Genomic DNA, 120,391 nt, shown 5'->3' with positions numbered 1-120,391 from the left:
CTTTGAAATGTAGGTCTGCAATGATTCGCTTTTACAATTTAAAAGCAACACCAATAAACCAATTATGTATATTTGGATATTATCCTACATTAAAAGGATAGTTCAGCATTTTCAGATGTACGCTTCTCAGTTTCTGACAGAGTCTGTCAGGTTGGCTTTAACATATTAACTCAAGACGAGCGTGTTTTTATGTAGATTTTTTTTAGTTTTATTTGGGAAATTTACTTGTCAAAGTGAAACCAGAAAGCTGGCAGTGGAATTCTGATCAGTCATTCCTGAAAAAAAGCTAAAAGGCCACAACTACAACTATGTGTAAAGAGAACAGTATTAATCTTTGAATTCATTTGTCTTCAGTCCAATTGCGACAGGTGAAATAGCTGAAAAATAGCCACACAGTCTGCCTTCACAAGCATTTGTGAAAGAATGGGTCTTTGTAATGAGTTCTCTGATTTTGAGGATATGATGCCACCGTACAACAAATCACTTCATAAAATTTCTTCCCACTACAATCAACTGAAATTGGTGTAACAAAAACTCCAAACCTCCTCTGTTGTTAACATCAGCACCGTAACTGTGCGCCAAGAGCTTCATGTCATAGGTCTCATTGGCTGAGCAGGTCGTCCAGATGTAATGTGTAGGTGGGCAAGTACTTTTCTACATATAGTGTTATATAAATATTGAAGATTTGTTACATCTTTATAGCCGTCTGTACAAAAATATGCTTCACTATGTGCGTCAAAGAACAAAAACATAAAAAGAGGGTTTTCGCCACTTGAAAAACTTTATATGTGGATTTGCCTTTAGCGGTGCTCCAGACAGAGCCAGGCAATAAAGTTTCTGCTTATATTCAGTTTTTGTACGTTTGGATGTGCAGATATCGAAGAGGTATTCATCTTCCTCTAAACGTACTCCAGGAACAATGTATGTGACAAAATCAAACTATTCCTTTAAGGTGGCCAAAAGCAGCGAACTTGTTAAGTGTTAGACTGTTTCTGTTTCTCTTCATAAATGACAAACTTTGGTGTTTGTTTATAGTGTATGACAAAGCAGACAAGAGTGAAAAAAATGCTGGTGAGGGAAGAAAGGCAGAGAGCATGAACCTTCTACAGCTCAGAAATAAGTGAAAACACGTTTCAGTGGAAAAATGCTCCAAGGCAAGCGGCCCAGGGATTTGACCAAATGATGTGCTTTCAGATGTAAAATGCAATGCAAACTGGAAGAACAGGAAAAACTAGGATGAGCGAACTGATAAACAACATATGCTCTTTGGAAAGATGACCTCAAGCTATGTCTTCTGCTGAGAGAAGCTGTACGGTTACCAGCGATTTTTTAAAAAAGTGATCTGTCCTTTGTCTGCTTATCTGGCCACGATACTCTTCTTTAATCTGAAACCTTCTGACAGACTAAACCCAGTGCTTTCTTTGGCATTCCCATCCATTCCTCCCTGGATTTGTTGGACTTGACCCTTTTGGTCCTTTTAGAGGACCCTAATAGCTACAACCCAGTTAGTTTTTATCGTCATCCAGTTTATCCGCTGATTCTGTTATAGGAGGCCACAATATTATAATGTTGGATATAAATAATGTCCTAGCTTCTTGTTTACATAGCACATATCCCATCCTTTGGTCTTCTGTTAGAGCTCTACACAAGTGAGAAAAACAACACTGGTGGAACGGACTCTTATGATATTGTCATGCCTTTTGCAACTTATTTTCAATTTGTATATGTATGCTTTTTTTTGTCTGCATACAGTTTTTACCACCACCATTTATAACATCCGCTACCTGGACAAACAAGCCAATCATCACATACAGTGTCCTGCCATTAAAATAGCAGTTGTCCTGTAGGATGTAAATTGTGTGTGTTTGCAGTGTTTCAACATTTTCTTTTTATACTGATGACACCATGTTAACAGTGTTATCATGCTGTGCAGCTGTGTAAAGGACTAATAAGGTGTAACAAGTACAAAAATAAAATATTTTATTATAAAATGAAGAATCCACTCCTGTGTGAAGAATCACGAAGCACATTTACGTTAAATTTTTACTTTCCATTTACCACCATGGTACTGGACATTATTTACACACTGTCTGCAAATTACGATGTCATGTTGGCAACTGCTAAGCATAAACCTAGCAGCAAATATTACATTTCAGTCAGCAGGAATCTTGTTAAAAGAACATTGCTATTTATATTCATCAGCCACATTGTTAGGTACACCTATTCAACTGCTGCAGTTAATGAAAATGTGTATCAGCCAGTCACATGGCAGCAATTCAGTACATTTAGCTAAGCAGAGATGGCCAAGATGACCTGCTGAATTTCAAATCAAACATCAGGAAGAAAAGTGATTTCAGTGACTTTGAACGTGACATGATTGTCAGATTGTCATGGTGTCAGATGGTCTGGTCCATAGGTCCATACCAGGAACTGCTGATCTACTAGGATTTTCCCACACAACCATCTTAGGGTTTACAATGAATGCTCTAAAAGGGAATACTTATCTGACATGTTCTTTGGTTGAAAATGTTTTAATTTCAGAAGTAAGAGAAGAACGCCCTGACTGCTTTGAGCTGATTGGAAGGTAACAGTAAGTCAAATAACCACTTGTTACAAGTATGCAGAAGAGCATCACTGTATCAAAACACATCAAATCTTTAAGCAGATGGGCTACAGCTGCAGAGCACGCCTGGTATCACTCCTGTCAGCTAAAAACAGGAAAGTAAGGATTTTCACCAACTCATCAAAATTGGTCAAAGAAGACGTTGGCTGGTCTGATGAGTCAAAAAGCATGGATCTATGCAGTTCAAGCTGCTGCTTGTGGGGCTGACACATCTATCTACTGCTATCATACCACTAAGGAAAAATTGTTTCCAGCACCCTGTTACATCTATTCTATGAAGAATTAAGGTAGTTATGAAAGCAAAAGGGGGTCCAACCCAGTACTAGCAAAATGTACCTTTTCAAGTGGGCAGTGAGTAAATATCTGCTTTCATTTATATTTGGTGGCATTGCTCTGTCGTTAGACAGAACAGCAGCTGATGCAAGATCCAAACATACTGAGCTCAGCGGACCTTGCAGGTGTCAGACATGACATCAAAAGGAGGAGGTGGGTTGCAAAGTGGCTTGCATATGTGCAGCGACTGCTGGCAGGCAGTCTAAGGCAGCTGAAGTTGTGTGCCTTAAATAGCATTTGCCAGTTGGATATGAAGAAGGAATGTAGAAGAAGCTGAATGACTACATGATGTGTGCTGGCACTGAGACCAGCTTTTATTAGTTGATCTGCCAGGACTGAGAGGTGAGTTTGATGTTGTCTGTCTGGAGTATGTTTAAAAAATGCTGCTTGCATGTTGACACAGCTGAAATAGCAACAGTCCTATAACAGACTCAATAATTCTCCGACATTCTGAACACCATACTTTAGTCTCTTTCGACTCTGAGAAAAATGAGATAGAACTTGAATATATTAGTACAGTTCTGAACAGACACTTAAATATTAATACTCCCATTGCTGCTTGTACAAAGATTTCGCTAATAATTTTACTTTCTCCTGTAGAGTATGAGGCTATCCCACATAATCTGAAGAGCAGACAAACCTCAGCACTGCAGGTTTGTCTACTACATGACAGTTTCTAAATTAGTATGTATGAGTAATCAGTCTGTGACATACACATATATACAGATCCAGGATCTGGCTGCGTAATTTAACGCCTATGCACAAGCCTGGGACACTGTGTAAACATACCATTAGTCTGGTGAAACAATACAGATCTGAACAGTGTGTCAATGTGCTGCATACATAGAAAATTGGATGCAGCTGCCCTCTTTTTGTTATGTTTTTGGTATGAGCTATTGTTCCAGAGGTTTGGATTGTATTTGGTGTGGTTTGGTGAGGTCAGTGGGTGTTCCAGCTGTCAGCAATAACATCACTTAATTTTAATATTAGAAAAGCTGAATCACCATGGTAATCAAGCAGGAGGGTGTGCCTACTTTTGGTCTCAGAGTGTTAAATATTAATAAAAATGGGAAGGAGCACTGAATGAATCTTGATCATTTCCAGTTTGGACTGTTTATCAGGTTGACATTGATTCATAGCTGGGCAACATGAGCGAAAAAGGGAAAACACCAAGTAATTTCATTAGAAGATTGACAAACACATATGAAGTTCCAGCAGTGAGGGGAAACTCCTGAACTGCTGTGGCTGACGTCTGTTCAACCTACTGCCAATTATGCGGGTGTCTCTAATTTATGACAAACCAATTTCTTCAGAAAAAGGTTTGGATTTTCGCAAACCTTGTAACCCTGCTGTATGAGTAATCACAGTAAAATAAGGAGTAATAAATTATCATTTTCGGACCATTTGGTGGCTTTGGGTGAAGATCAGTGGGTGTCAATGCCTATAAAATGTGAAAACAGGAAAATATAAGATTCAGTCTTTAGCCTAGATGGCCTTTTTGTGTATTTTATCTGTTTCATAGTTTCTCTGAGCTCACTTAAACATGACATCAGTTTTGAAATAATTTGCATGTATGTTTCTATTGTACATGTATTATATTGTTTGGGCACATGCCAGAAAGTTGATTTTGTTCATCTGGACGCAGTGATTTTAGTGGGAGAAAAGCTTCATCAGTCAAAGAACTGACTTTTTCAGTCTCGGTTTACTGAAGGTTTTCCCAGCCATATGAACACTACAGTTTCACAATGACTCAAACTAGCACCCCTGCCTAACAACGAACAACGAGCTCAGCTTCGTTATTGTCAATATGCAAATTGCCTAACTGACTATGAGTACTATTCACAGAGATTTGTGGAATGGCAGCAATCACAGCACCGTAAAGTCAGGAAAGATGTACTCTTAGGCCCTCTCCCTGCTTCAGAGATGATTGTTCCCTTTTCACATAGATAGCTTCCCTGACTCTGCTCAAAGCAGCCTTTCTCCCTGTCCAAGAGGAAATGCACATCCTCATCATTGAAAGACTGGCTCTGATGAAGCAGCTTTTCTGTGTTGTGATATCTGCTTAGCCAGAAGTTGTTTGGTTTCCCCAGTTTATATCTTAGGCTGGAGTTGCCCTTTTTCTCTCCTGGATTGCCTGGAGAATTCTTTAGGCATTTTCTCAGTTTTGACAAATGGCCACCTGGGATAACCACATTTACTCAGGGCCTTTTGGACAGGATATTCTGCTTCCCTTGCCACTGTGTCTCTGTGTTGTTGTGTCCAGATGACACCCAGTTTGTGCTCCAATGGATTATAAGAGTCAAATTTCAAATACTGTACGCATTGGTTTATGGTAATGGTAAATGGTAATTTCACACTCTAGTCATGCAAGTCTGTCTTTTTTTTATATCCTCTCTGGTGAACTTGATATGTTTGTCCACTGAGTTAATGTGTTCAGTGATTTGTGGCATGTCCAATGACTTGTTTTTCACACAAGTGTCATCCGCATGCCTGGAACAGTGGCTCGGTGGTGTTCTGTGGTCAGTGTTGGGAAGGTTACTTTTAAAATGTATTCCACTACAGAATACAGAATACATGCCCCAAAATGTATTTTGTATCGTATTCTGTTACGTTACTCAATGAGAGTAACGTATTCTGAATACTTTGAATTACTTAATATATTATCATGCTTTTTACAACTACATGAATGTGAGTTATTACTATTACTGAAGGTCCGCAGCTCCGAACCATAGTAAAGGGACCTCTGGTCAATACGTCGTTCCTTGTTGGGCTCTTAGCCAAAAAATAGCTTGTTGTCTGGGTCAACTTTGCTAGTGAGAGACAGAGAGAGGCGTTGAAAGGCTGCTCCAACGGAACTTATTGTTTTCGGAGGAAAACACGAACACAGTGTACAGTCGAGTCTTAATAGCTTACTTACAACTGGGCTCGTCAGGCACTCTTCTTGGCTGCAGTGGTTATTATTATATTTACATGCTTCCAGCTCCCGTTTCAGCTCGATGACAACTCGTACTTTTCCACTCTCCCTTTTCTCCCTCCTCACGCTCACAGACACATAACGTGTATGGCAGTCCATTCTCCCTGCAGCACGGACTATACTGCCCATGAGGCTACATTCTTTAGGGATATGCCTGTAGCATTCTGCCTATTAGCTTAGCACAACAACAACAACAACAACAACAACAAAAAGGCGCTCTCTCACCCAGGAAACACACAGTCACCCTGTAACCGTGGTAACCGTGTAACGCTGCCGCCTGCAACAACAGAACATAGCTGTCAAACAAAACCCAAAGAGTCCTGACCCGTGACAATATGAAACAGGAAAATACCGCCGTGTAATCCATTTATTTCAACAAAGTAACTGTTAACGTTAAAACGTTAAATGTGAAATAAGTCAGTCTGTGGCCATACATTATTACCAAAGGAAAACTAACAAAAACAGAAACGGGCAGCTATTAGCTTCGGTTTTTTGTTTTGTATTTTAGCTAGCAGTGTTGGGATGCTGTCACCTAAATAACAAACAACCAGGGCAGCAGGGCCATCAACGACAGAAGAAAACGGACTTTAACATCAAACAGTGAGTTACATCTTTCTTGCCCAATGAACTAGTGTGTCTTAAAATCATTACATAGTTAAGTTAGATTTCCTATTTTCTGTACTTATTTGTAGTTTAACCTCCTAAGACAGGAACTCTTCCACGACATGCATTTGTAATTTCTCTTTGATATTTGGGCATATTGGGGCCCGATGAATGTAAAAACAAAGAATTACCAGATTTTTTTAACCTTATTTTTGTTTTTAAGAAAAATAAGAGCCACATATGAGGATATTCGTTTAAATTTTTGATAGAACAGTAACAGTATTATGTCCTCGTAAGTGGATATCAGGCCCATGTAGAGCAAAATTTAGTATTTTAGTCTAAATAACCCAAAATGTGATGTTCACATATGTGGAAGCCAGGTCCTAGGAGGTTAAGGAGCCTGCTGCTGAAAGTTTTTCTATTTGACTGGTGTGCTGTGACAGGTGTTGTCCAGTATGTTCAGCGGTTTTTGAAACATCCTTCTCTCAAGTGTTGTAGGGGCTACACAACACTGAGCCAGGCTTTCTAATCAGCTTGTTTAGCCTCCTGGTGTCACTGGCTCTTGTGATGCTACCACAACTGCAAAGTTGCACTGGCAACACCGAGAAAATATGCAACATTTTACATTTTGCTGCACACATTAAAAGACCTGAACTTTGTCAAGTAGAGCCTGCTCTGTCCTTTTTTGTACACAGCCTCAGTGTTACACTTCTAGTCCACTCTGTTGCAGCTCTTCACCACCTCTACCTTTTCTAGAGTGGTGTTCAAATTAAGCCTCCTTCTAAAATCCAACAATTTCCTTTGTGTTGGCCTCTTTTAGTACCGCAGGAGGAAGCCTGCTAATGTACTGTGCTGTATGTTATACTTCAAAGTGGCTGGCCTTCAGAGCAGCTGGACTCCAGAGCAGTTTTAACTACTTGCAGGACCTCTTTTCAATTTCTATTACCGTATCTTTGGATCAGTAATTTCACACACATCAAACAGGGACAGCGCATGAGCATCCATCGTGTCGAACCATAATTCACAGCATTCCTTGAAGTATAAACAGGTGTTTTGCATCAATTTGTTTAGGTATTAGCAGCTTGTCAGTGAAGTACTACAGTCAGGTCAGGGGTGTCAAACATAAGGCCCCGGGGCCAGAATTAGCCCAGCAAAGACTCCAAATGAGCCCCACTAGAAACTTTGGAAAACATGAACAACCTTGTTATGAAACATGTTGCATTTTGTCTCCTGTAGATGTGAAAAAGAGTTTCCTCCTAGCTGAAGTTGTTTCCTACATGCAGGCTGGTGGTGGACACTTATATTCCTGTCAGTCTGCGATCCTGCTGTGCGAAAATCTCTGGAGCCAAAGAAATGGTGTTCGGGTCAGCCCTAGACATTTATGATCAAGTTGTATTAGAACTTTATCACTTTTAATAGCATTGTCTTTCTTATTATTCATTCTCTCCTGCTCCTTTCACCAGGTCCCTCCTTGTCATTACTTTTTTTTCTCTGTATGCCTGATCAAGACCCATAATTGTTTCCAGTGTATCTCTTGTGGGAGCGAGTTTGAGGGATGGAAGGCGGGAGCAAATCAGATCAAGGAAAGAGTCAGAAAAGGCACATGGCTTTAGTACTTCTCTGTTTCAGTCCACGTGCTTCACCAGCAGTGTATTGCATGTAATGGGTTCATATGCATCTATGTCACCTTTAGCTGTCTCACTGAGTTGATGGACATTGCCACAGGCCACAGCCTTCTCAGTTTTAAAACTAGACCAAGCGGCTCAGTTTCAACAGATGGTTGTGTGAATTGGCATTGTTTAGCTCACTGTTTCACGTCTCTGTAATCACTGTGAAAGCATACAAACTTTACGTGTGGCTGAACTTTGGGAAACGATTGGCCTTTTATTTCTGCAGTATTTAAAAAAAGAAAAAGAGAAAAAATATATCCAGTGGTGCTCTGGAGTCAAGTTTCCATGAGCGCTTCTTTATTTTGTTTGTATCTTAGCTATATGTTGTTGACATGAGGCAGTGTCCTACTGGTGGTACCATGAGTTGGAGTTAATGTGCCAAGAAAGGCAGGAAAAGAGAGAAGATTGCTCACTAATAGACATGGACAGTATCTGAAATTAACATGCTGCAGAATTGTTTGGTCTGTTTGTGCTGTTGGCAAAGTGATCAGTCATCTTGGAAAAATAGCTGTTGCAGTCGTTTAATATTTATATTTCTCCTATTTATTTATACAAATAAGTAGGAGATAAATATGGGACTGATTTTATACATATTATTTTTATGTGTCCCCTGCGATGCATAGGTCCTGCTCTACTATAAAAATATCATTTTAGTCCATTGACAAACAACATGATGGTGTCATATTTGAATGGTAATCTTTTTAATGAAGTACATTTGTTAAAGAAGTAGATGATGTTGTTCTGAGCATGATACAATGCTTTTAAAATGTGCTTTGCATAAATGCTAAAAATGTGCCAGTTTTCCTGGTTTGCTTGCTAACGGGACTGGTCAAGTTTTTGTTTAACAAACAATAATAAGAGTAATAATATCATAATAATAATATTGTAAGCCATCATCAGACTCTTCACTCTTTTCTGTATTGCCCCTCTGCTCTGTGGCCCATGAATAAATGTGTGTCATTCTGCATTTGGTTTTCCATAAAAACTTTTTTGGATCATAATGCTGACACCAAATCTTAGGCAGTAGATGGGCTTCATCCAGGTATCAGTCAGGTAGAATATTTGCTTGATATAATTCATTATAGAGTTTAGCCTTGGATGTCTCTGCACTAGAGTCTGGAGATACATTTTAGCACAACAGCGTGTTGATTTCATTTTGTTGTTGCATCCCTCATTTTTCAGCCTGAATCTATCCACAAATCCCTCTCTGAGCATAATTCCAGTATTTTGACGATTAAAATGATGTATTGCATTTTGCGTGTTAGATTCCTTTTCTTGCTTGGCAGTCACAGCCTAGGGCTTCTCTCGCTCTCACTCTGTCACCCTGAGACCTGGTGTTTTGTGAGGTAACTTCTCTGCGAGTGATTTATACGACACAGATGTTCAGGGATGAGCTCTTGGGAAGTAGTTCAGTGTCTGTGTGATGAGTGTAATGCCTTTAGCTGTGAAACAGAGGTGTCTAAAGAAGTCGGAAAGGAAAACAGTTAGGATACTGTTTTCTACTCTTTTTTTTTTTCTTCTTCAGAGGAATGCGATTCCATTCTAAAAGCATCCAGACAAAGCAAATTTGTGCGGTTGTGCATTGTTAGAGTCAAAGATTTTATCACAAATGTATAGCATTGTCAGATGAACTCAAGCTACACTCTGAGTGAGGTGTGTCCACACAGAAAATACTTGACTTGTAGTTTTGCGCTTTCCTCACCTGTGCTTGACCTTTCACAAGTCCGATGCTCCAGTGCAGCTGCCCACACAGGTGGTGTGGAGCTTGCAGGAAGTCATTTTTCCTCGCTAACACTGATTGGTGTTATTAATTTTCATGTAGTAACTGATTTTTTTTAAGATTATCCGCTATACCTTCTCTACAGAAGCACAGGCTTATCTTAGGTCACAAGTCTTTCTGTCACAAACAGCTTTGATTCTCATCCTTCTTTAGTCAGGGTTAGGCTCGGAGCAGGATTTTTGGCAGCAACACTAACCAGCTGAGTATTTTTCAGTATCAGTTTGATTTGTTGGCACCATTTGTTCCTTTGTTTTGGTGATTGTTGGTATGTTGTTCAAACACTAAAGGTTCAGTCATAGGCTGGAATAGTCACAGGTTTAAAAAAACAACAACAAACCTTTGATGTAGTGAGGGATTTGTCCCCAGTGACATAAAAAATGCAAAGTGAATACTTTTTTCCAACACTTTTTCCAATTATGATCCTTTTCAGTTACACGTGTGTAATGGAGACTGCATTATTTATAACTGAACTGGAAATACAAGAGTGTGAAAAACATGATCTCAGCTATCTTGTTCCAGACTTTCTGTCAGCAGAGTCCTCCTCGGGGTGAGTGGGAACAAATGGTTCATAGGGAAAAGGATGCCGCAGGGAAACCTCTGGCACATCTGCTTATAGAGGGAGACATGTATTGCTTGTTTGCATTAGGAAGAAGCTGCTTGAATGGCCTTTGAGCTCACTGTATTACCCTATTTAGATTTCAGTAGCAACACTGTTAAATCCTAAAAATAGGGGAAAAATCCCTAATAACAAAGTAACAAAGTTCCTTAATAATGTCTGAATGTGAGGTTATAGTTTTTTTAAAGCAATGGCTTTATGACATCTGGATCTTTGTTGTTTTTGGTTGGAACGGTCTGCTCCGTACTGTTAATGAGGGAAGACGGTCACTCAAAGTGAGATCAAAGTTTCAAACATTCCTCCTTTTTTAGTCAGCTTTCTGAGTGAAATTACAAAACTCTGGCTTCCATGGACTCACAAGTTTTAAGTAGTGACTGAAAGAAAGAGAATGCCAATACAAGCAGCTATAAGGTGAGAGGCTCAGTCACTGTGGAGAGCTGGTATTTCTCCACATTGAAAGGACCCAATTTGGGTGGTTGGGGCATCTTATTTAGATGTCTTCTGGGTATTTCTTGGTTGAGGTGTTTCAAACATGTCCATAAAGGGAGAGGGCCTGTAGAAGACTCAGGATATTCTGCAGAAATGATATCTTTTGGCAGCCTTGGGAACTGCTTGATGTCCCCCTGGATGAGATAGAGGAGGTGGCCAGGGAGAGAGAGAACTGGGGTATTCTGCTTATGTAGCCAGATGGGCTACTCGCCTTCCGTTGTTTTTCTTCTCTCATTCTCTCTCTCTCTCGCTCGCTCTACCACCCTCGCTCTCTTTCCACTGCACTCGCTCCTTGTATCAGGTGATCGGGTTAATTGGGAACCCACCTGCACATTGATTGCAGGGTGGCGCTAGCCTGTATAAAGCTAAGCCGATGTCTTGTTGGATTAATTCCTCCCGAGCTTCTGGTACGATACAGCAGTAAATGCTGGCGTACTGCGACGGATTGATCAGCAAGAGCCGATTATACGACAGCTACAGCGCAGCAGTCTGTTTAATTCTGCCATTGCGGAGAGAGGTGTTCGTGGTATCTCCACCAATGAGAGTATAGTGCCTCCGGTCCTGGGGGTTCACTGCTGTACTCACCTCTCCATGGTAAATTGTCCAACCTAAATTGGAAGAGTGGACTGCCTTCTCAGTTGCTGTTGTGAACTCCTCCTTGGTGGAGTCTGCTGTCTTGTCTCGTTTTGTCTTATCTTGTTTTTATTAAGTAGGCTTACCTTTTTTTGGGTTCGCCTGGTGTTCTATTTTACCCTGGACTGTTGCTCGTACCCACACTTCTGTGATCGGGCTGAAGTGATTCTCTGCCCGAGTGTCGTGCTGGGACTCTAAATCGCCTGGGTGGCCGGTCTCAGCCGGTGGGGAGCCAGACCGGCCTACGCCTGAGAATAATTATTACCAGCACGAGTGGTAGTTTGACCCGTGGGGAATAAGCCTTTCCTGTGTGTGTGTGTGTGTGTGTGTGTGTGTGAGATTTCTTTTATTAAAGTTATTAACGTGTGTTTTAGTCTTTTTATGATTTGTAGCGAGCCTGACGCTCAGTGTCCTTTTATTCTTTTAACATACTTTTCTGTGTTTTATTTCAGTGAAGGAGGACGAGCCAGTGGCCCTGGGACCTCAGGTGGTGGGTCGTTTTCACACTTTCTTTTGTACAGCACTGGGTGGTCTGCAGTGATTCTTTTGGTGTGATTTTCTTTTGGTTCCACGGCTGCTGGTAAGTCCAAGTTCCACGATTGTTTATTTTTACTGTAGGACACTGTCAATAATGACGCTACATCTTGACTTTTAATATTTTATTTATAAAATATTATTTATAATATTTTATTTATCTCTATAAATAAAACTGTTTTAATATTGGAAGCCAACCTGCCTCAGTGTGCATCCTTGAATCTGTGCGGTCTTCTTTTATTCCTTTTATTTATTTTTCTTAAATATATTTCCTGGGGGTGTAATTCCCCTAGGTGGCGTTGTTAAGTTTATTTATTTTGTGCATAACCCCGCCGACCACTTGGTCACATACTTGGCGTTGTCGACAGGATGCACGTTTGAGGTAGATGTTTGGTTTTATAAATTGTTTTATTTTTTTTGTAACGAGTCTAGTTCACCTGTTTGAAGGCTCTATTTGTTTTAGAGTGTGATTATAGACAAGACAGCAGTATCCAGGTAGAAGGAAGAGTAATAGGATTTTAGCACCTTGCTGATTTAATTTTCTCTTTTTTGTTGGGTCAAAATTTATTATGGAGGAAGAATTGCAGCAACTTAGAGACTTGGTAGCGCAGTTAAGGGCAGATAATGAGCAATTGCGCCGGGATGGGGGCGCTGTGCTCGAGTCTGGTGGCGGGGCCGCGTCGTCCTCTTTCGTACCAGCTGGTTGCATACCAAATGTTGGTAGCCAGGCCGCCGTTACAGAGCGTCTGGTGGTGGTGCCTAGGGACCGTAAATGTCCCATGTTCAATGGTAGAACAGGCATCAATATAGCTGAATGGGTCGAAGAGGTTCAAGCATGCATGCGTGCCCGGCACCTGTCTGTTGCTGATCAAGCTTTCTTTATTTTTGACCATTTAGAGGGAGAAGCAAGGGAGGAGATCAAATTTCGCCCTAATTTAGAGCGAGGGGATCCTGCTCGGGTGTTGACCATTTTAAAGGAACTGTATGGCAATGCGCAGTCCTATGTCACTCTGCAGCAGGCTTTCTTTTCGAGGAGACAACGGGAGGAAGAGACTTTGCAGGAGTTTTCCTTAGCGCTAATGGCTCTGATGGAGCAAGTAAAACAAAGTGCACCTGATGGTATGCGTAACGCAGAGGTGCTGCTCCGAGACCAATTTGTAGAACATGTTGTTGATAGTGGTCTCCGCAGAGAGCTTAAACAATACGTTCGCCGTGTGCCCACTGCCACCTTGTTAGAGGTGCGCGGGGAAGCAATTAGATGGGAAAGAGAAGGGTTTTCAGGCGGTGTTCGCGACCGTGGCTATTCTCAACCATCGGCATATGGTTTTCAGTGTGGAGTGCACACTAGCCCTAGGTTCGCTCCTGTTGGTACACCCGAGTCAGAGTGGCGTGAGCTAAAGGAACTCCTAAAGCGCCAACAAGAGCAGTTAAATCAGCTCACTGAGACAGTGACTTCTTTACAGAACCCCCGAAGAAGTGTTCGGCCTTCACGGGCTGGCTCGGTGATTTGTCGCCGGTGTCAGCAGCCAGGACACTTTGCTAGGGAGTGCACTGGGGAGCGGGCTTCACGCCGCCCTAGAGCAGGTTCTGATTCAGGCCCTCCTTACGCCGCAGTTGGCAATCATCTTCCCGCTACCCAGTCGGAAAACTAACGCCATCTGTGCTGCAGAGTCACAGTTCAGGTGGGGAGTTCACTGGCTCACAGAAAGATAGGATTGGCAGGCTAATTTCATCGTGTCCAAAGATGGATGTGCTTATTAGTGGGGTAACTGTCCCTTGTTTGGTGGATACTGGGTCCATGGTTTCCACCATCACAGAAAGTTTCTTTTTGGCACATTTTGCCCCTTGGGGACAAGAACGCCTTCAGTCATGTCATTGGCTACAGCTTCGGGCTGCCAATGGGCTTGCCATCCCTTACATTGGCTATTTGGAGCTCAGTGTACTCCTGTGTGGCAAGGAAATGCCCTCTTGTGGAATCCTTATAGTGAAGGACCCTCCTGGGGCTACGCCCTCTGTCCCTGGCATCTTAGGAATGAACGTAATCCGCCGCTGTTATCAAGAACTGTTTGGGGCTTTCGGTGGCTCCTTGTTTCATTCTCCTTCTGTGTCACAGGCACCGAGACCAGTTTTGGAGGCCTTACATCAGTGTCACCAGTCTGCAGCCCAAGCCCCAGAGGACCCTGTCGGTACCGTTAAGGTACAGGGCCCGCGGGCCGTGCGGATACCTGGTGGTGTTATGCAGCTGGTGGCCACTACTTGTTCTCAGCAGTTGTCAGGTCAGGCTGTGCTTTTTGAACCTTCGGAGTCCGGGTTGCCAGTTGGGTTGCTGGCCTCTCCATGTTTGGTTCAGGTGGATAAGGGCGTTGCCTACATCCCAGTCACCAATGTAGGGACAGCGGAAGCTGTTCTCCACCCGCGGACCCGTTTGGGAGTGATAAGCAAAGCTACTGTTGTTAGCCTCCCTGCCGGTGTTAGCGAGGAACACTCTTTTCCCGTTACCGTTTCCTCCCATACAACCAGCAGCCCTGCTCAAGAGATGGTGGATACGATTGACCTGTCTGCTCTCGCTGAGTCAGAGCAACACGAGGTACGGTTACTTTTGCGGAAGTACCGCTCTGTTTTCTCCACTTATGAGGGAGACTTGGGCTGCACAAACCTCATTTCGCACGACATACCGCTACTCGATGACGCACCTGTCCGGCAGAGGTACAGGCGAATTCCTCCTTCTGATTATGAGGCTGTCAGGGCTCATATCAACCAGCTACTGGAGGCCCAGGTAATTAGGGAAAGTAGCAGCCCTTATGCCTCTCCCATCGTGTTGGTCCGCAAGAAGGATGGAAGCCTCCGGCTGTGCGTTGACTATCGTTTGCTGAATAGCAAAACAAGGAAGGACGCCTTCCCCTTACCTCGCATCGAGGAAAGTCTGGATGCCCTAGCTGGCGCACGCTGGTTTTCTACCATCGACCTGGCCAGCGGGTACAACCAGGTGCCAGTTTCTGAGCAGGATAAGCCCAAGACCGCTTTTTGCACGCCGTTTGGCCTGTTCGAGTGGAATCGTATGCCATTCGGGCTGTGCAATGCTCCTGGTACCTTTCAGCGCCTAATGCAGAGGATGTTCGGGGATCAGCAGTGCCAGTCATTACTGCTGTACCTAGACGACATCATTGTGTTCTCCTCGTCTGTCTCTCAGCACCTGCAACGGCTAGAGATGGTGATGGCAAGGCTGCAGCAACAGGGGCTCAAGGCTAAGTTAGAAAAGTGTGCCTTTTTCCAGCAGAAGGTTAACTACTTGGGCCATGTAATCTCCTGTGAGGGTGTCTCGACCGATCCAGCCAAGGTTGACGCAGTAGCCAAATGGCAGTGTCCTCGTTCCGTGTCAGAGTTGCGATCCTTTTTGGGTTTCGCCAGCTATTACCGGCGCTTTGTGGAGGGGTTTGCCGCATTGGCGGCTCCCCTGCATCAAGTGGTGGCTAAATCGGCTGGCACAAAGACAAAGAAGGGCTCGGGACAGAGTTTGAGTGCTATTTGGACCCCTCAGTGTGAGGAGAGCTTTGAGGCCCTGAAAGCAAAGCTTGTGTCTGCACCTGTGCTAGCATATGCTGACTTTACGCGCCCATTTATCTTGGAGATTGACGCCAGCCACAGTGGTTTAGGTGCAGTTCTCTCCCAAGATGTAGAAGGTGTCGTTAGGCCAGTGGCTTATGCTAGTCGAGGTCTTCGGCCACATGAGCGCAATATGGACAATTACAGCTCCATGAAGCTGGAGTTTCTTGCACTCAAGTGGGCCATGGCCGAGAAGTTCCGGGAGTACCTGCTGGGGCAGAAGTGTGTGGTTTACACCGATAACAATCCACTCAGTTACCTCTCTTCAGCTAAGCTGGGTGCCACCGAGCAGAGGTGGGCCTCCCAGCTGGCGGCATTCGATTTTGAGATCAAGTATCGCTCAGGCCGCAGTAACAGGAATGCTGATGCTCTCTCTCGACAGTATGAGACGAGCTCCAGCTTGGCCGAGGGTGTGTTGCCTGGGACTTGTGTCCCGACTTCACTTCGGCAGGCTCAGTGTCCAGCCGTTTTGCCCTCCGTTACTCAGTTGGAGATTGGGGCCTTTCCATCTCACTCCCTGGAGGATATTCGTGCTTTGCAGGAGGCTGACCCCCTCCTCAAGGATTTCTTGGTACACTGGAGGAGGCACACCCTGCCCTCTTCGGAGGAAAGGAATCAGCTCCCCAAACCAGTCATGGTTCTGCTGCGTCAGTGGGATCGTCTGGTGGAGAAGGATGGCATCCTTTATCGCCGTATTTTGCGTCCAGGTGGAGGTGAGGAAGCCCTCCAACTTGTTCTCCCAGAGGCTCTGAAGCCTGAGACCTTGAGGCAGCTGCACCAGGACCATGGGCACCAAGGTATTGAGCGCACCACTGAACTGGTCAGGCAGCGTTGCTATTGGCCCGGGATGTCCTCTGACATCAAGCAATGGGTTCAGCGTTGTGAACGCTGTCAGGTCGCAAAGGACTCAGGGTTGGGGCCTCATAGTTATATGGGTCACCTGTTGGCGTCTAGGCCAAATGAAATCCTGGCCATAGACTTCACGGTGTTGGAACCTTCCCGTAGTGGAGTTGAAAACGTTTTGGTTATGACTGACGTTTTTAGCAAATACACTGTTGCAGTCCCTACTCGGGACCAGCGGGCCTCTACTGTGGCCCAGGCCCTGTTAACAGAGTGGTTTTTTAAGTTTGGCGTTCCAAGCCGCCTCCACTCTGACCAGGGTAGAAATTTTGAGAGTTTGGTGATGCAACAGTTATGCGAATTGTATCGGGTAGCCAAGTCCCGTACAACCCCTTACCACCCAGCGGGTAATGGGCAGTGCGAACGGTTTAACCGAACCCTCCATAACCTCCTCCGGACTCTGCCATCATCTCAGAAACGCGACTGGGCTGCATGCTTACCGCATGTGCTCTTTTGCTATAATAGCACGCCACATCAGGGCACCGGAGAGTCACCGTTTCTCTTGATGTTTGGCAGGGATCCTAGGCTGCCTATTGATTTCCTTCTAGGCCGCGTTCAGGACCCAGTGCCTGGAGAGGTACAGGACTGGGTGGCCGAGCACCAAGCCAGGTTAATGGTGGCTTTTGAGGGAGCTCGGGCACGGTTGTCGCTGGCCGCTGACCGCCGTAAGGAACGGCATGACCAGAGAGTCCACCCTGTTCCTTTAAAGGTCGGTCAGCTGGTGTATCTTCGAGATCATAGCACCCGGGGCCGGCACAAGATCCAGGACCTTTGGAGCTCTGTGGTCTATCAGGTGTTGAGGGCACCCCAAGAGAACGGGGCTGTTTATACCATTGCCCCCGTGGGAGACTTGGAGAAGGTTCGACATGTCCATCGTGACATGTTAAAGGCACAGGTCAGCCTAGGGCCACCTACACCTGGTCCACCGGTTCCACCCCCACCTGTACCCGCTGACTCAGAGCAGACCTCTCTGAGTGACGACGAGTTGTGGCTCCTTGTCCCTGAGGTACCCTCACACCCTGTCGCACCTGTGGTGTCACTTCCCGATGCCTCTAGAGTTCCATCGGTGGAGCTCAGGTCTACTCCCAGTGTGATTGTAGCACCCTCGACCTCTGCTCCCCCAGGTTCTTCCTCAGGCTCTGTTGAACAGTCTGAGGTGAGTGGGCCACATTTGCGGAGAACAGCACGTTCAACAGCTGGTCATCACTCAAATGTTTATCACTTGCCACGTCCTGTTGAATCTGCGTCAGTTGCTAATGCTCAGCTTGCCATATTCAGGCCATGGTGTTAGGTTCCTTGAGTTATTGTCGGGGCGCCAATACAAAAAAGGGGGGTAGATGTAGCCAGATGGGCTACTCGCCTTCCGTTGTTTTTCTTCTCTCATTCTCTCTCTCTCTCGCTCGCTCTACCACCCTCGCTCTCTTTCCACTGCACTCGCTCCTTGTATCAGGTGATCGGGTTAATTGGGAACCCACCTGCACATTGATTGCAGGGTGGCGCTAGCCTGTATAAAGCTAAGCCGATGTCTTGTTGGATTAATTCCTCCCGAGCTTCTGGTACGATACAGCAGTAAATGCTGGCGTACTGCGACGGATTGATCAGCAAGAGCCGATTATACGACAGCTACAGCGCAGCAGTCTGTTTAATTCTGCCATTGCGGAGAGAGGTGTTCGTGGTATCTCCACCAATGAGAGTATAGTGCCTCCGGTCCTGGGGGTTCACTGCTGTACTCACCTCTCCATGGTAAATTGTCCAACCTAAATTGGAAGAGTGGACTGCCTTCTCAGTTGCTGTTGTGAACTCCTCCTTGGTGGAGTCTGCTGTCTTGTCTCGTTTTGTCTTATCTTGTTTTTATTAAGTAGGCTTACCTTTTTTTGGGTTCGCCTGGTGTTCTATTTTACCCTGGACTGTTGCTCGTACCCACACTTCTGTGATCGGGCTGAAGTGATTCTCTGCCCGAGTGTCGTGCTGGGACTCTAAATCGCCTGGGTGGCCGGTCTCAGCCGGTGGGGAGCCAGACCGGCCTACGCCTGAGAATAATTATTACCAGCACGAGTGGTAGTTTGACCCGTGGGGAATAAGCCTTTCCTGTGTGTGTGTGTGTGTGTGTGTGTGTGTGAGATTTCTTTTATTAAAGTTATTAACGTGTGTTTTAGTCTTTTTATGATTTGTAGCGAGCCTGACGCTCAGTGTCCTTTTATTCTTTTAACATACTTTTCTGTGTTTTATTTCAGTGAAGGAGGACGAGCCAGTGGCCCTGGGACCTCAGGTGGTGGGTCGTTTTCACACTTTCTTTTGTACAGCACTGGGTGGTCTGCAGTGATTCTTTTGGTGTGATTTTCTTTTGGTTCCACGGCTGCTGGTAAGTCCAAGTTCCACGATTGTTTATTTTTACTGTAGGACACTGTCAATAATGACGCTACATCTTGACTTTTAATATTTTATTTATAAAATATTATTTATAATATTTTATTTATCTCTATAAATAAAACTGTTTTAATATTGGAAGCCAACCTGCCTCAGTGTGCATCCTTGAATCTGTGCGGTCTTCTTTTATTCCTTTTATTTATTTTTCTTAAATATATTTCCTGGGGGTGTAATTCCCCTAGGTGGCGTTGTTAAGTTTATTTATTTTGTGCATAACCCCGCCGACCACTTGGTCACACTTAGACTGCTGCCCTCATGACCCAGCCTAGGATAAGTGGCAGAAAGTGGATCAGTGGATGAATGTCTGTCCTGAGTATAGTTTATCTGTGAGAAAACTGTGTTTAAAATTAAAGTCAAACAATGATCAAAGCCAAAGCTGAGCCTCTGTTTGCTGTAACAGATTTTTAACGTTGACTACTCACGCAAAACCATCGAGAGCCAAATTTATTTCAGGGTCAAATGGGTTCATTAATTCCATTCACTTCTTCTCTTTTTAAAACCATTATTTCTGAAAGGATAAAGTTTCTCCCTATAGTTTATTATCAGTATTTTCTTTTTTTTTTCACATTGAGTTCTTATTCACGTCCACCAAAAGTGCATAAGGAATTAATCTTTTATTGGCCAGTGTTACAATGAACAATAGTTATAGAAAGCAGATCTCTTTGTTTTTGTATAGGCACCTAACACTTAAAATTATGAATTTATTCTTAGTCTGAAAAACTGAACTATATTCATTATTAGAAAACTGCACTCACACTCCTTTACTACTGTGTGTTCTTACTCTGAACACAAAATAAGCATGCATGTCACATTACAGTCAGTTTTTAGTGTTTCGTGCTTCTTTTGTTCTAGACATGCATAGACCAGCCAATCATGGTTCTTTACTAGGCACTTTCCACTATTTGTAATTGCCATATTCCCTCGATCTGTACCATGAGGCATGGTTGCAAAAGTGAAAAATAGTTCAAAAAAAGAAAAAGTTGTGCTGATGTGTTTTTCAGTTACCTGGACACCTCTGTTTGCTTCCTAGCAAGAACTGTGGTCAAGACTTGTTCTTTTAATGAAAAAATTAGGAAATGACTGATGGCTGATGGTTGGAACAGTCCTGACATATTAAGTTCACTAATCAACAAATTGGTGATAACATCAGTGTTTCTAATACCACAAACCTCAGAACAAAAACCTGTGTATTACAAAATGAATCCTTTTGCCAGGAGTATTTGGAAAGTGAATTCTTGGGAAGAAATGGTTTGACAGGAAGTTACTTCACATAATTAGCCCTGCATATAGATATAAAGTGAGCTCTTGAGTGTCTCCTAGTCAGACGTTACCTCTAGATAAAACCAAGCTGGCTGTTTTTCCTCTGTTTCCAGTTGTTATGCTAAGCTAAGGTAGCTGAGTGCAGGCTCTGTCTTAATAAATAAGAGCAGAGGCATTAAGGAAGACATGCGATCTCACTTACGGAGCGCTTCAGAGGGGAGGTGAAGGAAAGCAGATTCTGTACCACTGCTCTGTTTCAGACCCTTAGTTTTTTTTCTTGGCCCTTCTGTTAAGGTACGTCATATCATATCTGGGGTCAAGAGTGATAATGTTTTAGATACATTGTGCTTTGTGGAGGAAACCATAGCTTACCTACAAATCTAACACATAAAAACACATTCTGGGCTCAACAGGAGGGGATGTTTTACATTAGCAGTGATTACAATAACCGTTTGAAAGAGTATCATGGTTCATGTAGCTTTTTCCTCACAGATCTGCTTTTCCCTCTAACTTTTGCCCTTTTTTCTGCCTCCTGTAATTGCCCAAGTCTCTTTTGTCTTTTATTGTCTACACCCCCTTGTGAAAAAGGACATGATAAAAGGATGTGATAAAGGCATGGTGGCTTGGTGGCACATAAAGTGTCTGCAGAATATATCTGATCTTAACCTTAGACAATTTAACCTTAAGCGAGGCAGAATTACTTTCAGGTGTGTTTTAACAGATGTTCAACTGTCATAACAATTAGATACCATTCATCTGCTTTAACAGTACATGTTAACGTCCAGGCTGAGGGTTTTGCATTTAAAAAAAAATAAAATAAAGTCTCTCCACTGAAGTTGACACATTGTGGTTTTACTGGGGATTATGTGTCTGATTGGGTTTTGGTTGAGTGCACTGACTTCCTGCTGGCTTGGTAGATAACCAGGAGAAGTGCCAGAACATAACACATAATTAAACAGAAGCCAGCACGTGGTTTATGTGGTGGATTATGTTTTTAAAAAAATATTGTGTCTTTTATTATTTCACACAGATTTAGATTTTGGTAGGAAGTCAGGGAGTGGTGTATGTATATATTTTTATTTGTGCTGTACATGCTTTCTTGAATAAATTATCAAATAATTAAATTAAAGTTTCTTTTTTGCTTTTATTTTAACAGCTTCACTGTCTTGGACTGCAGCGGATGACGTTAGGGCGGCTTTCCAGCTCTCAGCACATCTCCAGAGAAGAAGATGAACGACTGCTGCCTCCAGCTGCTGTCCAAGGCAGCTGAGTTGGAGTGCATCTGATGGTGGGATGAGATGCTCTCTGGGGAAGCAGCTGATTTTAAGGATATGAACAACAACAACATAGCCAGCGAGGCAGCCAGTAGGGAAAGCACAAGATGAGAAGGGCCAGGGGTAAGCGACTGAACATTCAAAATTCGAGTGAAAGGATAGAAAACAAGTAAATCGGCGACAAATACCATTGTTCGCTGACATATTAAAATGAAAAATCTAATATTGATCCACAATATACATGGGTGGTCAATACTATAGATGCATGGCCTACTGAAATAAGAGAAAAACTGAAAAAATATTGATGGATTTTACTAGCATCATAGAAATCAAATCATTCTTGTTTATTCCAAATCAGCAGTAACTGGAATGATGCGCCATCAGAAATGAGAGTTGAAGCGTCTTCATATCTTACTAAGAGTTAAAAAAAGCTTGAATGTATAATAAGTACCTGAAGCTAATACACATTTTTATTTGATATGATACATGTGCTGTTATGCGGAATGAATAAAGGCATATATTTCTATTTTCTCTGCTCGGTTTAGGAAGTGATGAGCTCTTTGGCCAACTGCTGATCTTAGCAGTGCTAAAAAATCTTTTTGCTGTCTGGCCAATATTAAGAGTTGTTTGTGACAGACATATTGAAACCAGATGATCCTGTGCCCAAATACATTTTCCAAGTCTTCAACCAATGTGTGTGTGTGTGTGTGTGTGAAATCAAGACATTGCAGCTTGCACACCAACCTGTCAGCTGGAGATAAACAACTCACTTGTGTGATGTATCATGTATAATGTAACACAATATATTTATGTGTGCGACCTCTTCGTGTCCTCATTGTCCTTCATTCACTGATTGTTGAAGGATCTTTCTCTATGGTCTGTTGACACTGCGAGGTCATGGATCCATCTACTGGGAATACAGTGCAAACTTACTGTAAGTAATTGCGTCTGTGTGTGTGTGCGTACATATGTTTGCATGTGTCTGGATATGCTGTGTGCGTAGTCGGCCAGGTGGATTAAAGAATGTTATGAAAAATGTAAGAGACCTGCGAGAGAGAGAAGGGCCAGCTGGGGTGATTGTGGAACTTGGAAGCAGAGACACTTTTTCCAGTCTGCACATTAATCGCCTGCTTACAATTAGACCTAGATGTATTTGCTCTTCTATTCTTCTGTGTGTTCAGAAACTACTAACCATACTAACTCAAAGAATTAAACTTTTATATTAAGTCATTTAGCGACATACCAGGCAAGTACCAGGTTGGAGCCCCTTTTGCCTTTAAAACTGCCTTAATTATTCATGGTACAGATTCAACAAGGTGCTGGAAACATTCCTCACAGATTTTGGTCCATATTGATGTAATAGCATCAGACAGTTGCTGCAGATTCATCAGCTGCACATCCGTGATGTGAATCTCCTGTTCCATTAAATCAGTACAGTGACCTCACTGTCATTGTCAACTACTAAATGTACTTTTAGACAGACAATGGACATATTCGGTTTAAAATTGTTTATTCTCTGAAACTTTTCACAGAGACTTTAATATTTTATTTACTAGGACAAAATGCATGCTGCAAATGTAGTTTAAGAATATTCCAAAGCTGAGTTCACTAAAATAGCTCTGTACTCTGACTCTTTAACTTGTGAAAAGAAGTAGGGAAATTTCAGTTGACGGTAAAGCTGTCATAAAATTTGTCTGGTTCTCTTTTAGCTGCTTCACTCCTTTTTACCTCTCAGCCCTAAATAGCCGGTGGGTGGCGTGGACCCACTTTGTAAATGCGACAACTGGAAAAAGAGGTGACGTTAGGAGCTTCAATTTTTTAAAATTTATTTATGTATTTTTTATTAACCTGTCCTGTCCTGCTTTGTTGTTCGAAACATATTTTCTTTCCCAAGAGGAACACCGAAGACTTTCTGTAGCCTCCTCGTTATTGAAATAAAAAAAGTAAAGGGTGAGAAAAAAGAATGGGGGTGGGGGAAAAAGTCGAGGATGAAGTAAACAGACACACTGGGTCTCCAACTGCTGCTTCTGTAACAAAGTAAACTAAGATGATACACAGAGGTACACTAACAAATATGCAATTTTGCTGTGTGTGTGTGTGTGTGTGTGTGTGTGTGTGTGTGTGTGTGTGTGTGTGTGTGTGTGTGTGTGTGTGTGTGTGTGTGTGTGTGTGTGTGTGTGTGAAAGAGCGAAAGAGGAATCCCTCAAACTTCAAATTGATAATTTAGGTGTATCTACCAAAAATCTGGGACGAGTTTGAATCTCATTGATCTCGACTTATTAAAGGTCAGACGTTAAGTTTGCTGAAAATCTTGTGAATGCGATAACTCAAGAAGGAAGTCACCTAGGATTTTGAAATTGCTACCATAGGTGTGTCTGCAAGGGGCTGAGGGGTAACATGTATGTTTTACCCTTATGTCCTGCTTGCTACCACACTAGAGACTCTCGCAGTGAGCTGAAATGAAACAGATGTCTACACATTAAGAGAATAAAAGGTCCGTGGTTCCTTACTTTTGTGAGGGACAGGATATTACCTGAACATTTTAGACTGAAATCTATCACTTTTACTTTCTAATTTTATTTTACTTTTCATTTTTCCTACAGTTATTGTTTATTTGCATTTCTAATGTGCTGATTCAAATTAGTGAAAAAATGGCCCCATAAACATAATTTTCTTCTGACAGCTGGATCAAAATCATGAGCCACCCCACAACTGGAACCATTTACTGTACATTCTTTCCTTTGTCAAATGTCCTATTTTCACACACAACACATTTTCCACATGACTATCAACGGCACTAAGACTAATTCAGATACGATGAGACGCGTTCTGTTTAACGTTTAAACATCTGTTGCTAGTCTAACTTAGATTTAGATTTACTGAAGCGTTATGTTTAGACCTCTAAGTGACAGAACAGATAATAAAAGTAAGACTTTTGTGTTGTCTATTGTTATTGTTTATATCATATATTATGCTCTCTGATTTTGAAGATAATCACTATATATTTTCTAAAAAAATGTGCGCTTTCAGTGTGTGGTGGCCTAAAAAATAGTGGTTGAATGTGCATGGATTTTTTTTTTTTAATTTAAGGTTTTAAATGTTATTGGAAAGAGTTAAACGTCAGAACCAGGTCTAGAGTTCATCCCAATGGTCTGGCAAATGCTCTAGCAGGTACTACCTGAGGCTGGCTGTTTCAAATCCTTTTTTCAGTGGCTGGAAACTATTTTAATGGGAAACACAGGGATGAATAAAAAAAAGAGTTAAGAGCTAGAATTCTCCTCTTCTCCAGGCCCAATTAGATGTTGGCCTGTTTCTGTCAGAAATCTTTCAGCAGTTTTTCAGGGAAGCATACTTTATGACACCGGCACCACATCTCTCGAGTACAGTCCCCTGAGAGAGCGGGAAAGAAAAAGGTTTAAAGAAATTCACAGTTCAGTTTTCACATATGTTACAGATGACCTGCCAGTCATATTATCCCGTTTGGTAATGAAGTGAAATATTGTGTAGAACTTGCTCCTGGTAAATTGCTGGATAATGTCCTCATTTGTATCAAATTAAACACAATCAAGCATTAGCATGGTTGTTACAGACCTGGATCTGAATGCTGCCATGGAGAATATCTCCCACATGCTGCACATGCTGTCAGGTTGTCTGCAGTTCATTGCAATCTACTGTACTTCACTTTACGTAGGGGCCTTTCTGGTGTGTATTTATTCACAGTTCGTTTTGCTGGATACAGTTGTTCATTTTTAGGTGATGTTAGGGTTTGTGCCAGAACTCTCTAATGGTTTTCACTTGTGTTTTTTACAGCAGAAAGTTTTTCTCAAAGGCAAGTGCAAGGACATATGGGAATCTAAATGTTAAAGCTCACTGATTTAGAAGTGCTCATTTAATTTATCCTTATGCTTTAACCTTTATGGATGTTTGATATGGTTTTCAGTGTTTGTGTGACTGAGAATAATGTTTATGTTTCTGTGGCAGGAACATAGACTAAATGGACTGGAATTTTATAGTGCTTTTCTACTATTAGTGACATTCAAAATTTCACACTGTACTTTACAAAAGTCAGTATCTGGTATGACTTCCCTTATTCTTCAACACAATCTCTCTTAGGGAAGTGTTCTTACAATTTCTTTAAGTAGTCTTCAGGAATAGTTCTCGAGACGTCTTGAAGGAGATTCAAAGATGGATGTTTCTGCCTTTTGTTCTGTTCTCTATCAAGATGATCCCACAGTGCTTCAACAATGTTGAGGTCTTGGTTCTGGGGATGCCAATCCATAACCGATGGTGTTCCATTATGTTTATCTATCTTTCTACACTCTCATTGTCATCCTGAAAAATGAAGCCTTTGCCAATCAGATGATTTCCAGATGGGTGAAGTCTGATGGTTCTGCATCCATACCATCAGTTTTGGACAAGATCTCTAGCATCACTAACTGAAATGCATTACCTCCATCACGTTTTATAGATGGCTGTAGACGCTCATTGTTGTACCTTTCTTCTGACCTCCTTCATTCATATTGATGACAATTTCACCCAAAAGTTCAAATTTTGATCCATAAGACCTATTGCTGCTGATTTTCATTCCAGTTCTTGCGTAATTTGGCGTTCTTCATCTTTTTCTCACTGTTTCCCTTTAGAATAGCTTCTTGACAGCCACCCTTCCACTGAGACCATGTGTGATGAGTATTCAGTGATCAGCAGATAGTAGATCCAATGAAGGTCCAGCTGTATCTCCAAGGTCCCATGTCAAGTCCTTGCTGATTTTTTTGTCCTATTTCCCAAGGACAGGGCTTTTAGATACTGTTCGTCTGTTGTAGATAGTTTTGCCACTTCTTCCTTTGTCCTCCTTTTGTCCAGCTTCCCCAGTTTTTTAAGGACACACTGCACACCCAACTTTTTGACTAAAAGCTCTTGTTTTATCTAAGGAATTGTTCAATTATTACTAAAGAAATGGGAATAAATGAATTCAGTGAATGTGCTGCTAGTAACAAAGTGCCTAAAAATACAATTTAAAAATGTTGAGTTGTCTGCTGTAAGTAGACAGAACACTGGTTCATCTCTTGAGTTAGGTGCCTTTTCTATGAATGATTCATAGGTCTGTGTTGGTTTATCCTGTCTTTCTCCTCTCACCCCAAACCAGTCACAGCAGATGTCCCCCCAAAACCAAGTGCTCTCTCATTTAGGGGTTTTTTTTTTTTTTTTTTGATGGTCGAGGTTTTCCTCTGAAAATGATCAGGTTCAGAGACTTGACTGAAAATGAGTGAAAAACTACCCAATGACCAAAGAAAACCTCTTCAGAAAAACCAGAGAAATTGTGAACATGTTTTAAAAAATTATATGAAAGTCTGGAAGTTTTGGAAGAAAAATAACAAATAAACGAGGCATCTCCGTGTTTCCTGTTTTATTTTGAAAGAGTCTGTTCTTTGTTCACTGCATCTAGTTTACTCTCCCCTGTGTTGTCATTATGTTTCATTGTAGTCAGCTGTATCCCCATGTGTCTCCACTTTCCCTGATCACCTCATGTGTGTATTTAGTCCTCAGCCTTGCTGTGTTCAGTGTCGCGTCGTCTGTGTTCTCACCCACCATGTTTGTATTCATAGTTTTCTGTGGCATCATAGTACCAGTTTCCCAGTTTAGTTATAGTTTAGTTTCGTCACTGTGCTTCTGCCTTGTTTGACCTCCATGTCATCAGCCAAAATAAAGGCTCGCTTTTCGTTTGAACTCAGTTTCGTGTCTTCGCCTGTGTCTGCACCTGAGTCCTCCACACACTTTCCACTCGGTCTGCCACTGTGGATCGTGACAATACTTCAGTTTTAATTACATGTTAAACATATTTTCAAATGCCAAATCTCTTTTCTTTTATATAAGAGTATGCTTTATAATCCTCCCCTTCAGAGCAGAAAACTGACACTGTGAGTCAATGTGAATTTTTTACCATTGGAGAAGATTGAAAACATAGTAAACAACACAGACCACTGGCTCATGAGTTTCTCTCTGGCAATTTAAGGATATCCCTCTTCACCAGGAATTCTGCTTCAAGCAACAACTTTGCTTTACTGGCCCATCTTCAGCTGTCTCTTAGATTCACTTCAGATGCTGCTCCTGAGGAAAAACAGAGTGTTTTACTTAGATGCACCACTCTGTACTGATTGGGTTCATCATGGCCAGACCTCTGTCTGCTATGTGTTCTAAACAGTTTAAAGAAGTTGTCCTAATCTGATAGTGTTCACCAAAACTGTGAGGAAAAGCTAATGTGATCATAGAAAGTGGCTATAATTAATATTCTTTATGATAAACAAATGATAATGCTGCTTTTTGATTATTGGGTGTACATAGGAAAGCGTTTTCACTTTCTCTTGCATGGTCATGTGTGACTGTGGTTTTTATCTTTATAAAGGTTTCTGGACAAGAATGTGTAGATTATGTAGGTGAAGGCCAAGATTTTTAAAACAGAAACAAGAAGCTTAGCCTGTTTAGCCTGCCAATAGTACTCTGACTGCTCTCGCGTTTGAGCAAGCTTTGGTAATATGCAGGTAAAAGGTTTATGTAATGTGCAAAAGTGGGCTTGCATTTGCTAAAATCTAATCATAAAAGCTTTGGTTGTCATTAGACAACCTACCCAGCAATTCATGTTTTCTTCTGCTTATCTTTTCCAGGGTTGGGGTGGGAGCTCAGCTTGTAGGGCGAGAGTTGGGGTAATCTTTGGACAAGTCTGCCGCAGGGCTCATTGGAAACCCGCAGCACAGAATTGCCTGAAATCTGTCGCACTTGGTTTAAATATCTGCTGGCTAAACTGGAAGTCCTGGCATCAGATAATAGATGATAGATTTTCTAGACTCAGGTATTGCAACTTGATATTTTGCTTCATTAGTTTTTCAGGGTGTACTTAGATGATCGTTTTCTGTGTATCTTTTGTGTATTATATTATTTCACTTCCTCACAACTGATCACTTTTGGGGACAAGATATGGTGCTCTGATTGGCTGATATTTTTCTCTGTGAGTTAACTGCTGTACAGACTTTCTGGCTAATTCTGACCTTTTGCAATTGCAGTTTCACTTTAGTTGTGTGATTACGTTTCCAATGTGCTCACCTTATATATAATGACGGCCATTAAGTCGTCATTATATATAAGGACAAAGCTGTACATCTAAATTTCGAGAAACGGAGCATGCCAGTTTGAAGTTAGCCTCAATACTATGACTAAAATGCATTTTTGTGTTTCATTTTTGTTGCCTCACATTTGGTAATATTAACATCCACAGACGTTTTTACAAGGTTGGCATTTACTGTTGATTGGCTGATTAAGAAGCAGTAATGTTTTTTCCCGTCTCACTCTTCCGTGGTGATTGGGACCAGAAGACTTGTTTTTCAGTCCAAGATTGCCCATTCCGCCCTCACAGCTGCAGAGTTGACAATGACTGAACTGGGAACATTTTTTCAGGTGGAAACATAAAAATAAACTTAGGTCTTATCTATCATGTGACCTCTTGTTTCTTTATTTCTTTCAAATATACAATTCATGTTTCCCATCTGCCACATGGACAGCCTAAACAAGGGCAGTTAGAATAAACTGTGGGAAAAGAGTTTGAAAAGAGAAAACTGGACTTTCAGATCTGATTGTTTTCCTTCATATTCCATGCATTCCAAGACAAAATATGCCTTTGCCTTTGTTTCAACCTGGGCACAGAATCAGTTTTGTCTATTAACTATTGTTTTCTGTGGCTTAAACAATCCAATTCTTTCTATCTTTCTCTCTTCCTTTCCCTCGATCTATCATTCTGTGAATAAATTATAACCTTAACCCTGCCAGTGAACGATGCCGTAACCAGCACTGCTCCTGCGCCAACCCTCAACCCTTTGACATGAAGACAAATGGATTAAACCCTACAGGGACACCTGTGGTAAGTTATATGCATCTCCTGTGAGGTTGAACAAGTACTACTGTGTATCCATTTAGTGTGTCTTACTTCATCATCTGCCGTATGTTGATTTACTCTGGGTTGTATCCAGCTAAATTCCTTATTGGAAGAGCCTCTCTTATTTTTCTGCTTTGCAGTCCAGACAGTTTAGCAGATAAATGGACAGAAAAATGGAAAGAGGGTGCATTTGGTTGTTTGTTTTTTTCCTTAAGGTGTCACAGGCTTTAGTGTAAACTGTGGTTTTCATGTTCTGTTCAGCAATGATTTGATGATGTGGTGTGGAGTGGATAATTATTTTCCACTTCCCCAACCAAAGGCATTTGCTAAAGCTTCCCTTAGTTTGATCCTGTGATTTATTTCTCCTAACTCAAAGCAGCAAAAACAGCACAGAGACAAAAGACGGCTTTAGTATAGTCTTATCACCAAACCCGGAAAAAAAAACTTACTTCAGTTAGAAATTATGTCTCCTTCATCCTTCTCTTTTAAAATTTTTATATATTTTTTATTTGTATTTTGTATCTGTTTCTCTGGTGGCTGAAGCTCTTTTTAGTTCTTTTTTCCCCCCTTTTCCTTTTGATGGCAAGTGAGAGGCTGTAAAATATTTCAAGGTGTCTCCTAACACCGATCATGGTGATGATGTGACTTTGTGATCAAAAAGAACCATTAAAGAACCATTATAACAAAGTCTGCAGAAAGAAAACAATTTCCTGGTTGAGATAGTGGATGCTGAGGATGTTTGAGTCTCTGGCAAAGGTTATCACACAGTGGAGGTCATAAGGATGAAGTGACAATGACACAAGTTTAATCTAAGTTAAATACTTTCACAAATGTAAAGATGGCGTTTTATCAAAGAAATGTCAAACCTAATCCAAGTTTAACATAATAAGATTAAATCATAAGGACAATATACTCAACTCAATATACTCAAGTGCTGAGCCAAGCTAAAAGGCCACCTCATCTCAGCAAACATTTTTTGTAAGCTTTATTGTATAGATGCATAGGTCTTTGCTGAATCTTTGCAGTAGAAACCCCTGAAACAATAAAAATGAAGTATTTTCAGTTAGAAAAACAACAGCTGAGCAGTTAAAGAACAATGGCTGACAAAGCAACCCGGCCATGTTTAATTTACCCAAAATTCAAAGCAAATTTGTTTTGTGAAACATAATCAAATACATCTGAATTGAGACGTCTGTTTGAACTCTTCACATTTGTTCTAAGCCACAGTCTCATCTTTGTGAAATTTATGACTATTTGCAACACAAAAATGCAGTGTTAACTTTCACAAACAATGAAAGATGCAATGAAGCTGTGCAGCCGTGTACTGTGTATAAACACATCTAAACAGTTTATTTGTTGATTTCTGAAGGCCTTCTGTTATTGCTCCACTGTGTGCACACCGACCTACTCTGCAGGACTTGTGTATTGTACAGGACCCTCATAGCCCGCCAATGTTCCACCATAAAACATTATTTCATCATGTGTCTTAACTTTAAAACAAAATGTGATGCTGGATTTTTACTCAAAAGATGGCAGAGCTGAGTAGTTTTCAGTGTTCAGTTCCAAAGCCTGAAAATGATTTTTACCATCGTGCACATCTGTTTTGTGATTTTTAAGTCATTTATGTTTTACATAAAGTACAACAATTGTCAAAGATGCATCTTGTATGTATAAGTGGGTTGTATTTAAAATTTGGATGGTTAAGAACTGGTGGGGTGATGGAGAACGTCTTGTTATAACACATCTCACTGACTTAAGTTGGATTTTTGTTAATGCATAATTATTACTGTTATATATACAAAGGACAATGTGTTTGTTACTGTCTGCTCTAGTCCCTGATAACTATTAGGAAAATACACTTATTTACAAATCAAGATCAGTACTGTACCACATATGTGCCACATATCGAACACACAGGTTAATGAAAGTAGCTTTGCTTAGCACAAAAACAGCATGCTAGCACCAGCAGCTATGATGATCCAAATTATCCTGGAAAAACCATCACCTGTAAGTGAAAGATTTTTGAGAGAAGTCATTATACTCAATGTCTAATGTGATGCCCTACAGAAGATTGAAATTGCTTTGTAGCATCTCATATTGAAATATGATAACTATTTTTTAAAGCTGTAGAGTGATTAGAAAATTTGCTGAAATTGTTGGTCACCGTTGACCATGCTACAGTTGCGTACTGATATTGACTTATCTTGGAAAGCTCTACAGTCATGGCCAAAAGGCAGGTACATCAGTGCCAAAATTAAATTTCATTTATTTGCTAACAAAAGTTTTTGAAACATAAAAAAATCCTCACAAATGTTCTTCATTATATCACAGAAATATGTTTAAAAAAACCCAAAACAAATAAAAACGAAAGCAGCAAAATGCACAAAAGGGAAACTTTCTGTCACTGTAAGTTGATTTTCAAAGTACAGCTACAGTCAGGGCCATGACTGTGTCTGTTATATAAATATATTCAATATAGGATTGTTGGGGAGAACAATGAAATTGAATTTACATTAACTATAATTCTGTTAAAGTGTTGTTTTGCTTTTTGCCGTGTTTAAATTTAGTCGAAGTCGTCTTGCACTTTTAATGTAATGCATCTTCACCCTATTTAAGACTGCTCAAAGAATGCCCTTTTCTCACTTACAGGTGCTTCCTTCAAAGTTATAAATAAATAAACACATACATCATAAAGTAATTGTGATGTGGGATTACGAAATTTCTAGATGCTCTGGTACTTTGCAGGCAGTGGGCAGGAGCTATGAACGTAACACTAAGGTAACATTTGCTTATTGAATGATAAACAGTTTACATTTCAGGCGATAGGAAGCATTATTAGCGCTTATTTCATTTTCTTCAATAAATTTCTTCTGCTTTTCATAACAAATCCTGAAACAATTCACATTGTTCCATCATTAATTATGTGAAACCAATAAAATCAATAATGGTCTTTTATGTAGTTGAACCCCTTTACATGCAAATACTGATTATAACATTTGAGAGTTAAGCGATTACACAGTGTCCGTAGTGTCTTTAAATGAAAAGAAACTATTTGTATGGAGGTCACTGTTGATTGTTGGGAGCGAAAAAACTGTGCAGTAGCGGAGTAGAGAGTGTGTAAAAAGTCAGACTTTTCTGATGCCGACATGTGTGTGTTTGTGATTCTGTGTCAGAGCCAGATTCTCTCTTTAAGACTGTGGATTTTTCTAGTATCCTATCTGCTGTCAGCTCTAAGCTGCAGGCCTGATCCTCCCATGTAATGTGGTTATTTATCTTTCAGATGGAGGATCCATCCTGACAAGCTCTCTCACATACATAAAATACGTGCATGCCTGCACACACACACACAAGCAAAGGCACACAAAATGAGAACCACATTGAGCTTTTGATCGCTCTCTTCTGCTCTCTGAGACAAATTTAAAAGTGGATGAATTATGTCTCTTTCTTTTCTCTGTCCTCTAGTTCCTCTAAATCCTTTTGCTTCATCATCTACATCGCTGCTGTCCCCCTTGGCTTTCCAGAAGAAGAAAAAAAGATTTGCTAATTGCCACATGGCAGTTGGCAGCTACTCTTCCTGTCTGTCAAAAATCATAATGCGGCTGTGCGTCTCATTTTCAAAAATGGAATTTTTAGTCAGTCTGCAGTATAAATGTGAACATTTTAAACATACCACACAAAAACCCTCCTCGTAGATTTCTTTTTATAACTTTAAAAATCTTTTGCAGATGTAGAAGGATGTGTGTTTGCATTTCATCTCTTATGCTGTTTGTTGGTTTACGTCACTTTTTAACATTGAATAGCACAATATTGTTAACAGTCCCTCGTTTCCTATGCATAGACTACACTTTGATGGGCAATACAAATATATTAATTAAACTAATCCTGAGGAAAACACTGCAGCCTCATGGCAGTGGGCATGCAGTACAATATGGTGATTTTTACACATGAAAAAGATATTTGTGTGCACACTGTGGGTGTGTGCGTGAAACTTCAGATGGTTATCCCATAGATTTTTCCGCTTTGCTGTAGAATGCAGAGCCCATTTATTTGCCTGGAAAAGTGGACTTCATGCACGACCGCACATCCTGACTGGCACATAATAAGTTTACAAAAATGTAACAAGGTCCGCAGTTGGAGAGGTTCGATAAAAGTATCATTATAGATTTCATATTATAGCAACTTGGTGAGACAGTGATGACAGAAATATCTGATCTTTGTGGGGTGGCAAGAAGTGGAGTCATCTGGAAGAATGAGCGTGTCCTTTAATGTGTGCAGTATTTTCATCCTTGAAATGCTCTGACCTGGTATGGGAGTCTGTAACTTAATAAGCCATTCTACTCATGGCATCAACAGGTTGGAAAAAGTGAGTGGAAAAAAAAAAATCTAAATTCTTGTCTTATTCCATACTCAAAATCACAACCAGTCCAAGCGAGGAAGCTTGCACACACTTGACTGAGCTGTGAAAGACCTACTCTTGGCCACGGCAGCAAACATTTTCCGACCGCCTGCACCTACTGGAGGCACAGAACTCGTGGAGGGTGCACAAAAAAGTCAAGATTTTGAAATTTTAATGTGTCACTTTGATATTGGGAAGAATTTGGTGAGGACTTCTGTGAGTGGTTTTCCACCAGTTTAAATGTGATCTGTTTTCATGGAGTATGGTGACCAATGTCCTGTGGATAAGAAATTTGAATTTTTTTCCCAAGTGTAATCAAGCTTGTGTAAACTGACAGACAAAAACTGATCTTTGCTTTGTACAACTGCTGTTTTGTTTTCTTTTTTTGCACCCATTACTGATACAGGTTTTCCAGCTGTGTGGCGCATGTTGGCAGATCTGTTGATGATGTGCTGAAAAGCCGTAAAATGAAAGAAAGAAGTGACGAATCTGTGATGACAAAAGCAGCAAGGGGACAGTGTGACTTAGTTGAGAAAGGAATGTGGAATAAAAGGCACCAAAATAAGAAAAAAGGGCTGCACAGTGGCTCATGACAGTGTGCGGTAGAGAAAATGTCTGATTTTATTTTTTCCTCACCACAAAAATAATTCAGGAACCACAGGGATCCTCTGAACCCGGAGTATTTATTACTGCTGGAAATGGTAAATGGGCTGGTTCTTCTCATACATGCACTTTTTTTCTGCAGTCAAAATCTTTCTATCTCAATGTTTTGGTAGCAGCTCAGGGTTATAATGACATTCATAATTATTACAGAGTAATTATGAACATCAACTAAATAAGTTAAGAACTTAAACATATAACCACCTCCTTCAAAACAATGTTGTAACATACATCCGTGTAATTTGGGGGTCTTGTACAAGCCCTCATATTTTAAGTCTCATGTTTTACACACCAGGATTAAATCCTTCTTCCACTTAGTGCTATTTTGGCCAGCTGTGCCATTTAACTTCAGTATTTAATTTGAAATAACCTCAAATTTACGGCACAAAAGTCAAGTTAAAAAATAATGAATAAATATTAAGCTACAATACATTTCCCAACCTTTTGGAGCCACGGCAAATATTTCACAGTAGAAAAATCGCACGGCACACCACCAAACAAAAATGTCACAAAAAGCCTATTGATAATTTTTCCCCACGCACCAGGTATTTGTCCACAGTATACCTTTTTTGCTTTCTTCTGACCACTACTCATGCTAGGGCCTTTATCTGGGTCGGAATTTTCTCCAGGACCCAGGTCAGACTGACCAGTTTTGTCTTTTCAAATAGTTTTCTATTGCTATTACACTCTGCATCCTCAGCATGACTATTGTGTAGTTGCTTCTTCCTCTTTTTCTGTTTTATTGGCAACCCATTTAATTAGAGCAGGTAGTTGTACTGCCCTCTAGTGGAAGAGAATGTAATTGTTCTGCCCATTACTCACGCTGATCGCTTAGATTACTAATCAGGTGGAACCAGATAATCTTCCACGGCACAGGGGTTGGGAAACACTGGGAAGAAAGGCTACTCTGTTACGTTTATTGAGATCAACAGCAGACTTTAAGAGTTTCAGAGTCAATAAGTATATGAAAATGACTTGGCTCTGTAACATGTTTTACAGCATCATGTACTGTAGGTCGCAACGAGTGACAGTCTTGTTAGAATTCATCTTTTTATGGAGGAGTGTGACTGCTTTTTTTCATTAGAGCATTGGTTGCAAAGCTAACAAACATAACTGTTTTTATATGTGCAAAACATTTCTTCAGAAATACTAACTGCAGGATTTGGCAGGCAGCAGTAGCGATGCATTACTGCAAATCAACAGTTTAAAATAAGAAGATGCAAATTGGGAAATGTAGGGAATTATGATGCCAAGTGGTTGAACTCAGGAGGAATAGAGCTAGGATTTTTCTTTTTTTGTGAGTCTACTGTAAAATCTGATGCTCTGAACCATTTATCTTTTATTTAGTTAACAGCTGTTTTCACTCTGAATCACTGCTGCTTAGTGTTTCAATAAAAAGTTGTAACAGAACAGCTCAGAACATCTACCCCGCGTAGTGTAATTCGTACTGTGAGCCCTGAAAGTGAAAGTCCATTTCTATTGTTGTTTGTGCTGTAAACTGTTTCAAGAATGCCGCACAAAAATTAGTTCCATCCAGCAAAATGCGCTCTGCCAAAGGGTTTACATACAAATATTGTTTATAAGCTTTGAATGTAATGTTCATTCTGTTTCATTGCAACTCTTGAAAATATGAATTAGGTCAGTTGTTGACCACATATATTTCCTCTAGTGATAGAAACCAGACTGCATTCAACAAGGCAAGTGGGATGATGGAAACCAAAGAAATTGGTGGTGTTGCAAGGCAGTGAGAACATTGGGTAAAAAGTTGGAAAAAAAAAAGGCTCTTTTTTGGATAAGATATTTATGAGAGGTGTGAAAAGAAAACTGAGGAAATATAAGCGTATAAGAATAAAAGTTGTTGTTGGTTGTGGTGGGGGTAAAGATGATGTAAATGGTGTAAATGCTTTAACTGAAGTATTGTACTCTTTGAGGTACTTGCATTTTTCTATTTACATTTCTTGATGTTTTTACTTTGACTCCATGACCCGAGAAACAGGGACTGTTTTGTAAGGCCACAATAATACGCTGTTCAATATTAATTTTACCTCTTTTTAAGCTTATTGCTGCAATGCTTCACAACAGTCCCAGTTTCTCATTTGGACTCTTGGGAAAATGATTTATCTATGCCTGCTTTAGAGGGAATTATTATTCCCTTTTTACTCTATTACATTTATTTGACAGCTATAATTGCTAGGTATTTGTTGAAGCTGGGGCTGCACTGACCTTATGCTGTGCCTTGCAAGCAGTTGTGTTTGCCGTGACCATTTTAACTGGAAGGATTACCGCCAGTCAAACAGAAGAAGAACCCAAAACTGCACTTTGCTGGAAAAAAAAAGCTGTTCCAAGACTGGACAGACCTGCTGCAGACAGAGTGGAACTAACCTTATTTTGTTGATTTGGTATTAGTACAAGCAAAAGCATGGCTCGATATCAAAAACAATCACACTCACTTAGAAAAACAATCTAAGCTTGTCAGTGACAAAAAAAGCACATTGACTTTGATGCATACAGTTGCCTGTGGGATTAACTCACAGCTGTTTTGCAGTTGCTGGTTATAGCGCTCATTGTTGGACAACATCCAGACATTTGTCCATGTAAATAAGCTGCATACAAAAGGGTAGAAAATAAAATATGTGATTTTTCTGGTTATGTAATGGAGGTAATGCACTTTTGGATGTGGATGTATATTAACCAGAGTATTTTTATACCCCACCGTACTCAGAGTAGTGGCAATACACTCCCGAGCTGCTTTTTTGGTTATGTTAGTTTGCTCAGTAGTTGCCTGGCTGTTGTTTTTTTCCCATATTTGGTCCGTGGATATTCCTGTATGAACCCGCATTTACGCTGGCATTGTAAAAGGGAAAATGGCAAAGCTTTCATATTAACTTGATTTGTGGGTTTTAGATCAGAGGGGCCCAAGTTAGAAATCAAATTCTTTTGACCTGCTTAAGAAAGTTTCTTTTAATGCTCTTTTATGAATCAATCAATAATTTATTTGGTCTTTATCTGTCATGTTTCCATTCATCCCACAGAAAAGAAGTTTAAGGAAACTGGTTACACCCAGTCTTCATAACTTTTTAAAAAATTTTCACTAGTAGCCTATGATTCATTTTTGGTTTAATGGATTCTGACGTGATGAAGGCCAAAGCTATCTGTTCAGGGACTTCCACAGAAGAAACACCTCCTCTGGTAAGCAATAGCATTTCCCGTCTCGTGTAATGACATGTGGGATGGGATGGAGTGCAGTGTATTGGAGGGTGGAGATGTTTAAATACACACGCACATAAACACGCATGTGCTAGCAGATGTGTGAGCCTTGCACAAACAGTCTGTGTCTGTGTCTGTCTGTGAGGGCCGATATTCTTGGCTGACCAGAAATACGACGGGCTCAAGGAAACGCAGTCGAGCATGCACACAAACAGATGCAAAAACGAAACGCTGTGACTGTAAAGAGTGGTGATTTCAAAGAAAGCCCATGATGCAACGCTGTCACCATGTGTTAGTGATGCACAGGAAAATCATGTCCAAATGTATGACACATGGTTGCCAAAGGCAGTTGCTTTTTTTTTTTTTTTTTTTTTTTTCAGCTGGTCTGTGCTGCACGTGACTTGCAAAGAATGTATTTATAGAAAGGATGATGGCGTTGTTTCCAGCAAATGTAAAAGCCTTATTCTGTACGCTCACAACTTGTCGAATTTGGATGCACATTACGTCAACTTGTAGAGACTTAAGTGTGTGTATGTGTGACTAAGTGACATATTGGGGATTTAACTGGAACACACTCAGGCTGTGGAGACCTGCTGCTTGTAATCCCACATTTATTTTCACATTTAAACCAGTGTGGAACTTTTGTCTCCCCCTTCTGGTAGTGAGAGTATTTACACTAACACTGTCAACACATGACAAACTAAAGCCACACGCATGGTAATCCCTGTTTGGCCTATTTGTTGATTGGGTTTCTTGGTTTGATGGTAACCATTCTGCTGAATGCTGTGTTTCAATGTAACTAAAGCATTTTTTATGGGTTAAAGCTATATGGCTGTATGGCTAGCCATATAGCTTAGCCATGGGTAATTAACACCGCCTAAAAAAAATCATTGGCTACCCTCTGCCACCCCTTGGAGGCTGCTTCCAACCACTTTACGCTCCGTTGTGTGTTTTTTCTTGTTTTGTATATATTCCTCTTGTCTGTCTGTCTGTTTAACATTTGGCATGGTGCACCCATAATTTCATTGTACATGTACAATGGTAATAAAGGGCTTTTCTTCTATTCCTCTTCTTCTATTCCTAAGTCAGGTAGTAGCCTACTTCCATTGTGGTTCATCTCTTGAACTCCACTCATGCAAACCACCCATTGCTGCATGTTAATGGCAACTCTGGTACTCTGTAACATACAGATAGATGTGTAAGTAAGTAAGTAAGTAAACTTTATTTATATAGCACCTTTCACAGACATATGTCACAAAGTGCTTTACAAGGTAAAAACATAATACAGTCATAAAATACACCATGAAAACCCTGGTCTAATTAAAAGCTTTTTGAAATAAAAATGTCTTTAGCTGCTTTTTGAAGGTCTCCACTGAGTCCAAACCCCGTAGAAATAGGGGAAGTGCATTCCACAATCTGGGTGCAACAGCTTGGAAAGATCGGTCCCCTCGGGTTTTAAAGCGAGTGTGGGGGACCACGAAAAGGTTTTGGTTTGCTGACCTCAGGTTACGAGTGGAGGTGTGTGTATGAATCAGATCAGCAATGTAGGGAGGTGCCTGTCTCTGTAATGCTCTAAAAGTTAAAACTAGAATTTTAAAATGGAACCTGAATCTGATTGGTAGCCAGTGCAGCGACTTTAAAACAGGGGTCATATGAGCACCCTTGTTCGAGGGGGTCAGTAGCCTCGCTGCAGAGTTTTGAACAACCTTTAGGCGGGCTAGCCCTTTCATGTTTAGACAAGTAAACAGGCTGTTACAGTAGTCAAGTCTTGTAGAGATAAAAGCATGTATTATCATCTCGAGTTCACTTGTTGACACGATGGATCTAAGTTTAGAAATGTTCCTCAGGTGAAAAAAGCAGGTTCTTACTGTCTGATTTAAATGTGCACTACCTTGTGGTGACAGACATACTCAACGTTGTTTGCGCTTGTATGGCCATTTATAGTTCTTTTTTCCATAGACAATCTTTACACAGATAATGTGATTGTATTTATAGAAGAAGATAGAAACAGACGCAAGGATATTTTTTTGGAAACAACAAAAGTGCATTGGATGAGATGATGCACCTGATGGAATCGATCTTCTCAATTTGATTCCAATAGACTACCTATTCTGATTTCTGCTTGATTTGAGCACCTGACAATCTCTTCTTTCTCTACAGACCTATACTGTTTGTATTCTCTTTTTGAGACTCTAGGTCAGGGGTCCCCAATCCCGGTCCACGAGGGCCAGTGTCCCTGCAGGTTTTAGATGTGTCCATGATCCATCACAGCTGATTTAAATGGATAAATTACTTTCTCAACATCTCTTGAAGTTCTTCAGAGGCCTGGTAATGAACTAAATATGTGATTCAGGTGTGTTGACCCAGGGTGAGATCTAAAACCTGCAGGGACACCGGCCCTCGCGGACTGGGATTGGGGACCCCTGCTCTAGGTCAGCAGTCAGAGAGGATAAAGCTGTATGATATACGGAGTATGTTTCAGCTGGAGTATTGCATAGAAGCTGAAACAGCTTCATCCTCAAGTTTTAATGTGACTCAGCTCAACTTTGCTGCACAGGATAGGGATACAAAATATTCAATGTTCATGCAGAGTTTATTTTAAAAAAAGATCTTTAACTAAGTGTTTGAGTTGCCCTCAAACATTTAGTTGCCCATTTTTCCCCTGGTCAAAGGTGACAGAAATTAGACAAAATCTAGGGTCTCGCAAAATTCAAATCCAAAGATTATTGCTCAGACAAAAATCTGATTTGACAATATGAATAAAAAGATTTTTAAACTTTCATGTAAATGTCATATTTGGGCCAATGACACTCTTAGAGGTCCTGAAAAGATTTACAGTGACGAGGTAACAAATGGAGAAATGGGGACACAACATAATGATCTAAGAAAAGAAAAGAAGGCTGTGGAGGGTGGGTGGCTTGGAGAAAACCTCCTCTCCATTTGCAGGGAAAGAGTGTGAAAACAAGAGAGTGCGGGGGAAAGGAGAGATGGGGCAGCAGGAGGAGAGTGGGTGGGTCTTGCTCCATCTGTCCCCTCCCTCTGATCCAGAGGTATAGATGGTGCAGGAGCAGCCTGCTGCATCCAGAAGTCCAGTCTAGGGAACAGCACTAGTCCCGAGAACCAGAAGCTCAGACACGTATCCAGCCACTCGGACACGTCTAGCCTGATTTCTGCAGCAGACACTTCACTCAACCACCTGTTGACAAATCAGTGAAAGCATTTATTTGACTCACTCGTGGTGTGAGATCTCTGAGATCATTCAGATCACTGCAGATCTGAGAGCCGACATCAGCAGATGATGAAGATGCAGCAGCACTCGCACATCTTTCTAGCCCTTATCCTTGCAGTCTTCATCTTTAGGATAGCTCTGTCTGGTCCCTCTGTGGTCAGAGGTAGGTGGTCTTTGCATTTGTCTTACTGTCATGTGCTTAAAAATTAGCGACGGGGGAAACTACTGATTGCATGACAAGTGAGGTATTTGTTACATATTTTAATGAGTGATCATTGTGGTTTTCTTCATTGTAGTTCTCCTTCTATAGTTTAAGATCACCAGATTACCAGCCTCCCTGAAAACACCACTTAAAATTAAATACATACAGACTCTTCAGATTTAAAAAACCTGCTGACCGAAAAATATTTTTGCTAAAGTGCCTCCACTCTGACATCTACAAAAATCAGCTTGAGGTCTCCAACTCATCAACACCACCCCGTGTATTGAGTCTTATGTCTACTTTGATTCTTGCAACATTCTTGGAAAAACACGCAAATGTTTTACATGTTATGTAATTATCCAGATACCAAAGTACACACACAAAGTAAAGCAAACTTTGAGACCATGCTTCATAGCCTTGATGTATTTTGTGACTAAAACTTGGGTGCCCTTTAAAGATTTGGATGGTACTAAAAGTGATTTGGGGTGAGAGGGCTGGAGTTGGTGAAAATAAAGGCTGCTTCCAGTGTGTAATCTGCTCACTGAAGTTGGCTTACAGACAAATCTCAGTGTGCAGCTTTGGCAGCTAGATGAAAGGGGCTGTGTGTATTGATGCTATGGGAACAGAGGGGTAAATGTCTGTATCGTTCTGCTTGGACCAAAGATAAAACCTGGTTTGCTGCAAAATTAGTTTGCTTTATTGTCTGACAGATAGAGCAAAATATATGGATGTCAGTCTACTTTCCAGTGCTTTTAATTCTTAGTTATGCATTTGTGCTCTTAAACATTTTTCCCATCTGTATCTGAATGAGTTAAATCTCTGCTAATGCTAAAATTATTTACCACTATCCCACTTGAGGACAATATATTGTATAGGATGCTAACTGCAGCTGTGCCAGACCAAACATGGCCTCGTGCAATGTGGAGATTAATGAGAGAGAAATATGGCAGGAGAGAGGAAAGTGGACGAGATTAGAGGACAAGAAAGATGAATTCAAAGCACTTTAGGAAGTTAAAAAGAGGATCAGGTTGATGGAAGGATGGCTATTGAGTCATGCAGGATGGCAGAGATGGAGAAAAGGCGGTGAAGGACGACATGGAGCTACGCCATAGGAACAAGGGAAAACAGCTGTTCCTTGCAGTTGAATCTGACATGGGGGGATATTAAATGTGAGCGCGGCGAGACCTGCATGGAAGCCAAAGTTGGGGTAAAAAGTAGGAGTCAAATTCCAGGCACAATTATCTGCTGCTAGGCTGCAAGGTACGGTCTCCTGCTGAATTACAGTAGATATTCTCTGGGCTGAATTATCCTGGTCTGGAGTGGTTCTCATTAGAGCCATTATAGGTCAGTTTTTCAAACACCTGCTGCTTTGGCTGGCACGGGGCTCTGAGAAATGTTAACACTCCATTTTGTTACATGAAAGTGACTGTTATACCAAGCTCCATAAAACATCTGTCTGTCCTCACAGGAAGAGGAAGCCAAGTCTCTCTACGTCTTTACTTCCAGGACAGAAATCCGAGAGGCCAAAATACTCTACACCAGATCAGAGGATACTGGGAAGGATATCATGTTTGTCTATATAGTTAACGCGGGCTTCAGAGCAATAATCACAAGCATTGTATTGAAATTTGGTTAGCTGTGGTGTTCAGCTGCTCTGACTCAAGACAAACTAACATGAAACCACTGTTCTGTGTCACTTCCATCCACCAAAACTACTTCAAACAAAGACAGCAACATTTCTTTTCCATTGCATTTTGAAAACAAAACAAGCCTCGCAGCCTCCTTCAGATTTGTTTTTATGGGGAGGTTGTGTTGGGTTTTGCATCTGTATTTATCATCCATTGGTTCTCAAATCAGCATGAGTGGAAAAGTCAGTCTATTTGTTCTCATTTAGTACAATCTACTACATCAAGAGAGGGCTGCTCATGGTGAAGATTTGTAGTTTGATAATGTCAGACATTTAATCATGTTTTAAAGCCAACAAACCATACGTTATGCAGATCCATGTTGCAATGTTTAATTTTAATGACCAAACATAAAAATATCACGTTGCACTCAGGTTGAAGCTTAAGAGAGCAACTGACAACCCAATTAACCTACTCTCTTTACTGCAGGATCATCCATCAGTGATCCAACACGGCCTCTCTGCAGAGCCAAGATTAAGTTTCCCATTTGAGGGTGTTTCTCTATATCCAGCCAGCAGGATTACGTTGTCTTGATATCGGTCCAGGGTGACTACGAGCAGAATTGTTTGTTGTGTGATGTGGCAAAGTTTATTGCATAATCCGACAAGTTTATAGGCCAACTCCCAGTGTTATGATTGATGTGCTTATACAGTATTCAGTGATGAATGGGCTTCACCCCCCAGTGCGTGTTTGTGTGTGTGCAACATACAGATGAAACTGATTAAAACAGGTTGGCATAGTAGCAGCTTTTTTTAATCAGTTTTCTTTCATTCTTTTTGCAATTATGACATTTTCTCTTCTTCTCAGCATTGATCGTTATCGTTTTCAGACTCCTATCCTTCCTCAGAACATGGATTTTTCTTTTTAATATCACAAGCTTTTCTTCAACGTTTCCTTAAGTCTTTCTGCCATGATCTCCACCATACTCCTAGCTGGTGTCGCATGCTATGCGTGTGTTGGTCTGCTCCTTCAGCTAAGGCAAACTAATCATTGCTCGCTGAAGTGAAATACCTACTGGCGTATGATACTTTAACACTCTAGGATATTGCCAAGAGATTTACTCAGTGCTGGATTAATCAACATCGGGTTAACTTATATGGCAAAAGGTTCATGTTCATACAAAAGTCCCACTCTCCAGCTTTAACATGGACCGATTATGCGACTCTTATTATTGATCCCCTGGGCAGAGCTGCAAAAGCTCCTCCAGCACGCTTATGTAACAGGTCACAGATCTAAACAGGAAAAAATGAATTTGTTGTTTTGGTTCCCTTTTTTGACCCTCCTTTTGGCCTGTTCAGTACTCCGTCCTTGGTTATTAGGGGTGAGATTTTAATTTCAGCTCTGAACTCTTCTAGGTGCATGTGAGAACACACTGTTTGACATTAAATGGTCCATAACTTGCCAGGTCTTTGTGTGATGATGGTTTGCTCTGATTTAAGAGAAGCACAGGTAATGATGGTCTTGTGAGTGGCTGTCCTGTGTCCTGCCCCCCTCTGCTTTATTCGGGCTACACCCTTGCCTAAATCAAAACAAGTATTTTACAGCAGCAAACGTAAAAGTAAAAGTTACATTTCATGTGTAAAAACAGCTTGAACATCAGTGCTTTTCCTTTTCACTGTACTTGATTTATTGTCAGCACTTTGACTGGATTCATTCCTAAACCTTTATTCATTTTTCTCTGGAAATACAGATAAGCCTTAACAGTGTGTAAGCGTTGCATGGGCCAGATGACCGGGCTTTGGGCAGGTTGTCATGGGGCAGATTCGATGTTTGCTTGTTCTGGAGTTTAAAACGTGTTGCCAGAAGTTTCCTAATATTTTATGCACTCTGAGCCCATCTCCCCCTGCACCAGTTTCTTGTTTTTATCGGAAATACTGATGTGAGAATCGAAACAAATGCAGATTTTACAGGAAACACATCGCTGGAAAAGCATAAGGGTATTTTTCAAATCCAGGGCTTCCCCCTCTTTCACTGTCAGTGTCTGTTTTGGCATTTGGCTGCTTCCTGGCAGTATTCCTCCTGCAAAGTTCCACTATTTCATTTAACTGAAATATGAGCCAAGGACATGTGCTGTGGAGACTGTGATACAAGTTGTAATCCAAGCAGAAAGCCCATTGTTTTAAACCTTGTAGACTATGAGCAATTTAGTGCATGTAGGCTCAATTGTGAGATCCACTGCAAAAAAATATTTAAAGATGCAGAGGATGACGTCACTGAATTAAAGCAGACTGACAGTCTTTCCATCATTACTGCTCACAGCGTATTATCCAAGTGTGCACTGGTGTTTTTGCTTTACATGTGCATCAGGCAAGGGTCAGTCACACTCCTGGAGCAGCTGCACTTGTCTCAATTCTCTGATGTTTATTAGTATTCCTATTGTAAATTGGCTAATTGTTAGCATTCCTAGTTATTGGCTAGTGTGACGGGCCACATGACAGAGGCAAATAATGAGAAAAGGTAAACAAACTTTTCCACATATTGTGTTTGAAGACACGGAGAGTTCCTTTTTCCTTGACTTTATGATGATGCCAACTTTTTCAGGAATTTATGACACCATTTAATATAGATAAGCAGATTGTTTTAAAGCCAAGACAGATCATTTTCCATGGGACGTGTCAGCGCTGAAGGTTTCTTCTAGGTCACCATGAAAATACAGCCATGGTGTGCATTCTGGGGAAGCTCTCTTCCTCTTTAGTGCCTGTTCTCATCTAGCATTTGTCCTATCTGACTGGGACTGTATTCTTTGTGTTTGTGTTTGCCAGTTTTCAAATCAAGACAAGAATGTTCCAGCTTTGCTGATCTTTTTTTTTGATATCTGAAATGATCAAAGATTGGATATGCACTGCTGTTTTTAAAAGCTGCTTCAGAGCACTTCAAAGTCCTTGATCACTGCAACAAGCTGCAGTTTATGATGTTTGTAGTTTGCAGAAAACAATAATGTTCTTATCAATTTGGAAAGCAAGCAGACATGTGCCTGCTTAGAAATCACAACTATTGTCTTGTACCTCAGTTGAACTTCAACCAGACAAATCTCTGCTTTTACTGTACTTGCTACTTTGTTGCTTTTGAAGTAGTGGACAGCAGAAAAGTCTGAGAAGGTGTAGGTACTGAAAATGACAGTTTTTGTACCTCTGCAGAAAAAAGAAAGAAACAAAAGAAAATGTAAAAGAAAATACATAAATCTGATGCTGCTTCCTCAGTGAGACGCCAAAACATGAAAGTCCGCATCAGCACCACAGGAGACACCATTGTGATGAAGTTTTTGCGTCCCAACACTGACACCAGGCTGGAGGGATACATCCTGGGATACGGCGGCAGCATGTTCTCCAAACAGTTCATTCAGCTGCCAGAAGATGGAAAACCATATGAGACAGAGTTTGGTAAGAAAGCCTGGTGATGTGCCCTGCAGGACCAGGTGTTCATCAATACATTGTGTTTGCTGCTGAGGCTCAGAGGAAATATAACCTGCAGTTTGTTCTTCTGCTTTTAGATGCTGAGCCCAAGTACCTTATAGCTGTCCAGCCTATTCCTGCTAACGAGGTGAAGAAGCAGTGCACAGGTATGTCTGCTTAAAGCAAAGGAAGTTATCACCAATGTGACTTGCTGAAAGTGTTTTTTGCACATTTAGTAAGATGCAAACCTTTTCTCAGGTAAAGTGGAATTGCAGAAGCCGCTGCACCTGGTCATTGGGTCGGTGACGCCAACCTCAGTTCTTCTGTCCTGGGGGACACTGCTGAAGACCCCTTATGAAGGCAACGTCATGAATGACTGTCTGGAGGATGGGTGAGCTTAAATGTGTCATTGCGCAAAGCAGGCTTTTCTTTAAAAAATGAGACAGAACCATTGTGACTTTGGTAATATAAACACAATATAATGTTAATATCTTATCATTTAGTCTGTTTTTTTAATTTTGGCAGTTTGGCAACATTATAACCAGGGCTGAACATAAGTGGTCCGCAGGTGCGCATTCGCTGTCAAAATAAAAGACACACCAGATAAGAAGTTGGAACGCACGTTTGCGTACATAAGATGTTCTGGAGGAGGACACACATTTGTTCAGAACTCTTAAAGATGTCGAAGAAGCAAGCTCCATAAGCAATTACTTTGGTGTTCCTCCACCGCAAAAGAAGCGCGTATTCTCGGAATTTACGGATCTTATGTACGGAAACGCGCGTTCCAACTTCTTATCTGGTGGTGCGTCTTTTATTTTGACAGCGAATGCGCACCTGCGGACCACTTATGTGCCGCCCTGATTATAACTATGTCAAATGAACTGTTTTTTAATTTAAAAAAAAGTTTTGCTGAATTTGTTTAAGAATAATTTAAGAGAACCTTCATTATGTATGGGGCTATACGGAGTGTGTTGCTGTTTTTATTGTTTTTTAAGGTTTGTGGTGAATTTTTGAATGTTTATATCATATAGACATCAGATATATCCATCTTTGGGAGGTATTAGTTGGAGTGATTTTAAAAATGTGTTATGTTTGCCAGCTCAGAGGTTTTGAAGTCACAAAAGCAAATTGGAGTATTCAATTGAGCTTTGTGCAGTTATTGCTATCAATCCCACTGACCCAGCTCCTCAGAAGTGAATGAGGACATCTGTTATTCTAAGGATATGTTATGCACCCGTCCCTTTTACTGCTTGCAATATATTAATGCTTACCAGTGGCATAACTGTCACTGCAGCCAAACTAGACTAAATGCTTGTACTTTTTTCCTAAAGTACCAGTCTAGGGTTTTGAGATTTTCTTGTACCAATGCTGTACTGTTGTTACGATGAGCTCAGTAACAGCTGGTGGAATAAATCTTTCTCTGTCCAATCTCTATCCTCTCACACACACATTTGCTGCAGAGAGTCTGGAATAAGTGCACAAACAGTAAATGAGTCCCTGAAGCCTCTCGTGTTACTTAGCAGTGGATCCAGGGCAGCCTGTGCACACAGGTGTTTAGGAGTCAACAATCTGTGACACAGATTGTGTTTGATGAAGTACTACTTTTTTTTAAAGTGACGGTTCTGTTGTTTGCAACAAATCTTCCAGTGGTTAAATATTATTTTCATATGTATGTCTTATATAAAGATTAATAACCATGTGTTTGTTGGTTCTGTTAAAGGAAAGGAAAGAAACTAAGTTGTGCCACAGACTCAAGTCAAGTCAAATCACGACCTCACTGTGCAGTTCAGATGATGGCAGCGATACACAGCAATAAATTTGATTGAACCATTTTCAGGGGGATTTCTGATTTTGACTCCATCTTTTAAGAAGATGGGTTCAAGGCGCCCCATGTAGCCAAGGGAAATCCAAGAGAAATGGAAATGTGGCATGGAAAGATTCATTTGTCACTTTGCTTAATGAAATGGAATTAATTGACAGCATCGTTAGCACGCAAGGTTTCGCTAAAAAGAAAATGAAAAAATATTACAACAGTAGCATCGTATTCTCCTTGTACTTCTTGCATCATGCCTCCAGATGTGATCATTAGTGGATGCATTGTGTGTGAGTTGTTCTGTTTGTTCTGTGTCTTGTTCTCAGACACTACACAGTGCGTTACCGTGAGAAGAACAGGAAGTGGAACTACCAGACCTGTCCAACAAGCGATACAGTCATTGACAAACTGAAGCCAAACACAGTCTATGAGTTTGGTGTCCAGCCAAATTCTAAGGATGGCACCGGTGTGTGGAGCAGGCCGGTTGTTCACAACATCAGCATGCCAGGAGTCGAAGGCAAGTTTGACTTCTTTGCTTAGCCATATTATCACCTTCTGTAGCAAATACCTCGAATCTGACTACAATTATTTTAACATCTTAATAAAAACATGGATTGACAGGTAGTGCTAGGAAAAAGGTAGAAATTTCTGGGACAAATGCTACAACTCATTTTCGTATAAGAACAGAGTCATAAGAATCTGGTTGTCTCGTCGTCTGAGAGCAGGTTAAAGACAATTCAGCATTCAGTCTGACATGTGCAATCCCAAAATCTGCTCTGTTAAAGACTAGAGGACTTCAGGGCTGCAGTGCATGTTTAGATAGGGCTTCAGTCTTTACCGATTATGTGAGCATGACAAGGCTACAGTGCAGTACTGCATTTCCAGTTACTGAATCGAACCATTTTTTTTCCTTTCACATTGTTTCTTCCACTGAAGTCACTTATTTACTGATTCTTCTCTTGTGTTTCTAGAGAAGGTCATCAGGAAAATCTTTAGGCCTCCAGTCAGCCCTGCGGTATGTAATGGACACAGCCAGTTTGTTATTGAAACAAACCCAAATATTCAGTGTTTTATTCTATTCTTATGTGGATACACATGCTACTAGAGGTCGAATAGGCTCAGTATTGCAGTAAACAAGTGTGTGTAATGAAATGGCACAGGTATACTTCCATTTATCAAAGAAAACAAAAAGGAACTGGTTGTGCATTTGGAACGGGCAATCTGCTTTAGAGTCCTTGTACACTTTGGTGAGCTTATGCTATTCTCAGGGTTGTTTGCCTCATTAATTTTCCATCCAACTGCTGAATGGAAACGGCATTGATGCAGCCAGGACTGAGAGAGCAGTCAAGCCAAAGAGAGCAGTCTGCAGCTACAGCTAACTTGAATGGGGATTTAAAAAAAGGGAGATGAGTTGGAGGCACAAGGGAGGAGGGATAATAATGCTGAAAAGAGTTCAGAAAAGAAAAGTGGCACAAATTTTCTAACAGCGCGGCTCTGCTCTATCATGCCAATCTCACAAAACAGCACAGCTGTTGAGATTTAGCCTCAGGACTTGCCCTTAAAGGAAAGCTTTGAATAACAAGAGTCTCACTAGGGACTTTACCAACTTGACATGGTGTAAAGAGGCCATAGGTTATAGGTTATGCAACAAAGGAAAAGACATGGTACAGCCCAAATACTAATTCTTTTCACCTGTTATGATAGTCATAGACTAAACCCACTTTTTCTTCATGTCTTTTTTGCCTTTCACCCATCAGAAACCTGTACCTTCAGGTCCCCATTCCTTGCCCTCATTTCCTCACCTCACTTCCTCAGGTAAGCAAACAGAGAGACACTGCTGAGTTGAATTTGATACAGAAGGCAGAATCTACTGCTGCTTAGAGATCTCTGTTTGAATTCCTTTCCACTGACCCCTACCTTAAGATTTAACACTGGAAATATTAATAAAGCCATAATTTATTGTTCTGCGGACAGGATTTCCCCATATACCTCCAGCTTCTAAAATAATTTTACTTAGCTGGGCATGCAAAGTACAGTTTTTAACAGTACTCAGCACTGTATTCCAAACATCTACAAGAACTTTCCACGGATTTTCCATCTTTTCTAGCTCTTCTTTCTCTTCAAGTAATGCCTGAGTGACTCAATAAAGTTATGAAGAATTTTCTGTGGGGGTGATATCATCCGTTGGACTCCTTTTTTTATGTTCCTTAAAGTGATTTGTCTTTAATGTGATTATATGTTTGAGGTTGTTGTCATACCACAGCATGAATTAATCTCTCTGATAATAAACAACATACTCAAATGCTTAACACAATTCCACTGAACGCAGTCTAAAAAGATTAGTTTTGATAAGGTAAATCAACTAACTTTCTACAGCAATTATGATGGTGTGGAGTGTTGTAATGTTAGGCGGTGTACAGTAATGTCAAAAGGGTTGCTATTCACTTCTACATTTTAAAAGACGGTAAAGAGTATTAATACGACAGAGGGATGAAATGTCAGCATTGCATCTACAAATTGTTTCTGTTGACACCAAAATCAATTAATGCACATTTGAATTATTTCCTAATTGTTTAATATTGGAGGATTAAACCAGCACTAAACATTTTTGTGCAAAACGTTTAGTGAACTGACTCTTTCAAAACACATTTTGCTGTTTTTAAATGACTGACTAATCATGATCATTTACCGCTTTTCAGAAGTGAAAATTAAGCCATTGTAATTTTTCTCTCCTTGACTTTAATCTCTGCTTTGTCCTTGTCAGTCCAAAACAAGACCAGGGGCAGACTGCCCTTCTCCAGGAACATAGCCACACAGACGACTCTTGGTAATGATTTTTCTGACCTAAAACTGAGTTCAGAGGTCAGAAAGATCTCTGGACCTCATGTCTGACACTGACTTCTCTATCGCTGTCGTGAAAGCTAATTTTTATTATACAAACAATATTGCCCTGCACATTCTACAGGTTGTAGACCCATACCTTTTCTCTTGGTTATACTAACATACACTATTTTTCTTAGCGCCAACCACAACCACAACCAAAACCACAACTACTACTAAGGAAACCCTGTCTACTCGTGGACCTCCACCTGCTGTGATCAACAAACAGCCAATTGGTAAACAGAGAATCATGGTTCTTTTTGAAAAGCTTCATGGCTCTCATTTCAGCTGTGTAAAATGATGGACGGAATTGCACTAGTTGCATGAGCAGCTGTTTGGGCTGCAATAATGTGGGTGATCTTGGATGCATGGGATTTTAGGTAAACAACAAAAGCTTGCAGAGATTGTTGATGATGTTCTCAGGGTTCAGTTGTTGAAAGTTAGTTGAACAAGCCTGCAAGCCAAAACGATTTTATATTCCTGAGATATTAGTGACTTTTAATGAGCTCTGAGAACCTCATTAACTGCTGCTCATTCAAAAAAATTGATTTCAGTCATATCATACATATTCCAAATTATATCTCAGATATATCCACTGTATTTTTTAAAAAGTTTTTTGTATTTCCATGTCTAGCATTTTTTTTGTTGGTATGTTAAACTCTTTATTTTTATTTCAGGATTCACAGTGTGGTTATTACCATTTGTGGATGATTAGAGGCTTTTGCTTTTAATGCAGTGGAGTTGGTGGCAGTGGAAATCTGCATGAATAAACTGCATGATGGAATTTTTTCTCTTCTTCCAACAGGAACTTCAACAAACTATGTTATTCCTTTTTCTTCCCTGTATTTCACTGTCGTCTGTTCCCTCTTTTTTACATTTATGTTCTCAAACACAGGGATCTGCAGAAACACAGTGCTGGAAATGTATTTTGAAACCATGAAGGTAGACACTGAAACACAAAATGGGATATAGTCAGTTCCTCAAGTAAATGGAGATCATTCCAAACTTTTGGCCGTGTAGTTTAAAATTGGATAAAATTGATCTGTTACTGAAGTTGTAGCTTTAATTCAAGGGGCTAACTATAATTTGAAATTACATCCATTTTCTACACAGCTCCCTGTGTTTTCAGGATATGCTAAATGTTAATGGGAGCAGTACAGACCAAAAGAGCAGAGACTTTGGTGCATGATCAAATCAACTGTTTTTTGTCTGTTTTGTTTAAATCCATGAATCAAAGCTGAACGGCATTAACATCACTGTTTGTGCTGAGATCCACTGAGGTGGTGTATAGATATAAAGTTGTGAGAATGGAAAACTTTATAACAATACTATTGTTTTCCTCGTTTCCTTCTCTTCTTTTTTGACTTCCTCTTTTTCTTCATTCTTGCTCATTGATGGGAACATCTCATTAGATTGAACAACCAGGTTAGAATGGTCTATCAAACTTCCACACTAAGTCATCATAATCAGTGAATTTAGATGCTCATCACACTTAACAACAATAGCCGTTCCTGTCATAACACATAATACCTGCACAAGCTCTATCTGCCATTGAAATTGCACTTGGCCTATGAGACAAACATAGAGCAGTGTTGCTTGTTTTCTTTTTTTTTCAATAATTGCTCTGAGTAGCACATCAGTTGGTCTAAACTGTTGGCTCTCTTGCTTTTATGTCTTTCCTGGATGATGAAAAAAAATATATGTATATATTTTTTTTACATTTTGTAAATGGAACAGAAGATTATTTTTGAAATTTTACAGTACACAACTGTGGCTTCATGGGCATCTTTTCTTTTTCTCACATAACCCAGGAGGAGGAGACCTCTCCAGATCTGAGGTCCCATTAACTCCCAAGCTCCATCCTTTACTACATATAACAACCACCATGGCACCTGTGCCAGTAGTCCAGGCAAATGTGGAGAATCATGGAGGGCACGTACAACCTCAACCTAACTTGAAGCTCCAGCAACAGTATTCAGGACTACCAAAGCCCAAACCCCAACAGCCTCAAATGAAGCCCAGAGTTAATGCTCAACGTCTCCCAAAGCCCACTGACCAAACTGTGACACAACCCCACACAACACCCCAAATCAAAGTCCAAACCACATCAAAACTCCACATAACACCCCAGTCTATAATTCAGATCCAACCACTACCCCACACAACACCCCAATTAAAGGTCCAAACCAAACTACAACCCCACACAACACCCCAGTCCAAAATTCAAATGAAACCACAACCCCACACAACACTCCAGCAGAAAGTCCCGATCCAACTACAACCCCACACAACAGCCCGTACTAAGCTCCATGCACAGCCAAAACCCCTATCAACAGCCCAGCCTATATTTCAAACAAAACCTCAACTGCAAATCCAAACAACATTCCAGCCCAAACTCCACACCCAACCTCAACAACACCTGGCAGTATCCCAGCCTACAGAGCATACCCACCCCCTTTCACTGCCTCAGACAAAACCAAAACCCCAATCACATCTTCAAACCACACCACATCTTGAATCAGAACCACAGCCTCAGCCAACACCCTACACCAAACGCCAGGCCCAACCACTAGCACAAGAGGTACATAAGACCCAGACACAGCCTCAGAGACAAGATCAACTAAGTTCCCAAACCACTCCTGTGCCATCTATTCAATCCACTTATCCAATACCCCAGCACATTCCCTATACCAAGAAAAGACCGCTAAAGACTCAAACTCAACCTCAACCTCATCCACAAAATAAATCTCCAAATCCACCACATAAACCAAAGACACCACAACAACAGCCAGGTGTAAGTACCAGGCGCAAGTCTGGAATCCAACCAGCATCAAAACCAAGCATAATTTCTTCCCATTCCAAACCCTCAACACAACCCGAGCCCAAGAACCAAACTAAGCCCCAACCACTCTCTCAACCAAAAAGGCAGCCCAAGCTTCACCCATCAACTCAACTTCCAAAAAGTCATTCAAAGCCAATAATTAGGGATAAACAAAACTCTCCACCAAAAATTCTGCCACAGTTAAAATCACAACCTCCAAAAAATACCCAGGACCATGTTGTACCTCAACCCATTACCAAGCCACAGTTTCCATCAAAGGCCCAGTCACAACCCCAACTTCCATCTAAGCCCCAACCTAAACCTCAAGCTGGGCTTCAGCCTCACTCCAGGACCTACTCTGATCCCACCAAGGTCACCTCAAAGCAGGCAGTCCCTACGGGTAAAGACCCTACTTTTCAATCCACAATTTGTAATCCGCAATTTAAGCATTAAAATCTTAGCTATTAATTGTTATTATTTAATTTTTAATGGGGGCGGAATTAGTTTATGAAGAAACTGTTTTAAAGAAAGAGTTCTACATCTCTTATCTCAGAAGTAGCTAGAATGTATCTTTTAGTAAGTTACATATTTTGATAGTAATCCATACCTTAGTTAAACCCAAGAGGATAACTGCATGACATGTGTATGAGTTAATTCTTAAATATTGTGATCACAACTTTTGTCAATGCATTCATTTTGAAACCAACAACTGGCAAATAGTAGTAGGGTAAGCCCCCTGTAAAAAAACAAAAAAACAAAAAAACTAAAACTATGTTCACATGCATCTTATACCAGATATAAAGTGAGTTTTCTTTCACACAGCTCCTAGTCCACAAGAAGAGGGCAAGCCTCTACCAAGACCTGCCCTGGCTACAGAGAAGGCTGGTAGATACAATCATGGTAAACACCATGACAAGTTTGTCCCATTACCATCTCTGCTTTTTTGTCAAGCCACACAGAGAATGGTGCTTTGAGTTGTATTTCAAACCATTTGACAATGTCACTGCTTCCCCATCTCCATCTCCATCCAATCACCCCACACACCCTGTCCTGTTGTTGTTCCTGTCTCCATGTGTGGCTCCATCTTCAGTGCAGCACACTTCACCTCACCCCTGCCCATTCGCAAACAAATTAGTCTGGCTAGCTTTCGATCTCATTTATGGCGCTCTGTCATTTCATCCAGTGTCTGCTCCTCTGCATTCTCTTTCACGTACATGCTTTACCATTTATCCCATCTAGGTCAAGCCTTCCAGCTCCCAACTAACTAACTTCCAGTTGCCTCTCTACTCATCTAGGTCCTGGTGTTCTCGGGTCGTCTGAAGTTCCTCGTTCTCCCATTAGCTCATCTGTTCCTACAGCAGGAAGAAACACCACCCTGCGTCGCACATCGGTTCCTTCTCATTCCACTAATCATGTTGCCAGACCATTCTCACAATCCAGGACAGTCACTTCCTCTCACAGTTCCAGCACACCTGGCGGTAATGGAATACTCACTTTCCCTTCACTTATTTCTTTTTCCAAGCAGCTACCTCAGGTTATTACCTTCTCTTAGCACGCTTACACACACTACAGCTACAGAAGAAGATAAACAAACTCATGACTAGTGATTTTAGCTACACGATATGTGGTGAGAGCATACCGTAATCAATCAATTTTGTCCTCTCCACATTCTGCCACATGTGCTTGGTATGTATTTAACACTTTTACCACGAGCAGCAATGGCGTCTATGGTATAAGGGTCGTTAACATGATTTACGGTCCCTCTCGCTGGCCAGGTGGGAAGTCTGGCCTCAGCACTGGCCAGGACACATCACATTTTACGCCACCAATGCCAAGACAAGTGCTGTGCCGACAGCCACCACAGTCCTTCTTTCTCTTCTGTATCTCTTTTTCTTTTAAACATACGCTCCTGTTCACTACCCAGATATCTCGCCTTTCTTCTTATTTGGTACTGGTATGTTTTTCCTCAGTGGCACAAAACATTATATAACAGACCTTTCTCTCCCTCCAGCAGCCAGTGGGGCGCATCATAGGGGCAATGCTCCTCCTAGACGTATCGTGTGGCCCAAAGAAAAATCTGGTAAAGACAAACCAAGATAATTGCCTTCCAGTGTTCCTAACTCACTAACCTCAGAGGCACTGTCACGCCCCATCCCACTTCATCACACTGATCTGTGCTTTTTGTCACAATGCACTTCCGCTCTGTGACTTTCAGCTTATCCGTCAATGTGACAGTGTTTCCTGGTCATGGTCTGTGTTGTCTGATGTGTCCAGTCCCAGAGGCTTTCACTTGACTGAGACTGAAGCCACACATTATGAAATCTATTATACAACTGTCTTCATATTACCAAGTCTAAAGCACATATGGACTGGTTTATGTTAGTCTGAGAGTGCTAGCTGGGAAAGGTGAATGTGGGTTGCCCCTTTTTTTGGTGATTCACATTGTTTCCATTCTGCCAGGCAGGCTCAGTTAATTAGAATAATTGAATCCATCCCAAATAGTAATGCAAACCACGTCTGGACCGCATGTATTTAATGGTGGCGCTCTGCTCACTCCTTGTTGTTGGGAGTTGTGTAGAGCAGTTCAATGCTTCAGTCCCATGTCACAGCTGTTATGTGTTATTTCTGGAAACTTGGACAGTTTCAGAGGTCTTCAAGGAGTCGCAAGGCTCTCTGGAAGCAACTCTACAAAAAAAGGAACATTTATTTTGCCTGCCGCCCTGCTCATCTAAGCACAAAATCTCCCACTGACTGTGTTTAAAGGACAGCATCTACACATAGTTCACCTTCCTGCCTTTATAAAGTAACGAAGTTGTTCATGTTGATATCAAAAGCTTTGCATACTACACTAGCAGCTGGTACAGAGTGTGTGCTTTTAATGAAACTAAGAATTAGAGCGTGTCCACAATAGCTTTATAGAGCCGAGTTTCACACTGGCACTTAAATTTGAAATTGTTTTTGAAAGCTGTGCTTATAGTTGGATGCACGTGTCCGTTATTGAATCACATCCATGAAACACATGAAATCTGAGTGTGTGTTGCAAAAGTAATAACCCCGGTGTTGTGAGACGCTGGTATGTATTTCACTGGGAATATTTGTCTGGCCTGACCGTAAATCTTGGTGTTTTGGTTGCATATATTTTCACATTCTAACCCTAAAGAAGATGAAGTTATCTGACAGAAACCAGCGCTCACACCGCTGCTGCTGTTTTAAATCACAGATCTGAGTCAGATGTTTTTGGCATATTGCAGGCTCAATGTGGTGTTTTAGTGGTTTTATTGTGAAACATCAAACCAAACTCACCTGCTGTAGAAACTGTAGAGCAGCTCTCATCATGTCATACACTTTGTAGACATATTGTTGACTTTCCACTTTACACCTTGATGGCTCATTTCTTGTTCAGTTAACCAAGACAGGGCTGTCAGAGCTGTCAGTTCTTCATATTACACATACCCAATCGACATAGTTTGTGATTTTATGGGCTATTTTTGGTAATAGTTGGACAACAATAGTCATTGTAAAAACAAAATATGCCCTCTTTCAATTCCAAGATTTCATGTGTCTGGAAAAATCTGGTACAAGCCAATTTCTAATAGTCCTGAAATACAACCTCAGATGAACAACAACACATGGCATATTACACTGTGTCATTATTAATTTAACAGAAACTATGCCAAAATTCAGAAGCAGTTTGCGAAATACTTACTGCATAATTTAGTAGCTTGCAGAATCACCTTTAGCAGTAGTATGTTGCTGTAGGAAGTAATCATTTCCTCTATGACTTGTAAGTTGTAGAAGTTTGTCCTGCTCTTCTTTACAACATTACTTCAGTCCATTGGAGTTTGTAGGTATTGGTTTATAAGGAGGTTGAGGTCTGGACTTTGACTAGGTCATTGCAACACCCTGATTCTTTTCTTTTCAACTATTTTTGTTGTAGATTTCCTGCTGTGTTCGGTATCATTGTCCTGTTGCATGAACCAGTTTTGCCCAAGCTTTAACTGTTGGACAGGTGGCCTCATATTTGACTCTAGAATACTTTGGTATGCAGAGGAGTCCAGGTGTGGCTGCAAAACAAGTCCAAATCATCACCCCTCCACCACCATGCCTGACAGTTCATATCAGCTGTTTGTGCTGCCATGTGCTCTTTTTGGAGAGTTATTTTCTGGCAACCTTTCTGACCCAGTCACATTTGTTCAGTCTTTTTCTAATTGTACTATCATGGACTTTAACATTTAACATGTTAACCAAGACCTGTAGAGGTGCTCAGCTCTTTGGTTTTTTTGTAGTTTATCTAAGCATTGCACGGTCTGCCCTTGCGCTGTATTTGCTGAGACATCCACTCCTCGGAAGATTGGCCAGTGTCTTCAATCTTTTCTACTACTGAATAATTTTTCTCCTTGTAGAATAATGGAATTCACGTTATTTGGAAATGGCCTTATAATCCAGCCTGCAAACCACTGCTGCTTTTATAGAGGCGCACATATGCTTATGATCAGTTAATCAAGTGAATATGATTAGCAGCACCGGGCTGCCACTGGCCCTCTTAATTCCTATGGAACCAGTAAGGGTGTACTTAGTTTTTCACACACTAGGTTTTGTTAAATAAATCATGACATGGTCTAATATGTCATATGTTGTTGTACTGAAATAACATTAAAACTTGCTGAGGACCAGATTAGTTTTCATTATGTCCTTATATGTGAAATCTTAGAATTGATGACGGTGTACTTTCTTTTTACCATGGCTGTACACTACATGTGAGTCAGATGTCCTCCTAGATTATATTTTCAGTGTTAATCATATTGATTCAGTTTGTTTTGCCTGACATCGCTGATTCATACTGACCATGGAGAAGTCAACTCCAGACAAACCCAAATTAAATGTTTTTTTGGCATCTTTATATAGACAATTATTTTTTATCTTGTTGCCAGAGTGACCATTAATGAATATCCAAGATAAGAGATGACAAATGGCTCTGGAAATGAAACACAAACTTTAAAGCAGGTTTTCTTTAAAGAAGTCAAATATGAAACGCGTAAAGGCATTTTTATGTGTCAAGCCTCCCAGAGTTTCTCTACCTCCTCTGTGATAAAACGGCATTAATTAAGGATGATTTTGCTTTTTGCAAAAGCCTAAAGTCAGAGCAGAATCTTCCTGATAAGAAAACTGAGTTTGACAGTTTGTAGCTGAGGTGTTTTCATTACAGAACCTTGCACTTCTTTGTGATCACTTATCCAAAACCACAAAAGCCAGTTCATTTCTCGTGTTCATTTAAGCAGCTCAGACTGAAATGATGTGATACTGATTTCACTGTTTGGTCCGATTGTTACTATTATTATTATTTATTTATTTTGCATTCTTTGTGGAACATTTTTATGGTCAAATCCCAAACATTTTTCTAGTGGAAATGAGTCAAAAAATGCTTCATTACCCCAGAATTCGGCCTGCCTTGGTTTAAGTATTGGCTTTATTTTTTTGTTTCCTCACTTCTCAGTTCTGTAGATTTTAGGATGAGTGGTTCAAACTTTTATTTCCAGTTTTCACACCGACTTTACATGAGCTACAGGTTGTGGTACTCCTCTGTGGCAGGATTTTACCAAGAAGCTTTTGGGCACGTCACATGCAACCTGTCTGGCTGCTGCATTGTTGCTTTTATTATGTTTATGTTGTATTATGTGTCTTTTTATTTTCTTTTAGTGCAAGTATTTCTGCGTACGTCTGCTCTGATCCATCTCCCCTTTGAAATTTGACATTCTTCATTATTTTTGCACTCTTACATTAATCAACACTTGTTTTCAGTTTAGTGTCTGTTCTCCAGTGCTGACCACATTCTGCTTTGCTTTTCTTGTGAATTTTATTCTGAAAGAGACTCTGTTTCCCACAATTCCTTGCAGTTCTGCGTCCCTCTGTTTCTGGCAACAAGAAGACCAACCTGGTGGCAAAGCCTAGCAGTCATGGTGAGGGCAACAGATGAGTGAATGCAACTGCACCTCACCCACATTCAGAGTCTCCCGAGTGTTAAAGGAGAGTATGGAAGAAAAATAATGCAATTCAAGTTTAAGTACCAGTTTGTCATAGATAAACAAGCTGATGTTTTTCTAACATATCAAGTTTTGAGTTAGTGAGGGAGAGGTTCTGGAAGACCGTTTCGTCCAGTCTTTATGTCTTTATGCTGCGTTTCATGCTGAGCAGACAGATATCAGTCTTTTTATCTGTCAGTACGAACATCTTCAAATCTGTTTCCAAAGATATCCAAACTATTGCTTTAAACTTCTTCCAGAGTGCCAAAGTTTGAAGTCTTCTTAACTGCTACATCTCCTGCACGAGCATCACTTGCTATCCTCTCTTCCCTGTAAAATAATCTTATTCAGTGTCTGTATAATGTTTTCAAAACTAAATTTTAATAGGCTTGCAAGTGTGAAAGCATTTTTTTAAATACACCTTTTCCTGCTACACCCACCATATATTCAACTTAAATTCATGATTTTTATTTTTTATTTTTCCGAGTCAGTCACAGCTGCTCTGCTTTCATGTCCTTCACAGTTTGAGAACCACCATCTTAAGCCATCTATTATATTACTAACGCACAAAACTGCAATTATGCTGTGTTTATCTCACCTTTTACATCTCAGCTGTCTCCCTGCTTAGTTTCTCTCACCGTTTTCATATAAATGCACTTAAGAGCATTAAGTAAGTGTTTTTGTGTGCATGTGAGCGCATCTGGGCACCCTCGGTCTCAGCAGTATGCATTCTGGCACCGCTCTTTCCCCTTTAAAGAACACTACAGAGATTACTCGACGATCAATCTCTGATCTTTCAGCAGCCAGGAAAAGGCCACTGAGTTGCTCGGTGAGGATGGCCAGAGCAGATGGATTGCAACTGTGTGTGACTGTGAGTCAGACAATGAGGGAGAAGAACTGAACTCTCCTCCTGCTGTTCTGTCCTCAGATAAACCCATGGACCTGAAACAAGGAGAAAAGGCGTCTGTCCTGAAGCCGTTCCCGCTGGTCACAGCCAGACCCAAGCAAGAGCCCAAACAGCAGACGACCACCACAGCCCCTGCGCTAAACAGTACGAGCAGCACATTTTTGCAGTGTTTCTTCTGAGGAACATGATCACATGCATGCTAAATCACCTCCCTGTAAAAGGATAAAGACTGAATGAGTTTTGCAGACATTGCGTTAACAAAGACAATGCGTTGGTGATGCAGCTGGCAGATGTGTATAGTGGGGAGATAAAGAGAAAAGCAAACTTAAAAAGCACCAAGAAGCAGACAAAGAGTCTGAATGCAGGCCAGAGCAGGTGCTGGGCTAGCTGGTCACTGACCTGGGCCAAAGCTGTAAAACTAAAAGAGGGAGAGTTGCCAGGGACTCCTGGCTCATCAAACTAACCCCATCTCCTCTAAACTGTTTCCTTTCCAGCCAGCCGTTTTGACATATATGAAAACTCCTCCATATTCAGGCCCCTGCCTAAGTCAGAGGTAGACAGCATGGGCAACCCGCGCTTTATAGGTAAGATTTTAAAGTATCAATGATTTAATCAGTTCTTTAGCAGCACCAATTAGGGTCTTAATGTGACATGAATAAAATAAATTCTTAACATACCCACATACAGCTCCCCACGTCATCTACAAGACGGATAAGCCGCCAGAAGAGCCATGCTCTATCACCTCCTCCCTCGCTTACTTCCCCGATGAGGAAGGCAGCGATCAGAATGTGACCGGTCCTCCCCGCCTACCTCCATCCAACGTCACTGTGGTCACCGTGGAGGGTTGCCCGTCCTTTGTCATTCTTGACTGGCAGAAAACCGACAACGAAACCAGAGGTATGCAGAGAAAAGGCTGACATTTCCGAATGGACGGAGGTTGAAACTGCCTCCCGGTGGCCTGAGTTGTATGAGGTGGCTGGATTTCATTATACTTGTTTGCAAGTCTTGATTAAGAGTTTAGACTACATTGTAATCTCTTTTTATTAACCACGTGTGGCCTTGTGGATATTACCCTAGATCGTTCTATAAAATATTAAGATGGTTTCTTAAGCTGTCTTATAAACCGAGTGCAACAAGTGAATCCAAGGTCTGCGCCCAGTGACACATCACGACAACAAAAACACGTGTTCTGCCTCCGGTTCTCATGTGTCTCTTATTAAGATATGTCACTGTTTTCGGGACGATTTCATAAATAGATCCAGGTGAAATGTTTTAATAAAAAGCACTATGTGAGTTCTCCCTTTCCTCTTTTTCTCAGAGTATGAAGTTGTGTCCACCACCACAGGCCCGAATGGAAGGCAGACGTCAGTATTGACAACCAACCAGACCCACACAGCCGTGGAGAATCTCAAACCAGAGAGCAGGTCCGCACCCCACAGATGTCCTGATATTATCCTTAATCTCGTTTGAGATCGAACACTACATTTGTTCATATAAATCTGTAGATGAACAAATACAGCCCGGCTGAACTAAAATGCCTGACTGCATTAATAAAGTTCACCGCTGATGGAACTAAGAGAGGCGTATTAAATTGCACTGAAGTGCTCCGAGTTTGCGTCACTTAAAGTTAATTCCAGATTCTTCTGAACTCTTGCGCTCTTGCAGTGAGTCACATTTGGTTTTGCTCACACAAAATGGCCAAAGTGACACCAAAAAAACAAGACAAGACAAAAAACTGAGGAAATGTGGGTGGAGTGGGTCACTGAGTTTTCAATTAGATCTCAGCATCTGGAGTCTCAAGGCTCACCAGAACCCTCCCTGGGGCTGGGTTTGCTACATGAACAATTGCCAGCACATCTGAGCGCACCACGTGGAAGAACCATCAGCTCTGTGTGTGTTATTCTAAGTGTGAACCCACACTTAGCTGTCAAACACTGCTGTTTATTTTCATCTTTCAGCGTATAATTATTATTATTATTGCCCTTAATATGTATTTCTTTTCAGTTATGAATTCACAGTAACACCGAGGAATGAGCTGGGAACGGGACCCTCCTCCGATCCTGTAACTTTTAGCACAGAGTCAGGCAAGTTTTACAGACCATCTAATGCAGGTCAAATCCACCATAAACCCCCACAGAAGAAACTCATTACTTGCATGTAAATGCCACTGTACATGTTACATTCCAGGCTGTGATTAGCATTAATTCTCTTGTAGTATTAGGCGGTTGCTAGTCTAATCATTTCAGCATGGCACTGGGGAGCAAGCTGATTAAGGATCAAATCTTGAGGCTTGTCAAGCTCACCAGATGTCCTCTGAGGCTCATTTCTAACACATCATGCACCTGGTGATCACAGCATTAAGCTGAATTTGCTCCATTCATTAAGCAGCTGAAATGTGTCCTCGCATTGATCAGCTCTTATGTTTTTAATTCAAAATGACAACACAGAGGGCTGAGTGGTTAGCTTAATTGGCCTCCTGCTCTTGTGCAATCAAAGCCCATCCTGTTGGGGTTGTACACTGTAAATAATATGCTAGACACTCTGAGGCAAGTCTGGATTTGACTGCCTGTTATATCTGAAATGTCTTAATGATGTTGTTCATTACAACTTTCCCTCCTGTCTGCAGCGGACCCTCGAGTGAGCGAGTATGTTTCAGGTGATTTGTTTTCCCCCTCTCTTCACAATATTTTAGCCAGCTCGACAAGTCAGAAATCAGTATTTCAGATTCTCTTGATATTCTGAACAAACCCCACAGGCAAAGATGCCATCTGGACTCAGTTTCCGTTTAAAGCTGATGCCCACTCTGAATGCAATGGAAAGCAGTTCGTGAAGAGAACCTGGTACCGAAAGTTTGTGGGCATCCAGCTCTGCAACTCCTTAAGATACAAGATCTACCTGAGCGAGACTCTCAATGGTAATTATGCAAACAAATCAGTGAACAGGAATGACACAAATCACATTACAAATCACTTGCAAACACAATCCTTAACCGGCTTGACTGGACAGCAGTACAGCCTTTTCTTTATCGTAAAAAGCATAAAATTGGCCTCAACATGTAATTATTGATTTTTTTTTAAATGAGTCTGTTAATGAATTTGAAGCAGTAGATTAGATTAGTTTAAAAGTTGATGCATGGAAATGAAATGTTTCCTCATAATTCTAAGAGGACATTGACTTGGCAGCTGCACAGGAGCTGCTTGTATGTCTGTGTAATGAGAAAAGGTAAACCAAAACTGATTAAAAAATAAAAAACAGCAATAAATGTGAAACAAGAAATGGAAATAATGTAAAAGAAAGTAGCACGCTTCATATCCAAGAAAACATGAAAAAGCTCAAAAGATTTCGTTCTGCAAAGCATCTTCGCATCGCACACCATTCAAACACTAAAGAAGAGAACGATGGTTCACATGCTTCTCTTGGTTCTTTCTTTCAAATTCATTTGCAATGAACTGGGAGTTAACTCGTTATGCGGTAACTAAACAATGACTTCCATTCTCCACTGCAGGGAAGTTTTACAACATAGGGGATCAGACGGGATACGGCGAGGACCACTGTCAGTTTGTGGATTCTTTCTTGGATGGCAAGACTGGCAGCCATTTCCTGGCTGACCAGCTTCCAAGCAGACAAGGTATTTTGGTTAGCTGTAAACAACCGTTGATTATATAATGCCTTTAATTTAGCAGAGTCTCATCTTTCCTCCGTTTGTTGCCAGGCTTCTACAGAGCGCTGAGACAAGAGCCCGTTTCCTTTGGAGAGATCGGAGGAAAGTCGCACTCGACTTACGTAGGCTGGTATGAGTGTGGCACTCCCATACCTGGAAAGTGGTAAGAACCCACAGGACTGTCCAGGAGGATGGACTAAGTAGTGAGGAAGAAGATGGACATCAAAGACGCCTGAGTGATCCTGAAGGGAGGTGGGCTTTTCTTACGTGGACTCTGTAGACGGCGCTTTAAAATCACACCTCTGTCCTGGACGTGGACTTCTACAGAACTATTAGGCGTCACAAAACTCTCTAGAGTGCATTTCTTGATCAAAAATGTCCCTAGGGACAAAGGAATGCAGAAGTTGGAGTGATCCAAAATGTTGAACATACAATTAATCACAAGAGAAAATGTTGGGAAGCTGGCTCCCAAAGTGTAATAACTTGATATAAAGTATGATAATATTTATCAAGAATATTGAATTGTGTGTGCTGGGGCTTTTGAGATAAACTAAAATACAGTATTTGTATTGAGCGCCCGCACTGGTCATGTGTATACAGACAGGTGCCAATCATATGTTCATTGTACAGGTTGACTGTAAAATACACAAACACACAGTGACCTTCTGCTGGCCCTAAGGGATTATTAACAGTTGCAGTTTGCACAGTATTAAACATCCGCTCATATATGTATATGGTGTCCAATACAGTTTATTAAGTGTCCGACAGATGGTGGCACATTTCAGGTAAAAGAGAATAATCAGTGGTTCAGGCCAGCATTTCTATGGGAGCATTTAGAAATGAGACTTGATGCCATTAATGTCGGCTTGTCCTGTATTTTACAGAGTGAAAATATAATAGTGGAAACTGCACAAGTAGAATGTGTTCTCTTGTTATAGCTCTGCAAAAGGTTAAAATAAATTGTGGCCTATATGGCTACAGTGATGTAATGCATTGTATATAATTCCAGCAATTGATCGTGTTTTATTCTTATTGGCAAACAGACGGAGAAAGTTGGGATAGTTAGGGATATTATCTCCCTCGGGCACCACAGACTGACTGGTGTGTGTGTGTGTGTAATGGCATTAAAAAGGACTTTAGATTCGCAATTAAACCATTAACTCATAATGAGAGTGTTCAAGTAAGGTCAAAGGTATAAGAGCGGAAGTTGTTTAGTCGTAGACGTAAATGTATCCTGGGGTCTCACCCCCTGTTGGCTAACAGAAAAAAGTGCAGCCTAAAAGCACTAACACTTTGGCTTCACTTTCAGACGCGTACAGTCTTTACTTAGCACAAAAAAGTAATATAAAGGAGAAACTTTTGACCTGTTACTTTCAAGCACCTTTAAATCCCGCAAATCAACAGGTTATTTGACAATTTAAGGTTATGTGAACAGTTAACTACACCGTAACAGGTTGTAACAAGTCATTGCCTCTCAACCGGAGAAGACTAAGGTAAAGTTACCAGTCCTATCGGGAAATGGTCTGGTGTAATATATATGTTACATACATCTATGTATCTTTGTAATAAATGTGCAAACCAATGAAAACAGTTGTTTCATTTTGCAGACTTGATGAATTTCAGAAGGGACTGGCAGTGATCTTGCCAGTCCTCTTTCAGTAAGAAAGCAACCCATTGCAACATCAGCTTTGCACACATGAGCACGCTTGGCATCATTGCTGTAACAGAGGCAGACACAAAACCCTAACACTGTGCTATCAATAACTGGGGATCATTTACAGTGGACAAAGACATCTAGAAAGCAATCTGTCTGGCACGCACCAGGTGGTGAGAAATATTACACACCCTTGTCTAAATGTTATTAGCTCGGTGCGCTCAGTTCCTCTTACTCGCTGAGACAGTTTGACATGAAAGGCTAACCACATCCCACATGCAGGAAAATGAAATGGGAATACCAGCATTACCACAGGTTTCCAAATCTGTGCAGGGGAGAAGAATAAGAGATGAGCCAAACTTAACAGAGACATGAACTCATAAAAACCTCAGAGAGTCAGTGTGTTGAAGAAAAGACTGCAAGACATCACAGGACCAAGAGTACCACAACCAAAACATTAAAAAAGGGGGGGGGGGGGACTCCAAATGGGTCTCAATCATTTATTAGGTCAGAGAAATAAATGTTACAGTTTATACATAAACAACTAATCTCACTGAAGGAGCAATTTGATTTGATATTAGTAAAAACCAGTGATAAGAGAAAGAAAGGAATAGCTAGCTTTACTGGAGGTGATATTAGAAGCTAAACAAAAAGAAAAAGTCCTCTTCATGACACAGGGATCTATACCTCCCATAGGCCATCACTTAGCTAGTGCTCCCCACCATCACTGACACATCATTAATACCGACACGGTGGTGAAATTGATCAAAAAGAATAAAATAAAACATGACTAAGGGGTAACTTTTCATCGAGATAGTGTTTTATGAACGCATCTATGCTGAGGAAATTCAAGACAAAGGCTTTTGCTGTAAATGCAGCCTGAATGCTGATCTTTCTCTCGAAATGAAGAGTTACCATGGAAAGGACAAACAGTTTGTGCAACGGCCTGTTTTGGTTTTCCATGTGTGTGCATACAGACTGGTTACATTTTTTACCATGGCAGACACAAGAGGGCTGAGCAGACGACGGAACTGGAGGGAAAAGACGGGAAAAATAACACGAGGAGCATACACCGGGGCCAGAACAGAGTGGTGTGTTGGAGCGACAGCGTACAAACACTAACCATCAGACTCGGGATGGGGGTGCTTTTTTAATTTTGGATTTGATAATTGTACAAGGGTAGGGGAAGAGGGAAGGTGCAGGGCAGTAAACCAGATTTCTGCACCCACTTCAAACAGTTGGAGCCACATATAGGATGATGATGGGATCAGTAACATCTGCTATCTTATTTTACCGGTACCCAGGTCCCGGTTGAGTGTAGCCCTGGCCATAAGGGGGGCGGTTTCGGGCATAAGGGTTGGCAGCTCCAGGTGGAGGGGTGACAGTGTTGCCTGGAGGGGGGGTATATCCTGGGCGGGGCTGGAACCCTGAGCCGGGCTGAGAGTTGGGCGGCATGGTGTAGTTAGCAGGTTGGGAGGCCTGTGTGTAGTTTTGTGGTGGGAATGCTCCTGGTGGGTACTGCTGGGTGCCCTGAGGTGGATGGGTCTGCTGCTGCTGCCCACCCTGGAATCCTGCTGCTGGCGCTGCACCAGGAGCTGGAGCCTGCGAGGAGGGAGGAGCATAGTTTTGGAACTGCTGCTGTGGCTGTGGAGGGGCTCCGGGCTGAGGGTTGTATCCAGCTGCGAGAGGGGAGAGAGAATCCTTAATTCTCTCCAGACATAAAAGAAATCGGCTACACAGAACAGCAGCTACCCGTTTATCTGCTAGCATCACTTTTAATCTTACCAGGGTACTGCATACCGTACTGCTGCTGAGGTGGGGCACCTGGCTGCTGAGGAGGGTATCCACCTGGAGCTTGGTATTGCTGGTACACTTGACCTGAAAAGGTGGGGATGATCATGATCAGTGCCAAAGAATTTAATTTTGTCCAACAGCAATATGACCACTGCCTATTGGATTTGTATCCTCATCACCAGCAAGCGTGGAGAAAATATTGGACTAAACAGTGATGTTTAACCTTTATACTACGAACACTGCAAGCTGGCTTTCAAATCAGCTTCATGGTTTTTTAAGAGCATCTTTTCAACAGCTAATTTTGGTGTAATAGTGTAATTCTAACCACCATTATCACCAGGCTACCTCCACAGACATTTGGGAGGATTAAAGATTACGATAGACCAGGGGTGCCCAATCCCGGTCCTCGAGAGCTACCGTCCTGCAGCTTTTAGATGCATCCCTACTCCAACACAGCTGAATCAAATGGTTTGGTTACCTCTTCAGCATGCCATCGTGTTTGGCAAAGGCCTGATAACAAGCCATTCATTTGATTCAGCTGTGTTGGAGTAGGGATGCATCTAAAAGCTGCAGGATAGTAGCTCTCGAGGACTGGGATTGGGCAGCCCTGCGATAGACCTCAGATAATTGGATGCAGTTACAACAGCTCGAAAGCCCCTTGGTTGCATCTACACTTGGCTTTTTTTGTTTTGTTTTTGAGAGCCAATATTATCTGATCCACCCCAGACACACGTGGGACTATCTTCACGGAAACACCTGTGCATCGGGATAGAATAACACACAACTCCTTTAATGAAAACAGCTGGAACCACTTTGATAGAAGTATCTGTTGTTAATCTCCCACAGAGACTGCTCTGTGGCACATTACAGTAAAATCTGTCTTCGAGCGAGAGAGAAAGATGCACGTGCAGGAGCAGGCATAAAATAAATAAATAAATGAATAACACTGCAGGCTTGGAGACATAACCCTGGATTTTTTGCAAGAAAGAAGACACGTCTGTGTTTGCAGACAGTGACTTCATGGCTTTGCACCGCCTACGGACAAATGAGGAGAATGATCAAGTCTAAAGGTCCAATCATCCCAATACTTTACTTTAAATAGTAATTCTTACGAGGCCTTTAAACCCGGAGCATCGTCATGCTACACCCTTTAATACAGTCAGTAATCAGGAGTATATCTTTCATGACAGGGAAAGGTCTTTTTGTTATTGTTACTTTCATTTGCTCATTACATTTTCCATCGAATGCCTTAGAGTTCAGCAAATGTGCAAAAACTTGGCGAACAACTGTTCTCTCCCTTAACAAGGCCTAAATACTACTCCCAAATCTTTGGCCTGGCAAATAAGTAGGGTGACGACGCATGAAAAGCACAGCGAGAGAAGGCATAATGAAAGAGGGCTGGGTTCACTGGATTATTAAGTGCTGGTAAAAACTGGTGCTTATTTTCCACAGTTCTTAGGTGCTTAAAATCTCCTTTGAGCTTTCCTTTGGTGTAGATTCTCTATCAGATTGTTCTGTACTGTACTGTCTGCATTCAAAAGTAAATCCATATATAACGACATGCTCCAGGCGAATTACTCCACAAAAAACACATTCCATACAGCACAAAGTAATGTCTGCTGGAATATTCAGCCTGAAAACTTTGGACTGGTTTGGGAGACACCTGACAGCTAAATGCTTAGAAAGACTAACTCTTTGATGTCTCTGTATAAACACCTCAGTGGTGTGGCAACCATGTGTTATCTTCTTACATGAATATTACATGTGTGGCGAGGCACGTGTGTGAAATTGGCTTCTCCTGTTCTCCTCGCCTGTAATCCATCATCAGAGTTATGCAACAGAGATGGAAAGATGCACGGCTGTCTGACCTCTCCAAGAGGTCAACCATCAGGGGTGAAAGATGTGATAGGTAGGCTGAAGAATTACTTTCACTTTGGCTGCAGGCCTGCTGACCTCTCCACTTGTCTTTAGGAGGAATAATGAGGTCCTATTTTTAAATAAACATTTCACATCGAACCCACATCTGCCCATCTGATTAAGAGTATCGTGTAACTGTTCTGAGTCACTGTTACATGCGCACGTGTTTACAGTTTCTTTCTTTCTTGCAAAGATGTAAAAGATTTTTGCCAAGTGTCCATCAAAGGATAGCGTAAAATCTTTACCATCTGCTTATGGATCTTGTTAGCAGAATTCTTATGGTAACAAGTAACCCAGGTTTGCATTAAAAGTGAGCTTGAGGCTACTTTTAAAAAAAGCCACACATGCTCAGTTGGCATCTAGTCTCACAGATCACCGTTTTACAAACTCTTGTGCATTGACAGGCTGCTCTGATTTGCCTTGAGGCTTTTATACTAGTCTGCAACCGAGGACAGGAATAACGTGAGGGAAAGGGTTGACCGAAGGAAAAGAAGATGCCAGCCTGCTGCATGCAGGGCATAAAGACAGGGTTTGGAAGATCATTTCTGCAGCTGTTAAGAAGTTATTCTTTACTGATCTGTGGGAGCTTTCTACCTGCACAGCAAAGTTAGAGTGAAGCATGGTTAAAGTTTGCTCAATATCGTGTGACGTGTTGAATGAATCTCTTATAACTACCTACATCCAGCATATAGCTACACAACATCTAAATCTTTTTTGTTTGATGCACCCACACATCAGGCCTTCAGTGACACAACAATACACTAAAGCCCCCTCCTTGCGTTTGCTTTGGTTAATAGCAGATTACTCATAGTATGTATGGAAGATTCTGACTTTAAAATGTTTGAACCAAACTAGAAACGGAGAACGACTTCAAAGGAAAAGTCGTGGCTTGTTCTGAAACCAACACCTTTCGTTTACTTTGAACAACTGAGTGTCTTCTCTCCATGCTACTGGTGACCACAGCTACATATTGTCGACCAAAGCACTTGACTCCTCTCTTAATCTTCCTTTGACAAAAGGACAAAAAAAAAAAAAAAAATCCTGATCTTTCCGTTTGGTCTTCTGAATAAAACAGTGTGCTGCTGCTGCTGGCTAACCATCCCCACTCTTTCTCTTTTGGACCAGCTAAACTCTTATTATGCCCTCTGGATAGGTTCTGGTGCTCTAACCAGGCCAAACCGCAAACCACCAGCTAAATGGAAGTCATACAACTCGTGTGCTGATCTTCAGCGTAGCAGGTGTGGTCAGGAGTCTGTGGAGTGCCTGCTCAGAGTGAAAGTTACAGCTCTCACAGGGTGCAACATGAGGCTATTTCGTTGCTCCACTGGCCTGCACATCCAGCTGAGCCAAACCACAAGCTAAAAAACAACCCAGCACATTCGCAGCAATAAGTGAAACGATACAAAATGCTTCACCTCTGTGGCTGCACCTGTCTGGCTGCCTTTTATAACAAAAAAAAACAGGCCAGAAAGTGTTAAGTGAAAAGTTTGAATATGGAGTGAGAATGAGAACAAGACAGATTGGCATGTAAAACCAAATCCCCCTGAGAGCTTGATGCTAGAATGTAGTTCTGTTAACAAAATACTCCCCCCCCCCCAAACTGCCTGGTATGTTTTGTTCATTTGTTTTTATCAAGGATGATTCAGAGTTAAAGACTGCACCGGAGAGAGCTACGATAAGGCGAGCTGAAAGATGAATATTAATTACATGGGGATGCTCATGATTACACTGTGTTTAAAATTAAACTAAATGTTAATTAGTCATTATAAAAAATATGCTATTTCAACTGCAGAATGGGTCTGATTGCCAAAAAAAACAAGGTCAGAGTAAATGCAATAATCAGTAATATGGGAAATGGAAAAAATTTATTATATGTCAATGTGAGGCACAGTACAGTCAACCTATGCAATGAAATCAGTGGGGCTCATTCACTAATGTGAGTGCAAAAAAAGATATAATAGTGTTATAGGCCCTATATTGCTTGTATAGGGCAAACAATAGTGATGCCCTATACAAGGCGTGCTTTCATTCTTGCTCAAGATCAGCTACATATGCATTACATGTGTGTAATCCAGCTCCAGCCCAGCCCTGAAATAGATAAGTGGTTAGGAGCTTCAGGCTGCAATAACTGGGCTAGTGAATGCTCCATCACCTGAGACAGTTAAAGCGCTTTTATCAAAGTACGCCTTTAAACTGATCCATGATCACAAATGTGCACCAAGTGTCAAGAAAGTTTGTGGTTTCCATTTAGCCTGAACTGGTGACATGTAGGCAAAACCGTTGCTTATTAGAAGATGTTTAAAGAAAACAGCACATTAAAGGCTTTTCTTGGCTAAATATATTTCTTTTTTTATGTGCCTGTTTTTTGGTTTGTGTTGGAAAACTGTTAAATATGACAGAAATTAAATTACTTGTCATTTGTGCCTGCAGTGTACGTTGCTCCACTGTTGGATGTTATTGTAATCACCCACACTGCAGGGCCTCTGACACTCTGTGCTCTGAGGTAATTTTTGCTTTGTACAAACAAATTTGTGAAAGGAAAAGACTGATGAATTCCACATTTGTGTGTGAAACGCTCCTACACGCCATTTAAAGACAAATTTGTGCACACACACACACACTGTGAATGAGGCCCAGTGTGCTCTTTTAAATTCAATCATATTTCTCTCCATTTGATCTGTTCTGATCCAAACAATCTTCCTCAATTCCAGAAATTTCCACTAGCTCTGGTCTACTGTGTTTCGCTGGCAGGATGAAAGCTAAAAGCTTAGTGAGCAGCAGTAACAGCTGGTGCATCCTTCCTACTCTACATCTTTACTTATTGGTAGATTACACACACATAACTCAAATCAGTGAAGGTAGACTGAAAAATAGTTCAACAACACAAACTGGGATTGGGAGTACTTGTATTTAAACAAAGCAGTTAAAACACAATGTACATAATAAACTGACAACTGTGTGCATTTGCTTTACCTTGGAAAACCTGCTATATCCTTTCTTCAGTTTCATTTTTAGTCAGAACTACTCTTTGGAAAAGAAATACTCCTGGATGAGCTTTTGTCAACATATAGGCTCAGCAGGCAGTCGCATTTTTGTAAGGCTACTTTGGTGGCAAATTTGGAAAAACATTCTGTTTAACAGCACCACTATAAAAAGTAATTGCTTAATCTGCCACACTGCAGGGGCCTTTGACACCCCTGTGCTTATAAAGACATTATGTAACTGTGCTTACTTTTTTGGAGGACACATATCTCTGTCAAAGGATCTGTATGCTTTTTTTATTTGTGTATTTTCTACAGTAAGTGCGTGTGCACACATCTCACCATCCATGCCTGCTGGGGGTCCCTGCTGCACTCCAGCATATGGAGCCTGTGGCTGAGGGGGCACTCCTGGCTGAGGCGCTGCAGATGAGGAAGAAGCAATGCTGTCAGGGGTTCCTGAACGCTCCTCTGCTGCAACAGCTGGGGGAGCTGTACAAACGGCACACAAATGCACAGACGATCAGAAGACACGCAGATGCCTGATATAGAAACTAGACAATTAAATGAAATCAATTTTCAAAGATAGCATTTGCACTTCGGCTCTACCTGGGGCCTGGTCCTCGCTCAGGCCAAAAGAGGAGATGACATTCTTGTTGACCTCATCCTGGTTTTTTAATGGATCAAAGGCCGACATACTGGCTGCACTGACTGGAGTGGCCTGTTTCACTGTGGGGTCAGCTGTCACAACTTTTCCTTCACGCCCATCCACTGATTCTGGAAAGGGAAGAGGAAATGTGATGCTAAGACAACATTTTAGCTTGTTAAGATGCCATGGAGACAAAAGTGTAATAAAACGAATAAGGGTCTGGGTGTTTCTGACAAACTGCAAGTTTTCCAGATTACCCTTTTATATTTAACTCAGTTGATCCTTAAAGGCCAAAAACTATATGAGCATATTAGTTAAGAAGTAATGAAAAATATTTTAAAAACTTTTAATGTTGCAGCTTACAATATTAAAGCTTTGGTCGCAGCTAGGATTAGTCGGAGAGACCTTGTTTTTGCTCAACATGTGCGCATATGTGGGCGTGATTGACCACACTCGGGCTGGACTGATCTAGCATGTAACAAATTTAGAGTCAAACTGCAGACAAATATTTGTTTAAAAAAATAATTTAAAAAGTGTTCAATTAATCCAACAGTTAATGACTCCAGTAAACCGTCTCAGTTTGGTGCCAATGTCTTTGCGGGATACAGCTCTTATAACGCCAACTACAATACTGTGGACTATGAACCACTTTTATTAGTTAAGGAGGTCACGCAGTCCACATTACCAAGATTATAGTGAGTCCCAGAGATCTAAAAGTAGAAACTATAACAAAAAGAATCACAGAACCACCCGGTTGTAGAGTTGCTAACGACCCAGTGAGTTGTTCATAATATGAATTCGTGTACATGTTTAATTGTTTTTTCTATGACTACACTATACTGCATTTGGCAAAAGGCTTATATTATATAACAAGCTTATATATAGTCTATCGTGTGTGAGTGAGTGTGCTTACCACTGTCTGGGGCTGTAGCAGCCAGACCAGGCTCTGTCGGGGGCTCCAGGGTATCAAGGAGGTTGTTGACTTTATTCCTGAGCTCAATGAGCTCCCTGCGCAGGTACTTTACCTGACTGGACTCCAAAGGCCGCGGCTGACCATTAACTGCAGATAATAAGATGAAGAAATCAGAAAACGATAATTTATTTCAGTAATAAAGCAGAGTAAAATCTTCTCCATCCGCGCTCCTGTTGAGCACTTTTAAACTACAAAACTCCCACCGATTTTGTTAACTACTGAAACTGCATCTTATTCATTGTGATATCTTACTGTCTAGGACTCCTTGGTCATATAAATCATGGTTTGGATGATAATCGAGAGTAGAATATCTGGGTCAGAGTGGACTCTAATGCAGCAGAATTGGCTCACACTCTCAGAAACACCAAAGTTCCTCCAGACTTATTAATAAAACTGTTTATAAGGATTGACGCCTGACAATAAACTCATGTGGTGAACTTCACATTATGCACTGGACGGAAAATCACAATGGAAATAAATAATTAAAAAATGCCTGGCAGCTAAGAGGCCAGTCAAAATAGCTCAACACATAATGGTAAATTTAAAACTATCTGACTTCTACACTCCAGTTGTTTGGAAGCCAATAAGGTATCTGCATGTTATGAGTGATGATCTGTTGGCTCCATAATCTAAATACCTGGGATTACTGGGATCATCTATCACATGGTTACTTCCACAAAGCCATTCACAACGGCTGCTGAGCTGAACAGGAATCGCTGTCACCCCACCCTGACAGCAAAGCATTTAACTAAGAATAGAGCCGGGTTGTTGGCAATAAACTGAAACCTGCTAATCTGCAGGAAACATGTGACAAACCTCTTCAAAATAGTCAACTCTATATGCCCTGTACCACATCTTCTCACTGACCAAAGAGTGAAATTTCCACTGCAAAAGGAATGAACTGGACGTCGCTCCGCATTCCTCTCTCACACAAGTTTCTCTGTCTGACTGAATAATGCTGAACAGAGACGGATGGGCTCATGAGGCACTGTGCTGAGACGCAGGCCGTCATGCGATTCCAGCTCCTCTCCCTGCCTCTGAATATCAACACATGTTGGACGGTGTAATTTCCACGTGAGGTCAAGACATGCGATTACGAGCCAGGGCTCTGTTTTGATTTGTAGGAACTTAACCAACTTTTTCTCTTTTTTTTGAGAAGAAAAAAAACCCCTTTCTGCTTCCAGCCTAATAATAGAGGCTACAGCAGGAGTGACTGAGAGCAGAGCACAGGAAACAACATCATGTTGTTAATACAGTTTAGACAGTAGAGAATGTGTGCTGATGCACTTCTAATGTTGTGAAAGAGTTTTTTAATGACAGATTTGATGCTGGTTTGCTATGGTTACGAGTCACACTTTTTCGCAGCTGCAAACACCCCAAAGTTTGACTTAAAGTAAGCTTAAGGTGGTACCCAATCATAACTATTCCAACATGTTCATTGGATATTTAACACACTTCAGTTCACGTCGCTACTGAAAACTTACTGACTTTTCATTGCCCTGGAGCAACTTTTTCACAAAAAGTACTTATCGCAAAAACATATAGACAGTACTGCTACACAGTCCACTCAGATGAGGCATGCCTTCCTGTCTACAATTCAGTGAGCAAGCACGCAGTTGACACTGAAGCACAATCAGGTGCTCCAAGCTTCAAATATTTGTTGGTTGTTACGGTCCAATCTCCAGAGCCCAAAAACAGTATTGGTATGCTGTTTCTAAACTGACAAAACTCCAACACTATTTAGTTACAGCCAGGAAAGACAATCCTCTAAAACACAAGCCAAACACTGGACACAGTGTTGTGTTAACAGAATAACAAAACACCTGTACTGTAAAAATGCCTCCCCAAAAAGTTTGATTAGTGAAAGAATCAACTTAAAATTTCACAGGCTCAGAATATTCCTTCTCTTACCGCCTAGCATTAATACACAGCTTTGCTGTGACTGAAAGAAAAATAAATCTGAAAATGTGGCATATCTGATCATATACATTTCAGTCAGCAAGGATTATCAATACACTTCAGTATAAGCAAAAGTGTACCTTTTTTCCTTAGACATAAGAATAATTAACTGATGGCCTATTTTAAAAAATGCATTTTTATTTGTAGTGTTTCATTATGGATTTAAAAACATTTTTTTCCATGCATTCATCAATTTCTACTACTAATCTGAGTTAACAGTCTAAGACCTCTCTATCCAGTTCTCCAAGGGGGCACTGTGGTGTTCTCAAGCAAAGCAAGGGCCATCATCTCTTCAGCATGTCCTAGGATCTTCTACCAGTTGGGCATGCTGGAAACACCTCAGAGGCATCCTTAAAAGAGACTGAGCCCCTCACCCCACCACTAAGGGAGGGAACCCATTTTGAACACTTCTATCTGCAGTCTCATCCTTTCAATCACTATCCAAAGCAAGTGGCAATAGGGGTGGGAATATAGATTGACTATTACGATTGTAAAATATTAAATATTAAATATTACAAATAAAATGTATAATTTAAATCTTAAGCCTCCTATTAACCACAAACCTGTTAACAATGAGGCTAAAACGTGTACGGCAAAAGCATGGTCGACACAGCCAGGCTTTCTTAAACCGAAAACTCTGATCCTTCTGCTTCAGAGAGGAATAACAGCTAAATCATACTCTGAGCTTGATGTTTGGGAAAAAAATAATTAGGAAAATTACAATGCATACAGCTGATTTGAAATTTAGAACTCTGAACATAACCTGCTTAAGGTTATGTGTTCAGCATATTTACTATAGTGATATATTATAGAAAAATAGCCAAGGGCCCTGTGATAGGCTGGCAACATGTCCAGGGTGAGCCCTGCCTGTTGCCTGCTTGTAGCACTGCACTGAAAAAGGGATGGATGGATGGATGTAGCCAAGTTAAAACAAAAAGAGAAAAGAAAGAATAAACTCACAAACAAAACAAACTCGCCTAAGCCCATTAATCTCAATGTTGAGTACACCTCTTTGATCAAAGTCCACTTTTTTACCATTTCACTTATCTTAATCATACTTTGGGAAAACTAACATACTAAGTCCTAAAAAAATCCCAGAAATTTCATCACAATGTTTTTACTACTGACAGCAACAAGGCCCGAATAACATGTTAGGGTGAGGCATATTGGCTGGTCAGGTAACTGATTATTCAACGAGTTACACCTGCTGAGCTACTGAATGACTGTGGAATTATCTGGGCGGGGCAATGGTTTAGCCCAACAGGTTGAGGTGGCGACCCATAAGCTATAAGGTCTTTGCAGAGGCTCTGGTTCGAACCTGCTCCAAGCTATTTTCTGTCAAGAATAACTGGTACAAAATACACACATCTACTACCTGTCATAGTTTTGTTTGTTAAATCGGTGCTAAGAAACAGTGATTCCAAAACAAATTAGTCAGAAGGGAGTGTAGATCATTTTCATTTGGACAGTAACGAGCTGAGGTTTACTGTGTGGAAAAATAAGCTAGACTGCCCTCCAGTGACTGGCTGCTGTAACAGCTGAAGTAAGAGACTAAACATCTACAGCCTTGAATTCGTCAAGGCAAAAACACGCATATAGTCCATAAGAAGAAATGTGTTAATTTCTTACCAAACAAAGTCAGTTTGAGTATTCTACTACACTGGATGGCGAATGAGAGGTCAGAGCTGTCAAAAATGGTAATGAGGTCATCATCTGTAAACAGGAAATGGGGACAAAAGATGATTAACTGCACAGCAAATTGTCACTTTCAAAGAAAATATGCTGAGATTACCATCATGAAGTACACTTGTCACCAGAGGATGACCGGACCCTCACAGGCCTTTTCTGTGTCCTGACTCACCTTCATCCTTGTATTTGATAGTGACCTCGTCGTTACTCTGCAGCTTTCCCCTGAAGACACGCTGCATCATGAGCACCAGCTCATCATAGGTAATGTCTTCATTATGGATGGGAATGCGTCGGATGTCGTCACCCAACTGGGCTTTGATGATCAGCTTCCCGCTCAGGTCCAGCTGGCCGTTCATGGTGCCGTCTGACCTCTTCTGCTCCCAGCACTTGACAAAGGTAGAAGAGAGGTGTTCACACTTTCAGTGCAGCCCTGAACTCTTCTAGGCATTACCCAACAGGGAGTGACACACAGTCACACTGAACACTGGCCACTCTTTAACCTTCCAGCTCCTTAGTACAAAGTAGGGTTGTATAATTACTCAAATTTGATTTGCAATTACGATTTATTCTACAGTTTTTAGTGATTATCAAAGGCTAATTCAGATAAAATAATTATTGCGCCACATTATATTTTTATTTCCTTTTAACCCTCTTAAATCATTCTCTGCTGGGAAACTATCCAGAAACTTCCCAAACTGCATGTGTAAACAGAGCTGGCGTGAAAAGCAAAACATATCACACACCAAGGCAGTTTATTTGCATTCATTTTTATAATCTCTTCTCTGCAGGGTTCAAATGGAAATTTATTGAAAATGCAAGGATAGCAGGAGCAGGCTAAAAACAGTAACATGGAAAAATGTGTCATAACATTTTTTTTTTTTAACTGTGTGAACATAAGAGCGCAAAAACTACTTAGGAGGTATGCATACTGCAGTGCCAGGGCACCACTAGTCAGCAAAATGGCATTCACAGCAACATGTATGTCTAGCTTATAGAACAGAATATATAATTATTAGTTAAGCCCTTTTTAAAACTAGGTCAGAATAAGTAGGTCAACAGTATAGCGCTTTTTCAAGTCACAACCAGTCATCCACCCATTCACACACTGGTGATGGCCACAGCCACCCTGGGGCGTACTGACAGAGGTGAGGCTGCCAGACACCGGGCCCTTTGATCACCACCAGTAGGCAACGGGTGAAGTGTCTTGCCCAAGGACTCGAACTGGCAACCTTCCGATTACAAGGCGAACTCCCAACTCTTGAGCCACGATCGAGCCATAACAGCTGCTGTGAGAACAGTCCTATGATTACATTAATATGCCGAAATTAACAGCTTGTCTTCACTGTCACAAAGCTCTCTTAATGTTGACTGAGGCCTGTTTGAAATTACACACAGAACAGGAGCGCTCCTCCCTTGACTTAAATGAAAACCATGTCACTCCAGAGTCTAAGGGTCAAACATCTTCATGTGAGGTGGCACCGGCTATAGAATAACAGACCTCCTTGTAGACTTTGACCCAAAATATCATCTCTTCTGATAGGAGAAAAAAGCTTTCAAAGCCATTTGGCGAATCATATAAATGATTACAAAGTAATCGCAAATTAAAACCCATTTTACTCATATCATACCGGTAAAACAGATATTTCTTTGGGGGGAGGGGGTATGTAATAAGAGGCCTGCACTCATTAAACAAGGTGGGGTTTACACACTGTGTTAAGTTAACGTAAACCTCATCGTTCGTGTACAGTCACGAGTTGGATTAACTCTGACGTTATCTCCTGATGTTGTAAGCTCAGCAATATACTCTTTCTGTCCGGGCCAGATGAGTAATTGGCTGGATGCTAGGGATTGGGTGGTAGCTAACGTTTAGCGTACAGTAACATTTAATGAGTACGACTGGGGGAAAAAAATAAACCGAAACGGAGTCTATCAAGTTAATTTCTAGAGCTCTGGAAACAAATCTTAAAATATCACAGAAGCGAAAGTAAAACTTTTATATAACGGCAAAAGTCGCAGTTATCTATCAGTGGCCCATCAACAAACAGGACTGACTGCTAACGCTTTTTAGGCCGTTTCACCACTGCCATTGCAGTGTTTACTGTATACGTTACGTACACTTAAAAAAAATGAATGATCTGTTTAATTTCCTGATGTATATCTGAAAAAGCTGGAATAATAACACTTAGCTTTTCCTATATGACAATGAGTCGTCAACAAGCCGTTTCCTGTGTAACTTATAACAGCTCTACCTATAATAGAGCTAGGTAAGAAGGTATAAATTGATAATTTCCCTACTTCACCTTACATAGACTCGATCAGATCATTAACTGACGAATCTTTTGTTAAACAACTCCCTCTGTATCAGTCTCGACACCTGTTTGGACGAGCTAGCGTAGCGTTAGCTCCCTGCGTAGCTAGCTAGCACCACAACAGTCCGTAATAGCATAGAAACTGCTTTGTAGTTAAATTATAACATAACTCGAAGTAATGTTTTTACCTGAACCAGACGACTTGACCACGATGTATTTCACGGGTTTCCCCAAACCGTGAAAATCTAATCTATTAGCTAGCCTAGCTAGACCCGGGCAGCAGCATCAGGAAGTGTCCTCCAGACTGTCAACGTCAACCAGTACGTGGCATTCAGTGTGCGCAGCCGCAGACCGACTGGAACAAAGTGCGTTGAGAGCCTTCACAGAATTTCAGCCATCACCTTGAGCAGCGTTTATTTATTTACCTTTTGAACACCGGATAGCTAAGCACGCACAGAGTCTGCAGTAAAGCGAAGCTGGTGTTCTCGTGCTGCAACAGAATATCTTAAAAACAGCAGTGCATGCAGATACTGTGAACGCGCCCATTACAAAAACCAAACAAGAAAATATCATAAGAGGTAGACTTAACATACTGAACAAATAAACACATGGCAAAGCATATTGTTTAACAGTTTGTAAGTGTGTGTGTGTGTATGAATAATTGCTTCAATACTGTAAGTATGAACATTACATTTTCTTTAAATCATAGGAAGACTTTTTTTTGAGAGAGACACCAACATTATTCTTTTTTTCTTTGATTGGAGAAGGGCTGAAGTCACAGTGACTGGACTCCATTTTTATCGCTGGTGCTTTGGATCCCAATCCCAACCTAACTGTGTGTGCAAGAAATCAATCTGCTGCTTTAAATAAATAAGTTTATTGAAATGAACAATCATTAGCTTTAAATGAAAATCAGGGATGCAGGATGAATCATATTACATAATCATGAAGACTAAGGAGACATAATTCATGTATTGAAAAAAAAACACAAGTTTTGTCCATTCACAGCTTTAAAAAAAACTCCATTATTTGTTTTTCTTCTCCTGAGTAGCATCAAACCATGAATCCAGCAGTTTTTTCATGTAGTACAACTGCCAGCCGTGCACTTGAGCAGCAACCACTATAGCGACGTATGCAGCAGTCACTGCAGAGCAGCCAAAAATGAAGCGGAAGGCTTTTCCTTGACGGAAGAGCTGCTTTGCTACAGGAAACATCTCCATGCCACCATATATAAGAGGTGCAAAAGAGAACAGCCCTGCACTGATCATTGACAGGACCAGGTAGCTGATGTTGTTCTTTGGGAGGGACAGGCTGCTGAAGAGCAGAGGGAAGATGCTGAGCAGATAGGGGTACTCCCACTGGTACGGCATGGACACAGTGTCCTGTGACACAATGTTGAAGTGGCTGACGGTCACTTGCGCCGCCACCAGCAGCCAGATGAGAAAGTGGACCACGTTTAACTTCCGTATCTCTGACTTCAAGGAAGCGCTGCAAAAGAGAAAAACAGACCATCAGACTGCAACTCAGAGATAATGTTCATATTTATTGACAAATGCCAAACATAGATACTTGCTTCATCTGGTACTGTGGGGCCATCCTTAGTTTGTTTTTCATGTTTGGAGAAACCTGTTAATGCACAAGACAAATAATGTAACATGCAAATGACAGCAACCAAAGAGCAGACACTCCTAAAAAAAATGGTGATTTCATCAAATTTCATTGGAATATTTAAAATCCGGAAGACAATCAGGGTATTAAAAGGCATTTAATATTTAAAGCTGCAAAAGGACAGTTTTTTACATTCGAAAGCTGGAACTAACTGGTTAACCAGGCAATGTGACAGATTTAACCTGCCAATGTCCCAGTGTGCGAATAATCAGCCTGGTAAATGCAAGGACACCGTGAGGAGAAAGATAATAGAGGATACAGATTCAGCGATAGTCATAATAAACGTCACCGTTTCCCAGCTCTCACAACATGATGCAAACAGCGATTCAAACAGAAAACGGCCGTTTTCGCGCAGACTAGTCGGGCTGGGATTTGAAGCATTAGCTGCTACTGGCTAACCTAGTTTAGCGTTTACTTTGGACAGATACGTTTTGTACGTTAGTCTAGCATTTTTATTTATTTATTTGTTATCACAGGTAACGATAGTAGCAGAGTGAACTTAGCTTACCGATGATGCTTACACCTGACTTCTTCAACGTTTGGCCGAGCCCCTTGTTTAAATTTCTATCCAAAGGAGATGTGCTGAGTGAACATCAACGACAGCTTTAAGCATGCGCACTGACGACTGACAGCCCTCGGCAGCATCAGCATCTTCTTTTCACGTCACAATCAATAGTTCTGTTATCTGATACTCTTTATTTGGTAGTATTGGTTAAGTTAATTAAGTTGATTAAGCATGATTGTCGCACTCTACAGGGCTAAAATACCAATTTATAATGTTTTTCTGCAAAAACGAAAAAGACGCTGACTTTAAGAAATTTGATTACATGTAAAATTTTCAGATAATTTTGTTACATAAGTACAATTGAAAACGTAAAATTGAATGGAAATTGGTCAAATGAAATGATTGACTGATTATGATTGATTGGTTATCTAAATATAAATTATCTCATATAAATATTTACAGACTGGAAACCTGTCTAGAGCGTAACCTGTCTCTGCGGTTTTTTTGTGTTTGTTTTATTGTTTTTAAGTCACACTATTAGATCGAAATTCAGTGCTACAAAGCATAATTAATATCGATGTTGATTTTCAGGCAACAGTTCTTGATGAATACACTTTAGGCATCCTGATATATGCAAGGCTACATTTAGTAAATTATATTGATACGATGTAAAGTTTATTAAACCATGAGGGTCAAGTGGGTCAAATATGTTAAGCCTATAAAACCAGATCTCATGGAGGTGGTAAGTAAATGGCAGTGTGATTTTTTTTTTTTTTTACTCATATTTCTCTTCAAACTTTGATCTCTTCCAAAAAAAATACACATTTTCAGGATAGACAAAGGATATGACACTCTTGTTGTTCATTTGTCCTTTTAAACTGCTTTCTGAAAACAAAGAATTAAGAAATGTTTCACCACATATGTTGTCTTAGGTTAATGAATAAATACTGCTACTATGGCTAGTGCTTACTGCTATTCACCTGCTTTGCATAATGGAATATTATCAAGTTGTTGGATTTAACATTATTTAACAGGAGTTTAATGAGATATGTGTGACAATCCTATCAATTTTTTTTTTATAAAGGAGTCTTCCAGTGCTTTCTTATTGTTTGCTCTTTAAATGTGCCATAACAGCTTTAGTCAAATGGGTTTCAGTGAAGCTCAAGATGATATCTGTGGCAATTCTTTTAATCAAACCATTTTTATTTAGAAAAACATCACAGACAATAACAACAAACTTGAAACATTGATACACATAATTTGATTACAATGACAATATTGGCACCAAAGTCATTATCATTTCCCGTGTTTGTTTTTTTTGTTTTTTTGCTGTTTATTGCATGCAAGTCATCAGCAGTAAAAATTACAACAACAACAACAATAAATTAATGACATAACTGTTGTTAATCAATTGCCGCAGCATTCAACACTTGCTTTAAGTCCATTAATGAATACAGAAAAACATGTAAAGGAAACACACTGCAGATACAGGAAACTTAATTTGGTCATCGCTCTTTTAAACATCTATAAACTGTTTTCCACATATTATGCCATCTTATTTGTAATTATACTCATAACAACTATAATGCACTGTGATATGCTTCTGTGGAAAAAATAATAATATGGCCTGCAAAACAGTCAAAGAATATAATCAGTTCATTTTTATGTAAAAGCAGTAAATAAAAATATTAACGGGTAACACTGGTTTTGACTTTAAAGGAGGACTCGGCGACTTGCAGTTCGGAGACTTGTTACCTATCAATGGGATTAGCTGTGGAATATTGTTTTGCACTATAAACCATCTGTAAACATGCAACTTTGTGTTTGTTTTCACGTAACACTGACATATAATTCAACTGTTTAGTTGGTGATAAAGAATTTTTGTTAAGTGTAAAATGTTAGGATGATAATGTACCAATATTTATTAGAGTATACTGAGTGGTTTTAATAGATCAGAGCAAAACTGTGTCCTATTTCCAATTCTAATACAGCACAATAACCACAAACCTACCTCAGAAAAATAAAACATAAAACTTATGATACATTCTTAAAATTTAAACCTCACTCAAGACCAATAATCAGCCAACAACACACTCAGGTTATTGACTTAATTTTGACAATCTATGTGTTGTGTAGCGTCTTTCTAAAGAAGAGTACACTAACTGCTGTTTCAGCTCACCAACCAGTACCAGTTGTCCCTTATACATACAATTCCTTCACTCAAGTCTTGTTCTTAACAGAACATTAGACTTAAAATGATCTTTACCCCCAGGTTTAGTCCTCTGCAACCCAATGTAGATACCAACACAAATAGAAATATATTTATCTAAAAAATAAACAAACAAAAATAAAACATGGCAATGTGCAGACTGCTGTAATGCAAACTTCATTGCTCCAATCTGAACTCTCATTTGAAAGAGATTTTTTTTCATACTTATTGTTATCACTAGAGAAAAGTCATTGATTATACAAATATATGCATGCAAAAAAATATATTTCCTGTTGAAATGAATGCTATCTTACTATTTTATACTTTCACATTATATGTTGCCACATGGGGTAGCTGCCAATTTTAAAGACATACAGGGACCAAATTTGACACAGCTGCAACAGTGTTACTATTATTATACCATCTCTTTTTACCCTCATTTACTTATACTTCCCTTCTATGTTTATACTAATAACTTCCACTCTTAAAATATGCGCATGAAAGTACCTTTGTAGCCATTTCTAAATTCTGTTTTCTTCTTCTTCTTTTTTTACATTCTTTTATACCATCCAGTGCTGTAAAAGAAAGATTTTTGCTCTCCCAATTAAACCATCTCTTTGGCTTCGTACAGATTTAATTTGCCAGATTTAATATCTTCTTTAAAATATATTATTTTGTCTTGTCTGTTGACGACACTATTTGCTTGCTGACTTTGCATTAAAAGTACGCTTAGTGTAAGGTAATCTGTGTTTTCTGTCATACAAAAATATGCTCTTGTGTTCTTCTTACCAAAGCCTCTCTCTCTCTGCAGTTTGTGGTTTTACATTGGATATAACAAGTACCCAGTGAAGGAGGAATGCACGTACTGTCCAGCATAAAGTCCTGAAGCCTGATCTGAGGGCAGCTGAATATACACAGTGTCCCCTAGCTGTAGAGGTAATACTGCACTCCCTGATGCTTGGTCTAGGAAACCCTTTTTGTATTCATCATATGTATACATTACAGGCTCATTGTTTCTCATTAAAGCAACCCAAACATTAGTTCCTTTGCAATGAATGTGGTAGGCAAAGTAATAAATACCAGGTACTTCACAAGTGAAAATTCCTGTCTGGGGGTTGTAGTTTTGGCGACCATTGTACAAAAGCTTGTCAAAGATGACTGGAGTGCCGACAGGTGGAAATGGAGTCATTGCTGTAGCTGTGAATGCTGGCATTTCCAGCCCACTGGGACCCATTACTTCTGCCCCATTGCCTCCATACTTGCCCTTCTTGCCATAACTTCCAGCTTTAACACCGTCTAGTCTTGGGCCCATCTCAGAAAGCACTCCTGCCATTTCAGGTGACACACTAGGTATTCCAGGTGGACCTGGTGGTCCAGGAGGGCCAGGCAGACCTCGTTGCCCAGGGAGTCCTGATGGGCCTTCTTTTCCTGGGGGTCCTATGGGACCAGGTAGACCTGGACCTCCTTCAACTGCAATGCCTGGTGGACCAGGAGGACCATAATCTCCTTTTGGTCCTTGAAGACCAGGGGGCCCAATTGGTCCTGCTGCACCATCCATTCCTGGGATTCCTTTAGGGCCTTGGGGCCCCACTTCACCTGGTTCACCTCTTTCTCCTTTGGGACCAGGAGGTCCCGAAGAACCAGGAACACCAGGTAGACCTTCAGGTCCAATGTCTCCTTTGGCACCAATTGGTCCTGGTGGGCCTCTTGGTCCTGGCTCTCCCTGGTCTCCTGGCAGGCCATCCTTTCCAGGTAACCCTTGAGGACCAGGCTCACCCTGGGCTCCATCAAAACCTTTAGATCCTTCTTCTCCACAATCTCCTTTAGGACCAGGTGCACCCATAGGCCCCGGGGGTCCAGTAGGGCCTGGATGACCTTCAGGACCTTTTGGTCCAGAAGGTCCAGGCGTACCAGGTAGACCGCTGTAACCCTTATCTCCCTTTGGTCCAGGTGATCCAGGTGGCCCACTCATACCTTTATCACCCTTTGGTCCTGGGAGTCCCGGTTTACCAAATCCTGGCAATCCTGGCTTTCCTGGCAAACCTGGTGGTCCTGGAAGACCTTTCACACCTGGCATGCCTGGTTGTCCTGGTAGACCATTTTGACCTGGCTTCCCTTGACCAGGTAGACCTGCTGGGCCAGGCTGTCCTTTTTCACCTGGTGGTCCAGCTGGCCCTTGATGTCCTGGATGTCCCTTTTCTCCTAGTGGTCCCTGTGGTCCTGGTGTGCCATTCAATCCAGGTTTACCAAAACCAGGCAATCCTCTTGGACCAGCAGGCCCAGGGAGCCCTGGAAGCCCTTTGTGTCCAGGTGGTCCTGGCAACCCCATCCCTTTGTCTCCTTTCGGTCCCGGCAGTCCTGGTAAACCTGGAAGACCTTTGTGACCTGGCTCACCTTTGGGCCCCATTTGACCTGGTAAACCTTGAACACCTGGTTTACCTATGCCTGGAAGTCCAGGTGGTCCTGGGGGTCCTTGAGGCCCTGGCTGTCCAGGTGGTCCTTCTTCACCCCTAGGGCCCATTTCTCCTTGAGGGCCAACAATACCAGTTCCTCCAGGTTTTCCAGGAAGCCCAGGAAAACCTGGTTTCCCAACTCCTGGAATTCCCGGTGGACCAGGAGGTCCAGGCCGTCCTGCAGGTCCTGGCAACCCATTCCCTGGAGGCCCAAGAGGTCCTGAAGGTCCCTCTGGTCCAGGTGGCCCAGGTGGCCCAGCAGGGCCTGGCTCTCCTTGGGGAATTCCCTCAGCACCACTAGGAATTGTCTGGCCTGTGAGAAATTAGTACATTATTCACACAGAAATAATAAATCTAAAAATTCACAGAGACATATTGTTTATAAAGTTTTAAAATGACACATACAAATGAATATTTGTTTCAATTTCTTTAGTTTAATATAAAAACGCCAATGATGACAGGTTGGCAGATATAAAATAGCATTTTTGCAGCAACAAGTTGATTGCCAATGGCCTGAAAACTTGGTGTGGTGTGCAGTGTGTCCCTTAAAGTTTTGAGGAAACCGGAAAAGTGAAGGACAAAAAGGTAAAAAGGTCTGATGTCATCTTGACAGAGAACAGATCAAAAGGAAGCCAACATATACAGAAGAGCTTTAAATGTCCTTCAAGAATCCTGGAGAACTATTCCTGCAGATTACGTAGAGAAATTACAAGAAATCTGTTTTGAGAGAGTTGAGGCTGTGTTGAAAAATAAAGGAGGCCAAATACTGACTTCCACCCTCTTTATAAATGTACAAACTCTGTTTTTGCCTTATATAGTGTATTTCGATTCATGATTGTACATGCTTCAATAAACTGCTGCATCTATTTCCATTTTCATAGCAAAATGTAAAGAAATGAGGGGTGACTCAAGACCTTTTCATAGTACCGTGTAACTGAGTACTTATATTATAAACTTAAGAGACATCTGTTTACTGGTCATTCTTTAGCTCGATAGTAGAGGTTCAAAATCCACATGTATGTATTGCTAAAGTTGGTGGCATAGGTCTTTAAAACTGTTTTCTTACCTTTGTCTTTGCCACCATTGTAGCTTCCCCCCTTATGAGCATTTTCCTTTCCCTTGTGCATGGGCATTGGTGGGAGCTCCTTGCTGTAATGGGGATACTGCATATAGGGCATGTCTTTGCCTAGGTACTGCTGCTGAGGAAAGCCACCTTTGCCCATGCCAATATGTTGGATATGCTGCATCGGTTGGTATGGCTGAGGATGCTGCTTGTGACCGTAGTATGCTCCTCCACTCACAAAGGTAAGAACTACAAGCTGTAGCAGGAAGAGGGGGGCAAGGAGGGGAGGCATGGCCAAGGCCTGTATGGTGGATAGAGAAGACAAGATTTGATGAAGCTCCAGATGTTTTTACAAGTTTTTTTTTATTTTTTTTATGGTATGCAGATAAGTATTTCTTGCAATATCATGAAGCTCAAGTGGGTAGCTCTATCTGCAAAGTGGAGGCAGTGTACAACCACACTCTGTCTCCCTCTGCTGGATATACGAAGGGACAATAGACTTGCCCCTGATGTGAGTCTCAGTACCTTAGATATAACATTGTTACTGGTGTACAAAAAGTTTGAGTTTTTAATTTGTTTTCAGGATGATCTCGATAAGTAGAAAGACAATAGATTAAGGAAATGAGCTTGGCAAAAAGCTAGGTTATTTTATTCCTTTTGCAGCTCAGCAGTTAGCAGCCAAGCCTAACATTAAAAAAGTGATTAGGTTTGACAATTTTACTTAGGATATTCTAGAAAAGCACAATCATTATTATGACCCTCTAGAAACATTTTTTTCATTAAACAAAAAATGATAAATGCCTTCAATGTCCTAATATTACAATTGATCTTCAAATCTCTCATTTTTACCCTCCTAGAAGAAATCTTTTACATTAGCAAACACGTTTTATGAAGAAAAAAGCACAAATTAAATATAACAATCAAATGGAAAATTTTAAGATGATATATGTCCTTTGATTCATAAAAATGCTGAAAAAATGCTTAATATGATTTTCTAAATATTTTTCTTCGATACCCCTTCACTTGTGCTTTTTCCAGTTTCAATTTGACACTCAAATTTACAATTTTTACATAAAAACCACATATTTTTTTTAAAAAAAGTATTGATACAAGTTGTCTGGATTTCTGCAGCAAAAAATCTCAGTTTTTCTCAGAGTTCATGTCCTGGAAACGATCATAATTAAGCAGTAACACAGCAGTACCTTGGATATTTGCAGAGGTGACATGTGCAATACTATAACATTATTATTATTACTATTATTATTATTGTGATGATGATGGAGATTTATACAGCCTGAATGAACTAGAAGATTGTTAAGAGGAAGTAACACTTGAGCGAACATTTATTTTTTATCTTGTTTTTAAAAGTGGGTGAAGTATTTCTGCCACCTATAAGCTAACTCACTGGTATGCAGTGAGTTGGCACTCACTGGCTGAAAATTCTCAATAATCGTGCAAAAATGGCAGAGAGAAAGATTCTGCCACCTGTGTTTGGCATAAGTAGACTACAAGATCCACATAAAACAAGGTGTGGCCTCCAACCTGGTGTAATAGCAAAGCATGTAATAGGAATCCAAACACTAGACCGGTGTGTCTATTACATGTGTTGCCATTATATCGGGTTTTGTCCTCTCAGACTGAGTGTGCTGAGGTAGGATCTGTTCATTTTACATTCAGATCCAATAAGTACATCTGTCAGCAAATAAAGTTGAAGCCCAACTGTGCAGCTTTTACTACCTTTTAATGTGCTTCAGTATATCCATTTTTTTCAACCTTAAACTGCTTTAAACAGATAACTAAAAACAAAGCAAGTAAAAGCAACTTTTCTTGGTGCTGCTCCTCTGAGTATATACTTATTACTTATTACTGATTTAGTCTTTCTTAAAAGTATCTTTTTCATCTCAGACTGAGTCCTCTTCCCTACTCCATGCACAGCTTCAAACACAGTCCTGGTCCAAATTTTATTACAGCCAACTCATCTCTAGCTTCACATCCTAAACCACATCCTTTATGTCCTCTTCATCACCGGCACTTTGGATCTTTCCTGCATTCTGACCTTTTCTCAGCTGTCTGGTGATTTTGACATGGCAATGCCACTGTCTCCCCCAGTGAGAGCTTGTCTTTGAACAGAGTCCACCAAGTTTCTGCGGTGACAGAGGCCAGACGTGGCAAAGAGTCCACAGGGATGCCACTGACGTCTCTCAACAAGAACTGGGACTCTTTCTTTTCCCCCCCCCCATGCGAATTGGAAGCTGTTCAGTGTTTCCATTATTCTTATCGGTGGCATGAAGCCTGAAGACGTTACACACAATTATAAATGTAATGACTGAAAGGTGTGACTAAAAGGGCTGGGTGAGTGGGTTAGAAAAAAGACATTAACTGATCCTAAAATATTTCTTAGATTAAAATATTCAGATGCGTTTTTGCAGTGGTGATATCAGTGATGGATATTTAATACTGCGTAATGATTTTGACCAAACACAATATATGTATGAAACAAGCAAAGAAAACAAATGTGGCAGTTTTACTGCCCTTCAGGTACGTCCCAGCTCAGAGTTGGTATGTGTGTGTGTGTGTGTGTGTGTGTGTGTGTGTGTGTGTGTGTGTGTGTGTGTGTGTGTGTATAGATGTTTTTAAAGTGGTGGAAATATTCTGAAAAAACTTGCAGATCAGAGACACCACACAACGAAGGTCTGTTCAGTGTCACATAGCAACACTAAAGAGTTGTTATGGTGCCTGCAGAGAGATGGAAATACCGCCTGTCTTTACCTCCCGTGCTTTTCTCCAGCACATTATTCTACATAGGTGTTGCCTCCCTACAGACTTATTCGTACACCAAGGCCACTTTCAGACTTTGACATAAACATTAGGCAGCAATTTCCAAGTGTCAACTTGTTATTAGAGAAAACAGAAAGAGAGACGCCTGGGTTTATAACAAAGTGCCTCTAAATGATTCTGTTATACAGACTAAGTGCTAATATCATTCTTCTGTGTCCACACAGATGGCAGACATGGAGTCATGTATAACTGTGGCACAGATGTGAGAAGACATGATGGCGTGAGTAACGTGTTGTGCCGTTTCTCACACCTGTAGGATTTACAGTTTAATTCTAGTACTGGTGTAAAACAATGCAACTACCTCAGTGATGACAGGCAATCATTTGCAGCAGGAACAACAACTATGCTTTTCATTTCCATGCCAGGCAGATGCCACCCGTGTGTCATTTGGTTCACACTCCTCTCACAGATATTTGTTTCAAAGTCTGTTAAGAAAAATTAGACTTTCTATAATAATATTAATATTATAAATTGGAATTGGTATTTTCCTTTGCAATTGTATTTTCTACACTGCATATGCAGAAGTTTATGGTCATTCAAGCGGCTTTGGGAGAGTGTACTTTGACACAGAAAGGTTTGAGTTGCAGTCTTAAAACAATTAGTGTTGGTGGGAACACTCGGTAAAAGACACCAACACTATAGTCAACCATGCATTTATCTCCAAAGCCCCTCTGCATTGAGCAAAAACATGTTGATATTTAGCCGCTGCCTTTGCATGGGCACTCAAAGTCATGAATGTCACAACTTCATCACAAACCAAATTTTAAAATGTAAGCTGGTTATGGAGCTAGACACAAACTTCATCTTGTATATTTTATGAGATGGAAACAGTCTCTGAATCTAGGTAATGAAAGCCACGCACAAGTGCTTTCATCTTGCATTCTTTCTCATGGCCAGCAGGGGGTGACTTCTTTGACCATAAAAAGTGAGACTGCATATAAGCTTATGAGAGAATAACTGTAATGCTCACTTAATATATGTCCAAAGTAACTACTTTCCAGATAACTTAATGGTCTCAATTACTGGTTTGAAGTCTTAATTAATACAGCATGATGTTAATTTTGTGAATTATGTTTCCATTTATAAAAAAGTAGATGATAAATCAGGGTGTGTTTTAGGGTGTGGCTAAAGTGATTCACAATATTCTACTGTTTGATCTCTTCTTTTCTTGATCAGATCCATCTCTGATTTGATAACCCTATTTTCAAAATAGTAAAACATCCATCCATCCACCCATCCATCCATCCATCCATCCATCCATCCATCCATCCATCCATCCTCTTCCACTCCAGGATCATGGGAGGATGGACTCTATCTGTGGTGTCACAGTGAGAGTGAGAGTAGGGTGCACTGAAGATAGCAGCGAATCAGCAATAATCAAAATCTTTCACACAGTTTGTCATTGAGTTATTTAGTAAAACACCACAAACAGTTAGCTCAGGATAGCGTTAAAAGAGATTTATTTCTCTAAAGCTGTGTCATTAACTATAACAAAAGCTTATCCAAACACATTTGTTGAAATTTCTCTCAGGATTTCTCAGGTGTTACAGAATGAGGATTATATTCTATCAACCTGGCTCCTATAGTTGGATAATTAATCTTCATTGAGCATTACGTAAAATGAGACGTCAGCCTTTGGAGACAAGGAGTTACAAATGTCTGCTTTAACAACCCTGTTTGTTCAGCATCTGCTGCCAAGCTCATATGTGGCTCGTCACACACCACTGGGCTCTCAGCATGAGCTGCTGCTCAGGCACTTCTAAAAATAAGCAGGCAGAAGTAGTCTACCTTGTACGCCCATCTGTCATGTAGGTATTTGAATTAGTATCTGTCTGTTGAGTGTGAATCCTCTTCCTTAAATACTTCCAGATGTCCATCTTCTTGACATTTTACACAAGCGAAACACAGTAAATTCATCAGGGGTGGGACAAAAAAAGAAAGGACTCGTGGTCATCATATGAGTGTAACATGTAGGTTTTGCTTAGTCAACCCACACCTGGCGCACATTGAGGTGTGGGCTAGTGCAGGTCATACAAGTGGCAATCACTGGAATCTCATTAAAGTTACAACAGCTGCACAAATCCCTGTAGACAAATATGTAAAGAAAAAGGCAGGATGCCACTAAACTGCAGTGGGTCTAAATGACCTTACATCTGGAGTTTACCTTCAGACGTATTGACTGATTGATGAGAAAAATCAAATAATAAAAAAGTAATAATAATAATTAATAATGTAAGATGATCAGTTTTTGTCAGTAATAGAGAAGCAGTTAGGAAGCGATGTGAGGACAAATAGTGCTCTTAAATATAATTAATATAGAAGTCTGCATCATCAGTTTCAATACAAAACAATTTGAAAGAATTACACAGATGACCACAACAAGTCAGAGCTGATCGACTACTCTGTTATGTACACACAGCGATTGCGGCTGATGGATGAGGCAGCCAAGTATACACAACTAAGCGGTGTGGCACATTCTTACACAGACACACGTTCAGTCTTCCTTTGCTTTACACTGAGATGGAAATATTAGCACTGTCTCCCACCCTCACGCCTTCAGACACATCTGTCTCTGACATCTGTCTGTCTACACTGTCTGACAGACTTTTCTCACTGTCTCCCTTTCTCTCTGTGTCTGCACAGAGACATGTCTGTTCTTCAGCATCAGTCGCGTTTCTTTCCTCGATGTCTTCCCCTGTCTGTTTGCTCCTACTGACCTTTTTCCTCCCTTTGGAAACATACAGGCTCAGCGACCTGAGACCACTCAGTCACCTCCTAGACTGTGGTGGAGGTCAGAGGACAAGACGGCATGTTTCAGGAAACCACAGCGGGGAAAGTTTAGTGCACACAATATTCACTTAGCCTTTATGATACAGGCTGTCTGACAAAAACAGTTTAATCCCCACTGAAATTGCTTGACAAACCACACTGCCTTCCTCTCTTCACCGCAAACCAGCTGCAGATTCATACTTGATGCCAGCAGTACCCTTGCACTCAATCTTGGTAACTGCCCTGGTGTTGGTTGTGGTTTCTGGGCGAAAGGCAAAGACATTTGCAGCTCCTCGGCTCCCTAAATGCAGCTTTTATCACAAAGCACACCTTGTAAAATTAACACCTCCTAGAGTCAAGCTGCAAAAGTCCTCATTCAAACAAACCCTATGCACAAACCACAGCAACACAGCTACACACACACTGCCACAGCTGTGCAGCTAAATGACCAAACTGTTTACTTCTTTCCCTCTGCTTTGCTCAACCATCATTCTGGGTTTTCACAGCATTCTTTTGTCTCTTTGTCCAATGCATTCCTGAAGTTTGGTGTTGTGGGGTACAGCTATGCTGTGCCTGCACACATTCACTGTTTAAAAAACCTTTGTTTTGTGCACACGGCCGACTGAATCTGTTGCACAGTAAAGTCACAGGCCACACACCGATTCTATACTACAATGTTTTTGTTTTAGGAATTTTTTTCATTTTGTTAGACATGGCACAGTTGAAAGTAAAAGAAGACCACTCTAATTTGTCATGTGTTGTCATATTTTGATATATTTTGATAACAACTTTTTATTGGTCATATTATATCGGGTAAAAATCACCCGGCATTAGTGATTGTGCTACTTTTATAGCGATAGGGTTAATAAACTATGTTCCCCTGAACATCATGTGCAAAAACAAAACGTATGCACAAACCAATGTAAATGGTTAGTGTCAGATTATTAATTTAAAAGTGTTTACTGCTGTTGTTGTTGTTATTTTATGTTGAAACTGTATATGATGTGGTTTCCACTGAATGTGTGACCAAGAATAGTGTTAAAGTTTAGTTACCAATGAGCCACTATCACTGAGACGCCATCTTTAGATTAGTTGCTGAAATTGTTTAATACAACAGCCTTTGCTAACTGGGTCATGCAAGCAATGAGTATTCTGATAAAAGTTATGCTGTTCCATACTTTAGCAATATAAATGTGAGCTTATTACTCACAGGTACACAGTAATAAGCTGTTTATGGATACTATAGAACTGTATTTTTTTTACTATAAGAAAATAGTGACACTGTAAAACAACAGTAGAAAGCCTGTAATTGTGCCCCTGAGGACCATATGTAAGTAAACAGTTGCATTTTTGTATTGGTGTGTTGTTTTAATTAAAAGTCATACAGCTTTAAAAAAAAATGTTGTCTCCTTAGTGTACTGTTCAAGGGAAGTAACCTACCAGCTATTGTACATAGTCATAATCACAGACTTTAAGTGAGAATATAAATTTATCATTGCTGAGACTCAACCTTTCCTCAGTTTGCACTCTCCTCCTACATGTCTGATCAGGTGGTTTGATCCTAATAAGAAATAGCCAAATCTCAATCCTTTTACTGACAACGAGCCAAACGAAACTATGGAGAGATGTCAGAGAAAGAAAGCATCACAAAGCAAATCGGACCGCAGAGACAGAGCTGCTGTGGACCAAAGGCAGTGTTTGCTCTACAGTCTCTTCTCACCAAACTGCTGCTCTTACCGCCATCACATGCATCTGCAAGTTTGGCTTCAGCCTTTCTGCACACAGGCATGCACGCAAAGCATTTGAATGGATATTTGCGTCCAGCGCTGGGTTTACTGAGAAGCTCAGAGTGATGCTGTGCATGAAGGATTTAGAGGAACGCCCATCCATCTAACTTAAGGGATGCTCCGCCCGCTTCTCAGCAGCATGATGGTGTGTCAAAAATATTAATTACATCTTAGCAATGTGTCATAAAACACAACACATGAGTTAGACAACAACATAATGGAAGATGAATATTTCTGGAACTTTAAAAAAATATATCTGTAGTATAATTTTATTCCTTAATAAAAGCATGCTTTAAAAAAATCACAGACAGAAGTGGATACCTTAAAATGAATGTCATTTCTAGTGTTATTAAAAAAACACGCTATAAACAAAAAAACAAACAAAAAGAAAAAAAGTATTTAAAAGATAAGATACAAAATTTCAATAATTCCTTACCTTTGTAAATAACTTTACTGGAAAAAAATCAGACTCTCAGACAGAATAGCAGACAGCCACGCAAAGAGAACTCTAGCAAGTGAGCTCATAACACATGCACACCTTGAGGACTCAGCTTTTTATCTGCTGCAGGGTGGAGTCACTGGGGTGAGAGAGAAAGAGGCAAAGGGAGAGAGAAAGGGGAAGGGTGGGATGGAGGAAGCAATGGAGCGACTGAGATTTGACGGAGAGTAAATATCACTTTGCAAAAGGTTATGCCAGAATTTATAGTGGCAAAACATCCTCACATCCCCCTGCTGAGTGTCAGCAGTGGATGAGAATGATGAAACAGGAATGTTTCCCTCATTAATGATGTGATGTACTTGATGCAGTAACAAGCAGAGTAATTAATTAATCTATGTGAGCTCAGAGACGGTGCAGCTGGCTGCTTGCAACCACCTGTTCTGGTACACACCTGGGAGAAAAACACCTTTAAAACAGTTGAGCCTATAAATAAGTTAAACATTACTGTACCTGCAAATTAATGCACTTCTAAGGAAATTGTAACTGGTATTGTCCTCTTTACTTTTAATGTACTTTTAATCTATGATCTGCACCTACATTAGTATTTAAAATAGTGTTTTTTGTATATAGAAAACTTTTCCGATTAGGTAGATCTGCTTCCACTACTTGACTGTATTTCAGTGATAATACCTTCCAACCCCATGTGCAGTTCACTGAAACACATCCTATGTTGCCAGGAGCTTTGGTTTCACTCATGACGATTGCATTTCATCATCAGTGTTTATTCAACGTTTGTCCAAAACAGAGGGGGAAAATAACATCCTGCTGTGAACGCCTGTGCATGCAAAAGTGCGAACAAGTCAGCATCGAGTGCGGTGGAAAGCTTGCCGATGTGTACCTGGAGGGAGCATTCAGTCACAGCCTCAGACTAAAAATACTCTTTTTCTCAGAGTTTCTTTGTCCGTCTGTGACGACAGATGCTTTCCAGGACAGTTTTGACACGTGTGTTCGACAAGTTTCTTATAACAACCTAGTAACTCTGACGTGTCTCGCCACCTAAATATATACAGCATGTACACAAAGTGTGACTCTGTTCTTCAGCTCTGACTGTGCGTTGGCATTTATTTCCTTTGCGTAAACTGCCATGCTCTTTGCTCGTGAGATTTTAGATGCGGAACAGAGACCAGCAGTGTGTCTTTCCTGAGGGTAACCGCACACACAGCGCGTGTGTGCGGTTCCAAAATGACACAGTGGTGTAAAAGGGTGGATGTCCTGTTGAATCTCCAACAGCCAAGTGTTAGCTGAGTCAGCTTACTGGTTCAGGCCTGATTTGGTTGACGAGGACTGTTAATGTGGATGATGTTCTCATTGGTATCAAATATTTATGGCAAACATGTAACACAGTAAAAAGACAAATGCTCTAAAGAGGTTATCCTTCATTAAAGAGATTATCAGCTCAAACCATTTAAAAAAACAAAACACTGCTGTGATATTTGTAGATGTTGTGTAGGCCTGGTCTTAAGTCTAAATGCCTCATGGCAGTTTTGATCTCTAAGGACCTTTGCTTGTAATTGTTCGCTTCCCTCCCACACAAACAGATAACTCTTATAAATGCAATAAATACACCACGCACACACAGACACACACTTTGAGTTGCAGTGTGAACCGTACACAATACCCAGGGTGTAATGAGTTGTGTGTGTTTGCCCTCGTGCTTTAACTCTCTTCCTGTTCCATTAATGAAGTCCTTTTTGTATCCTGCAGCAAGTGAAAGTAGGCCCGGTGTACTGATCAAATAGTCAAAGAAAACATTATTGCTGCTTTAACAGATAGATACTATAGTCTTTTTCAAAAGAAGTAGGTAGTTGGAAGAGCTGGGCTCCCAGTCATAATGTTCAGCTGGAACACCCCTTGTAGGTGGACTCCACGCTCAGAAAGGCAGACTAGTCACATGAACCCCAACTTTGCTATTCAAGATGGCAGCAGTGCGTGTAAACAGCAGTAAAACTGCTACCAGTGTTGTGTATTATTAATTTACTAAATAATCTACACAGGAAACTTTAAATAAGTCCCAGTACATTCATAAACTGCTCACATATATGTTTCATTTTTTGAAACTCACACTCAACTTGCCATGTGAAAGCCATAAAAGATAAGAGATGAGACTAAAGTAAATCTGGATGTTTTGCACATAATATATAATAAGTTAACAAAAAACTTGAATTTTGCTTCGATTCCTCCTTTAGAGGCACTTTTGTAAATGGCCTGTATTTGTACAGCACTTTACTTAGTCCCTAAGGACTCCAAAGCGCTTTACACTACATTCAGTCATCCACCCATTCACAGACACATTCACACACTGGTGATGGCAAGCTACGTTGTAGCCACAGCTGCCCTGGGGCGCACTGACAGAGGCAAGGCTGCCGGACACAGGCGCCAACTGGCGTCAACGGGCCCTCTGACCACCACCACTTGTTTCACAAGCTAATGACTGGAAAATCAGTAACTCACTGAAGTAGCGAAAAATGTAAAGACCAATAAAATGAGAGGGGAAATTACTTTTCACTATATTATGGAGCTGGGAAGGACACTGAGGAAGCTCCTCATGATCACATTAATAAATGAAAGCTGACAGTCGAGCTGTGCAATACTGCAAATGGATCTGATACCAAGTAAATGCAGATTGCCGACTCCAATAGCGATACAGATACTTTTAACCTATAAAAGCAGCTTATGTAGGGCAGAGCATTGTGTCATGATTTATTAAATTTATTTGCCTTGAATCATCAATAATTAATCATGAATTATGAATTCATTCATTCATTGGATAGAATACATTTTAATGACCACTAAATCACTGTGGTGTTTGCTTTCCACAATAATCAGTTAACAGAACAAAACACACCTTTCAGCATAGTTCATGTTTTTTCATGTATTTTGAAACTGGGTTTCAAAATACATGAAAAAACATGAACTATGAAAAAAAGGTTCAGACATTTTTTCATAGTTCATGTTTGAGGTGTATTTTTTATTTTTATTTTTTTAAATTAACACAATTAAGTGGGCTACATGAACATAGAGGATAGAAACAAAGTATCGATTCTATCACACTAGTATCAATGTGACACCAATACCAGCGCTGGTATCGATACGCCGATATTTGGATTGAACGTCCCACCTCTATCATACAGTGGCTGCAGAGTGAGTTATTAGGAGACTCATTGCTCAGACAAACACTGACTTGCATGCAGTATATAAGATAGAGTGGCTTTGTTTTTCCACCTGCTGGCAAGCTCCCTTTGTGCTCTGAGAAAGTTTATGATGCATATTATGCACGACTTTGAAAAAAGCCCCTGATGAGAGATGCACTGAGTATTTGTGTTTCTGCCTAACAGAGTTCCAGAGGGACAAGCACCTAGACAATTAATTAAAACACTCATTTGGCCCAAATATAGGATATAGTTTGTTAACAGTAAAAGCGAGTAGATTGCACATAGAATGGTAGCTAGACAGAAGACACAGTAGTATTGTGTGGAAATGTGCTGTCCTTAATTATTAGATGTAACCAATGTGTGCCCATTCTGCCATTCATTCTCACTTCTTGACTATTATGTGTGACCTCTACTCTTCAAATCATGAATACTTGTGTTTAGTTCATGCACAGTACATATACATCCCACCAACTGAATTCAACATGGCAACTGTCGATGCATTTTTAAATATTTGAAGGGCCGCAAGTGTACTTTTTACAGTTATAAAGCCCATCACCATAGGAGCTGACTGTTAAGAATCTGCTTTTAACAGTTTAACAGTTGCCATCCGATAGCTTGGTCACAATTTTAGATGAGTTTATGGCATCTGAGTTTGTAAAGCAGCCACATTCCTTACTCCTTCCTTCTTCACCATGAGGCAATCTTGGAATTTGCAGTGCAAACAGGAGTAAACATCTGAAAGTGTCCATGTCACCTCATTCATAGGGACAAAGACTTGTGGAATTTAGACCTGCTAGAAGCACCCCAAAATACTTGTGATCACTAGGCATCACCAACATGTGATCAGCAAGCTATGTTTATCAATCTTGTTGGCGTGGAACCAGTTCTATGCTTTTTATGAAAAAAAGTTCCTCCGCGATTACACTTAGATACCTAAATATAGACCTAAAGTCTTAAAACACATAGCCCTTTGCTGATTCTGATCTCACAGTAAGTTAATATTTACCTCTTTGTGATGTCACCGGCCTACCGAGGGATTCTTTAAGAGGTCAGCAAGTAAATCAAGGTGATACAAAGCTTTTCAGCAAGCGTGTGAGCCTCTTTCATTTTAGACTTTTACTATTTTGACCCTTTGCCCTCAGTGGCCAGAGCTTTGAACCTTGACCATCCTTACCCCACAATGAACATTCCCTGGAGATATTTTAGGACACATTGCTTGAGAACCTAAACTATGTCAGGAATAACCATCACTATAGTACACGAGGCAGTTAGGTCTTGACTGATTGCTATACATATATTTACACACCTGTTGCATCACAGCTACTTTGGTTAGTGATAAAGACCAACACCAATGACATCACCATTAGCTTCAGCAGTACTGTGTGCTGTGCTGCTTACATCTCTTAAATGTCAGTGCTTTAACATCATTCTCTTGAGCATGTAACAAGCAAGGTGTAAGTTGTGGTTTTATCTGTTACTGGGCTCTTACATCTGATTTTTTTTTAACAATTAAAAAAACCCAAAACATGTCAGCTTTGTGAGTTTATTTCTCAAAATCTACTTGCTTTAGAAACTTTTTGGATGCTGGTGACACAATATTGCTTTATTCATTCTTATTTTAAGATAAAAACCTTGATGTCTACATGTGTTTGGAAGAAACACAAGGTTTTTGTTGATGGCCTTAAAGAGCATCCAATGCCCTAAAGTCAGAAAGCAGCTATCACGTTAGCACCTGGTGCTTATGACTCCTTATTGCATTGGGGGTTGGTTATTATATAAAGTATATATTAAAGTTATTATATGGTGGCCCTGAGAGGTCAAATGGACTGTAACTAGCGAATACAAAATGCTGGAAAAACTAAAAAAGCATGAAAAAAAAAAATCATGAAGTGAAAGTTGAGTATTTAGGACTACGTAAACGAAATGCACTAAGACACGTTACTGTGTTTTAATCACAAACATCATAGGTATATAATTTTAATCATTATATGAGAAAGCTGCAGATACATGTTTTTTATTAGCTGTTTACTGTTAGCTTGTCATTTCTGCTCCATCACATTATTCTGATCAGAAACACAGAAACACTATCAAAGTGAAGCGACCATACCTGGAAACAATAGTGGAGAAGTTATCAACTTAGTTAGCCTGTTAACTGCTAATCACTATTTCAGCAACATTCATTTTTTCACCTTCAGAATTTGTTGCCAGGTTTTCTCCCAGGCAATGTTGTAAATGTCAACTAAAGAGCCTACTGCATTATAATGAACCACTGCATAATATTTTCTTTAGATTTAATTTCCCAACAGGCAATTAGCGTAATATGGTTTTTCCATCTATAAATCTTTAGCATTTTAACAGTTAACATATAATAGATTCAGCCAGTTAAATACAAGGTATCCCTGCGCAGCCTGCTGGTTTCCACATTTACCATACATCCACAGTTGCCACAGTTAAATCCCTTCCCCCCTCATCCTTGCTTGTGATGATCGAACTGTTGAAGCCTTTCACCCCACACCTGCCATGCTCAGAACATACTTCTTCTTTCTTGCCCCCTACCATGTGTTCTAGCAATGAATCATTGACTTTAGGAGCCCCTTGTGCCATTTAAAACCACCTCTCTCGCCACCAACAAGGTTAGAGGTTTGTTATTGAGTTTTTTAAGAAAACAAGCTTGTCTCTCACAAATTTTAGGCTGCCAGGGCTTGTACTGCCACATCCCTTGCACAGAGAGCTCAATCTCATCACTGATGATAAAGAGAGAGCCATTCTAACAAGGTCAAAACTCTCTAACCTTGCTTTGTTACTTGAGCTGGTAGCATCGGGCATCTATCATGTGTACAGTGTACACATGTACACACAGGAAAGCATGTTTTTTCACTGTGGAACTAAATGTGTAATGTATCACAGGCCTGATCACCATAGCCATTCATCATCACCTCAAACAACAGAGTCTCCACTAAGTCTGGTAGCCTGACCAGGCTAATGGTACAAGCAATACAAACCATTTGGTAACAGTCCAGCTATACCTGTACCTGTGCCTCTAATGTTTAGCTTTGGGAGTTTGCTGTGAATGTACAGGAGGCCCACATGCTCCCCCACTCACAGCTGGCATTCGCCGTCTTCACACAGCAGTGTCGCAGCAAAGCCTCATACATGATGTCTAAGGGTAAAAAACACACACATACAGCACCTGGCCCACAAACCTTTGCGTCAGTCAGCAGACTGTAACATTGTAACTCTCACCAACGACTATCCAATTATCACTGTGCAAAAAGAGATATGTTTACAATGCATGAGGTATTTTTGTGGGGAGTCAACAGTCTGTGTGGAATCAACACCTCAAGCAGAGAGGTTAGTACAGCAAAAATGTAAAACTGCACCTATTGGGCCTGAACAGTTAAGCCAAAGAGGAAGTGTCTTAAATTGGCACTTCTTTCAAATGGCCAACAGAGGGTGGCACCTCTGATTGCTGAGTGCTGACATGATTTATGACCTTATTAAAAAAAAAAAAAATCTTGATAAACTGAGTTCATGGCCTCAGTTGATAGTTTCAGGTGTACATAATGTATTTGTTTTTTGTTTGTTTTAAATATGGTCCCTTTTAAAGTAAAATACATTGCTAAATCAGGTTTATTGTAGGCTAATAGTGGTGTTACTGAATAGCAGCGCTTACCAAAACAACAGTGCTTACTGACTGAAAACTTTGGGCAATCCTCAAAAACTCATCTCAGTATCCCTGAGGTCTGGCAGAAGTGAGCATCATTTTTCAGAAATTTGTCAGATATGATTTTTTTATTCCCTATTTGTTGCTGTGTGTACAGAGGGTTGAGATTTCAAAATTGGCTATCACAGGGGCTATGACCATCTCTTATATACAGTCTATGTAAGCAAACTAAGAATCAAACAGACCAGACTTAAAAACACTGGGTCAAATATCCAGGACCAGGACTCACTACTTTTTATATATCTGAAAAATTAGCAAATTAAGAAAATGTAGGACATATAAGTCCATAACTGAAAATATTTACAAGGGGCGTGAAAATACAAACTAAATGATATAATGCTGAGAATCGAAAAATGTTCCCCATTTAAGAAAAATCTTTTAGCATTAATTTATTTTTTGCTCATATTAGGTTTTGTCCGAGTTTCTGATTTTTCTGTCCTGTGGTTTCACTGCCGCGTTCCTATTCAGCATCCACAACTTGACAAACAGACGGCGTCTCATGAGCGTTACGTTGTATGACATGGCAGACAGAGACAGGCAGTCTGCAGATTTCTGCAGTGGGTGGGAAAAACAAGTGAGTGATAAATAAAAATATTTGCAGCTGAATATAGGATTATAATACAGGTCTGAAAAATATGAGAATATTACAGGGTCAGAATATTTCACTCTTCAAGTACATGTTCTTAAATTCTTGTCTGCCTTCTTTTCCTTTAATATCATTCCAGCCTTTTCTTTTCCCACAGGTTTCCCACACGCTTTAGATATTTGATGAGTTTTACTCATTTGCATGACCTTTGACTTGACACTGGGTTATTTACTTTCATTTTCTTCATTAATTTTGGATAATAAAGAGATTTATAGCATGGAGCCAGTCAGACATGAGCATACACATGTAATCAAATGGACGTCACAACTGCATTTTTTTTTTAAACTTTGGCCTCATGTGATTAATGCGTTTCATAGCTTTGTGCGAATTCTTACACACTGCTTTTACCTCTAACCCACAATCTGATTTATTAACTGCTTGAGTGAGTGTGCGTCTCCTGCTGAAGAAGAATTTAAAACCAAAAGGCTGCCTTTAAATGACATCTATTATCTATGAGGAGACCTTTTTTTTCTCAGTTGACAGGCAGGCAAACTACCTTTTTAACGACAATATTCTCAGTCTACTCTGTAAACAGGTATTGTTCATGTGTATCCCCCCCCCAAAAAAAGGCATACGTGACTTTGTGGCTTACTTTTACAGACTGATAATTCATAATAAACAGCTCATTGCAGTCAGGAGTTGGGGGCTTTCCACAGTGTTGTAGAGGAAGGCATCTCTTATCTCTTAGCAACAAAGCTAATTCAAGTGTGATCAGAAACAGGATGATTGCTCTGGTGACTGATTTTGATGTAATTATAGTGGACTGCAACTTCATGATGCATCAGTGAGCATCAGGATGATTAAGGTGGTAGTGCAGGGGTAAAACTGATTCTACAAACGTGGGATTTTGCTTTTTTTTTTAATCTTCAATTTGTGAAAGTTACAACATGAAGGAGAGCACTATAGTGTGAGATATATGCAGTTATGGTCAGAGGCTCATGGTAAGTTTGGGCTTTTAATGATTTCTTTGAACGCTTCCTTTTCCACACCTGAATGACTGCACAGCATGCATCTTCAACTGACTTTGAATAAATAAAAACAAGACTTGGGTGCACAAGATCAGGATTTAGGAAAACCAGTAGATAAAATGTAGATTTTTATAAAGTTATGTTTATGTTTGACTGATGTGTGAAAATAAAACACAGAGTCATACAGGAAGGAAAAGAATGGAAATACAAAAGGGGAACCAGACAACCATGGGGACAGGACAAAGAGAGACAAGACGGGCATGGGGACATGACTGGGGAATGGGATAACTGAATATTGCAAAACCAGGAGGATGAACTAGAACATAAACCGGGACTACAGAGGATATAACAAATGCTCAAGGAAACTATCAACCAAACAAATATACATAAAGAGCCAAACTAAAACACAAGAAATCACGTAACTCATGGAAAAACACAAAGCGACCCTGATGACTATGGCACGTTGTGGGGGGATGTATGGCAGCCAGTGGAACTGGGCTACTAGTGTTTACAGATGATGTCACTGCTAACAGAATCAGCAGGATGAATTCTGGATCTGCTCAGATTCAGCCAAACACTGACACATAATTTAGTTTCATCTTGCACACACTCACATACACCCTTAATCTTGCTGCCTGCACTTGCTTTCGACCTTTATTTTATTCCTGTATTTATCTGTGTGCAAAAATAGCACTACATTCACCTCCAGGTTAATTGGTTTGGTATTGTGCCATAAACACACATGCATTCTGAAATGCATTATAGGGTATTCTGCAGTGAGGTGTTACTATGTGTGGAATGCTCATAGGACTCAGTGTTGACTTGGGACAAACACAGAGCAATCTGAGATACAGCATGTGGGTAGACAGTTGGCTCAGCCTCCCATGAGGTAACTAAAGCCAAAAAGTGAAGCCTGAATCATAGTTAAAGAGAGCGTGCTTACTGCACAGTGAACAAAAAAGTTTTTATTGTTGCACTCAAAACAAGAGGAAATTTCAACTGAAGGAGAAAATATGTGCAAAATATTTATGTAATTAAATTGTGCCCCTGAAGCAACATTCAGCTTTAGTGCATAATAAATGGTAAATGGTAAATGGCCTGTATTTATATAGCGCTTTTCTATAAAAATAAAAAACAAGAAGATATCATAAATCAGTTTTTATATTCCACTCTTCTCTGCTAATGAGTCAGGAGCAGTGCCACATGCAGACAACACGTAACTAGTGAGTTTGCAGTCTGCTTCACTTTATTTCAAGCATTTTATGCTCTACAATTAAAGTCAATCAGGGCTCAGCACACACAAAAGAACTATTTAATATCTACCCATGTGAGTGACAGCACACTGGAATAATCTCTATAATAATGTGAGTGTTGGCACTGATCAGGTAGCCTATATAGCTAATGTGGAGTCCACATAGTCCCAAAGGGCCTATATGTTAGGTAGCCAGCTGCAATACTCTGTGTTATTCCTCCAAACACAGCCATTATTGAATATTACATTTCTGACATGGCAGGTCAGATATGTGTAAAATATCAACAACATTTCTCTCTTTGTTTGTTTTTGTCGGGGGGGTTTCCGGAAAGGGTTGGTATAATAGAGAAGGAATAAGCTTAGATAAAGCAAGATCGTCTTTTCTTTTCTTTTCTTTTCCAAAATTATTATCAAAATTAATATGTGAAACAAAAAATTTGGAATATTTTTGTTGTGATAATGCTTCTGTACTTTAATGCATAGAAACGTCACAGGAAAAACTTTACATGAAATACACTTTCTGACATGGGTCTGTGTGTAAGATTAAAGATGATAGCAGCTCTTCAGGGTTTATTGAGCTAGACCTAAAACAAGTCATAACCAGCAAATAAACTGAAATATATTAATGTTAATTGATAATGAAGAAGAAAAGCTGTTTGCTGGGCCCAGTTTTATCATTAGCCATAACAGACTGTTGAAAGCCTGTGATGGATTAGTAGCTATACTGAAGGAGTTAATAAATGAATGAATGAGGTGAGCAACGGAAAGGAGAGGAAGTGCAGGTCAGGTGATGCTTTTGGCATGAAATGCAGGCAGAGGAGAACAGCAGATAAAAAACTGAAAAATACAACAGTTATGTAAAAACATTGAGAAATAATAATTAAATGAATGACATCAGCCAAAACATCTAGATATAAACTGAAGGCTTCTTTCTACCAAACTTACCACATATGTTCTCAGAGCATTTGCACTGTCAAGACAGAAATTTCTTCTGAAACCACTGACAGATTATCCTTGATCTCCCAGAAAGAAACTCAAAACAACCAAAAGAGATATAAGAGACATAAAATGAAGGGAAGAGTAATGAACATAATATCTCAAAGAGGCATCGAACAAAGAGATGCTTAGCAGGCAAGATGAGATGAAAAAGACACACGAAGAGATACAAACATACAACAAAAAGCTACACAGATTGGTCAAAATGAAATCCAGAATGACCAGAACGAAATGCACCCGCCCACAAAGCGATGCTAAAATGACAAGTATGTGATACAAGACAACTGTGAAGACATACAAAAATTACAGACACAGATTGGAGCAAATAAGAAGAAAAGATCAAAGAGAGGCAATGATGATCACAATTAGATGTACAATCATGCAAAACGCCTGGAAGATATACAGTGTATAGACAAAAAAATAATAAAAAATGCCACAGCATATGGAGACCTGCTTTATGGTTGTTTCTGTCTTGCCTCTCACTGGCTTAAATTGGGAGATCTTAACATACATGGCCCATTTTCTTATAATCTATCCATGACCAAATGCATTCACTTTGTATCTCCAATCATACATGTTGACAAATGTGGATCAGGAATGTATCATCACCAGGAGCAGGAGGCTACTGTCTGATTCATTCCTGCATTGTCACTCAGCAGGAAGATGATTACCAATGTCTTCTTGTGCTGCATGGTTGCTACTTTAAAATAATACCTGTAATGTAAACAGGGTGGCCTGGACCCTATATGAAATGTAAATGCAGACCACACACATACCCACAAATATGCTCCATATACTGTACAAGGAAGTTGCCTGTGGTTATAGGGACCTCCTACAAGTTGATCTTTGAAGCCCAGAATACGGTATCTACTGCAGTTTATTTATCTTGTCTTGGAAGATAAAATATCTATAAAATATTTATTTTTTCCACAATTTAAAACTAGTGCCAAAACATCCTATAGTCACTAAAAATGGTACCCTGGTAACGCCAGGGAAAAACATATAATATTTATTTTCTTGTTTCTTCTAAAACAGGGTAAACGACTAGAAGGGATATCTCTACGGGAATATCTTAACAAGATACATTTAAGGGCTCATTGGCAAAGAGATTAAACTTCTTTTATTCCATGCTTGAATAATGAATGAATTTGGCCAGGGATGGTTTACATGGAAGGCTCATGAGGAATAAAAAGAAAATACACAGCACATGGACAAGGAATGTGTTCTGACATCCAACAAAGCATTCTGGGTAGTGAACAATCTAGCCCAATTCAGCTCCAGCTACATTTCAGCCACAAGAAGAGCTCCAGGCCTTCAACCAAGACAACATATTACTGAACACTTTGATTTGTTTCCGTTCCAGAAGCTGCAAAATCAACTCCTGTCTTGAATCCAAACCAGGACCACAGCTTGTAAAAAAAAATTACAGTACCTCGATTGCGCGCTTAAAATCTTTGCAGTGTGCCGAGAGGCCAGAAAAACTGAAGTGTGCATTAGAACATCACAAGCCTCAATGAGGACCACAAAACTGAAGCATCACTGCTCCAGGACACCGTTAATAACAAACTAAAATCATACGCAGTCACTGTAAAAAGAAAGCATACCTACTTTCATTTCTACGATTTGCTATATCAGGAGATAATAAAAAATAGCACGCCTTAAAATTAGACAATTACAGTTTCGGATGAGCATGAACATGACATGTTGCATAGTATCATTATTTATGTAAACAAAATGACATCAAAATGCAGAAACAGTTTGTAAAGAATTCAGTACACCTGTACGACTCCCAAGGAAATATAAGAGGTCGAGCAGCAGCTAGGTGTTGCTAATCAAATGAACTTGATTAAATGATCATCAGCAAGTGTGAGCACCTCCATAAAGGTTTAGGCAGTTAACACAAGAAATCAGTTTTTTCTCTCTATTAATCTGGGAATTGTTATGAGGTCATTTCCAAACAATCTTAAGTCCTTTAATCTACAGTGAGAAAGATTCACAGATGGAAAACATTCAAGACAGTCAACAGTCCTCCCGGGAGTGGACGTCACAGCAAATTCACCCAAAGTTTAGACCTATGCAATCCTTAGAGAAACTGGAGAAAAGCGAAGAGCTGCATCTCTACAGGCCTGAGTTAGTAGTTTAAATATTAAAGTTCATGACATTATAATTTGAAAAATACTGAACAAATATGTTTTGTTTGGAAGGGTTGAAAGGAAAAAGTCTCTTCTCTCTAAAAAGAACATGTCGGCTTGACTTAGTTTTACAAATATGCATCTGAATGAACCCAAGACTTCTGGAGCACTGTTCTTTGTATAGATGAGGCCAAAGTAGAGATTCTTGTCTATAACGCACAGTGACACAACACAACATATCAACCTCATTTGACTTCATTTTTGTTAAATAAAAAGGACACAGTGTAAGATGTTGTGTGTAATTTTAACACTTGGTACGGATTATTATCTATATCCGTATTATTATTATTATTATTATTATGTCTTATTATATATACAATTATGCATGGCAGAGGGTGTACTTCCTTTTTACCATGGCTGTATTTAACCATTCATTTTTAGGAAAAGGTGTTTCTATTATTTTGAGCACTGTTTTTATGTTAGTACTATACAGAGTTTGACTATAACATATATAGCAAGGTGATTGGAGCCCTGATCCCTCTCATTTACACTCTGTACAATGATTTACTGGGACAGTTAGCATAAATATTAATAATTGGCATCAGGAAGCAGTTGAAGGCTGAAATAAATGACATAAATCACCACATATGAGAACCAGATTACATGTGGTATTGATATTAAATGAAACAAACACAACACAACACATGAATATTCCCCTTGTTTCAGTCAGAGCAAACAAATGAAAAGAGGCCTCAGAGGTCATGCAGGGATTATACACCCCGTGCACGAGTCACAAATCATTTTACTAATTATACAAACTGTTTCTTATATTTGCATTTTCATCTGCTTTAAAAACTCCAAAAGAAAATAAAAAACACTTGTAGAATAATGGAAGGAACAGGTTTCAGTTTTATGATTGACAAAAAAGACTTTGCCTGGGGCGACATTTTTCACTGCTATGTTGTGGACTGAGCAGTTGATTTGTGTATTTGGATTCTGCAGTGACTCTTTCTTGGTTGAAAAGGCAGCAGTGTATATAACCCTGATGAACAAACGCAATTCATCTATGCCGGCAATAAATAGTAGGGGACAACCAGAGGTCAGGAAAGAAACTAAAGAAGGGGAGAAAGAGAGGGAAAAGGACAAAAATGAAAATAATAAAAACTGATAATAAGGCAAGGCAAGGCAAGGCAAGTTTATTTGTATAGCACAATTCAACAACAAGGTGATTCAAAGTGCTTTACAGAGAGATTAGAAACAAAAACAAATAAAAAGCATGATTTAAAATTGATTAAAACAAGCAAACAAACAAACTAAATAACAAACAAACAAACAAACAAAACAGTATGTAAAAAAGAAATATAAAAAAAATCAAAACAGATAAAATCAGTAGTTAAAATGTAAGTTTTGAAGTTTAAGCTTAAAAGTGTGGATTTGGTGCAGCTGAGAACAGGTGAGTCTTCAACCTGGATTTAAATAAACTGAGTGTTTCAGCTGATCTGAGGCTTTCTGGGAGTTTGTTCCAGATATAAGGAGCATAAAAGCTGAATGCAGCTTCTCCGTGTCTGGTTCTGACTCTGGGAACTGATAAAAGACCGGATCCAGATGACCTGAGGGATCTGGAAGGTTCATACTGGGTCAGGAGGTCACTGATGTATTTTGGTCCTAAACCATTCAGAGCTTTATAGACCAGCATCAGAACTTTAAAGTCTATCCTCTGACGGACAGGCAGCCAGTGTAAAGACCTCAGAGCTGGACTGATGTGGTCCACTTTTTTGGTCTTAGTGAGGACTCGAGCAGCAGAGTTCTGAATGAGCTGTAGTTGTCTGACTGATTTTTTAGGTAGACCTGTAAAGATGCTGTTACAGTAATCAAGCCTACTAAAGATGAATGCGTGGACTAGTTTTTCCAGGTCCTGTTGAGACATCAGATCTTTTATCCTCGAAATATTTTTGAGGTGATAGTAAGCTGATTTTGTTATTGTCTTAATGTGTTTCTCTAAGCTTAGGTCTGCATCCATCACTACACCCAAATTTCTCGCCTGGTCTGTGGTTTTTAGGTGTATAGATATAAGTTCTCTGGTGACCTGTAATCGTTTTTCTTTTTTTTTTTTTTTTTCTTAAATGACATCAGAAACAGCAGTATGCGACATTACGTGATGGCAGAGCTTCAGTTCATCCTTTGTCATTTTTTTTTTTTTTTTTTTTTTAATAAATAGGACAGGGGGAATGAATGAGAGAAAGAGGGGGAGAGAAAGAAAGAAAACCAAAGGGGAGAAGAGACGGTGAGAAGGGGGGGGAAGAGAGAGAAAAAAAAAAAGAACTCCTGGGTCACCTGTATGGAGAAAAAAAACAAACAAACAAAAAAAACAAACAGAGGAGACAGCAAACAACAAAGAGCAACATAATAATAGAGAAAACAAAGCACCATCACAATAAACTAGCTAGTCATAGATATCAATATTTACTAAATAATAAACGATATTGTGCAGCACGCAAGATAGACAGCGCACAGTGTGCTTTGAGGCAGCAGCCAAGAAAGCTTTAGTCCGCGTCTGTGAATACCCATGTGTGCATACCTGTGTGGATCAGCATGCTTGCATTCCAAAGGTTTCTCCATGTAATGATCTGCTAGGGAGTGTGGGGGGGCCACAGCCCCGTCCTCCAGGGTGTGAAGCGGGTATGGAGGAGATCAAAACTCCAGACATCCAGAGGCCCCCAGAACACAAGAGACCATGGAAGACCAACAGAGGGGCAGCCGCGCCACTGTTCCAGTAAGAGCTGAGGAGAGTCCCAGATGAGGGCTCGCCCAGCAGCCGCGGAGCAGAAGTCAGGGGGAGTTGCAGTGACGCGCCCGTGAGCTCCGCCGGCCCCCAGCTGTGCCTGAGTGACCGAGCCCCAGGCCGAGAGGCCGGGGGCACCCCACCTCCAAAGGGGCCCGAGCGAGCCCCAGGCCCCAGGCCCCGACAAGCGGCCGCCAAGGAGTGAGCCGGTGTGTACCCGGACGCCCACCCCCAGACACAAAGAACCACCAACACACCGACACCTGAGGGAGTCCGCCACCGGCAGGGGAAGTGGTGGTGGGTGGAGATAGGCCTCCAAACCTTGGAGGGCCTGAGGCCTGTAATCGTTTTTCTTTGGCGCCAAAGACTATTACCTCAGTTTTGTTTTTGTTTAGCTGGAGAAAATTTTGGCACAACCAGTCATTAATTTCCTCAATGCATTTACCAAGAGCCTGTACAGGGCCTTGGTCTCCTGGTGACATTGTGATATATATTTGTGTGTCATCTGCATAGCTATGATAGTTTATTTTGTTGTTCTTTATAATCTGTGCCAGTGGGAGCATGTAAATGTTAAACAGAGGGGGTCCCAAGATGGAACCTTGAGGAACTCCACATGTGATACTTGTCTGCTCAGATGTGAAGTTACCTATTGATACAAAGTATTTCCTGTTTTCTAAGTATGTTTTGAACCAGTTTAGTACAGTTCCTGAAAGACCTGCCCAGTTCTCCAGTCGTTTGAGTAATATGTTGTGGTCAACTGTATCAAATGCTGCACTGAGATCCAGTAAAACTAAGACTGACATTTTTCCACTGTCTGTATTCAGACATATGTCATTGAACACTTTGGTCAGAGCGGTTTCAGTGCTGTGGTTCTGTCTAAAACCTGACTGGAAGGCATCATAGCAGTTATTCTGTTTTAAGAAGTAACTGAGCTGTTGAGAAACTGCTTTTTCAATGATCTTACTTAAAAATGGGAGATTTGAGATCGGCCTGTAGTTGTTCATTTGTGTCTTGTCAAGATTGTCCTTTTTCAGTATAGGTTTTATTACAGCAGTTTTTAGTGGTTCTGGAAACACACCTGACATTAAAGAATAGGTGACAATCCGTAACAGGTCTGACTCCAAAGTCTTTGAGACCTTTTTGAAAAAACTTGTTGGCAGGACATCTAAACAGCAAGAGGAGGAGTTCAGTTGACCTAAGATGTCATCCAGGTCTTTGCTGTTAATAGGGTGAAACTGTTTTATGGTGTTTAAACTGTTTTTCGGTGGACAAAGTACATATTCTGGATCTGCTGTTGATGTACCAATTGCTTGTCTAATCTTTTGGATTTTTTCTGTGAAGAATTTGGCAAAGTCATTGCAGGCCATGGTTGAATGAAGTTCAGCTGGCACTGGCACAGGAGGGTTTGTTAGCCTGTCAACTGTGGAAAATAAGACCCGAGCATTATGACTGTTTTTAGTGATGATGTCAGAGAAGTAGGACCTCCTTGCATTCCTCAGTTGTAAATTATAATTGTGAAGTTTCTCTTTATAGATGTCATAGTGAACCTGGAGGTTTGTTTTTCTCCATCTGCGCTCAGCTTTCCTACACTCTCTTTTTTCATTTTTCACTAGTGTGGAGTTTCTCCATGGAGACTTTTTCCTTCCAGAGATAACCTTCACCTTAATGGGAGCAATTGTATCCATTACTTTTAACATTTTTAAATTGAAGCTATTGACGAGCTCATTGAGCTCCCTCTGGACAGGTCAGGTGTTAATGGGAAGACCTGGTTAAAGATCTCACTACTGTCTTCAGTTATACACCGTTTTGTGATCACTGCTGTTGATATATTTGTGTGGGCTGAGATTTTACTTTCAAAGAAAACACAGTAATGATCAGACAGGCCCACATCAGACATAGTAATGTTTGAAATGCTCAGGCCCTTGGATATCAGTAGGTCAAGAGTGTGTCCTCTATTATGTGTGGCCTCTGTTACATGCTGAGTCAGCCCAAAGTTGCCCAAAGTGTTGCTCAGATCTTTAGTCCCTTTGTCCTGAGGGTTGTCCACATGGATGTTAAAATCCCCAGCAATAATTACACAGTCGAAATCAACACAGATCACAGACAGCAGTTCACTGAGGTCATTAAAAAAGTCTGTGCAGTATTTGGGAGGCCTGTAAACATTAAGAAACACAACTTTGGATGGGGCCTTCAGCTGTAAAGCCACATATTCAAAAGACTGAAAACTTCCAGGGGATAGCTGCTTACATTGAAATGATTCATTAAATAGGACAGCAACCCCTCCTCCTCTCCTGCTCACCCTGGCCTCACTGATAAAACTGTAGTTAGGAGGGGTCGTCTCGATGAGAACAACTCCACTGTTACTTTGGTCCAACCAAGTTTCAGTTAAAAACTTAAAATCAAGGCTGTGCTCAGTGATTAAATCATTAATTAAAAATGTTTTCCCAGCTAAAGATCTAACGTTTAATAAAGCCAACTTAAGTGTTTTAGAGGTATTACTTGTCCCCTCGTGTTTGGGAGCAGTCTGTGGCACACAAGGTATGTTTACTATGTTTAAAGATCTTTTAGAGTGCAGCTCTCTGTGTTTTGACCAGGCCACATGTCTCCTTCTGTCACCTAAAAGTACAGAGATTTTAAAACCTTCTAGTAAACAGGGTCCCAGCTTCTCTTGGGAAAAGTCACCACTGCCATAATCCTCGCAGCCCGGACCCTCCACACATCACACATCAGACTTCGGAGACAGGGCATGAAGGTGGTAAGGAGGAACTAAGGGGGGCGAGGCTGAGCAATGTGACTTCGATTGCTCTGTTGAGGGTGGGGCTCGATGGCGAACCTTTGGCCGCTCTGGTGGGGGGTTTATGGGGGACAAAAAGGGATTGGGCTGGGGGGTAGATCTGAGCCCAGCATTGACCCGCTCCATCATCTCCTCAGTGAATTTCAGGTGTGGGGAGGAGGGAGAAAGGGAGGGGGAGGAGGGTGATGGGGGTGATGGCCTGTCAGGGGTTTGGGGGACTGGGGAAGATCGTGGTCCCTGGTCCTGGTCCTGGTCCTGGTCGTTGGTGTTGTTGAGAGAGTTGGAGGCAAATAGGGACCCCTCTTCTTGCCTCAGATGTCTCTCCTTTCTGAGGCTCTTCCCGGGTGGGGGCAGATGGAGCTCCTCCTCAAGGTTTCTGCTGGGCTTTGTCTGTTCTTGGAGTACTGTTTGTTCCTCTTTATGAGATAACTCCTCGTTTATCTCAGCCTTGGCACCAAGCACAGATGGATGACGTATGGAATGAAACAAGTTGGAGGTGAACAGTTTCACCCCTGACTTGTTAAAATTAAATCCATTTGCTTTAAACAGATGCCTGCGTTCCCAAAAAATATTAAAGTTGTTGATAAAATGCACTGAGTGGTCAGCACATGTTGATATAAGCCATTTATTCAGTGTAAACAACCTGCTGAATCTCTCGTCTCCTCCTCTGACCGGCGGTACAGGTCCACTGATGAATACAGCTGCATTCAGCGAGTTTGCAGTATTTAATAATCCAGTAAAGTCCCGTTTCAGAACCTCCGACTGTTGTTTGGACACATCGTTTGACCCTGTATGCAGAACAATGTTTGTCACAGTTGGATATTCCTCTGCAATTTGAAGAATTCTCTCCTTCAGGTTGTTGACCATATCGTTAGGAAAGCAGAGGACTTTAGTGTTCTTACCGCACATCCTTTGTACATCCTTTACGGCAGAGTCACCCACAATCAGAGTTTCAGGCCTAGCCTTTAGCTTTCCCAGTGGCCTTTTACTTTTGAAAAGATTTTCGGACCTTACTTCTCTGCTTTTAGATGGATGGTTGTCCGATATAGATCCAGGGTCCTTTGATAGTGGAGCAAATCTGTTCTGCAGTTTCACATTCAGTTGTTTTGGAGGTTTGTTGTTAACCTTACTATTCACAGTTGTCCAGTCCTGTTTCCTCTCGTATACAGGGGTAGAAGAGCTTCTCTGTCTCGATTTCAGCTCGCTGTGCCCTGCCTGTGATACGTCCTCCCCCTTCTAGGAGACATGATTTATGTCTTGGTTTTGCACCAAGACAGTCCAAGGGGGGATTATAGCTTGAGGATTTATAATAGTGCACAAAGTCTACTTTCTTGGTCATGTTATCTGTGCTCCTTAGCTGTGTACTAGCTTGCTCATCGCCATTGTTTTGAATCAAAGGCAAGGTTGTTTCATTTCCACACAGTCCATTTACCTCCACGTTTACTTCTAAGCGATGAATTTTTGTCTCCAGTACTGGAATCTTCTGCAGGAGGTAGTCATCTGTGGAGAGGGAAGGCATCTTGTTGCTAGTTAGCCTAGCGGTTAGCACCTTTCCAGGGTATTGAGGCTGCTCGGTGCCCAGACGCTGTAATCAGGCTTCAGCTGTGTCTAGGCCACAGACACACGGAGCGCTGAGGATAAGGTAACTATAAAAATGTTGCTGTTTCTGTTAAGAACACTTTAGTCCTAATGATCTATAAGTGTCCAGAAGCTATCGCAGGTAAGCTCATGCGGAAAAAAGGGAAAAAATCAGCATAAAAATCAATAAAAATCAATAAAAGAAGCAAAGCATTTAAGAGCAAAGAGATGAAGCGTCCACAAAAAAAAAGAAAAAAAAAAAGTAAAATGATACAGAAAACAACGTTCAAGATAGACAGATATGTATTATAGGACATCTTAGTTTCAGTCATTATTCTAGCTGGATCATTCTAAACCATTTGGCAATTACTATCATATAATACAAAACAAAGCCACGATGAGCTCCGTATTAGCAGAAAAACATATGTGTGATCTATATAATAAAAATGGAAAGAAGGTCATCTTTAACCTCCTAGGACCTGGCGTCCACATCACACTTTGGGTTATTTAGACCAAAATACTCAATTTTGCTCTACAAGGGCCTGATATCCACTTACGAGGACATTATACTGCTACTGTTCTATCAAAATTTTAAACAAATATCCTCATATGTGGCTCTTATTTTTCTTAAAAACAAAAATAAGGTTAAAAAAAATCTGGTAATTCTTTGTTTTTACATTCATTGGGCCCCAATGTGACCAAATATCAAAGAGAAATTAAAAATGAATGTTGTAGAGGAGTGCGGGTCTTAGGAGGTTAAAACACCGTGCTTTCAAATGCCATACCATTGTTCATAGCAACCTTAACAAATATTCAGAGTTCCTGGTATCTATGTGACTAATCAGGAGAGCCTATATTTTATTAACTTGAGAATTAGGTTAAAGAAATAAGAGTATTATCAGAGGAGTAATGGAAATGTATAGCATTTTTGTATTACTTTTACTAAGAAGTTAAATAGGGCAAGAACAGAACCTTGATGTACTCCTTATTGCACGCCACGATATTGAGTGTGAGAATCAAGTGATATATAATATCAAAAGGATCAGAGACTGAATGCCGCTTTGTATACAAGGACAAGTTAGACAGATACATAATGATTAAGAGAGAATGAACCAAGTTTAATTATGTGAATTAGAATGTGGACAGTACTTAATAGGAAGTAGCCAATGATTAAATACAAGTAATAAGTAATAAAGTGATTAATCATATCTCCTGCATGTACCTGATACATCGTTATAGGATATTTTATTATTTCTGTGCATGAATGAGTGAGCTCCTTGTTCAGGTGTTTAATGCGTTATTATTCCCGTAAATATGTGACGAATGTGGAGGCAAAGGACACCCCCTCAGTTACACTCATCTCTGGTTTGGTTTGGAAGTCCTGGAATTATTTAATCAAAGAATTTGTTTCCAAGGTTCCCATGAAAACTACAGCGAATTCGTCAAGCTAAAGACAGCCATCTGTGCACTGGGTCTGATTACCACTGTTGGTTTGTCTGCCATAAACTGTCTGTTTGAATGAGGAGGCATGTAGGAAGCTCAGCATGTGATGTATGTATTTGTGTTGAGTGTCCCTGGAGGGTGCTGTGGTGTGAACAGACACCGGTCATACATAGGTGGACCACCAGCCATGACGCCCATACAACCATAGACAGGATACTGACTCATCAGGTCATGTACGTTTGTTTAATGGAAGAAAGATTATTAGTAGAAACCACGTTTCCTTCCACAAAACCACAGACCCTTGGATACTTAAGCTGTCCTGTTCTTCTGCCCAACATCTGTAATGATGGATGAAGAAAGACATATCATGCAGATGAACACACAAACACAAGTGCAAACACACTGAAAACATTAGATCAATTAAACGTCAGATGTCTTTCAAAGCTACATTTATTTTGGTGAACATAAATCTGAAGGGAACAAAATTTATTTGAATATTGAAACTGAAGCATGTACAGGGAGTGCAGAATTATTAGGCAAGTTGTATTTTTGAGGAATAATTTTATTATTGAACAACAACCATGTTCTCAATGAACCCAAAAAACTCATTAATATCAAAGCTGAATGTTTCTGGAAGTAGTTTTTAGTTTGTTTTTAGTTTTAGCTATTTTAGGGGGATATCTGTGTGTGCAGGTGACTATTACTGTGCATAATTATTAGGCAACTTAACAAAAAACAAATATATACCCATTTCAATTATTTATTTTTACCAGTGAAACCAATATAACATCTCCACATTCACAAATATACATTTCTGACATTCAAAAACAAAACAAAAACAAAACAGCGACCAATATAGCCACCTTTCTTTGCAAGGACACTCAAAAGCCTGCCATCCATGGATTCTGTCAGTGTTTTGATCTGTTCACCATCAACATTGCGTGCAGCAGCAACCACAGCCTCCCAGACACTGTTCAGAGAGGTGTACTGTTTTCCCTCCTTGTAAATCTCACATTTGATGATGGACCACAGGTTCTCAATGGGGTTCAGATCAGGTGAACAAGGTGGCCATGTCATTAGTTTTTCTTCTTTTATACCCTTTCTTGCCAGCCACGCTGTGGAGTACTTGGACGCGTGTGATGGAGCATTGTCCTGCATGAAAATCATGTTTTTCTTGAAGGATGCAGACTTCTTCCTGTACCACTGCTTGAAGAAGGTGTCTTCCAGAAACTGGCAGTAGGACTGGGAGTTGAGCTTGACTCCATCCTCAACCCGAAAAGGCCCCACAAGCTCATCTTTGATGATACCAGCCCAAACCAGTACTCCACCTCCACCTTGCTGGCGTCTGAGTCGGACTGGAGCTCTCTGCCCTTTACCAATCCAGCCACGGGCCCATCCATCTGGCCCATCAAGACTCACTAGCATTTCATCAGTCCATAAAACCTTAGAAAAACCAGTCTTGAGATGTTTCTTGGCCCAGTCTTGACGTTTCAGCTTGTGTGTCTTGTTCAGTGGTGGTCGTCTTTCAGCCTTTCTTACCTTGGCCATGTCTCTGAGTATTGCACACCTTGTGCTTTTGGGCACTCCAGTGATGTTGCAGCTCTGAAATATGGCCAAACTGGTGGCAAGTGGCATCTTGGCAGCTGCACGCTTGACTTTTCTCAGTTCATGGGCAGTTATTTTGCGCCTTGGTTTTTCCACACGCTTCTTGCGACCCTGTTGACTATTTGAATGAAACGCTTGATTGTTCGATGATCACGCTTCAGAAGCTTTGCAATTTTGAGACTGCTGCATCCCTCTGCAAGATATCTCACTATTTTTGACTTTTCTGAGCCTGTCCAGTCCTTCTTTTGACCCATTTTGCCAAAGGAAAGGAAGTTGCCTAATAATTATGCACACCTGATATAGGGTGTTGATGTCATTAGACCACACCCCTTCTCATTACAGAGATGCACATCACCTAATATGCTTAATTGGTGGAAGGCTTTCGAGCCTATACAGCTTGGAGTAAGACAACATGCATGAAGAGGATGATGTGGACAAAATACTCATTTGCCTAATAATTCTGCACTCCCTGTACTGTGTGGTCATAGTAAATCACCTACTAGCCTTTTAAGTCTCTTAATAAGGCTTTTAGCACTTCACCGTACAATTATTTTGTACATCTACAATGACACTAAAGGGCTTTTCTATTCTATTCTATTCTATTCTAGTGATCAGACTAATATGGCTCTTAATGACATTTGAAATAATCTTCTCTAATCATCTATGGACAAAAATCCCTAAAACGTCATGTCACACAAACACCAGATCCACACATTAGTAAGAAATGTGTGAGACTCAAAATTATCACTATAATTTACCTTTATAGATTTATAAAAGGGTTTAAGTTATGTTAAAAATACTAAACAGTCTTAATATAATATAGTTTTCATTTCCCAAACAATAGTAATACAAGTATTATTTGCTAAACATGTTTTATATATCTTCAGAACATATATCTGCATATATAAAATAATATGGTGTCATTGCGTATGTCTCACAGGTTGGATGTTCGTAAAAGAGGAAAAATAATTCTGGAGTTGGATGAAGTTGTAGAGTGGATTGGATTTGGGTTAAGGGAACACGGGTGATGCCAGGAATTGTTGGGTAGATATTATGTTAGGGAGAGGAATGCAGAAGGACGCACGTTAGTGGA

The 120,391-nt window shown here is 40.6% G+C and overlaps 4 protein-coding genes across 11 annotated transcripts; 1 reads left to right on the top strand and 3 right to left on the bottom strand.

The window, feature by feature from the left end:
* The first annotated feature begins 21,811 nt into the window (after nucleotides 1–21,811).
* Nucleotides 21,812–66,101, top strand: abi3bpa (ABI family, member 3 (NESH) binding protein a). 7 transcript variants are annotated; one of them, XM_082508033.1, is made up of 23 exons: nucleotides 21,812–21,842; nucleotides 46,220–46,399; nucleotides 46,510–46,578; nucleotides 46,670–46,802; nucleotides 48,551–48,741; nucleotides 49,196–49,239; nucleotides 49,982–50,039; nucleotides 50,989–51,051; nucleotides 51,245–51,340; nucleotides 52,916–54,325; nucleotides 54,748–54,825; nucleotides 55,221–55,403; nucleotides 55,937–56,005; nucleotides 59,820–59,882; nucleotides 60,874–60,996; nucleotides 61,347–61,436; nucleotides 61,540–61,749; nucleotides 62,171–62,276; nucleotides 62,857–62,936; nucleotides 63,479–63,508; nucleotides 63,608–63,766; nucleotides 64,358–64,480; nucleotides 64,565–66,101. In XM_082508033.1, exons 1-23 carry the CDS (start codon nucleotides 21,827–21,829, stop codon nucleotides 64,678–64,680), a joined length of 3,690 nt encoding a protein of 1,229 aa, XP_082364159.1. In that variant the 5' UTR covers nucleotides 21,812–21,826; the 3' UTR covers nucleotides 64,681–66,101. The 7 variants fall into 7 exon arrangements, with proteins under 7 accessions (XP_082364159.1, XP_082364157.1, XP_082364156.1 ...); XM_082508031.1 differs by lacking the exon at nucleotides 21,812–21,842 and adding an exon at nucleotides 22,602–22,653; XM_082508030.1 differs by lacking the exon at nucleotides 21,812–21,842 and adding an exon at nucleotides 40,994–41,295 and having other exon boundaries at nucleotides 55,940–56,005.
* Nucleotides 66,102–66,653: 552 nt separating this feature from the next.
* On the bottom strand, nucleotides 66,654–80,799 carry tfg (trafficking from ER to golgi regulator). 2 transcript variants are annotated; one of them, XM_082508058.1, is made up of 8 exons: nucleotides 80,624–80,799; nucleotides 78,299–78,512; nucleotides 78,067–78,150; nucleotides 74,419–74,565; nucleotides 73,466–73,633; nucleotides 73,202–73,348; nucleotides 67,968–68,045; nucleotides 66,654–67,846 (listed from the first exon to the last, which is right to left on the bottom strand). In XM_082508058.1, exons 2-8 carry the CDS (start codon nucleotides 78,480–78,482, stop codon nucleotides 67,458–67,460), a joined length of 1,197 nt encoding a protein of 398 aa, XP_082364184.1. In that variant the 5' UTR covers nucleotides 78,483–78,512; nucleotides 80,624–80,799; the 3' UTR covers nucleotides 66,654–67,457. The 2 variants fall into 2 exon arrangements, with proteins under 2 accessions (XP_082364184.1, XP_082364183.1); XM_082508057.1 differs by having other exon boundaries at nucleotides 67,953–68,045; nucleotides 80,624–80,797.
* A 497-nt stretch (nucleotides 80,800–81,296) lies between these two features.
* On the bottom strand, nucleotides 81,297–82,719 carry jagn1a (jagunal homolog 1a). The gene is made up of 3 exons (XM_082508062.1): nucleotides 82,612–82,719; nucleotides 82,009–82,061; nucleotides 81,297–81,923 (listed from the first exon to the last, which is right to left on the bottom strand). Exons 2-3 carry the CDS (start codon nucleotides 82,047–82,049, stop codon nucleotides 81,461–81,463), a joined length of 504 nt encoding a protein of 167 aa, XP_082364188.1. The 5' UTR covers nucleotides 82,050–82,061; nucleotides 82,612–82,719; the 3' UTR covers nucleotides 81,297–81,460.
* Nucleotides 82,720–83,813: 1,094 nt separating this feature from the next.
* Nucleotides 83,814–96,240, bottom strand: col8a1a (collagen, type VIII, alpha 1a). Its single transcript, XM_082508047.1, has 3 exons — nucleotides 96,164–96,240; nucleotides 88,337–88,634; nucleotides 83,814–87,583 (listed from the first exon to the last, which is right to left on the bottom strand). The coding sequence occupies exons 2-3, from the start codon at nucleotides 88,623–88,625 to the stop codon at nucleotides 85,638–85,640; spliced, it is 2,235 nt and encodes a 744-aa protein (XP_082364173.1). The 5' UTR covers nucleotides 88,626–88,634; nucleotides 96,164–96,240; the 3' UTR covers nucleotides 83,814–85,637.
* Between the last annotated feature and the right edge of the window lie 24,151 nt (nucleotides 96,241–120,391).

Source organism: Aulonocara stuartgranti (genome assembly GCF_965226115.1).
Source record: "Aulonocara stuartgranti genome assembly, chromosome: 16".
Taxonomy (NCBI): Eukaryota; Metazoa; Chordata; class Actinopteri; order Cichliformes; family Cichlidae; genus Aulonocara; species Aulonocara stuartgranti.
The sequence above is the reverse complement of the archived record's forward strand: the minus strand, read 5'-3'. Positions and strand labels throughout refer to the sequence as shown.

Coding starts and splice junctions, on each gene's coding strand:
- abi3bpa (XM_082508029.1), top strand. CDS start 41,199: ATGATGAAGATGCAGCAGCACTCGCACATCTTTCTAGCCCTTATCCTT. Junction 54,826..55,220: donor GGCTGGTAGATACAATCATG/GTAAACACCATG, acceptor CTACTCATCTAG/GTCCTGGTGTTCTCGGGTCG. Junction 56,006..59,819: donor GTGGCCCAAAGAAAAATCTG/GTAAAGACAAAC, acceptor AATTCCTTGCAG/TTCTGCGTCCCTCTGTTTCT.
- jagn1a (XM_082508062.1), bottom strand. CDS start 82,049: ATGAAAAACAAACTAAGGATGGCCCCACAGTACCAGATGAA. Junction 81,924..82,008: donor GCCCCACAGTACCAGATGAA/GCAAGTATCTAT, acceptor TCTCTTTTGCAG/CGCTTCCTTGAAGTCAGAGA.
- col8a1a (XM_082508047.1), bottom strand. CDS start 88,625: ATGCCTCCCCTCCTTGCCCCCCTCTTCCTGCTACAGCTTGTAGTTCTT. Junction 87,584..88,336: donor CAATGGTGGCAAAGACAAAG/GTAAGAAAACAG, acceptor AATTTCTCACAG/GCCAGACAATTCCTAGTGGT.
- tfg (XM_082508057.1), bottom strand. CDS start 78,482: ATGAACGGCCAGCTGGACCTGAGCGGGAAGCTGATCATCAAAGCCCAG. Junction 78,151..78,298: donor TATCAAATACAAGGATGAAG/GTGAGTCAGGAC, acceptor TCCTGTTTACAG/ATGATGACCTCATTACCATT. Junction 73,634..74,418: donor TGCTACAGCCCCAGACAGTG/GTAAGCACACTC, acceptor TTCCCTTTCCAG/AATCAGTGGATGGGCGTGAA.